The sequence below is a fragment of the Hippopotamus amphibius genome, chromosome 2, assembly GCF_030028045.1.
Source record: "Hippopotamus amphibius kiboko isolate mHipAmp2 chromosome 2, mHipAmp2.hap2, whole genome shotgun sequence".
NCBI classification, from domain to species: Eukaryota; Metazoa; Chordata; class Mammalia; order Artiodactyla; family Hippopotamidae; genus Hippopotamus; species Hippopotamus amphibius.
In genome coordinates, this window is record NC_080187.1 from 22333456 (window position 1) to 22448067 (window position 114612).

General features: G+C 35.8%; 1 protein-coding gene and 2 pseudogenes across 15 annotated transcripts; 2 read left to right on the forward strand and 1 right to left on the reverse strand.

Annotated features, from left to right (window-relative positions):
* Window positions 1-237: 237 nt before the first annotated feature.
* Window positions 238-98393, forward strand: PTBP3 (polypyrimidine tract binding protein 3). Of its 15 annotated transcripts, none has more exons than XM_057720011.1 (15): window positions 239-426; window positions 3355-3388; window positions 27660-27744; window positions 47406-47575; window positions 49975-50121; window positions 58277-58432; window positions 68090-68200; window positions 69673-69847; window positions 84034-84111; window positions 85825-85970; window positions 86188-86221; window positions 88857-88949; window positions 89707-89923; window positions 92641-92718; window positions 93050-98393. In XM_057720011.1, the coding sequence occupies exons 1-15, from the start codon at window positions 419-421 to the stop codon at window positions 93180-93182; spliced, it is 1665 nt and encodes a 554-aa protein (XP_057575994.1). In that variant the 5' UTR covers window positions 239-418; the 3' UTR covers window positions 93183-98393. The 15 variants fall into 15 exon arrangements, with proteins under 15 accessions (XP_057576007.1, XP_057576008.1, XP_057575994.1 ...); XM_057720013.1 differs by having other exon boundaries at window positions 27660-27735; XM_057720018.1 differs by lacking the exon at window positions 239-426 and adding an exon at window positions 1038-1117 and having other exon boundaries at window positions 27660-27735.
* Window positions 52088-52458, reverse strand: LOC130844045 (60S ribosomal protein L30-like; annotated as a pseudogene).
* Window positions 98394-113730: 15337 nt separating the features above from the next.
* Window positions 113731-114270, forward strand: LOC130844286 (60S ribosomal protein L13a-like; annotated as a pseudogene).
* The last annotated feature ends 342 nt before the right edge of the window (window positions 114271-114612 follow it).

The following is a 114612-nucleotide window of genomic DNA, read 5'->3' on the forward strand; positions in this document are numbered from 1 at the left end:
AAAGCGCGAAGCACAAGGCGCGCGCTCCCGCGAGCGCAGAAGGGAGGAGGGGGCGGGGCGCGCGCGCGCCGGGGCGGGACGCCTGGAGGCGGGGTCTCAGGGCGGCCGCAGGAAGAGGGCGCCCTGGAGCCGAGCCGGAGGGCGGCTGAGGGCGGGGCCTAGGGAGGGCGTCGACGCTGAGGGACGGGGTGAAGCGAGGCGGGGACGCGCTCGGGGGTGGGGAAGGCGGGGGCGCGGCGGTGGCGGGATCGGCCCTGGTCTCCGCCCCTGTTTCCCACTCTCCTTCCACCTCCGACCGGCCGGGGCTCCGGAGAGGCGCCGCTTGTCGGTCCCCGGAGCCGCCCCGCTGCCGTCGCCTCCTCCCTCCGCTCGCGGTGAGCCGGTCAGTCCCCACGCTGTGCGCTTCTCCGTCTGGGCCATGGATGGGTAAGTGCTCGGCGGCGCGGCGCCCACCGGGTTGCGCCTGCCCGCTTCCTCACGACTCTCGGCCGGACGCACCGGAGCGGGGGAGCCGGGCGCGGCGCCGGCGGCCCGAGGAGCGGCCCCGGCCGAGCCCGACGGCGGGGCTTCCGGGCGCCTCATCGGGGAGTCCCGAATCGCGGAGGGGCGGTCCGCCGCGGGCTCTGCTTCCCCCCCCCCGGTGCGCCCCCATAATGTCCGCCCCTTCGCACCCTCGCCCGGGGCAGCGGAGGAAAGCCCCGTGTGGCCCCCGGGTGCCGAGGTCCGCCCTCCGCCTGAGAGTCCGGGGCGCCCGGCCCGGCCTCCCGACACTTCCTCTCAGAAAATGGTGCGCGGCGCTGGGGGAGGCGGAGGCGGCGCTCGGGGCGGGCGTCCTCCCGCTCGGGGAGTTGCTGTTTACCGGTGAGGTGGGGCGAGCGCTGGAGCTTCCCCTGGCGGGGAGGCGAGTGGCCGCGGAGGGGCAGACGGCGAGGGCACGCGCCGGTCCCCGTCTGGGCGGCGACCCGGTCCCGGAGCCGGGGCCCCACGCGGTCCCCGGGCTGGCGCTGGGAGCTCTGTGAACGATTACCGTGCACCGGCCGTCTGGACTCGGTGACCAGGGACGCGTCCCCCTCCCAGACCGCCCGCCCCCGAAGAAACTTCGTGAATTCTCTGCGATGTATGCAAAATATTGTATGAAGTGCGATTTTCGGGGAGCTTTGAAACGCTCTAAAAGTGAATGAGGTCTGTGGCCAAAATAAAGATTTAGGATCGCAGATATGAGTATTTCTCTGGGGACCCCGGGTTATGGGGTGGGACCAAATAGAGTAGGCTCTTGGTGAATTAGTTGAAGATCGTAGTGTATGTGCATCAAGATTTTAAAAAAATCTCCTGCTCTATTAGAGCCTGCAAATCCAATTATTTATTATCATTATGCATTTGAGATTTTGTTTGGGCTTTTACTTGATTTTGATGGCAAGGTTTCTATAAACCTCTTGTTTGTAGAATGTAATATGGAACTTGCTTGAACAGTGAAGCCGCGTACATGTTGCCATGTAGTTGATTGTTGTTATGCTGTGTAAAGACGTTGGAATCTTCTAACAATTTTTGCCTTCGTTAGATTTCATTTATCCTAGTTTTATAATAAGCCTGTATGTATTGGATTAACTCATTTGAATGCAGATTGCACACTGTTACAGACGTTAGACAAAGTGCAATTTTAGATTTCACTTATGGTTGTGATGGTCTCTAAAGTATTTTTTAAATTTAATTGAAGCTATTTTTATTGTTTAATTGAAGCTTCTCTGAGAGCATTGTTGGAAACTCATTTCACACCAGTTTTTTCGATTACACTTTATTATGTGTGCAAAATTTTGCTGTCTTAATTATTTGTTTAATTATGCCAATATTTCAGTTGAGGAAGGCTGTGGAAGTAGTATTTCATTATGTGTAGTGAATCTTGGCTAGTGGTTTGACTTGAGATATGCAAGCAAGTTAGCTTTTTTTGTATTGGAAAATTTATAGTGACAATGAAAAGAATTCTTGGATTATGCATCTTGGCTATTAAACCCTTGGGCAACTGTGAAGTGCAAACTTTCTCTTTTGGGTAGTGTTTAGGAAGTTAACTTTCTCTTCACCCTCAGTGTGGTTCGAAAGCTAGGAATAAGTTTATTGGTTTAAATATGTGGGGCAATAAAACATACTGGAAGGTAAGTTGTTTTGCGAGTTCAAGTAGGAGCATGATTTACTCTCTGCATTGGGACCAATACTGTAGTACATATTACACAATCTAATTTATGCACAAATGTCAGCGTTACCACATTTAAATTTCAAACAGAATTTGTTTCAAAAGTCCATAAGGAAAAATTTTAAATCTACATGTTATTGTTTAAAACAAATTTGCATCATTAAACAAACAAATTTGTTTACTGTTATTAAATAATAATGACATAGGTTATTAACAATATGTAGAGTTTTATTATGGCTTTCTTTTAGGAGATATAGAGACAAACTTAATTGAAGATAGTTTCTTTGGGGTTGGAAGAGATGGATTTTTGTTTGGCAGAACTATATAGGATTTTTTACATCATGGTGTTAAGGGATATGGTTTTGAACACAGTAACTTTATGCTTTCAGGAGGTTAATTAAATTTCTACATTTTTCCATAGCCTGAAAAAGGTCCTTTTTCATTATTTTGGATAGTCAAAAAAACAACAGACTACCAGTCAATATATCTTCCTAGTTCTACCTCAGATCCCAACTGTCGTGTGTGTGTGTGTGTGTGTGTGTGTGTGTGTGTGTTCATTTCCTCCTGAGATAATTTATACTTAAACACAGTTTTGATGTGGTAGAATTTTTTTGAAAGCAAATCTTTGAAAATTTTGATGTCTGACGTTTGATGTTTGTATTTATTTTAATTCTGAGAGACTGTCTTAGCTATATTTTGGTGAGCCCTTTGGGTAGTAGATGCAAATTTGCAAGATACCTTCTATTTTTGTAAAACCCACTCACTGGTTTTGTTTCATTTAAAACTTTAAATATGATAATTCATACCAGTGATTTAAAAGAATGAACTTTGGTGATTTTAAGTTTTGGTTTGGATTTGTTAAATAGAGGTAAATGGATAAACACATACTCATTTTATTGAAGTACAACTCTATTTTTCTAAATACTAAAAGAGAACTTGATTTATTATTTGTTTCTTACATTGCTATGAAAGCTCTGCTTTTACACTCCACTGTTGCTAAACTGTCCCATCACTTTTCTTTGTATTAACATTTCACAACTCATCACATTTTAATTTTTATTATGTTATTATAATGCTTTTTCTTTTTTCTTTATCTTATTATCCCTGTCTTTTAAAAACTTGTTCTCTAACTTTGTTTTCCATTTTCTCTTTTTACTTTTTCCATACAGTGTTGTTACAGATCTTATAGCAGTCGGTTTAAAGGTAGGAGTCTTTTAATATCCTTTCATAAGCATTTTTAAATCTTAGTTTTGGCATTTTTTTTTTCCAATGGTGAAATCATCTCACCTGTTCATAAAATTATTTGTTTTACTGTATGATAATAATCTTTCGTTTTTATTTAGCTCTAACATAAGTAAGACCTGTAGCTAATTTTGGATTTTATGTATATATAAAGAGTGGTTACAATATTATCTTGTTTATATAAAATGTGAACAAAAAGTTTAGCCCAAAGTTTCACTTGAACTATCAGGGTATTTGTTTTTATCTTGTTTTGTTTTAGCAGTTACATGTAACCTAGGCTCTGATTTATTTTCGTGTCATGTCCTTTCTTTTATCTTCTCTTGGATGCGTTTATGAGTAATAATAATAGCAGCTAAAGTTTCTTCAATTCCTATTATATACAAGCTGCTTTACATATATTTCACTAATAATTGAAACAGTCCTTCAAGGTGGGTATTAATTTTCCCATTTTAGAGATGAAAAAATAGGTTTAGAAAGTTTGTCTTCAAGATGTGGTGCACCAGAGTTCAAACCCCTGTCTTTCTGGTTCCAACCTGACTTTTTTTTTTTTTCATTGTACCTTGCTGCCAGTAATGAGGGTACTGTCTAAAAGGTGAACAGCAGGAGAGTCGGATAATTAATATTTTAAAGTAATGATTCTTCTAAGTTATGTCATTTCAGTTTTATCAAAGTCTTCTTACTTATTGCATTCTAAAATATAAATCAAGTTCATCAATATGAGGCTTTGAAAATATAAATGCAAGTTTTAAGATTTCTTTAGCAGTTTGGTATTTGATATAGCTGAGTTGAGAATCTAGTTCTAGAGGCCACTTACAGTTCAGTTTACTGTAGAAAATAGAAATTCGTGTGTACATTACATTTATTTTATGTAAAGTTGCTTTGCTGCTTTCTGTCCATCATCCCTAGCTGACAATTTCAACACTTCTGCGTTTCGGCTTCTTGGATCTGATGGTGGTGCTCATATTCTTAAAACATCTTAAAATATAAGCATAAATGTAGCAAACAGCGTTTTAGACTAACAATAGGATGTTCAAGATTAGCATAATTGGGGACTACTGCATATACTGTCTTTTGAAATTGGATGGAATTAGCTTGCTTTGGCAAACTTTGAACTTTTCAACTCATATTTTATGAGTTGAAAATAAATGGAGAAGCCTCTTTTTGTGGGATATACCCTCTCCCCCTCCCCCCCCCCTTTTTCTGGTAGTTACTTAAGTCAATTTTTCATTTGGGAATGATACGTATAGATTAGAAACTGCAGGCTTCTATCTTCCATCCCTTTTGGTGTCTCTATAGGGAGGGGCCTGTGAGGGAAGGGATGTTTAAAGTGAGTATTGTTTTGGTCTTACCAGAAATGTAATTTGTGATTCTGGAGTTTATCTGGGAAAAATGAATACATGAGACATTTTAAAAATTTTTTTTAAAAATCTGGGAGTTGAGGAGTTATGCTTGAAGGACTGTCATGTCTTTTATTGTGGGGGAAAATGTATCTTGATAAATAAAAGAAAAATTTTAATGTAAGGCTCAGGAACTAGATCTGAATACACAGTTTGGATTTCTGACTACCTCTGTTGCAGCAGGTACTTCGTAAACAAAAATCAGATCCTACTCTGAAGAAAAGATAAGCTGATTAGTTGATTCACTAGGCAGTATTGGAAATGTCTAAAATTATTCATTATATGGAGAAAATTCTCGTAAGATTGCTCTGCTTCTTTCTTGGGTCCCAGCCAAGAAAGTTTAGTTGCCAAGTAATAGGCGAATAAGGCTCATATTTCCTCTAGATTGTATATATCAAAATTAGTGAATTTAAATAAGTCCTTCAAGAATGTCAGTTACTTATTTTCTTTTATTTGCTTTCTGAATTTGATAACACAAAACATAGTTTTAGCTAGTGAAAGAGTGGATTTCAGGTTATGGTGCAGTTGCTTTCCTGGATGCAGAAAAGTAATACGGATTTTATTTTAGAGAATTGAAAATACCCTTAAATATGAAATCCATTCTCTTAGTGAAAGAAAACTAAATTGTTTTTAGAGATTAAGTGACTCACTAGAATGTGTCATGAGGGCAGCAATTTTTTATATTTCCTTCACTACTGTGTTTCCAGTGTCTGGCACATAGTAAGCTCTCAGAAATGCTTCATAAATGAATGGATGCCAAATTTTCAACCAATTAGGTGGCAAACTTATACTGGAACCCAAGTCTTCTAATTTTGCTAGAGTTTCTTCTAATAGGTATATACCATGATGAGAGAGAATTAAATTCATTTTTTAGATTGGAATTTTCTTGAAGATGGATAAACATTTTCAGGCAGCTTAGGGCTGTGCTGTAATTGAGATTTATTTATACCTGCTTGTATACCCTGGATGTTTTTTGCATGGTATCAGTTTTTGAGCCTTGCCTAAATTAGGCAAAACAATTAGCTTTTGGCACTTCTCATAAAATATTTGTTTTCTTTCCCTGTGTTATTTTGTATTCTGAAATGCTTTTAAAAACAGAAGTAATTGCTATTCTTAATTTTCAATTCTTTTTTTTTTTTTTGGGGGGGGGGGGGCACACGGGCTTAGTTGCTCCGAGGCATGTGGGATCTTCCTGGAGCAGGGATCAAACCTGTGTCCCCTGCATTGGCAGGCGGATTCTTAACCACTGAGCCACCTAGGAAGCCCCAATTTTCAATTCTTTTAAATAAATAAGGAAACAGGTGATTATGATTGATACTGGGCATGTTTCAAGAACTTTATTATACCAGATAAATCAAATTATCAACATTGTGGGTAACATAGCTTTGTGTGTGTGTACCTAAGTGAATTTTAAATTTCTAGCTCATACATTAATTATTATTAGCTAGTTTATCTTAAATATTTCTCACATTCCTGGATAATTTTTCAGAATACTATAGTTGCTATTGATTTTTTTAAAATGATGATCTTCCATATTAAATATACTTTAGGCATTTTCTGGTTTATCTTTCTATTTTAAATGATTAGATGAGTATAAAAAAACTTAGAAATTTAGGAAGGACTGTAATTGGCTTCTAATAATTATCATGCCTGTCACTATGTAGGAAAGAACAATACAGCATATTTAAATTAATTTTGAAGATCGATTTTCTGTTTGCTCCACCAGAAGTTAGCTGACTACTACAGCCTGTGGTCCAAATCCAGCTTGCCACCTGTTTTTGTAAATAGTTTTATTGGAACACAGCCATGCTCATCTGTTGCCATATTGTCTGGATACTTTAATGATACAATGACAGAGGAGTTATAGCAGGGACCATATGGCCACAAATTCTAAAATATTTACTTTCTGACCTTTTGCAGAAAAAATGCATCTACTGCTTGCTGTGCTTGAACTACAGAAAATACAGAAGGGCTTTTCCAGAGATCTTTATTATTATTTTTTAACTGATCAGTAATTTACATAGAGTGAAATGCACAGGTCTTAAGGGTACAGTGCAGTAAATTTTGACAGACTATTCCCCTGTTTCCTGTTGCCCTCTTCCAGACCCAGTCTAGGCAACTCTTGATTTCTGTCACCACAGATTAATTTTGCATTTTTGAACTTCGTATAAATGGAGTAAAATATTCATACTTTTTATATACAGCATAAACTCTTTGGTGCCTGGCTTTTACTCAGCAAAATGGACCTTTAGATTTATCTGTGTTCTAGGTATCAGTGGTTCTTTCTTATTTATAAATGAGAGTATTCCATTGTGTGAATGTATCATAATATTTAAAAATTCCATTCTCATGTCAGTGGACATTTGGGTTCTTTTTAGGTTTGAGCTGTTATGAATAAGGTACTATAAACAGTGTATGTATGTCTTTGGGTAGTTATGTGTTTCATTGTACACCATGCTTAGGAGTAAAATTGGATATGTGTATATTTAACTTGGTTATTTTGCAAAATGTTGTACCAGTTTTACTCTGACCAGCTTTGTATTAGCGTTCAGATTGCCCTACATCCTTGCCAACACTTTACTGTTTGCCATTTTAGTGAGTATAACTAGAATGGCTAGTAGTATCCATTATAGTTTTTTTTTGTAAATTTATTTATTTATTTTATTTATTTATTGGCTGTGCTGGATCTTCAACAGTTGCAGAACATGGGCTCAATAGTTGTGGCTCACAGACTTAGTTGCTCTGTGGCATGTGGAATCCTCCCAGAGCAGGGTTCGAACCCTTTTCCCCTGCACTGGCAGGCACATTCCCAACCACTGCACCACCTAGGAAGTCCTAATTGAGCATTTTATATGATTCCATTTATCTCCTCTGTTAGCATGTTATATACTTATTTAAAAATTTTTTTAGTGGTTGCAGTATACATTTACAATTCATTTAAGTCCACCTTCAAATAACACTGTGCTTCTTCATTTATAGTGTAGGTACCTTAAACAGAGCATAAGCAGTAAACACGCAATATATTGTTATTATTATTACTTTAAATAAACAGATCTTTTAGATCAATTAAGAATGAGAACTATAAAATACCTTCATTTATTCTTTCTCCAACCGTCTTCCTTTCCTTGTATTGATCTGAGTTCTGATCTATTTAATTTTTCCTCCCCCCAAACATCATCTTTTAACATTTTTGCAGGGCAGGTATACTGACAATACATTTCCTTGGTTTTTGTCTGAGGAAGTCTTTATTTCTTCTTTACTTTTGAGGGGTGCTTTTCATATAGAATTCTAGGTTGGTGGGTTTTTTTTTCTCCATTAACACTGTAAATATACCACTCTACTTTCTTCCTGCTTGCAAAGCAGGAAGAGGTTGCAGAGGTTTCTGATGAGAAAGAAACCTCTGTAATTCTTATCCTTAGTCCTCTGTAGGTAAGGTATTTTACCCTCCGTCCTCTCCCTCCTCCTCAAGATTTTCTCTCTGTTTTCTGCAGTGCATATTTTTTGGTATTATCCTACTTGGGGTTTTCTGGGATCCTGGATTTGTGGTTTGGTGTCTGTCATGGATTGTGGAAAGCGCTTGGTTATTCATTACTTTCACATGTTCTTTCTGCTTCACTCTCTCTCTCTTTTTCTTTTTCTTCTAATTCTTTTTTTCTCTTTGCATTTCAGTTTGGGAAGTTTCTATTGAAATATCTTCAAGCTCATAATTCTTTCCTCAGCCATGTCCAATCTGTTGATGAGAATTTGTGTAAAACTGGTATTTTTTTTCCTTAAATGTTTGATAGAATTTATCAGTGTAGCTATTTTTGGGTGCATTTTCTTTTGTGAGGGTTTTTAGTTATGAATTCAGTATTAAAAATAGATACTGTGCTGTTCAGAATTTTTTCTTTAGTTGCATCCCACAAAATTTGGTGCGCTGGGTTTTAATTTTCACTCAGTTCAAAGTATTTACTCTTCCTGTGATTTCTAAGTGTGTGATTTAATTCCTAAATATTTGGGGGTTTTCAGACCCAAGTCTTGGGATTTCTTTTCTTTTCTTTTTTTTTAAATGCTACTTTGATCAGAGAACATACTCTGTACCATTTCAGCCCTTTACGTTTCCTGAGATTTGCTTTAATGTCAAGCTATGGTCTGTTTTTATGAATGTTTTATGTACACTCGAAAGAAATGTATAGTTTACTTTTGTTGAGTGTAGTGCCTTATAAATGTCAGTGCGATAAACTGGTTGAAGTTTCAAGTCTTCTCTAACCTTCCTGATTTTCTTTCTATTCTGTTAATTACTGAAAGAGCAGAGGAATATTGAAATTTCCATCCATAGTTGTGGTTTTTTAATTTTTTTGTAGTTGTCAGTTTTTGCTTTATATATTTTAAAGCTCAGTTATTAGATGAATCCACTTTTAGGAATGTTATATTTTGTTGATGAATTAACCTTTTTAAAAAGTCATTTGTAATATATATCTTTATCTAGTAATAATTCCTGTCCTGAGATCTGTTTTGTCTGATAGCAATGTAGTCATTCTAGTCATTCCAGTTTTCTTATGATTAGTATTTTTGTGGTATATCTTTTTCCTGTTCCTTTTCCTTTTCTTTTAATCTGTCTGTGTTTAAGATAGGTTAAAGGATGGGTGAGCCAAAAAAATAACAAATAGCAAGATGGTAGGCTTAAATCTACTGGAAGGATTAAGTTCCAAAGGACTGGCTTCTCTTGCTTTCTCTTTGTTTACTCTGATAAAAGTGAGCTACCTTATGGAGAGGCCCATTTACAAAATGAATCCTGCCAGCAACCACTTGAGTGAGCTTGAAAATGGGACCTCCATTTCCTCTATTGAGCCTTGAGATGATTCCAGCCTGTGAGAGACTCTGAGCCAGAGGACCTAACTAAGCCATGCCCAGATTTCTGACTCTCAGAAACTGAGTTTAAAAATACTTGTTTACTTAAGTGGTTAGATTTTGGGGTGATTTGTTATGTATCCATACATAACTAATACAACTAACTCAAAGTAGTGAATAAATATTGAAAAATGAATAATAAAATAGCTTATTAATGTCCAAGTAAGATTATGTAAGTGCAAATACTTTTTTGGTGTAAATCACCATGCATATGATTTTTTTATATTACCCGCCCCAAAGCTTACCACAGTTTGTACATACTTTGATTTCTCCTTTTTAAAGGTTTTATTTTTTCTTAGTGTACTAATGTGGTAAGTTTCATTGATACCTTATTTTTCAAAAACTTAAATACAGACATACAGAAAGGTTGCAGAATAGTACAAAAACATATAACCATTACCAGGTAATTCACATTTGCCCCATCTGTTTTATCATTCATTTTAATCTCTCTTTCTCTTTATACATATATGTATGTTACTTTCTGTAGATACATGTATCTCTCTCTGTATCCTTTTTTCTTCTGCTTCTGAATCGTCATTTGGTTAGCATGATTGTCAGCCCAGCTTCTCCACTATATTGCTATTAATTTTCGCTTCGTAATTAATAGTTTGTCAAGGAAATTCATTGAAATTTCATTGATATACTATTTTACTTTATTCTTTAAGCCCTAAATACTTCAGAGTGTATTACCTAAAAATAAAGACATTTTACATTACTGTAGCATAATTATCAAAATCTGGAAGTTAATCTAAAATGTTTCCTCAGTCTTTTTGATTCATGATATTGACATTTTTAAATAATATAGGCATGTTATTCCATAAGATATCCTTTACTTTGAGTTTATCTGTTCCTTATAACTAGATTTAGGTTATGTATCTTTGTAGGGATACCACAGAAGTTATGTTATATCCTCAGTGTATTTTATCAGAAGGTGAAGGATGTTGATTTGTCCTGTAACTTGTAATGTTAACTTTGATCACTTTGTTGAAGTTGTATTTGCCAGGTTTTCCACTGTAAATTTACTGTTTTTCTCTTTGCAACTAGTATTTTGTGGAGTGATACTTAGAGGCCATACTAATATTGTTTTAATTCCCAAACTTTAACCTGTTAGTTTTAGCATCTATTTGATGGTTCTTGCCTGCATTCGTTATTATAATGATAGTTGCAAAGTGGTGATTTTCTAATTTTATTTTTGGAATCAAGATTTCATTCACAATCTGCTTAAGATGAACTGAGTAACTCCTTCTTTTGCTGTTTCGTGGAACAACTTTTTTCTTAAAAGTTTGGTTAATGTCATCTGCAGGGTCATCTGTACCTGGGTTGGTAGTGGAGGATAGGAATGTCGTTGTCTATTATTTCACTGTCTTTAATTCTTATGGTCAATTCAGGTTTTTTATTCCTCTCACATAATTTTGGGATTTGGAGTTGCTCTGTTGCTCTATTTTTTTTGTTTGTTTTTGAGTTAGGTAATTAACTCACATATTTTAAAATCTGTTTTCTCATAAATGTATTTACAATTATAAATTTATCTTAAAGTACTAAAGCTGGACCCCACAAGTTTTGGATTTGTGTTTTCATTTTCATTATATCTAAGTATTTTTACATTTTCTTTATGATTCTTTAAAAACTTCCTTTATTTATTTATTTATTTTTGAAATATAGTTGCGTTACAGTGTTGTGTTAGTTTCTGGTATACAGCAAAGTGATTCAGTTATATATATATGTATATTTATATATATGTATATATATCTTCTTTTTCAGGTTCGTTTCCATTATAGTTTATTATGAGATATTGAATATAGTTCCCTGTACTCTACAATAGGACCTTGTTTATTTATTTTATATATAGTAACTTGTATCTGCCAATCCCTAATTTCTCTCTCCTTTCTCGTTCCCCTTTGGTAACCGTAAGTTTGTTTTCTGTTTGTGAGTCTGTTTCTGTTTTATAAGTAAATTTATTTGTATCATTTTTTTAGGTTCCACTTATATAAGTGATATCATGTGATATTTATCTTTCTCTTTCTGACTTAATTCATTTAGTATGATAATCTCTAGGCCCATCCATGTTGCTGCAAGTGCCATTATTTCATTCTTTTTTATGGCTGAGTAATATTCCTCTGTGTGTGTATGTGTGTTTGTGTGTGTGTGTGGGAACTTCTTTATCCATTCATCTGTTGATGGATATTTAGGTTGCTTTTATATCTTGGCTGTTGTAAATAATGGTGCTAGGAACATTGGAGTGCATGTATCTTTTCAAAAATAATTTCCTTTTAAACTCCGGGATTATTTACTGGCTTTTAAAGTTTAGTTCCCAAACGTTAGCTACTCTTTTTTATTGTTTCTGATTTTATTGTAGAGAATAAAATACATAAAATAGTATGTTCAGTATGTTCCTTTAGATCATATTGAGACTTCTTTTATGAACTAATATGGGAATTGGCCAACTATGACCCAAGGGCTAAACAGGGCTCGCTGCCATCTGTTCTTATACATCCTGCAACCTAAAATGGTCTTTATACTTCTAAATGTTTGAAAGAAACCCAATGATTAATATTTTGTAACAGGTGAAAAATAGATGAGATTCAAATTTCAGCGTCTATAAGTAAAGTTTTTTGGAACACAGCCATGCTAATTCATTTTCACATTGTCTGTGATTGCTTTTGTGAGTTGTGACAGAGACTGAATGGCTCAGAAAGTCTAAAATACCTTACAGTTTGGTCCTGTACAGATAAAGTTTGCCAACCTGATACAACATCTGTTTTTGTAAATGTTTATTCTTAACTGGATGTCTGATTCTGCATTCAGTTTATCTATTAGTTCAAGTTATTGCTTGTATTGTCTGTTTTTTCTGGTCAAATTTTGTATGTTTGGTCTATTGCTTTCTAAGAGAAATGTATTAAAATTTCAATTCAAATGTTGATTTATCTCTTTTCCTTATATTTCATCAAGGTTTTTCTGTAATTATTTTGGTTCCTGAAATCCACCTATCTCTTTAGCTTCTACAGCTTCTCCATGGTTGATTTTGGAGTTGAAAATTAACAATTCATGCTAGTTTCAGGCTTCAGACCAACTCATTCTAGTTTCAGGCTTCAGACCCACCTATTTATTACCTAGTACAGTGAGTACTAAGGATCATCACCTAGATATGTTATTGTGAAATTTTAGAATTCCACAGATGAAGAGATGATTCAGAAAGCTTCCAGGGAGGGGGAAAAAACAAGTCAACTTCAAAGAAATGAATGTCAGACTGGCATCTTACCAGCCGTACTATATGCTAGATGAAAGTGGGACCATGTTTATAATTTTCTTAGGAAAAAATAATTTTTAACCCATAATTCTTTACTGTCAAATGATTAATTATGAGGATAGAATTTTCAGACATGGACGGACCCAGAAAGTTTACCTTGGTATTTACCATTGTTTAGGTAATTATTTAAGATTATACTCCAGCAAAATAATAATGTGAACTAAGGACAAGGAAGACAGAAGTTCAGAAAAAAGCTGAGCCTACCCAGATGAAAAGTGAAAGGAAGACTTAATGGCTGCTCAGAAGTCCTAGAAAGCAGTCTTTCTAGATTGAAGCAGGAGGAAAGAGGGTTTTAGGAAGGAGATTTTAGGAAGAAAAATGAGGACTAGATAGAATGAGTGGTATCATGAAGAGTCTGGGGAAAAGTTGATGATATAATAATAGTGTAAGGAAAATAAAGACAGTTTAAAAATGTCACGGAAAGCAAAATGGATGAATGAACGAATGAATGAATGAATGAGTAAATAAATAAAAATGTCTAACTGTGTACCAAATTAGAATGTAGCATGCTCTTAAGAAATTCATAGAGTATAATAAAGAATCCATTTGATCTTGATTCTAGGGATAGTTGTTTTCAAGTGGTTCTAAGGTTGTGACATTAGACACATAGAGTAAAAAGTGAAGTGTGCCAGGATTGTGTTTCCTTGAACAATATTTACACAGTAATAAAAATGTAAATGCTGTTTATTGATTTTCAACTTTGAGTCAACCTTTGGACAGGACAGGAATGGACAAAGCTCAGAATGCTATTGTTGGAGGGCAGAATGTAACATTGGTATAGTTATACCAATAAAAGTAAAAATGAACCTGGCAGAGGGAGGGAGGGAAGGAGGGAACAGATTACTAGCCCCAAAAGCTTTCTTTCAAAATGGAGAGTTAAGAGAGAATGTCAAATTGACAAAGCAGGCAGTAAAGATATGTTTAGTATTTAAAGTTCAAAGATACTTATGTAAGAATTAAAATTAATAGCATATATTTCAAACACTGAAAGGACAGAAAAAGGAGGAATCTTTATAAGAGATAAATTCTTAAGTTTTCATAATAGAGGTCATCCAGTTTATTTTTAAAGTTGATAACTTAAAAGTGGTATAAGCATATTATCTAGTGTTGTGGTGGCAACCATTAGAATAAGAACGTTTAAAGATTGGGTTTGGGTGAAGAGATTTGCTTTTATCATATAAACTCTTTTGTAATATTTGTACAGTACATTTGCAAACAAATGTTGGCAAAATTTTTAAAGTTTATTTTTTTTTCAAAATTAAAATAGCCCTCTTCCCTTTGATTAATTTTTAAACACAAGTGTAAATGAGAAAGTAAAGCTAGAAATAATTCCTGCTAAAATTTAGGTGAGTTTGCTTTTAGACCTTTTCACATGTGCTCATAGTATATGTGCATCTTTATTATTAATTTGCTTTACAAAAGTGGAAATATAATACATGTTACAACTAATCTGTACGGCTTTTAAAATGGAAAATATCTTATGAATTTGTATCAGGTTGATAAGTCTGGTCCTTTATCATTTTAGTAACCACCTCGTATTTCATTGCATGGATATATTGTAATGCACATAACTAATGTCTTATTAGGAACATAGCTGTGGTTTAATATTTTGGTAGATTAGTATAGCAATTAAAAGCATGGACTCTGGGACTTCCCAGATGGTCCAGTGGGTAAGACTCTGCCTGGGTTTGATTCCTGGTTGGGCAACTAGATCCCACATGTATGCTGCAACTAAGGAGTCCACATGCTGCAACGAAGATCCTGCATGCCGCAACGAAGACCTGGTGCAGTCTAAGTTAATGAATTAATGAATTAATTATTTTAAAAAAGCATGGGCTCAGAAATTGGCCTGTTTTTAATTTTTTTAAAGACTTTTTTTGATGTGGACCGTTTTAAAAGTTTTTATTGAATTTATTACAATATTGCTTCTGTTTTGTGTTTTTTGCCACAAGACATATGGGATCTTAGCTTCCCAACCAGGGATTGAACCTATACCCCTTGCATTAATGAAGGCAAAGTCTAAACCACTGTACCACCAGGGAAGTGCTGGCCTACCTGGGTTTGAATCCTAACCCTAGTTCTTTATTTGTAATGTAATTTATATAAGCTATTTAACTCATTTGTGCCTTAGTTTTCTCATTCACAAAATAATAGGCTTTACAACTCTTTGTTGTGAGAGATCTAAAAAATTGTTAGAATTTGTTTATGAATGTGTGAGAAGAGGGAAGTTTTGATGATTGGCTTAATAAAAAATTTGTAAGTTTATATATATTTCAGAAAATAGGTGTCAATATAATATTACTCTAGAACAATAAGTTATTAAGTATGACAACTAACCAAAACCCAGAACTTCGTAATTTTTATGGGACGTAGCTAAACTTCCCAGAATTCAAGTGATCACAAGACACCTTTGTTAGAAATATCATTTATTTATAAGCAGTTTTATTACCAGAATTGTGTCTTTTTCTGCAGCTATAGTGAAAGAGGATGTTTTCTCCTTGTCTTAGAGGTTTCTTTCACAAGTAGATTAATAGTGCCTGTAGTTTCAAAGTTAAGCACTAATATTCCATTAGTTATAACCTTGAGGGGGAAAAAAGAGTTGAAAGAGGTTTAGGACTTAAAATGTGGAAAGGAAAAGAATAGAACTAGCATTTTTAATGAATGAGATATGAGATGTAATATTTTGAACCAACATTGATCAGCATAATATTGCTCAGTGCTTAGAATTTTGTGAGAATTTGATTACTTCATTGATTCTAAGGCACATTTTTATTTCCTCCACATTAACGTTTCTGACTTTAGGGTGCATCTTACTGTTGATAATGTACTGCAGTTTAATTGACAGCACTTTGAAGCCTTCTTAGATTACACGAAATATGTATGATAAAGCACATAGAACAGTACTAGCACATACTGAGCAGTCAGTATTAGCTATCTTTGTATTTTGTTTATTTTGTTCTTGTAAAGGATGATTACATGTACATATCTTCACATATACTTCTAATATAAAGTAATGTCTAGATGAATGTCTAAATGTCTAGATAATGTCTAAATGAATCAAAAGATTGGCATAACATATTGAGAGGAAATTTGTTTATTAGACTGGAGAGTAGCAGGTATGTCAGGTGAAAAGTAAACCAGGCCTAGATTTTAATTGTACCACCTACCCTCTCTGACCTATGTCGAACAATATAGTCCCTGATTCTATGAGGGATAATAATACCTACTTTGCAGAGTTGTGAGAATTGGAGAATATATATGGTAGAATCTTTAAAATGTCTGTTAACTGACTATAGGACAGAATATTTTACATTTAGGCCTGTTTGGGATAGCCAGGACATCTTTGACTTGTTCTCTCACTCCATGTCTAATTATTAGCAAATCTTTCTAAGTGTGTTCATAATTCAGCCACTCTCCCCGGTAACACTCCCTTTGCCCCTCATCTGGACTATCACCGTAGCTTCCTAGTTGAGTCTCTGTTTCCTTCTCTGCTTTATTACAGACTGTTCTGAACACTGCAGCCAGAGTGACCCTTTAAAAAGTAAATGAGATCATGTCACTCCTCAGTTCACAACTCTTTGTCCTTTGTTTCACTCAGTAACATTTTTTAGAATGGCTTTCAAGGCACCACATGCTATGACATACCCTCCTAGTCTCTGTAGTTTTCTTCTCTCCTTGCTTACACTCTTTCAGTCACAGTTGGCCTCCTCACTGTTTTCCAGAACGTGCAAGGCATTCTATCTCAGTTTCCTCGGCCTACAACATTCTTCCCTCAGATGTCTATACAGCTTACTCCCTACCTCCTTAAGACTACGGTTAAATGTCACTTTCTCGTAAATCTTTCCTTGACCACTCTATTTAAAAACCACAATTCTCCTCTTTACCCCTGGTTGCTCCTTATCCAGCTTTTTAAAAAGCACTATGACTTTAAAACATACTACACAGTTTTCTTAATTTGATTATTATGTGTTTCTTTCTGCAAGATTGTAAACTCCCAGAAGATAAGGGCAAGAATTGTAGTCTGTTCACTGGGATTTTCCCAAGTGCTTAAAGATCCTGGCACATAGTTTGGTGCTCAGTAAATATTTGTTGTGTCTGTTGAATGAATGAATATTGTTGCTTAAACACTTTTACATCTTGAAGTCAATATGTAAAATCTATATAGTGGGAACTAAATAAATATTCAAGTGAATGGCATTTTGATTGCATGTCATGAATTAGAAGGCTTTTAGAGGAATAATTTGCTAGTCATTAGACATATTGGGACTTCCCTGGTGGTGCAGTAGTTGAGACTCTGTGCTCTAAATACAGGGGCCCCAGGTTTCATCCCTGGTCAGGGAACTAGATCCCACATGCGTGCTGCAACTAAGAATTTGCATGCCACAACTAAGGAGGCCTAGATCTGCGACTAAGGAGCCCACGGGCTGCAACTAAGACCCGGCACAACCAAATAAATTAAAAAAAAAAAAAGTATATTGCTCCCTTTAAAAACAAAAGTGTTTAAAAAAAAGTGTTACTGTTTATTGCTAAGGTGTCCATATAAAATGAAGACAATAAAAATCATTTTATTGAAACTGTGTCATAAACAGAGGATTTTAAACATTGTCACGGCTGTATATTTGAAGAATTTGCCCCATGGTTCCCACCTTGTTTATTCTCATTGTCTTAAAATCTCAACAGTAGCAGCTTTGGAAAGGAAAATGTCACAAATGAACAATTTGGTAACTCTTCTTTTTCTAGGGTAACTATTCTTTAAGAAATATGTTTAGAGATAATCACACTCATTTAGTAGGTGAGAGTGCTGATGAGGCCACAGTGTTTGTGGGGATATGATCTCTGAGTCATTTGTGAGGCTTTAGGATTTGGATGTGTTTAGAATAATAGAGGCTGTGAAAAGGTGAATGTTAACAAAAAGCTAAATGTTAAAAAAAAAAGACAACTTGGAGTTATCATGTCCTGCCTCACAATTACTCTGAAACCCTTGCTGAATATTCAGTTTATTCCCTTGTCTTTATAATTATTACACTTTTTAAAGCAAAAAAGTTTCGAACACAGATTCCATTTCATTATGTTAGGTTCTCTGGAGGGGGATATAAAGGTGAGTAATCAGCAAGTGTGTATAGTATGATGAGACTGCATAATATCACTTTTATTTCTGTTTATGAAAAACATAGTAGCAGAGCAGGATCAACAGTTTTCTGTTCTGTGAAGTGTTTACAAAGGGTCACTAGACCTTTGGCTAGAAATTTTATAGAGGGGACTACCTTAGCTTTAAGGTAGGACTTGAAAATTAATTTCAGTATTTAAGATTCTTTTATTTTTTTTAAAAAGGATAGTTCTAGTATTGTGGAAAATTGTGAAGTTTTTTTGATAGTTCCTTTTTTATGGTCATAGTATCTTGATAGAGTAAAACAAGTGATATCTTATTCTTGAATTTCATGTGTGTTTTAGGTATGATCTGAAGTTTAACCATGAGTTAATGGTTTATTTTCAGAATCTTCCTTCCATGTTACTTTATTGGGTGTTTCTCAATTGTGTGGATTACCTTTTATCATATTAATTATCTCACTTTAATGCTAAATAAAACCACTTCCCATCAAGTTTGATAATAAAACACTTTATTTGTGCTGCTTAATTACAGTATTCCTTTGCTGTGTTGGCCTGTGTATTTAATTATTCTTCAGCAGGAGAGAGCTTCAATAATTGATACTTGAGGCAATGAAGCTGATTGGTGTATTGACTTAGCCAGAGAGCCAACAAGTCCACAGAACAACTGTTGCACTTATGTAAATTTACTGTGTGTTTCTAAGGAGACCGTGGATTGAGTATTGTTCATGCCCCACCTCCACCCTGTGATGTCTTCATTATTTGGTTTCTTAAAGCCTTTTTGTTTAATGGTAATTTGTTTACCTGTGGTACAGAGTCTTTTTTTCTTTCACTTTTTAACTATTTCCTTCTATCGATCATCTGTAGTCACTCATCCAAATAAGCTTTCCATCATTTTTTTTTTAAGAGTCTTCATTCTGCTTATCTTCCATCTATCTCTTAAACCTTATGAGAGTGAGGTAAAGTAAAATATGCCACCCTAAAATATGCCATTTTTGGTGTGTTGATTATTTTGAATTACAGTTACTTAAGAAACAGCTGGTACAAGAAGGACACTGACCCTCCTTTGTCCCCCTGAAAGCAGGAAATAAATCTCCCACATGAAAGTATCCTCCTTATACTAGGAGGGTGGAAGGCATCCTTATCGCCAGAGATAGGAAATTCAAGACAGAGAAGGCTGACTAAACAAACTTTGTTACTTCTTTATTAATTTGCTACACCAACTCCCAGCCCCAGCCCCTTTGTTTTGTCAGATCTTCACAAATAATTGTTTCTTTGTCTAAAAGGTATAAAAACTGCATGCTTTGGTCACTTCTTGGAGTCTCATATCCTTATGATCTCCAGTATGTATAAAATTAAATTTTGTTTTTCTCCTGTTAACCTATCTCATGTCAGTTTAATCAATAGACCAGCCAAAGAACCTAGAAAGGGAGAAAGCAAAAGTTTTCCTCCCCTACTATACAGATACTCAGTTATACATAGGTCTTCCTTGACTATAATGGAAAATTACTTTTCAGACACTTAGGATATAAATATTAAGCATAAACTGAGACAAAGCGAGAGAGTAGCACAGACATATATATACTACCAACTGTAAAATAGCCAGTGGGAAGTTGTTGTATAACAAAGGGAGTCCAACTCGAGGATGGAAGATGCCTTAGAGGACTGGGGTGGGGAGGGTGGGGGGGACTCGAGGGGGGGGAGTCAAGGAAGGGAGGGAATATGGGGATATGTGTATAAAAACAGATGATTGAACCTGGTGTACCCCCCAAAAAAAATATTAAGCATGATTTTCAGAAATACTTTTTGTTTTTTATTGAAGTAGGCTGTAATTATAAGCAGTGATGTGTTTTCAGGAGAAAGAATTTATGTCTAGGAAAGAAAAGGGTTTTTTTGTTTGTTTTTAAAGAAGGGAATCTTTAAAGTAATAGAGAACTGATTGTGTTTTTCTCACTTTTTACAAAGCTTACAAAGTAACATGACTCTTGGGATTTGAGCTTTATAATATTTAAAAACCTTTATTTTCTGTAATTTGAAAGTGAATCCTGGGTGAGGGGGAGGGGGAAAGCTTAGCCAGTAAATTTTCATTATCATAATTTTTTTTTTATGACTGCATTTTCAAATGTAGGCTCTTTTTGCTCTTTGTCTTTTATCATATCCTGAAATTATTAGGGGCAAAAAGTTACCAGTTTTTTAAAGTATCATAATTATTTGAGATGTTTTGTTTATTCTGGATGATGAATGGTAAACCCCATCTCTGAATTTCCAGATATGAAACTTTTGGATCCAGTATTTAAATTTTTCTTATTGTGTAATAAGCAGTAAAAATAGGCATTCCCGCACTTCACTGGATGCTATAGGGTTTGTTTTATTTATGCATTTTTTTAGGCATACTCTTTTTGAAAGCTCTTCCTGTTACTATTGAAAGATCTAGTAGAATTATCATATTATATGGTTTTATTTAGAAGACTGTAATGTTAACCATTTCCTTATTAAAATAGTTTATATTTTGTGTAGAAGCATTGAATGTGACAGTTAAGATGTTGCATTAATTTACTTAATATGCCATATAAATTTAATTTTTCCAGTTTTTCTGTATTCGACTATTTGATTACATTTTTAGACTGAATTTTTCTTTTACAGTTAGAAATCCAAATGGAGATTTAGAGGTGAAGAATAAAGTTTTTAATAATCTGTTATGTGAATAGTTTTATTCTATTTGCTCTATTGATTCATCATTTATCCATGAGAGAAATTAGGCCAACTGTGAAGTTAGGGAACACAGTCCACAAAAGACTCCCCTCACTTCTGACACAAATTATAAGTTCTGGGGGTTTCCAAAACCATCCTCAGGTCCCATAATTTGCTAGAAGAACTTAAAGAACTCACTGAAAGCTTTTGTACTCTTGATTAAAGTTATTACAGGGAAAGGATATAGATTTGAATCAGCCAAGGGAAGGAACATATAGAGCAGAAGTCTGGGGAAATAACAAACACAGAGCTTTCTTTGCCCTCTCCCCACAGTGTCAGGACACATTACTTTCACAGCATCAGTGTGTGACAGTACTCGTGGAGTCAAACAGGGACTCTCACCTGTGCTTTGGTGATTACAGTTTTATTGAGGTGCTCTTTTATGTAAGCATACTTGATTCCTCTTGAGGCTGATCTTAGAATTCAGTCTCCAGCCACTCCAGGCGTGTGGTCAACCTGGACTCTAAGCCCCTCGAGTTAAAAAAAAAAAAAAAAAAAAAAAAAGACACTTTCTCAGGCACAACCTTACAGGGGTTTGAAGATTACCTCCAGAAGGAGATGGCAAAAGCCAGACCTCTCTTTGAACAAGGTTAAATTCTTTACTACACAGACGGTGAGCCAAACTCTAAGTAATATTAAAATGGGGAGGTCATGTGCCAATTCTAACAATATTTGAAAGACCCCTAATAGAAGTAAAAATGCTTCTTAGTAGTCACTTGTAATGTAGTAGTAACTTGAAGTTACTCTGTATTGTGAAGCAGAAATTTGAGATTTCTTACAGTTTTACCTTCCCTCAAAAAGAAAAAATTGTCTCTTTTACTTCTGAATATTTTATGGATAGAATATAAAGTACAGAAAATGCTATATTCTAAATTAATACAGCATAACTTATGGTATCAATAAATTACAAGTGATGCTAATATTTAATAGTAGGGGAATAGTATGCAATTATAGAATTTTAAGAATCCATCGAAAATAATTATGATAGAGACTGTAACAAGGTGACGAAAGCTTATCAGTTAAAAGGATTACAGAGAGGAACGTAGATGTGTATTATAAGTTTACATAGTGCATATTAAGATAAAATATAACACTGAACTATCAAAATGAAAAGTGATCTAGCTAATTAACATCTGCAAATCTTTTCCTGAGATAATTGAATAAGTATGCAAAGATGCTTAAATGAGGATGGTTATAGTGAAAAATTTGACCTTTTTCTCTAAACAAATATCATCATTGTTCTGCAGGAAAAGTTCTAATGCCCACATGCTTTATTTTCTCATTCTCAAAGGTTAATCATAAATGAGACTTTATTAAATCTCCTATGCAGTCCTGTACATTTTGATTTTATCAAAATCCAGTCTTTTATCAGTTCATCTGACAGAAGGAAATTTGCTTTTTGTTAGTACCAAAAAGTTGCGTTTCTTTTTAAAATTTTAGAAAGTTTCCTTTATTGAAAGAATATCTTTCACCTTTAGGAGATTGCTGTTCAGTACTAATACATTGCATACATGTAACTATTGGCATATATAGCTTTTGAAGAGGATTGAGTAATGAATCATTAGTATTTATTTGCCACTGTTTAATGAGAGTTGTGTACTAGAATATTAATCCTTGGAGCAACCTATGAGGATGGGTGCCATTATGACCCTCATTTTGCAGATGAACAAACTGAACCTTAGAGAGGTTAAGTAACATATAGTATCTTACAAAGGTAAGTTTGTGGAGACTTTTCAAACCTATATCTGGTCTACTCCAGAAGACTACCTTTTAAACCATATACTGTTACACTTCTGTGTTCATTACAGCATCTGTTTATAGTAGTTCTCAATTGGCTACTCATTAGAGCTTTGGAAATATAGATGCCCTAGACCTACTGATTAACAATCTCTGAGGTAAGACCTAGTATGTAGTATTTATTTTAAACTTGGATATATGATTTTAATACATAGCCAAGACAGAGATCCATTATATTGTACCTGACACTGTGCTGTAGGGCATGGGGGAATATAATGAAGTATAAGGCACAATAACAGCCCTCAAAGTAGCCGAGAAGAAACTTTGTGTACATATTAAACAAAATGTGTGATATTGATGGTTATATACATAGGAAGAATATATTTCGTGAAGTGTACTAAAACCTAGAATCTTGCACATTTTAATGATGAAAGACAATCAAAATTCAGTTCAATCCCTTCACTTTGGGGTTGAAAAATTTTCCAGATGGGGTATTAATTATCTGTGACCAGAAGGTAGGACTGGATATGTTGTGAAGAGATGGTGTTTGAGGCAGGAGAATAGCATAAAAAGAGGCCGAAATAAAGATGATGTATTTGGGGAAAATTACAGGACAGGAGTGTTATTGTGAGGAGGAGGTCCAGATTAGAAAGAAATTCTAATCACCATCACAATACATTTAGACTTGATTCAGTTAAGCAACAAGGAATAATTTCACTCTAATTGTTGGCTGGAGATTTATTTGTTAGGAAATTAGGTAACAGTTTATTCAATGCAATAGAAATAGAAAGAACCACTAGTAACTCATTTCTCTCCTCAAACTGAAGCTGAAATGGCATGTGTGTATTAAGAAAACCAGTCAACTTTTTGGATTCTTAGCCGGGAAGCCTTGTCTGGGGCAGACTTGTGTTAGCAGTTTAACACCTCCTCTAGATGCCTTTTACGTAATCTCATATACCTCCAAGAAAGTGCTTCCCTGAAAATTTGGTTTTTTTGATTTTTTGTTTGCATTTTTGCATATGATGTGAGAAAGGGGTTCAATTTTCATCTTTTGCAAGTAGATATATAGTTTAGATGTATAATTTGTTTTTTTTGTTTATTTTTGTGTATGGGGTTTTGTTTTTTGTTTTTTGTTTTTGTTTTGTTTTTTCTGCTTTGGGTCTTTGTTGCTGCATTCAGGCTTTCACTAATTGAGGCGAGTGGGGGCTATCTTCATTGTGGTACACCGGCTTCTCATTGTGGTGTCTTCTCTTGTTGTGGAGCACAGGCTCTAGGCGCACGGGTTTCAGTGGTTGCAGCACACAGGCTCAGTAGTTGTGGCTCATGGGCTCCAGGGTGCAGGCTCAGTGGTTGTGGTGCATGGGCTTAGCTGCTCCGTGGCATGTGGGATCTTCCCAGACCAGGGATCGAACCTGTGTCACCTGCATTAGCAGGTGGATTCTTAACCACTGCGCCACCTAGGAAGTCCCTATAATTTGGCTTTGCCTAGTATTTGAACTCTATATACATGCAGTAATGTGGTATGTATTAGTTTGTGATTTTTTTTTTTTAATATTTATATGGCTGTGCTGAGTCTTAATTGTGGCACACGGGATCTTTTAGTTGCGGCACACAGGATCTTTTGGTTGCGGCGTGAGGGATCTTTAGTTGAGGCATATGAACTCTTAGTTGCGGCATGTAGGATCTAGTTCCCTGACCAGGGATCAAACCTGGGCCCCCTGCATTGGGAGAGCAGGGTCTTTGCCACTGGACCACCAGGGAAGTCCCTGTGTTTGGTTTCTTATGTTTGTGAGATTTTTGAATGTTATTGTGTGGAGCAGTAGTTCATTCTCATTGCTATAAATCGCTGAATGCATTTACAAAGATTTGTTCATTCTATAGTTGATGACATTTGATTGTTTCCAGTTTGGTTACTAGAAATAATGCTGCTGAGAATATTCTCATATGTATAGGTGCATATAACTGGCAATCTCTTGAGTGTATGAATAGGAATAGAATAAAAGGGATCCTAAGATATTTATATATTCGACTTTAGTATATTGGATCAGTTGTACCAATTTATGTTCCCACTAGCAACACATAACAGTTCTGTCACTTCACATTCTTATCAACACTTGATATGGTCAGCCTTTTTATAATGTTTATTTTTCATTGTGGTTTTAACTTGCATTCCCCTGATGACAGTTGAGGTTAAGCATCTTTTCATATGTTTATTGAGTGTGATATTAATCATTTAGATATGGTTTAGAAAAACGTCTTGTGCACTTATAAAGTTGGTGGCTATTATGGAACTATACAGTTACGTTTTTATTTTGGAAATCAGGCTGAAAGAGCAGCTCCTGTTTGGGATATGCTCCTCTTGTTTCAGAAGAGAAAAGGAAAAAACCAGCAGAAACTAATTCTTTCAAAGTTTCTGCTTAGATTTAGTGTAGGTCATGTCCGTACATACTTCACAGGCCAAAGCATATCACAAAACTGGGCTCAAGTACAGTGGGTCAGGGAAGTATCCGCCACTCAAAGGCATTGCAAGTCACATGGCCATAGATGGGAATGAATAATCGTTTCACAGGAAAAGGAGAAGGGCACAGTTACTCTGGAACAGTGATAAAGTATACCACTTTACTTGTGAGGTGCCTGTTCAACTCTTATCGTTTTCTCTTATCTTGATTTTTTTCTTATCAGTTCCTAGTGGGGTACCCCCCCCCCCCACCCCCAGCCGCCTTCTTTTTCTTAGTAAGTTCTAGACATAAAACCTCTCTTGGTCGTATGTACCACAGATATTTTTCTCCCACTCTATGACTCGCCTTTTTAATCTCCTAATGATGTCTTTTCTTAATAAAATTTCTTTTTTTAAGTTGAGATATAATTGATATATAACATTTTGTTAGTTTCAGATATACAGTATAATGATTCAACATTTGTATATATTATAAATAAAAATTTTAACTTCATTGTTGTGTAGTTTATCAATTTTTTTAATAATTGTGTTTCATGTTTAAGAAATCTTTCCCTACTCTAAGATTATGAAGATGCTTTTTTCTGTTATCTTCTAGAATCTTTATTGATTTTTACATTTCAATCTACAGTCCACCTAGAATTGATATTTAATTGACATTTTAACATACTCCTGCAAGTCTGGAAAAGACCTCAAGTGATCTCTAAGTGGTTTCTAAAATCAAATTAATTCAATTTACAATTTACATTACAGAAAATTGGTATTTGGTATTGGTACTATACTCACATGTGTAGAGGATATATCTATTAGTAACACGTAGTCTATCAAATTCCTCATATATAAAAACATGTTGGGCATGTTTAAATTTTTACTACGTTTAAAACTGCAAAAGTTTACCTTTCCATATCCGCGGGCAGTTAGCTACAGAGTCTGTCTTTAGCTGCCAGTATGTGTATTGCATATATTAACAGTATTTCAAATGTTATCAGGAAAGACCTTTGCTTTTAGTGGGGTCATAATCCTAGTCTTCCTGGAATTTGAGATTTTCAGTTTTATTTCATTTTACACGCTCACTTAATTGCTTCCTCTTGTTCCAAACTGTCTCTATAAGCTTACGGTGAAAGACCAAAGGGAATAATTTCTGGATGTCTGATACGGGAATTGTTTAAATATTTGTATTTATATTATGCAGACACATTGGTGATTTGCTTTTCTTCAGCAAAAGCTAAGGTTGTTGCCTACAGAAGTTGTCCTTACACCTAACCTAAACATTAAATATCTGTTGGAGCACTGTTTCTGTTATAACATTTGTAGGATAGTTTGGGGATTAGGTTTTATCATCTAGTAGACTGAAATATTTGTTCTTAAAAACTGACCACGCTTGGGAACTCACTGGCAGTCCAGTGGTTAGGACTCTGCACTTCTGCTGCCAGGGAAGAACCGCTGCGGGTTCTGTCCCTGGTCAGGGAACTAAGATCCCACAAGGCATGCAGCCTGGTGCCACCCCCCCCCAAAAAAAATTGACTGAGAGCTAAATAAACTACCATTTGAAATAGGTTGGTTTTAAATTTATACACGGTGTTTATTGTCCTCCCTAGATGTAAGCATTTGTTTTTTTTGTTTGTTTTTTTAATACATTTATTTTTAATATTTATTTATTTATTTAATTGGTTAACTTGGGTCTTTGTTGCTGCTCACAGGCTTTTTCTAGTTGTGGCGGGCGGGGGCTACTCTTCATTGTGGTGCACAGGCTCCTCATTGTGGTGGCCTCTCTTGTTGCGGAGCACAGGCTCTAGGTGCATAGGCTTCAGTAGTTTTGGCACATAGGCTCAATAGTTGTGGCGTACGGGCTTAGTTGCCCTGCGGCATGTGGTATCCTCCTGGCGCAGGGATTGAACCCGTGTCCCCTGCATTGGCAGGTGGATTCTTAACCACTGTACCACCTAGGAAGTCCGATATAAACGTTTTAATCTTGGAAATAAACCTTATGGTTGCAATGAAAAGACTAGTCTGATTTATCTTTTAGTGTTGACATTTCAACTTTGGAATTGGTCAAAACTCTTGGCCAGTATAGAAGTAAATTGCATCTTTACATTCAACTTTAAAAAACACATATATATGAAAAAATCAGGGAGTGTTGCACAAATTATTTGCATGCAGATACTTAAAAACGTACTATAAAAACAGCATACTTAATATACCAAATGTACTTAAAATATACTAAATATACTTAAAAATATACTATAAAAACAATGTCAGGATTCAACTCCTAAATATGGTTTTTGGTACTTCACATGTAACAGCTCAGAGGATTGGGTTTGATCAAAAAGGGTTATGGGATTATGCCTCCAATTATGTGATGACAGTTCTGTTTTTTATAACTAACAATCATGTGAATGTGCGACAATTTTTCTTTTCTATTAATAAGTTCACTTTCAACCTTTGGATTTTATGATTCTTGAGGACTTGCCCTTAAATGCCTTGATTTTCAGATTAAGTAATATTATTAGCTTTTAATATTTTTAGTAGTAAATATGGACCACTATCCAAGACTTGTTTCATTAACAGAGTATTGCTCTTGCTTTTCAGCGGGGATCTGATGAGCTTCTTTCTTCTGGCATCATTAACGGACCTTTTACCATGAACAGTTCCACTCCTTTGGCAGGTGTGTATGGTGAGTTTTCATTTTTTCAAAATCTGAGATGTTTTCTTTCCCTGGGTTTCAAAAAATTTTGTTTCACAATGTTCTTATATTGCTCATCTTATAAACATGAAGTGCTACTATTTATAACAAAAACTAAAATTTGTGGCAGTGAAGTTCACATAGATGAAATCACTAGTTACAGCACTCTCAAATTTTAAGGATTGATTTGGATCTAATTCGATGTCTCTTTTTTTGACTAGCATTATTTGTTACATAGTTGTGATAAAATTATCAATAAGTTGGTGATCTAGAACTGAGTAAAAGAGCTAGATTTAAAATTGTGTTGAATGATGCTGGATTTAGAATAGAACTATCAAAACAGTAAGCTCACATGACTTTAAAAATAAATGTTCTTGAAATTTGAGGACTGTAGAATGAATTGGAGGAATGCAGTACTGGAGAGAGAGCGAGCAGTTAGGAGGCTATTGCTGTATAGGAAATCCTAGTAAGGGAGGAAAATTTGTACAATAGCGGTTAACAGTTGTGATGGAGAGAATTAGAGAACTTACAGAAGGTGCAGTTGATAGTAATTGGTGATTAACTGAATGTCTGAATAAGGAATTCCGTTGATGATTTACAGGTTTTAGACTTGGATAATTGGATAGCTGAATTGTGGTGTCTTCATTTATATTAGATAATATAGGAAGAACAGGTTTGGACAACCTGTTAAGATTTTGTTTTTTGTTTGTTTTGTGTGTGTGTGTTTTGTTTTTTGTTTCTTGTTTTTGGCCGTGTGGCATATGGGATCTTAGTTCCCTGACCAGGGATTGAACCCACGCTCCCTGTATTAGAAGTGCAGCATCTTAACCACTTGACCACGAGGAAAGTTCCCAGATTTTTATATATTGATTTGAGGTTCCTCTGGGGACATACAGATGGAAGTGTCAGATAGGTAGTGGGTTCTTCTGGTCTCAACATCATAAGAGACATTTGGAAGTCATTATCATATACACTTAATCACTGAAGCCATGAGAGTGGAGGGTCTCAGAAAAGGTGAGATTTTTATCCAAATGTTTTTGGAGTTATAGGGAGTTAGAGAATGAATGGACCTCACTTTCCAGACCCTGAGCTACATGATGTTTGAGAGAGTGAACGGCCTTCATATGAAGAACTTATAACAGAAGTGAACCAGGTTCAGTTCAGACAAAAGATGTAAAGAAAATTTGGTGAAGAGATTAAGAATGTATGGGATTTAGTCAGTCATGTTTGCTCTAGAAGACTAAATGAAAGAATTTTGTAGGTAGGGCAGCAGCAGGGGGTTTGTTCACGTGGAAGTGTGAACAGGGTACTACGAGCAGCAGATTAAAGCGGCTTTCTCAAACTTGACCTGGCATCAGAATCAGCCTAATGGCATGTTAAAGCATAGTTGCAGAGTCCGTCTTCAGAATTATTAATTTAGTAGATCTGGGGTGGGTCCTGAGAACTTGCATTTCCACAGATTTCCAGGTAATGGTGATGCTGCCATTTGAGGAACCACGCTTTAACAGAACTACTGAATGAAGGAAATGCTAGAATCTGAAGTTCCTAAATCTGATTATCCACTTGATCTGGTAGGCTTTTAAGAAAATTTTGGCCCTTACTCTTAGAGTTATGGTACATCTAGGGTGGGGGCCATATGTTTGTTCTTATTTTTAAAACTGAGGTCAGTTTATTTGGTCATGTTTACAAACTACTGGGATGGATGACCAGAAAGACTGACATCCTGGTTGATCGATTACTTAAGAAAAGAAAGAAGTATGAGCTGTGAGTTTAGCTGGCAGCAGTAGTCTGCTGTGTTTTGTTTTTGTGTTTTGAATTTCTTCTTGTATCCCATTCCATTCTAGGTTCAGTGTTTTTCTTCCTAAAGCACATCCTCTTCAGTAGCTATTTCAGCAAAGATCTATAAATGGTAACCTCTTAGACTTTGAGTAAAAATGTCTATTTTAATATTACCATTGAATGGTACTTAGCTATTTAGAATTCCAGGTTGACAGTTATTTTCTCTCAGTACTTTGAAGGTACTGTTTTATTATTCTTTTGGCCTCTGTTGTTGTTGAGAAGTCTGTTGTCAGTCTAGGTTATTATTTTGTAGATAGTATTAGTTCTCTGTAGTTGTTTTAACGTTTTTCTCTTCAATTTAGTTCTTTGGTTTCCCTAGCTAGGTCTAGGTATGGATCACTAGTTCTAAATCCTGGATATTCACTAAACAGATACCTTGACCTACTCCACACCAATTCCTAAATTTCTGGTGGGGGGATGTGGGGCCTAAGCACTGTTTTTCATTTGTTTTTAAAGCTTCTTAGGTGATACATGTAAGGTACAGCCAGGGTTGAAGACCATTGCTGGAGACTTACTTTCATTTATCCTGTCTAGGAATGACCCTGCTCTCCATAGAATTGTCTCCATCTGGAACTCCAGTTAGACATGTATAGGACCACCTCATTTAGTCCTGCATTTGTTTTAACCTCTTACATTTATTGTCACCTCTTTCTCCTTAAGGTCCTGTATTTTGGATAATTTCCTTGAAATGGTTTTCTGATTCACTCATTATTTGTTCAGCTTTGTCTAATGTGCTGTTTAATCGTATTGAGTATTTGATTTCAAGGCAAATATTTTGCATTTTTCTGTGTTTTATTTGACTCATTTTTAAAGACAATCTAGTTTTGTTGTTTTTTAAAAAAACAGTATCGTGAGAAAAACAAGTATCATATATTAATGCATATATGTGGAATCTAGAAAAATGGTACAGATGAACCAGTTTGCGAGGCAGAAATAGAGGCACAGATGTAGAGAACAAATGTATGGATGCCAGGTGGGGAAAGGGGTGGGGAGTGGAATGAATTGGGAGATTGGGATTGATATATATATAGACACACACACACTAAAAAGTATAAAATACATAATTAATGACAACCTGCTGTATAGCACAGGGAACTCTACTTCACTTTGCTGTACAGTAGAAACTAAGACAACATTGTAAAACAACTATATCCCAATTAAAAAAAAAAACAATATCGTGTTCTTTTATGATTTCTGTTGCTTTTTTCCCCTAATTTTTTAATTATTTAAAACAAAATTTTTGTAGTCTCAGATTTTACAGTTATGGAGTTCTTGGGGCTGCTAATATTCCTGGGTTTTGTATCTGGTAATATTTGCTTATGGTATATTATTTTTCCTTGATTCATAATTTTTGGTTGTGAGATAATCTTTAGCTGAATTATTTTTTTCTTCTGTGAGAATCTTCAGGGTAGTTTTGTGTTTGCTCTGCTAGACCAGCCCCTAACATGTCCTAATGTATATGTTAATTTATTGCTTTGGGCATTCCTACGAGAAGGCAAGATAAAATTAAAAATTCACACATTTACATTTCCCCATTCAAATCCCTGAACAGAGATAAACTTCCTTGTTAAATTTCTGTGATAGATGGAAAATTTCTAATTTTAATTTGCCTTTTACTGAGGGGTGAGCCTGCTGAGGGGTTTGCCCGTTGATACCTGGAAACTTATTTTTTATTAGGTCACCTATGCATTCAAAATACTTTGGTAATATTTGATTCAATATTTGCAATTGTGTAAAATTTTCAAAAACTGAAGATTTTGGTACCCCATTCCTTGACTTCTTTGAATAAATATTTCTAATTGATTTTGAACAGATTGTGTCAGAAAGTTTTCAGGGCTCATTTATAAAAGAGTTTAATCCCTTTGTAAGATACTTAAGTAGTTCTTCAAAGACACAAATAACTTTAAAAATCACATTGATAATGTGTAGCTGAAAGAAAGCCATGTGTTGTCTGGAAGGATCTTTTTTTGTATTCAGTACAATCTTCATCACAAACTTTTTGTAGCTCACTTAATCTAAATGTGGATCTTAAAATATTTGTAAAATTTGACAACTGCAGTTTTTCTCTCTGGAGAATATTGCTTGTTTGGTAATAGGAGTTATGTGTGCACCAAGGCAATTGCAGATGCATGTCTACTCCATGGGACTGTCAGAACAGTGTTTTTGCCATGACATTTTTCTGTACCAAAATTTATATTTGTAATATTACCCCAAAGAAGTTTTATTTTTAATGCTGAATTTTTTAAACTGAATTTTCCTTAGTGTCACACATTTCAGTTTTGATAGAATGACTTCCCAAAAACTTTCCTTTGATTCCCTTGAAAGGATTTAATATTAAACCTAGGTGGCGCAGTGGGTAAGAATCTGCCTGCCAATGCAGGGGACACGGTTCGATCTCTGCCCCAGGAAGATACCACATGCCACAGAGCAACTAAGCCTGTGCGCCACAGCTATTGAGCCTGTGCTCTAGAGCCCGTGAGCCACAACTATTGAGCCCATGTGCCACAACTGCTGAAGCCCACGCACCTAGAGCCCGTGCTCTGCAACGAGAGGCCACCGCAGTGAGAAGCCCCGCGGACCACAATGAAGAGTAGCCCCCGCTCGCCGCAACTAGAGAAAGCCCGTGTGCAGCAACGAAGACCGAACACGGCCAATAAAATAAATAAATAAATAAATAAAATTTATACAAACAAAACAAAACCATTATTGGGTAATAACTGATTTTCTAATGTTAGCAGAGATGATAAAACTGGTATAGTTTAACTGAGAAGTACAGTTAGTGGTGTCAACATTTTAACACCTCACACTTTATTGTTTACATATGGAGAAGAAACTTTGCAAGTTAAATTAATTCAGAATTACAGATTTATGAATTTACTACAAGATATAGAATGGAATGGTTATAAACAAAGTTGTATTTCATGTGTATCTGGCCTGTAATTCCCACCTTTTCCACTGATTGGCAGCCTGGCAGCCAAATGAATAGCATAGGTAGCAAATTAAATACTGATGAAGGAATTAGGAACTATCCTAACTCCTCCCTCCCTCCCTCCCTCCCTCCCTTCCTTCCTTCCTTCCTTCCTTCCTTCCTTCCTTCCTTCCTTCCTTCCTTCCTTCCTCCCTCCCTCCCTCCCTCCCTGCCTCCCTGCCTCCCTGCCTCCCTGCCTCCCTCCTTCCCTTCCCCCTCCAAGACTCTGTATGTTGTCTGTGAAACAGTCATGAAGAGATTCAGTCTCACTGGTTAACATTTAGATTTAACTACTATACATGTGGTCTGTAAGCTACTAGATGAGACCATGGCAAAAACTGGAAGTTAAAAAAATAAATTGGAACTACTAAGCCTATTCTGGCTTATCTCAGTGCAACTGTTAATAATAATTTTTTTTTCAAAAGAGGAGATGTTAAACTGTACAGGATGTTATTAGAACAATGATGCCAAATTGTGACTGTCCCAGGCAAACTGGTCATTCTGCTTAGATATTAGTTATTAATATTCCTTAAAAATATCTCTTAGCCTATTATTAATGTATCTTCTTGCATATGAACTTTAAATTATTTTGCCTAGTTCTAAAACGATCCCTCATTCCCCTTTCTTTCCCCACAAAATCTTAGGGATTCTGATTAGAATTATATTAAATATATATGTTAATATGAAATGTTGTGTAATTGTTTTTCCATCTGGAAATATGACATGTGAGGCCATAGTTTTGGGTCTTATTTTATGTCCTTTTGTAATTATGAAAATGTTTAACACTTTTCTACATAAATCATATGCTTTTCTTCTTAAATTTAGTCTTAGGAATGATGGCAGAAACTATTCATTGTATATCCCAATAGTTTTTATTTTCTTTAGCAACAGAGCCCTAATTTTTACCTCAGCACATTGCCACCCAGATTAAATGACTGCTTTTCCAGTCTTCCTTATAGCTAGGTGTGGTCATGTAATTAAGTTCTATCTAATGAGATATAAGTGTAAGTGTTACTTTAGGGGTGTCTTTATATGGGTTTTTCCTCTTTTATCTTGCAGCCTGTAGGAGTTCTAGCCTCCATGTGTGAGAAAGGTGCTCCAGAAATCTGCCCTTGAATCTATTGCTGAATATTAAGCCACACATGCCTTACCAGTAGGGGTGGTATATCAGCTCTAGCATAAAGGCTATTCTAAACCCACCCTGACAAGACTTAAAAGCAAGCTCCAAAACAATTACCTGATCTGAAAGTAACTTTTTTCCAGAAAGGAGTCTGGCACTTTAAAAGAATAAAACAAATTCTAGTGTGCACACTGTTGAGCATTCAGTCAAAAATTGCCAGACTTGGAATGAACCACAAAATTGTGACCCATAGCTGGGAGAAAAATCAGTCAACAGAAACAGACCTAGAAAATGACAGATGATGAAATTAGCAGATTTGAACTTTGGAACAGTTATTAAAGTATATGCAAGGATTTAAAGGAAAATATCAACATAACAAGGAGAAAATGAAAGAAGTCAAATGGAACTTCTAGAGATAAAAATATATCTAAAAAAAAACATGGCATGGCTTTAACAGCACTAATATTTTATAAAAGAAATGATCAGTGAATTTAAAGACAGCAATAGAAACTAAAGCACAGGGACAAAAAAAGACTGAAAAAGAAATGAACAAAGCCTTAGTAACCTGTAGAACAAAATAGTCTAAATATATGTATAATTGAAGTCCCAGATAAAAAGATGAGGGGTGGGGAAACAAATATATCTGAAGAAGTAATGACTGAAAATATTTCATATATGGCAGAAACTGTAAACCCACATATCCAGGAAGTTTAATGAACCACAGGCAGGATAAACACAGTGAAAACCACACCAAGGCTCATCATAATCAAATTGCTGAAAACCAGGAATGCAGAACAAATTTTAAAAGTAGCCAGAGCAAAAAAGTCACATTTATTCAGAGAAGCAAAGATAAGAGTAATGAGAGAGTTCCTGCTTGGAACTGTGCAAACCAGAAGACAATGGAGCAACATCTTTAAAGTACTGAAGATAAATACAGTCAAACCGAAATTCTATATCCAGTTAAAATATTTTTCAAAAATAAAGTTAAAATGAAGCCTTCTTCAGGGCACACAAGAGCTGAGAGCATTTGTTAGTAACAGACTTACAGTTTATGAAATGGAAAAGGAGATGCCTCAGACTTGAGGAAAATGATGCCAGGTGGAAACTTGGTTCTGCACAAAGTGGTAAATATGTGGATATGTGACTTTTCTTTCTCTCTCTCTCTCTTTTTTTTTTTTTTTTTTGGTTAATTTAAAAAATAATTGTGGGATTCTGGGAAGATGGTAGAGTAAGAAGCACCAGGAGTCTGTCTTTCTACCTCGACAACAGTTGTTCTAGCAGAATCTGTCTGCAACTAATTTGGAACTCTAGAGTCTTTTAAAGGCTTGCAAGTTCCAGGGTAAGACTTGGAAGGTAAATTGTGGTTAATTTTGGTTAATTTTAGCTCTTAGCACAGTAGCAGTTACCCATCCCTCACCCTCAGTCACATGGCAGGCAGCTGTGTGAGTTCCAGAGCAGCTTACAAATGGGAGCCAGGGTGGGCAAAAAGGACCTTATCCTTCAACTTGAAGGGGTCTGTGCTCTGATTGCTAATTGCTTTTTCTGATCACACAGGTGCAGACAGAGAGGCAGGCAGCCATTGTTCTTGCATCTCCTCTGTTGTTGCAACCCAGCACCCCTACTCCCAATACATGTGACTTCCAGAGGATATAAAGGGGTGGTGCTTTCCACACCCTCCTTCCTCTCCCCTTCATCCTCCTCACCCTTTCCCCCCTTTGGGAGCCAAATATTGAAGACTAAGACATTAAAAAACAACTGCATCTACAGGAAAAATTAGAAAGTGATAGTGCATGCCCAGAAAAAGGCTCAGAAGACACCTGAGAAGAACTTAAATTTATTTATTTATTTATTTATTTATTTATTGGCTGTGTTGGGTCTTCATTGCTGCACATGGGCTTTGTCTAATTGTGGCGAGCAGGGGCTACTCTTCATTTTGGTGTATGGGCTCCTTATTGTGGTGGCTTCTCTTGTTGTGGAGCACGGGCTCTAGGCGCGTGGGCTTCAGTAGTTGTGGCACATGGTCTCTAGAGCACAGGCTCAGTAGTTGTGGTGCACGGGCTTAGTTGCTTCACAGCATGTGGTGTCTTCCTGGGGCAGGGATCAAACCCATGTCCCCTGCATTGGCAGGCTGATTCTTAACCACTGTGCCACCAAGGAAGTCCCCAGGACTTAAATTTACACCTCAAGCTGATCCTTGACATAGAGATAGTCTAAAACAACAACACAAATGAGAAAACCCTGAGAAAGGGGAAGAATCTGATTTTCAGAATTACCACATTACCAAATTTGATGAAAAACATGAACATAACATCCAAGAAGCTTAATGAACTCCAAGTAAGATGAATTCAATGAGACCCACACTGAGACATCTTTGTAATCAAACTTTCAAAAGTTAGAGACAAAGAGAGAATCCTGAAAGCATCAAGAGAGAATCAACTCATCACATACAAGGGATCCTCAATAAGAATATGAGCAGATTTCTCTTCAGGAGCTTTGGATAGAAGTCAATGGGCCAGTGTATTCAAAGTGCTAAAAGAATAAAACTGTCAACCAAGTATGCTATGTTTGGTAAATTCGTCCTTCAAAAGTGAGAGAGAAATTCCCAGATGAGCAAAAACAAGGATTTTATTACCACTAGATCTACCTTGCAAGAAATATTCAAAGGAGTCCTTTAGGGTGAAATGAAAGGACACTAGACAGTAGCTCAAAGCCATATGAAGATATAAAGATCTTAGTGAAGGCCATTATAAAAGCCAGTATTATTCGAACAATAGTGTGTAATCCACTTTTTGTTTTCTGCAGATTTAAGGGGCTAATACATTTTTAAAAATTATTAATCTAGGGCTTCCTAGGTGGCACAGTGGTTGAGAATCCGCCTGCCAATGCAGGGGACACAGGTTTGATCTCTGCTCTAGGAAGATCCTACATACCGCGGAGCAGCTAAGCCTGTGTGCCACAACTGTTGAGCCTGAGCTCTAGAGCCCGTGAGCCACAACTATTGAGCCCATGTGCTGCAACTACTGAAGCCCATGTGCCTAGAGCCCATACTCCACAACAAGAGAAGCCACGGCAATGAGGAGCCCGCACACCACAATGAAGAGTAGCCCCCACTCACTGCAACTAAAAAGAAAGCCCGCACACAGCAAAAAAGACCCAACACAACCAATTAAATAAATAAATAAATTTATTTAAAAAAATTATTAATCTGAAAGCTACCAAGTGAGTTGGTTTGTAACTCCACATTTTGTTTTCTACATAATTTAGGAGACGAATGCATTTTAGAGAATTGTTAGTTTGTGTTGCTGGGCACACATTGTATAAAGATGTCATTTTGTGATAATAATGGAAAGAGGTGGGGACAGAGCTGTTAAGGAGCAGAGTTTTTGTATGTTATTGAAGTTAAGCTGGTCTAAATTCAAATTAAAGTGTTAGAACTTTAGGAAGTTAAGTATAATCCCCATGGTAACCACAAAGAAAATAGCTATAATAATATGCACAAAAGGAAATGAGAAAGAATGCTTGGAGTAGTCAAAATCTAAGAGACAGAGAGTAGAATGGTGGTTGCTAGGGGCTGGAAGAAGGGGGGAATAGGGAGCTACTGTTTAATGGGTATAGAGTTTCAGTTTTACAAGGTGAGAAGTGTTATGGAGATGGATGGTGGTGATAGTTACACATTATGAATGTATTTAACACCACTGAATTCTATATATAAAAATAGATAAGATAGTGAATTTTATGTTACATGTATTATACCACAGTAAAAAAATATTTGGAAAAAAAAAGTATAGAATGCTCTCTATGGAAAGCTCCATAAGACACAATAAGTAAATAAAACAAGGTGCAAAAAGAAAAAAAAATGACTGTTTAAAGCAAGATAATATTAATATATTTAGAGGGCTATAGCATATGTGAAAAGTATAATATATGACAGTAACACAAAGGGCATGATAAGGGAAACAGACATATACTTTGAAAAGTTCTAACATAACACCTAGGTTTCTAATATTACTTTAAGGTAGACTGGGGTAAGTTAAAGATACGTATTGTTGATTTAACCCCAGAGCAGTTGCTTTAAAACAAGTAAACAAAAAAGCAAAGATTATAATTAAAAAGCAGAGATTATCTGTCATTTATGTGCATGTTTTATGTGTGACATATTATGTTTTCTTGATAAATTGATCCCTTTATAATTATGAAATGTCTCTGTCCCTGGTGATATTCCTTTCCCTGAAGTCTACTTTGTCTGATATTGGTACAGCCACTCCAGCTTTCTTATGATTAGTGTTTACATATTTATCTTTTTTCATCCTTTTACTTTTAACACGAGATTTTTATGTTTAAAATGGATTTCTTATTCACACCATATAATTGTTTTGCTTTTATCCAGACTATAATCTCTGCCTTTCAGTTGGAATCTTTATGCCATTTTCACTTAATATAATTATTGATATGATTGGGTTTGTCTGTGTTTTTGTTTTTTATTTTTTTGGGGGGCCGTGTGGCACATGGAATCTTAGTTCCCCAATCAGGGATCAGAACCGCGCTAAGTCTATCATCTTGCTATTTATTTTCTATTTGTCCTGTATATTTTGTTCTGTTTTTTCTTTGTTTCCTGGCTTTCTTTAGATTAATTTTTTATATTCCATTTTACTTATTTATTATTTATTACTTTATATTCCATTTATTTATTTATACTTCTTGATAAATATATGTATCCTAAATATATATATATTCACCTAATTACAGAACTTCAGAATACAGAAAGTAAAACTAATAGCACTGAACAGAGAATTATACAAATCCACAATTACAGCTGGAGATTTCAACACTCCTCTCTCAGTAACTGATAGCATAGTAGATAAAAATCAGTAAGGATACAGAACAGGCATTAGCAAACTCTGCCCTGTGGCCCACATCTAATCCATTGCTCATTTTTGTATTGCCCATGAGCTAAGATTGGTTTTTACATCTTAAATGGTAAAAAACACAAAGAATGTTTCCTGATATGTGAAATTTTTCTGGTATGTGAAACTTAATATGAAAATTTCACTGTCTATACATAGAATTTTATTTGAACACAGTTATGCTCACATATTTACATATTACCTATGGCTGTTTTCATGTTACAACTGCAGAGATGAATAGTTGGCTCAGATCCTGTACGGCCCAAAAGTCTCAAATATTTATGTGACCCTTAAGAAGTTTGTAGATCCCCTAATATACAAGTTTTCAGCACTATCAACCAGCTTGACCTAATTGACAATATGGAACAGTCTCCAAACACCATCAGAATACATATTCTTTTCAAATTCATATGAAATGGTCAGCAAGGTAGACTATATGCTGGGTTCTTAAACAAGTCTCAGTAAATATGAGTGTATTAAAATTATGCATTAGAATTGTATTAGAAGTTTTAAAAAATGATCCTCAGATATTTGAGAAAAAATTTCCAATTGCTTAGAAAAAGAAGGTAACACTTAATCCATGGATCAAATAAGAAGTCACAAGGGAAATTAGAAGATATTTTGCAGTGAATTAAGATGAAAACACAACTTACTAAAATTTGTAGCGTTCAACTAGAGCTGTTCTTAGAAGGAAATTTACAGTTTTAAATATTTTATTAGAAAAGAAAGTCTAAAATGAATGATGTAAACTTCTAAGTGTAGCATAAGAAGAGCAAATTAAACCCCGAGTAAATAGAAGAAAGAAAATATTAAATATGAAAACAAAAGTTAATGACATAGAAAATGAGGATTAATGAAACCAACAGCCGTGTTTTTCATAGATCAATAAAATTAATAAACCTCTAAGTAGACAAAAAAGACAGAAATTACCAATATCAAAAACGACCCTGTAAATATTAAAAAGATATTGTTATGGACTGAATATTTGTGTACCCCCAAAATTCATGTTTAAATCTTAACCCCCAATGCAGTGGTATTTGGAGATGGGACCTTTGGAGTGCGGCCCTCACAATGGGATTAATGTCTTTATAAGAAGAGATACCAAAGAGCTTGCTTTTTTCCTCCACCCCTGCCATGTGAGGACCATGTGAAAAGGTGGCTGTCTATAAGCCAGGAAGAGTCCTCACTAGAAAGTGACGGTGCTGAGCCTTGATTTTGGATTTCTGGTCTCCAGAACTGTGAGAAAGTAAATTTGTATTGTTTAAGCTGCTCTGTCTGTAATATTTTGTTATGGTATCCTGAGCAGGCTAAGATAGATATCAAGTGAATATTATGCACAGTTTTAAGCCAATAAATGTGACAATTTAGATAAAGTGGACAAATTTCTTGAAAAACAAGGGTACAAAAGAAATAGAAAACCTAAAGCCCTATACCTGTTTTAAAAATCAAATTGATAATTAAAAAGTCCAGGGTCAGTGGTTTTTTTTGTGGTCATATGGGTCATTTGTCTAAAGTTGTCAAACTCTGCATTTAAAATGTAGGTGGATTTTACTATATCTAAAGAATACCCTAATAAAGTTGAATTTTTTAAAATTTCCATATTTCTAGGATAGTTTTCTTGGTAGATCCCTTCAGTTTTGAGATGGGAATATATGAATTTTTAAAAACGCTTTTCTACTTATCTCTTTGGAACATAATTAATATGTAGTAGGCATTCAGGAGTTTTCATTATATTGTTCAAAAAATACAAGATTTATGCAAGCTAAGTATTTTGAATGCTTATTTTCATTATACAATTTTGGGAAAGTCTGTAGTGTATCCTTTTGTACAGAGAATAATTTGTCAAAGTTATGTATTTAGTGCATTAGAATTTCTTGTTTCCTCTTTTATTAAATTATAATTCCATATGATTGCTTATATACATTTTCCATTTTCAGATTGTTACATTTACCAAGTCTTTAGATATAACCTTTTTTGGGCCATCTAGATGAGTAGTTCTGAGGTTTTTAGATTACATAGAATAATAAAATTTTCAGTTAATTTTGAGCAATGTCTTCATTTTGCAAAGTAAGGACATCAAGAAGAAAAATCTACTGTTGTCTACTATCATAATTTTAACACTAAACAAGTAGAAAGAACATACTTTCCAGGTAAAATAATCTCTCCTAAGAAAATTGAGACATATATTATTGATCACTTTGTACTAGGCATTATACCTAGCATTTAATATGTAATCTAATTTAATTTCTAAATACCCATACTATATTTTCCAAATACTGGTGTTATACAGTACTCATTTTATAGGAGAAGAACCTGAGGCTCAGTTATGTCAGAACAAGATGTCGGATTTCATAGCTCATGTTCTTAACATAGATAGCACAGTCACTTTTATAATGTAGAACAATTAACAACCTAAAATAGTGATATATTTGCAGATTTCTTGGTAAAAATTTGTCAGCATAGGTCTTTATTTGATAATGCAATGCAAGCTCAAATAGCTTGTGTAGGTATTCATTTTTTCCTCACACATAGTTTTATGGAGATTATGAACACATCAGTTAAAGAAACAACCTTCTTAATGTTCATTCATTCATTTTGGAATATTCTGGGTAAGCTTATTAAAACCTTTGGTCCTTAGAATGTTTTTCTAGTCTTTAACACTTTGTGCTGGTTAAGAACGCACTAGCCATCTAGGCTCACAGGGAGGGAGTGTGCAAAAAGGCACTTCATGCTTGGCTTTCACTCCTGTCCAGTAGGTGATAATATTTGGCATTTAATCTAGTGACGGTATTATCATTATAATCTTTATAAACCTGCACATACTCTGAATGTTTATTGGCACTGTCAAGTTATTTACTTTTTTCTAGGAATGGCAAGATACTTTGAGATTTTTATGGTTAAAAAAATTACCTTTAAACTTAAGTTTGAATAATGCTTTTTTCAGCTGCTAGATGTATACAAAAATTATTTAATCTCTGAACCTCTGTCTCTTCATCTGTTAAAATTAATAAGATTTAACTTAGTATATTTTTGTCAGCTCCAACGAAATGAAGCAATGTAAGTGAAAACTAGAAACTAGTGGACTTTTGAGGTAGTCGGAAGCTTGTCAGCATTTTTAGAGCAGGATAATGACATGATACGTATATTCAGGTTGATATGATGTTGGATCTCAGTGGAAGTGGGGGAGGGGTGATATTAGAGGAAGGGAGAGTAGAAGGGGCCAAGATTATAGGTGAAGTGACATTGAGATTGGAGATCAAAAAGGAATCAATCATTTTGGAGGGAAAAATCAATATTTCATGATGATTAATGAAAAAGGAGAAGGAACCTCTTGCCTCCCAGATTAATTTCCAATAAATATTTGCCGATTATTTTCCACACTCTGTCCTAGGCATTTGCTATGTACAGATACAGACCTGTAAGGTAAGGACCTCTAGGAATTGATAGTATTTGGGTCTGGATAAGATGTTGCCTGCATTCATGAACACAGAGAATTTGGGAGCAAGTGCTGGTTTGGGTATTAAGTCAACTTATTTACCAGTAAGCAAGTTGATTATTTAGTAGCGTATTGTTTAGCTTCCATGTGTTTGTGTTTTTTACAGTTTTTTCCAGTAATTGATTTCTAATCTCATAGCGTTGTGGTCAGAAAAGATGCTTGATACGATTTCAATTTCCTTGAATTTACCAAGGCTTGATTTATGACCCAAAATGTGATATATCCTGGAGAATGTTCCATGTGCACTTGAGAAGAAAGTGTAGTCTGCTGTTTTTGGATGTAATGTCCTATAGATATCTATTAAATCAAGCTGATTTATTGCATCATTTAAAGCTTGTTTTTCCTTATTAATTTTCTGTGTGGATGATCTGTCCATTGGTGTAAGTGGGGTGTTAAAATCCCCCACTATGATTGTGTTCCTGTCGATTTCCTCTTTCATAGTTGTTAGCATTTGCCTTATGTATCGAGGTGCTCCTATATTGGGTGCATATATATTTATAATTGTTATCTCTTCTTCTTGGATTGATCCCTCGATCTTTATGTAGTGTCCTTTCTTGTCTCTTGTAATATTTTTTATTTTAAAGTCTATTTTATCTCATATGAGGATCGCTACTCCAGCTTTCTTTTGATTTCCATTTGCATGGAATATCTTTTTCCATCCCCTCACTTTCCGTCTGTATGTGTCCCTAGGTCTGAAGTGGGTCTCTTGTAGACAGCATATATATGGGTCTTGTTTTTGTATCCATTCAGCCAGTCTGTGTCTTTTGGTTGGTGCATTTAGTCCATTTACATTCAAGGTGATTATCGATATGTATGTTCCTATTACCATTTTCTTAATTGTTTTGGGTTTGTTTTTGTAGATCCTTTTCTTCTCTTATGTTTCCCGCTTAGGGAAGTTCCTTTAGCATTTGCTGTAGGGCTGGTTTGGTGGTGCTGAATTCTCTTAGCTGTTGCTTGTCTGTAAAGCTTTTGATTTCTCCATCGAATCTGAATGAGATCCTTGCTGGGTAGAGTATTCTTGGTTGTAGGTTATTCCCTGTCATCACTTTAAATATATTGTGCCACTCCCTTCTGGCTTGCAGAGTTTCTGCTGAGAAAACAGCTGTTAACCTTATGGGAGTTCCCTTGTATGTTATTTGTTGTTTCCCTTGTTGCTTTTAGTAACTTTTCTCAGTCTTTAATTTTTGTCAGTTTGACTGCTATATGTCTTGGCATGTTTCTCCTTGGGTTTCTCCTGCCTGGGACTCTGCACTTCCTAGACTTGGGTAGTTATTTCCTTTCCCATGTTAGGGAAGTTTTCAACTATAATCTCTTCCAGTATTTTCTGGGGTCCTTTCTCTCTCTCTACTCCTTCTGGGACCCCTATAATGCGAATGATGGTGCGTTTAATGTTGTCCCAGAGGTCTCTTAGGCTGTCTTCAGTTCTTTTCATTCTTTTTTCTTTATTCTTTTCCGCATCAGTGATTATCACCATTCTGTCTTCCAGCTCACTTATTCGCCCTTCTGCCTCAGTTAATCTGCTGTTGGTTCCTTCTGGTGTAATTTTCATTTCAGTTATTGTGTTGCATATCTCTGTTTGTTCTTTAATTCTTCTAGGTCTTTGGTAAACTTTTCTTGCAACTTTTCAGTCTTTGCATCCAGTCTTTTTTCAAAGTCCTGGATCATCTTCACCATCATTATTCTGAATTCTTTTTCCGGAAGAGTGCCTGTCTCCTCTTCATTTAGTTGTTTTTCTGGGGTTTTATCTTGTCCCTTCATCTGGTACAAAGTCTTTTGCCTTTTCATTTTCTGTGTCTTTCTGTGGCTGTGATTTTCAGTTCCACAAGATGAAATAGTGCTGATACTGCTTGATTCTGCTGTCTGCCCTCTTGTGGAGGAAGCTGCCTAGGAGGCTCGTGGGTGATTCGTGATGGGAGGGACTGATGGTGGGTTGGGCTGGGTGGGTGGAGCTCAGTAAAACTTTATTCTGATTTGGTGGGTGGAGCTCAGTGACACTTTAATCTGCTTGTCTGCCAATGGGTGGGGCTTATTCCCACCCTGGTGGTCGTTTGGCCTGAGGCAACCCAGCCCTGGAGCTTACAGGCTCTTTAGTGGAGCTAATGGTGGACTCTGGAAGGGCTCACGCCAATGAGCACTTCTCAGAACCCCTGCTGCCAGTACCCCTGTCTCCTTGGTGAGCCACAGCTGCCCCCCCACCTCTGCAGGCAACCCTCCAACACCAGCAGGTAGGTCTGGTTCAGTCTCCTATGGGGTCACTGCTCCTTCCCCCTGGGTCCTGGTGAGCACACTTTTTTGTGTGCCCTCCAAGCGTGGAGTCTCTGTTTCCCCCAGTCCTGTGGAGGTCCTGCAGTCAAATCCTGCTGGCTTTCAAAGTCTGAATCTCTAGGGATTCCTCCTCCCGTTGCTGGACCGCCAGGTTGGGAAGCCTGATGTGGGGCTCAGAACCCTCAGGACTTCTGCGGTATAACTGTTCTCCAGCTTGTGAGTCACCCACCCAGCATTCATGGGATTTGATTTTAACGCGATTGCACCCCTCCTACCATCTCTTTGCAGCTTCTCCTTTGTCTCTGGATGTGGGGTGGTTTTTTTGGTGAGTTCCAGTGTCTTTCTGTTGATGGTTGTCCAGCAGTTAGTTGTAATTCCGGTGCTCTTGCAAGAGGGAGTGAGCGCACGTCCTCCTACTCTGCCATCTTGATTCTTCCCCAGTAAGCAAGCTGAGTGCTTTGCCATAGAATGGGTACAATATATTGCTATGTAATTTTTATGTGGTCGTGAAATTTATTTATTTAGGATCACAGACATCTGATTGTAAAGTTTCGTTAGTGTTTAGAAAAATGATAATCTTAGGTTTTTGGAAATGTTATATTTTCCTCCTAATAGTGCTAAGTATGGTATTTAGTATTTAAAAAACAATACTGTAATGAAACTTTTGGCTTTCAGATAATTTGCATTTAGTCTTACTTGGTGCTATTTCTGGGGAAAAAAATTTCTGACTCTTATGTACATAAATTTGAGTACTCATTACAGGCTTGTCAGTTCTAGTTATTGTCAGTGTTAAAACATAGGCTTTAAATAAAATTTGTCTGTAAACTGGCATAATGGATTTCTTTATTTTACAGCAGTGGTTCTCAGACTTTAGGTTGCTTCACAATCATCTGGAGAGCTTGTTAAAACACAGTTGCTGGAATGTTTCTGATTCAGTAGGTCTTGAGGTGGGGCTAAAAATGTGCATTTCCTTAAAAACAAAAATAAATTAGTGGCACCTAATGAAACTTCAAAGCTTCTGCACAGCAAAGGAAACTATAAGCAAGACGAAAAGACAACCCTCAGAATGGGAGAAAATATTTGCAAACAAATCCACAGACAAAGGATTAATCTCCAAAATATATAAACAGTTCATCCAGCTCAATATCAAAAAAACAAACAACCCAAGCAAAAAATGTGCAGAAGACCTACATAGGCATTTCTCCAGAGAAGACATACGGATGGCCAAGAGGCACACGAAAAGCTGCTCAACATCACTAATTATTAGAGAAATGCAAATCAAAACTACAATGAGGTATCACCTTACACCGGTTATAATGGGCATATCAGAAAATCTACAAACAGTAAATGCTGGAGAGGGTGTGGAGAAAAGGGAACGCTCTTGTACTGTTAGTGGGAATGTGAATTGATACAGCCACTATGAGAAAAGTATGGAGGTTCCTTGCAAAACTAAAAATGGAGTTACCATATGACCCAGCAATCCCACTACTGGGCATATACCCAGAGGACACCATAATTGAAAAAGACACATGCACTCCAATGTTCATTGCAGCACTGTTTACAATAGCCAGGACGTGGAAGCAACCTAAATGTCCATCACCAGATGAATGGATAAAGAAGATGTGGTACATATATACAATGGAATATTACTCAGCTGTAAAAAGCAATGAAACTGGGACATTTGTAGAGACATGGATGAACCTAGAGAGTGTCATACAGAGTGAAGTGAATCAGAAAGAGAAAAACAAATATCATATATTAACACATATATGCAGAATATAGAAAAATGGTACAAATCAACCGATTTGCAAGGCAGAAATAGAGACAGATGTAGAGAACAAACATATGGACACGAAGTGGGGAAAGTGGGGAAAGCAGGGAGGGTTGGGGGGGAATGAATTGGGAGATTGGGATACCAAATTGTACACTTTAAATATATGCAGTTTATTGTCTGTTAACTGTATCTCAATAAAAGTTCTTAAAAAAATAAAAAGTAAATAAAATAAAAGCGCAGCCACCACCATCCTGGTGACTTTAAAAAAAAAAAGGTGCATTTCCAAAAAGGTGATGATGCTTGTATTAAGAACTGCCTGTTAAAAGGAATAAGATTATCCTAGGAAACCACAATTTAGCTTCTAAAAGTACTTTAAAAAATAGATGGACAGGTACTGATGAACTCAGTGACAAGAACAAGGAAGCAGATACAGAGAATGGACTGGAGAACTTGAGGTTTGGGAGGGGGCGGGGGGTGAAGGGGAAACTGAGACGAAGCGAGAGAGTAGCACAGACATATATATACTACCAACTGTAAAATAGATAGCCAGTGGGAAGTTGTTGTATAACAAAGGGAGTCCAACTCGAGGATGGAAGATGCCTTAGAGGACTGGGGCAGGGAGGGTGGGGGGGACTCGAGGGGGGGAGTCAAGGAAGGGAGGGAATACGGGGATATGTGTATAAAAACAGTTGATTGAACTTGGTGTACCCCCCAAAAAAAATAAATAAATAAATAAAATTAAAAAAAAAATAGATGGACAAAAATTATATGATGCCTAAGAAATAAATTTATTTTCATAAACATGCATCTCAAATCCAAATCCTCGTAGGTTGTGATAAATATAAAATTTTTATTACAGTCTTTCCTAAAAGTTATTATTCTTATTTGTTTAGTAATAGGACAAATTAGGAAAATATCTTTAAAAATACATTAAAGATATTATAAATGTTGTTTATTCACAACAAATAGTTGGCTATTTAAAGGTTTTTGATACCTCTAAATGTATAATTCATTTACCAAACACTTTTCCTTGAAGTTCAAAATCAGAGTTCAATTTTTAAAAAATATATTACCTACAGTGAAAAAACAAAAAACCCATTCATTGAAAGGTGGATGGTTTTGTTTTCCACTGTCTTCTGCTCTTCTCCCATCAGCCCCATAGTTCCAGAATTTCAAAACCTGAAACTCTTGGAAGATCAAATGTCAGATGTGATGATATGGTTAATGTAGTATGTCAACCCAAATTAGTTTCAGTAATTAAAAAAAAAAAATCTTATATTTTTTAGCTAATGGGAATGACAACAAGAAATTTAAAGGAGATAGACCTCCCTGTTCGCCTTCCCGTGTTCTCCATCTTCGCAAAATTCCAAGTGATGTCACCGAAGCAGAGGTCATATCATTAGGTCTACCATTTGGCAAAGTAACTAATCTTTTGATGTTGAAAGGAAAAAGCCAGGTATGTAAGTTTTAAAGATTGACCCACAGTTATTATCTCTGGGTGTTAGTGATAAAAATATGTAGGAGAATTCCCTGGCAGTCCAGTGGTTAGGACTCCATGTTTTCACTGCCAAGAGCACAGGTTCAACCCCTGGTCTTGAACCCTGGTCAGGGAACTAAGATCCTGCAAAGTACAGCCAGGAAAAAAAAAAAAGAGAGACAGAGAGATTTTTATTTTCTTGAAAAAAAATGTTTTCTCCCTAAATTTCATTCTACTTACATAGTTTTTAAAATAGAACTTTTTTAATGATAGGAAGCAATGAACAAAAATATTAATATAGGAAACAGGATTATCTCTTATTCATTGACTTGTTAACAAACATATTTTATATTCTTAATTACAAAATGGTTTATGAAAATATCCTGTGATTATCAGAAGAGATTGGATTGATTACCATCAGAGATTGGATAATGATGTCTGATTCAGACCTTTATCTTTATGAAACTACTTACTTAACATCCCTGTTTAATGCAGATGAGGTTATTAAGAAGGGGAGAAGTTAAATAATGTGTCTTAGTAGTCAGCCTTTGTTGTGTTTACACATTTTTCTTACATCTTTTGGAGATAGTGTATGCACTTAGATATTTATTTTATTCACAGATGCCACAATTGAGAATAGTAGTTTGCACGTACTATTTGAAAAGAGCCAACGTGACCGTGTCTAATGGCTGTGAAATGTCTAACAGCTATGTGTTATGTACATTATCATATTCCGTGTAGTATATCCAATGTTTTATGTCAAATAGCTCTAAGAGGCAGCAGGCAATGTCACAGTTTCCTTTGTTTTTACTGTTGGTTCTAGGTTTATATTCATCTGTAGTGCTAATTGACTGTTATGTTAATTGCTTGTCTTTTGATCATAAATCCTGTTAAGAAAATATCTTGTTAGTAATATACTTCAGCAAGAGATTCTCTGTGAGTCACTGGTAGTACTTATAGGCATAATCTTTCTCATGGCTCTTGTAGGTAGAGTGTTGAAGACAGAGTAGGGAATATTTTCAACAGCCTTTCTGTAGGAAGTGACATTTGGTTTTCTCTCCACCCGCATTATGAAAATTGATCCCTTTGACTGGATGCTTTGGGAAAATATAAATAATTCTTTTACTGGACTCCATGTGGAAAAATTTATTTTTACATATGAATGTTTAGGTTGTATATACATTTAGGAAAAATTTCCTGTGACAATAATCACATATTCCAAAGACATTGTTTAGCTTTTCCTTTCTGTGACTGATGTTAGACATTGCAGGAGTCTTAACATTTAGTAAAGAGTTTGCAGAAAGAGACTCTCCCCATATAATGAATATAATTAGAATACAGCTTACAAATTCTTTGTTGAAAAGATGATTAAAACCAGAAATATTGCCAGAGCTATTTTTGTTACCTTGATCGTTTTTATCCGCTTCTCTTAGAAATATTAGAAAAAGTGTATTACTGATACAATTAGTTAGCAGCTTTAAAGTGTGTCGTGGATATTTATACCTTTTAGATAGTATAAATGATTCAAAGTCTGTTTTACTCCTCAAAGATAGTGATTTGGATCTGGGGTTCTTCCTGCATTTTAAATGTGAGATATTCTTATAGGTAGTTCTGCGGGCTCAGAGTGGTTAGTATATGTCTGTATTTTATCTTCCTAACCATTAAGATAGGGTGATAAAACCTGCCACCTTAAAGGCCTGTGAGTATTCTATTCCTGCCACAAAAGTTACTGGGAGTCCTTCAGCTAGGTGAAGCTGTATACAGAATAAGACATAAATATCAAGGAGCTTCTTCCATCTCAGTTCTTCTTGTACTGGTCTTTAAGTAGCTAATCTTAGTACAGTGATTCCAATATCCAAAAAAGGTCACTTGAATGACCCAAATCAATATTTACTTAACATAGGAAGTTCTCTCATTTCCCACATTTGTACAGTTGAGCCTTTGCACCTGAATGCTCTAATTGTATTCCTAAACGGCTATTTTATAAAAAGGTAAAGGAGAGCAAATCGTTATGCCTCATCTCTCAGAATTTTTTAGGAAGAAGCCGAAAGCATGTATTTATAGTAGTGATGCACACATTTGTTTTTTAATTATTTCTAGATTTTAGAAGAAACAAATAAGAAAACCGGAAATCACATAAAATCATTTAATCAGCTGGCAGTTTCCCAACCCCAAATCCTTTATTGAGCCCAACTTTTTTCAAATATGTGTTCAGTTACTATCAGTGATATGCTTTGAAATGAAAGTCTTCATCCCTTGGGGGCAGTGTGATTTCTGTTGAGAATGCATGAGTTTAGAGCAAGCTCAAATGACAAGATCGTTCTTAGCTGCCTTTCAAAAACATGAGCTTTCACTTTACTTTCTTGTATTTATTGCAGGCTTTCTTAGAAATGGCTTCTGAGGAAGCTGCTGTTACTATGGTGAATTATTACACTCCTGTTACTCCTCACCTTCGAAGCCAGCCTGTTTTTATTCAGTATTCCAATCACAGAGAACTTAAGACTGACAATCTACCTAATCAAGCTGTAAGTACTAAAGGCATGTCTAAAAATAGTTATAAGAACACATGATATAATAACTTAATTTTCTATTTTTCAGAGGAAAAAAATCGTGTATTTTTCTTCATCTTAGGATGCTCTGTTGGTAAACATTGTGTATGTAAATTCTTACCCAAAAACTTAAGAATAAGAAAGCACTGCCATTTGAAGATACGGTGTTAGAAATGGCAGATATTTAGTTTTCCCTTGAAAGTGTTTTCATGAGGGGGAAAAAAACGTACATTGTTATGTCTCTCTTAAAAAATCTCAGATCTAAAAGGAACTATAGAAGTCAGTCCTTTCTTTTTACAAAATATATATAACATTTGTCTGTTTAGAAGTCAGTTCCTTCTTTTTACAGAATATGTAACAAAGGCATTGAGAAGTTGAGTGATGTTTCTATTGTGATGTTAAGTAACTGAACTTAAGATGTTAATAAGAATTTGTATAGATATGTTCATTAAGTGATTTTTTTCCAAGATGAATGTGGAATATAGAATATGAACATTTCTTGCCTCATTTTCCGGTTTTTATTTTTGATTTAATTCATGTTGAAACTTTTGTGTCTCCAGGTAGTTAAATTAGTAATTTGAAGTAACTTCAGGGTAGAAAAAATTTATCCACAACTGAAGTGTATTTTAGGAAAGAGGTTTTTTATTATGTTGAGAGCATTGTTCGGCCCTGATAATCTTGCTCTAGGCAAAAGAACTCCTTCAGATCCTTGATTCTGTGTTGAAAGTCATTATAATGCAAGCTGCTGAATTTAAATTATAGTTTTCAGCATTTTTAAAAACAGTGACATTTCCTGCACACAATCCTTAACTTATCTAAGAGATATTAATGGCATATAATAAACTATCTAAACTTAAGAGTAAACAAAATGTTAGATATTTTTAAATAGTATAAAATTTTTTAAATGAAAAATTGCCATGTAAATAGGATACATGCTCATGATAAAACATTCAAACAATCCAGGGAAGTAAAAAATTAACAGAAAATAATCCAGTTACCCAGATATAACTGATTAACTAACGTTTTGCTAACATTTTACTGTGTACCCCTTCTCTATTCAGGTTATTGTCTCTATATGTAATTTTACATCGATGGAATCCTAATGTTTTGAAATGTTTTTCTCAAAAAAAAAAAAAATGTTTTTCTCTACAATATGTCAGGGATGTTGTTTCATAACAGCAAATATAGAATTACTTCATACTTCATAAACAGCAAATATAGAATTACTTCATACTTCATAAAATACTTCATATTTTATTTTTACTTCATAATTTAAAAATTATTCTTAATACTCTCTTTTAAAAAACAGCCATAATTTATCCAGTTTCTTGTTACTAGACATTGAGATTGTTTGCAGAGTTATGCTCTAACAAATAGTACTATGGCAGCATTCTTATATATCTTCTCACACTTGCAGCATTATCTTATTAGTTTGGTTCTGGCAACAAAATTGCTGGGACTAAGCCTATGTATGTTTTATGTTTTGATATATGTTGCATGACTGTTTTCTGTAAAGATTATTTGCTGATTTAGGATGCCACTGATAATATATGAGCAAGCAGTTTTCCTGTCCATCTTTGTTAATATGATAGTTAATGAATTATCTTATTGTTTGTTTACTTTTATTTAATAACTTGTGAAGTGATTTCTGTTAATGCAGTTTTTCCCCCATTTTTTCAATTCTGGTAAAATATATATAACATAAAATTTACCATTTTAACCATTTTTAGGTGTGCGGTTCAGTGGCATTAAGTACATTCACATTGTGCAACCTATCACCACCATCTCCAGAATTTTTTCATCTTCCCAAATTGAAACTCCATAACCATTAAACACTAACTCCTCATTTCCCCCTACTGCCACCCTGGCAGCCACCATTCAGTATGGTTTCTGTCTCTGAATTTTGTCTGCTAATGCAATTTAAAGCAAGCTCTGACCAGTTTTATTAAAGAAAAATTGTGCATGATTTACTTTTCACCAGTCTCTTCTGTCATGCTTCTAATGATATCAGAATCACCTGGATCAATGATAGCCAGTGTGCATACTCTAGTATTTTCCACATGCTGTGCCCAATTCAGTATTATTGCCACTGTAGTGATGAACACCAGTTTTGACCAACATGGCATAATACTCTATTTCAGATTTCCTCAAGGCTGGGCAGATGTTGGCTAGGATGACCAGTTTCACTTTGCCATGTCTGATCATTTTCAGAATCTGCTTGTACCCCAGCACGTGCTTTCTGCTTTTCATAACCACTTGGAGCCTAGAGTTGATTGACTCCACTGACTTTTTTGTCTTCTTTGTTGCCACCATCTTCCTGCCTTAGGTGCTAGGTGCAGGACGCCCCCAACCAAGAGCAGCCACCAAGGTGGCGATGGAGCGAGAAAGGCTAAATATTTTTATATAATAGTTAAATTTCTTGTTGTATTATGGTCTGTGACATGAGTACCATACTCATAAAAACCCAGAATAGCAAGATTAAAACAATTTTTTTTACCTATATTTTCTTATTCTTTCATGTTTTGGTTGTTTTTATTTTAGTGTTTAAATCTTTGTTTTGTTAAGAATATTTTGTGGGTGGAGAGTGAGGCTTTGGTCTTTCTCTTACTCTGAGTGAGCAGTTTCTCTTTTTCTGTAGTTGAATAACCCATTTATCAATATTATCTACACCTGGGGCTTCCCTGGCAGTTCAGGTGGTTAAGACTTTGCCTTGCAGTACAGGGGGTGGATGCAATACAGCTTCCTGGTTGGGGAGCTAAGATGCCTCCTGGCCAAAAAACCAAACAACATAAAACAGAAACAGTATTGTAACAAATTCAATAAAGACTTTTAAAAAAATGGTCCACATCAAAAAAGTCTTTTAAAAAAAAATATCGTCTGCTCGTGAAACTTGTCTTTATCATGTTCTAGTTTTCCATAAACAGTCTATGCCTGCTTACAACATGCATATATAACACTTGTTAGACATAACTACACATTCTGCATGGGTGACCCCTACCTCACCCTCATGTGTGCTGCTCACATGGTATTGCTGTCCATGTCTAATCTGGATGACCTTTTGGATTCCATTCTGTTCCATTCCTATTTCAAAGTCCCTATGGCTTAATATATTGTAGGGCAAGGTCCTATTCTTTACCCTCTCTTTTTAGAAATTAAATGGGTAATATATTTTGTTTACTTCTCAGGATATACTAGAATTATTTTGATAAACTCCTAATGCCAAAAAACACAATTGGAATTGGGTTGATTTTATAGATTAATTTGTAGATAATTAACATGTCTATATTGTTAACTGATCCTTTTTAGGAGGAAGTTATATTTTATTTCATATCTTTCAGTAGAATTTTTAATTCTCATTCATGTAAGTCATGCAGTTTTCTCATTAGTGTGATTCCTAAATATGTTAGTTTAAGTCTTGAAGAAGAAATAAACAATTTAATAAAACTCTTAAAGACTGGATTATTCTAAAGGGAAACAGTGAGAAATCCCAGTTGCTTGGCAACCAAAGCCAGCCCAAATGACCTAGTTTATTCTTAGATAGCCTTGATTTCTTCCCAGTACCCTTTCCATTTTGTTACTTTTGTCCATTTTTTGCACTGATGTTTGATAAAATAATATTTTTCTTTTATTCAGAGACCTACACCAAAGCTGAAGTCAAAATTATCTATTTGTGTATATAAAATGTACCAGATTTTTTTTATTCAGACAGCCCTTGGAAGCTGATATATTACTGTTTCATTCTCTTTTCTTCTCTGAATAGCAAGATATCCCAAAACATGCACATAACTTCTTTTCCAGCTTATGGACTTACTTAGCAGAGGGTGAGGTGATTATCAAGTATTTTTATCCCTTGATTTAAGCTAAAATTATAGCTAAAAAGTTTAAATCATATTTTGAGGTACAGCATTTGAGAAGTGGATGCAGTCATTTTTGTGTAGACAGTTTTTCTTGACTTTGTGGGTGGAAGTGTATAAATTTGCAAAGAGGTGACCATGGGAGGATTTTTCCTTAAAAAATTTCCCCCCAAATCATTTCCCCCCAAATCATTTCCCCCCAGTTCACTTAAGATCTGTGAATTTCATTGTATATTCCTTTCCATCTCAATTTTAGAAATATCTTCTTCACATTATCCAGGCACGTTTAAATTTTACATGAAGTATATATACCTTCCCCACCTCAATAAAATATTTGTTGGTTTTTCCATCATACTACTGCTATTTCTTTTACTACTAGTTAATGTAACCATTCCAGAGAGTTTGTTGCTGAAACATTTGAAAATTATCTCCCATCATAAGAATTCTGCTGCCTCATAATGTTTAGCATCAGATACACAGAAAATGTCTTCTGTGTATCTGAAATATCTCTTCATGTTAAGAAGACATTTCTTTTTTTCCCCTCAATTTTCTGTTGTCCTCAGAAGAGAGTATGCCTCCACTTTCATTTTTTTACTTAAATATTTTTGCCTAATTAAAAATGGAAACTATAGAGTTATTTATTAAATAAATATTTTTCGCAGATTTTTATTGTCAAAAGAATTTTTTTTTGCATGCCTGCTATGCAGCGACTTTTGTACTCCGTGCTCTTGAAGTACTAATAGAGAGTATATTGACAACTCTAGAATGATTAGGACAGTATATACCATGGCTTTTCATATTTCTCCACTGTGGTATCTTTTATGCCAAAGAGAAAGGAGTGAAGAAAGAGAAACAGCAACAGTAGCAACATTAACAGTAATATAGCAGCAGTAAGCATATTTATAGAATTGTTTAATAAAAAGGATTGATAGAATGATTGGTGGGTAATGAAGTAAAGTCAGTGAGGTTGGGAATTCCCTGGTGATCCAGTGGTTAGGACTCTGCACTTTCACTGCCAAGGGCCCAGGTTCAGACCCTGATTGGCTAACTGAGGTCCCACAAGCCCCACAGCACAGCCAAAAAAAAAAAGAGAAGTCAATGAGGTTAAATTTACTTTCAGTTATGCAGGCTTAGTTTTGATAAGATTTAATCAACCTGATATAAGAGGAAAAGGAACTGTTATTTCACTGAGGGCCTCACTATGATGATTTTTTTTCCCTAGACATTGTAGAGTTATGATGTCCAGTATGGTAGCTGCTAGCTAAATGTGGCTAAATTTAAATAAATTAAAAAATAAAAAATTCAGTTCCTCCTTTGCACTAGGTACATAGGTACATTTCGAGTGCTCACTAGCCACTTGTGGCTACTGCTGTCATATTAGGTACTGTAGATGTCAAATATTTGCATTATCACAGGAAATTCTGTTGGACAGCACTCTTTATCTTCCATGTCTCTACTTAACCTTTCTTTTGTGTGTGTGTGCGCGATACAATTATAATAACTACTTTAATGTTCTTGTCTGCTAATTCTAATCCCTGTGTTAATTCTTTTTTGAATGACCTCCCAACCTCATCATTGCCTATTTAAAGGCTCAAAGTGGAAATGTGAGCCAGTTTTCAAATTTGAAAGCAGTGCAACCCTTTTTTTCCCAAATAAAATCTTGCTGGGGAGCCCAGTACAAAATAGATAAACTGCCATGTTTGAAGCAGAATTGGGACGCTCAGTACTCCACACATGTGGCTTTACAAGAACGTAGTTTTGAAAACTAATGATATGAAATAGTCAAATCATATATTACTCTCAAAGATGATTTGGAAACTGAGCATTTGGCAGTTTGTGTATTACTTGATGCATAAAAGTCTGTATATGACATAAAAATTCTGTCAAAAGGTAAAGAAAGTTGTATGTAAGTGTTAAAGTGGAAGTTGTTCAACTATTAAGCATACAAAAAGTAAAAAACTGCCACTTTTCAGAAAGATACTTACTTTAATGTTATTTTTCATAGCAAAATGTTGGAATGCTACTCATCTCACATTAGAAAGGTGGTTTAATAAATAGTAAACTGAAAATTAAAGTCATGAAAACAAAATAAATGTTAATACAAAAAACAAAAAGTACTATAACAAAGTACTATGATCTTTAAAATTGCAAGTGAATATAATATGTAGAAATGAAAGAATCTGCATTAAAATTGGTGGGATTTTTTTCATTTTGTGGCACAAACATTTTACTAATTACCACCATCTTAGGAAATTGTAAGTACAGAACAAAAGATTGATGAAAACTTGTATTTAATTTCAGTAATCAATAACCATGCTTTTTTTTCTCTTGAATTTTCCCTTCTTTCACCTACTTTATTTTTTAAATAATTGTTTTAAATTTTGAGACAGTCACAAAATGTAAAAAGAGTTATAGATATAATACAGAAACTTTAGATTCCTTTGAGGCATTTAGGAATAAATTGTTAATCTGGTCTGTCTTCGTTGGCCAAATTTTTGGTGTGCATTTCCTTCAAAGAAGAATATTCTTCTACACAACCAGAATACAGTGGTCAAAATCAGGAAATTAACATTGATGCATTGCTTCCCTCCAGTCCTTAGTCCCCGTTCAAGTTTTGCCAGTTGTCCCAATAATGTTTGTTCCAGCAAAATAAGCATTATTCCGAATCACATGTTCCATTTAGAAATCACATCTTCTAGTCTCCTTTTATCTGAAACAGTTACTCAGGTTTTGTTTTTTTTTTCACTTTTGTAACCTTGGCGCTTTTGAAAATTATGGGCTACTTATCTTCTAGGCTGTCCCTCAATTCGAATTTGCCTGATGTTTCCTTGTGATTAGATTCAGTGTATGTAGCTTTGACAGGAACATCACAGAAGTATTCCCCTTTTTTTCTCATTGCATCATATCAGGTGGCACATAATTTTAATTTGTTGCATTACTGATGATGTGCTCTTTGATCACTTGATTTGGCTGGCGTTTGCCTAGCTTCTCCACTGTAAAGTTATGATTTACGAAGCGGGAAAGAAGAGTATTTGGGGGAAGGTACTTTAAAGTAGTGTAAATATACTGTTCCTTATCAACTGTCAATTTATATTAACCTGTAGGCTTAAGGTTTTCCATTGTAGTTGTTGGGTTTTTATTTATTACAGTCATTATTTTGGTTCTCAAATTGTCCTATATTTAGCCAGTGGTAGCCCCTTCGAGCTGTCTTCTTTGTCTTTTTGGCTTGTTCCCATTGTTCTTTGAAAACTTCTTTGCGTTCTGGTACAAAACAACAACAGCAAAACTCCCACGAAACCAGAAAAGTTATACATTCATCTTGTGCTTTCCTTGCTCCAGCTTTAGAACTAGACATTTTTTAGAACACGCTGGTTCCTTTTAGCGGAACATGATATTTAGAAACTTTTCTGCCTGCCGCTATTTGGATTCTAACATCTCGTGCCAGGCTGCCCCTCCATTGAATTGCTCCATTCAGGCCCCCATGGACTGACCTGCTCGTCACCCTGCTCAAATTATTTTTACCACATTGGCTACCTACACCATGTGGGCCCCTTCTTAACTCTCCCTGGGCTGTGACAATCCTGGCTAGGCCGCTCTTCTCTGGGTATCTTTTTTACACATCTCATCCTCCCCAGGTTCTGACAGCCAGCAGTGAGCCACCCACTCACAGATACCTTCCTTACCTTGTTTGGACTGAGCTTCCCCTTGCCAGGCAGACCTACCACGCGGATGCTCTCCTGTTGTTGCTTAGGCTCTGATACTTCATGCCAGGATCCCTTCGTATAGGAATGCCTCCTTGCCCCACTGTGAACCACCACAGCTCCTTTCTTCCTCCATATTTACGCCTATCACATGCCCCCAAAGGCTTTAGAGCTCAATTGTTCAGGGAGGAAAAAGGAAGAGGAACTTCAGTGATTTTTTAAAGTTGTCTTTAATGTTACTTTCACGTTGTCTTTTTTCCTATTGTCATTTAAAAATTAGGAAATAAAAGTTATGTCCAGATTTTTTTCTTATTTGGCCGTGGGTTTTTTGGGTTTTTTTTTCTCATTTCTTCAAGTAAATTTAAGCAACTTTCTTAAATATTGTGTCATTGTGATAAGAAAACGAGACTTTTGATTCTTGACAGATTACAATTTTTGGATATGTGCATCCAGAAACAGTAGATATGTATATTTTTATTTAACTGTATGACTTCATATTACTTTACATCAACTAAGTTTAAGGATTATATAATGCTTCTGTGTAACCACAAGTTCTCATTTTGGTTTGTTATATAGAGAGCCCAAGCTGCACTGCAGACTGTCCAGTCAGGAAGTCTTGCCCTTCCTGGAGCTCCTACCAATGAAGGCACAATCCTACCTGGGCAGAGCCCTGTGCTCCGAATAATTATTGAAAACCTCTTTTATCCTGTTACCCTGGAAGTTCTTCATCAGGTAAGGAGGAACACTCGTATGAGAGCAGAGTCAAATATGATCTCTGTAACTTTCAATGTTTTGTATTTTTAGTTTTTCAGGTTGTTGGTTTTGGTTAATATATTTGTTTAATTAATAAAAAAAATCTTCAGCATTCTGTTTCACGCAAGAAATATTATCAGTTAGAGAGAGTTTTTTGAAAGCCTCCATTTTCTAACTTAAATACTTGATTTTAAAAGGTGTGTAAGTATTCTGTTTTTTTTTTATACCTAAGCATGAAAATGAACAAAGCATAGACTCCTGTAAAAAGCACTGGTAGTAGTTATTCCTGAGTAAGTAACATCAGTATAGAAGACAACTAGTCTATTTCTGTTGAGTCCTTCCTATATTTGAGTATTTTTATTTTAAAAACTCTGAAAATATGAGTAGTTTCATATGTAATATGGAAGTGCCATGATAATACTGACTGATTCTCAACATAGGTTTCATAGACTACCCGTTGCTATGTCTAAACTGTCTTGATAAGAGGCAATGTACCACATCATGGCCTACTGTGAAGATACAGAATTTAAGAACTGGAAGATCGATCACCTAGTTACATAATTTTGTATTGAATAAAACTGAAGCTCAGAAAATTGATGAGTTGAATATTGTAAAGAGTAACTGAAGAACCAGTTAGAACTCAAGCCTCCTAGTGTCAACTCAGTATTCCATTTCATTATACTTGACAGCCTATATAAAAATTACTTTAAAACACTGACATATTATATGCTTATTTTCATAATTGTATCTCAATATATATTAAACATCATGATCCCAGGCCAATCCAGAATCATTTAACTGTTTTCCAAACCTTTGGATTTGTGCTACTGAATGAAGAGTCGTAGGGTTGTGTGTATGCATGTGTATTTAAGAATTGAAATGTATCCTGTCCTATTCTCATATTTTACAAATAAGGGAACTGGGGACCTTAGAAGTTACTTTCTCCACAGTCATTGTGCCAATTAGTGATAGAGCTTGGATATATTTCCTCATGTGCTATGCATGTAAATATCAAAATATATCATTTATTATGCCTACTGTATTCCCTATGATAGTTTCCTGAGTACCATTTTCTACTACGTGTGTTTGTGAAGTATGTCCTATGGAGGGCTTTAGTAATGGTATCCATAGCCACCATTGTTTCCTAAAAGGGTTCAGCAGTTACTTAAGTGATTGGCTTCTTTGTTCTGGTGGATTTTCTTCTCTTCTGTCTACCCCACAAAGTGACATTGAACCCTTTGTTATCCATCAGCATTTTTTGTTTGCTTTTGCAACTGTAGCACTGTAGCCACTGATAACTTCTGCTGCTTTACAGAAGATGTTGTTGTACCTGTGGCTCAACGTTGCCATCAGTCAGCAGTGAATTTAGCCAGGGTTGTATGATCCTGTCTTGTCATTCCATTTATCATTTCCCTGAGACGAGTAACAAACCTTGTTTCTCTCCCAAAAGATCATGGGTCCTTCAGGTGAAGAGAAGTAATTCTGAGAGTCTTCAGTAGTAACCACTGGGATAGGACTCTCAGCCCTTTAGTTATAGTACTCTCTCTTGTTTAATCCTCCTTCACATTGCTATTGGAAAAAACTAAACTCCTTACCAAGGCCCATAAGGCCCCCATATGCAGACCTCTCCCCATTTCTTTAACCTCACTTCCTAACTCTTCTGCTTATTTAGCACCCTGGCTTTTCTGGCCCTTTGACCCTCTTCCCCTTCCCCATCTCGTTTCTGTCTTAGGCCATTTCTATCTTCTATTTCTTAGGCCTGGAACACTCTTTACTAAGATAGCCACTTAGCTGAATCTACACCATTCCTTTTTCAGCTCAAATTCACCTCCTCAGAGAGTCTTTCTCTAATTACATTAAGACCTTTCCCCCTGGCACTCTATTCCATTAGCCAGCTAGAGTGTGTAGCCTAATGATTACAGATGCAGTATCTGGAGCTGGTTTGAATCCTAGCTCTGTCACTTCCTACCTCTGTAACCTTGGGCAAGTAACTTACTCCTTCTTTGTCTTTTTCTTATTTATATAATGAGGATGAAGATGGTATCTATTTTATAACTTCATTGTGAGGATTACATGGGTTAATGCACTTAAAGCACTTAGAATAGTGCCTGTTACACAGTAAGTGCCCAAGAAATGTTAGCTGTACTTATCAGATGCCAGTACATGGCAGTGTAAGAAACTGATTCTTGCTTTTGTGGTCTTGTGGGTAAGATGTAATTTCATAAGTAATAGCATAAAATGTGATAAATATTGTGATTGGGAAATACATGGAAGTGTGGAGTTTGTTGCACATGTTGTAATTAATTAGCAAGTTATTTTATATTCTTTGCTGAAGAGTTGACATTAGCGAAACTGCTCTCTAACATCTGTGGAGGCTAGTGTTTTCCCTTTAGCTCAGGGTGAGGGGATTAAGAGTGACTGAGATGGGAGTGGTGCTATTTCAGATGAGGGAAGTTAGGGGAAGTGTTTATAATATGAAGACATTTGAGCAGAAGCTTGAAGGATGTGAGAGTGTAAGTTATGTGTATATGTGGCAGAATAATGATCCAGTCAGAAAGAATAGCAAGTACAAAGTCCCTAAAATGGAAGTGTGCTTAATGTGTTCAAATATCAGAAAAAAGACTGTCAGTGGAGTGTAAAAAATAGGAAAGCCATAAATGATAGGCTCAGAGAAGGGGTTAAGACTAGATGATGCAAAGCCTTTATAATCTTTACACTGAATAAAATAGGAAGGCATGGAGGATTTTGAGTAGAGGAGGAAGTTGATAGGTTTCATGTTTTAACAGAATCACTCTTGCTGCTATGTTAAGAATAAACAGTAGGCATAAGTGGACGCTCTTTTCATAGTCCAGATGAGAGATGGTGGTGACCCAGGTGGGGACGTGGGCACTGGAAGTGGTGATTACATATATATTTGGAATGATTTGCTGATGAGTTGAATAGATGTGGGTTATGAAGAGAAAGAGAGTAATCACGAATGCCTTCCTGATTGTGGGTGTAAGCCTCTGGTAAAATAGAGCTATCTTATATTACGATAGTAAAGACTGAGGGGGGGAAAGGTTTGGGGTAGGGGTGGGAGGAAGGGGAGGAATCAAGGATGTGTTTTGGACATATTAACTTTGAGATACCTGTTAGACATCCAAGTGGGAGATGTTGAAGAGACAATTGGGAAATAGATGTGGATTGGGCATTAGAATTCAGGGCTGGAGAATTGGTAATCATTTGCATATCAGTGGTAATTAAGGCCATTAGATTGGATGGCATCACTTAGAGAGTATTTGTAGATAAAGCAGGCATTCATCAACTGATCCATTATGTAAACTCAACCCTGCATTCTAAAAAATTTGTTTGTGCACCGAAGGAGTAGGTCAAAACAGTTTTTTTGTGGAATCCATCACTTACAAGTATTGTTATATATGGAGTTATGAATGTCCAATAGATGAATCTCTTCAGGACAAAGGACTTATCTTTTTGAATTGCAGAATAAAGGTAAATAGCTTGCAAAAACCAATTATTATAGTATCAAATAAAAGAAGAACACTAATAATATAAAATTCTAGTTCTTAAGACATTGTTTTGTTGGCTACAAACACTGTTGTAAACAAATTGTGACCAATGTGCTTGCTGTTTTAAAAAGTTGTAATATAAATCATGCTTTTTACAGGTGAATACTAGTGAACATTTTCAGTTTCTGGCAAGTTCTCTTTATAAACATCACCCTGGAGATTAATTTTATCAGAATTTGATCTTTAGTATTTTATTAGTCCCATTTTAAAGTCTGAAAAGATTAAAATGCACAAGAGATGTCGAGTTGAGTCTATGTTTTGTTTATGTTTATGACAGCAGAGTAAATATATTAGGGAAATAGTCAAAGACCTTGTAATCAATAAAAATATATATTAAACTTTCCTAGACATTGATCTTTTGAGGCCAAATCTATTTAAAAATGAGTATTTTGATAATTATAAAAAGTTGTTAGAAGCCACGCTTCATGCATTCCTGAATTCCCTGATGTTGGTGCTCACTTACTTTATTCAAAAGTATCAGATTGATCTTTGTAGCTACTCTCTCAGTAAATACAATCCAGGGGGCTCTAGAGAGCTATCCACGATTAGCCAGTTGAGTATGTTTATATTCTCTTAGCACATTCAGATGAAAATTACACAGCCAAACATATCTGTCAGGGAGGATATGGTTCAGGTTGTTGTTCAAGTTAAATGAGAGAAAGGAATCTAAGCATTAACAAAATCTGAAGGTTAAGTGAAAAATGACTAGGTTCTATAGCATAATACAGTATAAAATCCCAATTTTAGAGCAAATTATATGTTTTTGTTCATTAATGAAATATTTTACATCAAAAATGTTTATCATTTTAAAAATTGCATATTGCCATAATTCTTCAGTCAGGTCTCAGAGTACTTGTTATCAGCTAATAATAAGCAATTACTCTGTGCCTCTTATATGACAGGAATCATACTCAGTGATAGAGAAATGATTAAGACAAGGTATATACCTTCAAGGAGTTTTCAGTCTAATTAAAGTAGTCATATATAAGTAAATGTATAGTACAATTTGAGTAAAACAGCAAGATAAATATTTGTATGATGCCAAGAACGGGATACTAATATTTAGTAAAGAGAATAAACTCTGTTGAGATTTGGGTGAGGCTAAGAATTTTCTGGTGATGTTATTCTCTGAGCTGAGTTTTGAAGAAGGTAAATGAAAATTTACTAGGTATTAGGTAAAAAGTTACAGCCAAAGGGAAAAGCCATATGTATAGGCATAGAAATCTGAAACTACTTGGTATATCTGGAGAACTGCTACAGACAGTTCCCTATTGTTGATGTAAATAGTGTGGTATAAGAAGTGTCAGGAAATGAGGTTGGGGAGGTACACCAGGGAGAGATTGTGTGTGTTATACCAAAGAGGTTGGGTTTTACTGTGTAGATAATGGGCAGATAGGAATTTTAAGCAGGGAAAAATATAATCTGACTTGAACTTTAGAACACTACCTGTGTCTGCAGTATGAAGGAGGGAGGTTAGGCAGTTATTATATCTCCTTTATATATATATATAGATAGATATGTTTTTTTTTACACACACATTTTTAATGTCTCTTACTACTCCTTTATCAGGTGAAAAAAAAAAACCTCAGTTGGTACACTTACAGTATATAGGTTGATGTGTGTTATGCATGCAACACCACAGTATCACCAAAGATGGAAATTAAGAAAACATAAAAACTTTTCCCAAGAATGCTTATACCAATATCTTGAAGAAAGATACAACAAAAAATCCATATTCTTTGACAGCTGAGAAGAAAGTAAATTTGTTATCCTTTTATAAACTTTAAGAATATTATCTAGGACATGAGGGTGTAATGAGGAAATACCTGTTACAAGACCAATTTTTCATTAAAAGAATGAAACAAAAAATTTCCTAGTGCTTTTCAAAATACAGTTTTATGAGGGGTTAAGGTCTCAAAGTTCTAAACCCTGAAATATGACCATAATGGAATTAACTACATCTTTCTTAAAGTTTTAAATTTCACTGAAGAGCCTTCAGACTATCTGACTTTAAGGAATGGTGTTGTCTGGTGATCCCTTCCAAGACAAATTGGTTCCACAAATCTTGTTGATCTTTTCTCTTATAAGAAGTGTTTGACTCTAAGCTAATAATATGTTAAAGAATATCTTGCCAAAAATGAATATTTGGACTTTAGGATAGTAAAACTTTATTTTATTTTGGAGGGTGGTAAAATATACATAAATTTTATCATTTTAACTTTTTAAAATTGTACAGTTCACTGGCATTAGGTACATTCATATTTTTTTTTTGCAACCATCACCAAACAGCATATATCACCAGAAGTGTTTTCATCTTCCCATTGAAACTCCTGTACCCATTCAACAGTAACTCCCCATTCCTCCCTCCTCTCAGCCCCTGGCAACCATCATTCTGCTTCCTGTCTGTGAATTTGCCTACTCTAGGTTCCTCATGTGAGCGGGATCACATATCATTTGTTGTTTTGAGATTGGTTTATTTCCCTTAACATAATGTCTTCAGGGTTCATCCATGTTGTAGCATGTGTCAGAATTCCCTTCTTTTTTAAGGCTGAATAATATTCCATTGTATGTATACACCACATTTTGTTTACTCATTCATCTGTGGATGGACACTTGAGTTACTTCCACCTTTTGGATGTTGCAAATAATGCTGCCATGAACATAGGTATTAGATATCTCTTTGAGTCTCTGCTTTCAATTCTTTGGGATATATACCAAGAAATGGAATTGTTGGATCATTTGGTAATTTTATTTTTAATTATTTTTTAAGAATCTCTGTACTACTATTTACCATAGGCACTGTACCATTTTACATTTCCACCAACAGTACACAAGAGTTCCACTTCCTCCACATCTTCCCCAACACTTAATCTTTTCTGCTTTTTTGTTTGTTTTGGACTTTTTTTTTTAATAGTAGCTGGCCTAATGGGCGTGAAGTGATATTTCATTGTAATTTTTTATTTGCATTTCCCTAAAGATTAGTGATGTTGAGCATCTTTTCTTTCTTTCTTTTTTCCCCGCACTGCGTGGCTTACAGGATCTTAATTATCTGACCAGGGACTGAACTGGGCCCTCAGCAGTCCTAACCACTGGACTGCCAGGAAATTCCCATTGAGCATCTTTTCATGTGTTTATTGCTGTTGATTATCTTCTTTGGAGAAAGGTCTATTCAGATCCTTTGCCTGTTTTTAAAATTGCTTTTTGTTGTTGTTGAGTTGTGGGAGTTCTCTTTATATTTCTGTATATTAACCTCTTATCAGATAAATGATTTGCAAATATTGTCTCCCATTTTGTGGTTTGCCTTTTCAACTCTTGATAGTCTTTTGATGAACATAAGTTTTAATTTTGTTGTAGTTGAATTTATTTTTTCTTTTGTTGCCTGTACTCTAGGATAGTTATTTATTTTTTTTAAGATGATCTTTTTTTAAAATAAATTTATTTTATTTTTGGCTGTGTTCGGTCTTTGTTGATGCATGTGGGCTTTCTCTAGTTGTGGCAAGTGGGGGCTACTCTTCCTTGCTTTGTGTGGGCTTTAATGTGGCATGTGGGCTCAGTAGTTGTGACTTGCTGGCTCTAGTGCGCAGGCTCAATAGTTGTGGCACACGGTCTTAGTTGCTCAGGAATATTCCTGAACCAGGGATCGAACCTGTGTCCCCTGAATTGGCAGGCAGATTCTTAACTATTGTACCACCAGGGAAGCCCTAGGATAGTTACTCTTGATCGTTCTTTCTGGTAATTAAAAAGCTAGACCATTTGCTTATTAAGGACACATGTATATAGTATTTGATAACAGCAAATTCTTACCAGCGTAGGGATTACTTATGTTTTTATTCTTAGAAGGAGAAGGACAAGTTTCTGGCTCATTAAAATCCAGATTTAAAATGGGATGTAAGAGGAAGGCAAAATGCATTGTAGTAACCCTGGCCATGAACTTTTGTGGTGGGAAAGTAGAACAAGTGTTGTAAGAGAATTGGTAACGAGGGGTCTGTCAAGAAACCTTCCCCCCCCACTCTGTTTATTCTGCTTCTCCAAAGACTCTTTAAGAAAGGCCTTCCTTGAGCACTCTTGCACCTTCCCACGTTGCATTCCAGCTCACTCTCATCCTTTTCCCTTTTATTTTTAAAACAAAACACTTTTTTTATGACCATTGTTATTTGATTATTTGTGTATTGTCCATCTTTCCTTATAAGATCAGAGACTCGTTACTTTCTTTTCTTTTCTTTTTTTTTTTTTTTTAGCATTTTCCAGGTATTTTTTTCTGTTATTGATTCCTAGTTTAAATCTATAAATGTTTGAGAATATACATTGTATGATTTTTATTATTTTAAATTTATTAAAGTATGTTTTATGGCTCAGAATGTGTCAGTCTTGGTCAGTGTTTCATGCAAAATTAAGAATGTGTATTCTGTTATCTGATGCACTATTCTATAAATGTCAGTTAGATCTAGTTGACTGATGATGCTACTGATTTCCTGATTTTTGTCAATTAGTGATAGAGGGTTATGAAAGTCTCCAACTATAGTAGTTTTTTTGTAGTCTAGCACCTTTTTTTCTTAAGTATTTTGAATCTTTTTTATTAAGCACATACATATTAAGGGTTGTTATTTCTTCTTGGATAAATGACCCCCATTATTATTATATAGCATCCCTCTTTATCCCTGATAATTTTTCTTCATAATTTAGCTTTGTCTAAAATTAATATAGCTGTGTCAGCTTTTTTTGTGTGTGTGCCAGCTTTTTTTAAAAATTAGTGTTAGCATGGTGTATCTTCTGTCTCTTTAGCTTGAGTCTTTACATTTTAAGTGGGTTTCTCATGAATAACCTACTTGGGTCTTGTGTGTGCTTTTTAAAAAGCCCACTCTGACAAGTACGTATTTTAGTTAGCATATTTAGAACATTCACATTTAAAGTGATTTTTTATATAGTTGGACTTATATCTACTAAGTTGTAACTGTTTCCTGCTTGTTGTGGTTTGCCTTTTCAACTCTTGATAGTCTTTTGATGAACATAAGTTTTAATTTTGTTGTAGTTGAATTTATCTATTTTTTCTTTTGTTGCCTATGCTCTAGGATAGTTATTTATTTTTTTAAGATGATCTTTCTTTTTTAGTTTCCCCTATTACATCTTGCATGAGTGTGGTACTGTTGTTTAAAATTGATGAGTCAACATTGAGACTCTTATTTCTGTTTTGTTCACTGCTGACTTTCCAGAGCTTAGAACAGTGCTCTATGAATATTTGATGAATTAACAGAGCATTGAACATTTTGTTGTTCATTTTGTTGAATATTTTGTAGTTTTCCTGTCTATAAAAATTTCAAGAAGTAGATGCTGGCTGAAACAGTTGATCTGTATTACTCTTCCACTTCCAGGTATATGTTTTGTAACACCATTATCTCGCAGCATTAATTGATTCCTTTTGTAACCTCCTGTTTCAGTACTGTGCCATTTATTTATTTATTTTATTTATTTATATTTATTTATATTTTTTATTTATTGTCTACATTGGGTCTTTGTTGCTGCGTGCGGGCTTTCTGTAGTTGCAGAGAGGGGGCGACTCTTCATTTCAGTGCACAGGCTTCTTATTGCGGTGGCTTCTTTTGTTGTGGAGCACTGGCTCTAGGTGCACAGGCTTCAGTAGTTGCAGCACGTGGGCTCAGTAGTTATGGCTTGTGGGCTCTAGAGCACAGGCTCAGTAGTTGTGGCACACGGGCTTGGTTGCTCTGCGGCATGCGGGATCTTCCCAGACCAGGGCTCGAACCTGTGTCCCCTGCATTGGCAGGCAGATTCTTAACCACTGTGCCACCAGGGAAGCCCAGTGTGCCATTTATAACATACTATAAAATAGGTTAAATATTTAGTGCCTATTGTGTGTCAGGCACTGTTTTAAGCCACCCATGAGTATTGGAACATGAACAATCTTAGGCTTGATTTAAGTAATTTTGGTACCAATAGTTTTAATAGAGGAAATTATTTTCATTTGAAACTGGGATTCATGAATCAAGCTGTATTTATAAAGATATGTTAGCTAAATTTTTCCCTTAAATTTAACCTAATGTGAACTTTTTTCCAGATATTTTCTAAATTTGGCACAGTCTTAAAGATTATCACCTTTACAAAGAATAATCAGTTTCAAGCCTTGCTTCAGTATGCTGACCCATTGAATGCACATTATGCCAAAATGGTAATTATGATCTTTTTTTCATTTTTTCAGTTGTTAATGAGTCACTTCAGTGATACCAAAGAAAGCCATCATGTCTTCTCCTTTGCCGTAGTTTACCATGTGTTCTTTTTGAAAATTGTAATAAAATGTACATACTAAAATTTACCATTCTTAAGTGTTCCATATGCTCTTTTTATAGTCTAAAAATTACTTCTTTCTTCATATGAAGTGGTTTCAAATCACCTATCATTTCTCAGATTTCTGGGACTCATTTTGATTTGCCATGTTTGAAGTCTAGAATTGAGCACAGTACTCCTGATATAATCTGACTAATAAAGTGGGATTATCTTTGCCTAGTGCCTTCATTTACTTCTATTAAGTAAGCTAAAGATTGATTGATTTCAACATTTTTGCAACCATATTCATTGAGGTCTAAAATGATAAAGACATTAAATCTTAGTAAATATTGCTGCTTTCAATTCATATTATCTTCTTTTTAGGACATGAATGCTTGACTTTTGACAAAATATAAAACTTCACATTCAGTTAGGTTGTTTTTGACCCATCTCCTATTGAGATCTGTCCCTAACTCTAATTCTGTCTTGTATCAGTATCTGAATTATTTCTAATTTTTTTCCCAAAGATAGGGACTAAGGTTTATAGTACTTTTTTTTTGTATCACACAGTGTCTAGCTCTTGATTAGGAATAACATTTATATTTGCTTACCCTCTACCTGCATATATTATTTTATGCCTGTATGGTGGCATACTCATCAGTAACTATTATGATAAGTCAGGGTTTTTTGTATATTTGTATATTTTTTGTCTTACTGATATTTTTATGTTTAGGTTTCTGGTATCTATTTTTATAAATTCAAATGTTTGTGGAAATTGTTAAGTGGCTATAAATATCCCTTTGGTAAATCTTTATTATTGTGAAAGGAGGGGTTGCTGATTTTTGATCTTGTATCTGATCTGACTCAAAACTTCCCTCAAATTTATTACTCAAAGAAAATACATTTACAAGAAAAAGAAGTGGTAGGTAATATTTCACATATTGTGGTTCTGACAGTTACCATTTACAAAGGCTTTATTTCATCTTAACCTATGTAAACTACACTAAAATGAATTAAGATGAAATGCAAAATTTAAATATCTTTAAACATTTTAAAAATAATCATAATAATTAGTACAATGCACAATAACGTATAATAGTTTTCCAAGCTTATGCATTTTTCCTCTTCCAGTTGATCTTATCATAGCCAAGATGGGATTATTATCCTTACTTTACAGATGAAAAAACACAGAAATAGAGATTTTCATTTTCTCTCTTAGGCTCACATAGTGACAGAGGTAAAAGTAAACACAGGTCTTTGGCTTTTAGTTTAGTCCTCTCTGCTTTATGCCTGATTGCCACACCATGTCAAAGTAGAGGCTGCTTGATATATTGTTGTTGTCTTGCAAAACATCAGTCCCTTTCTTACATGCTTTAGGCTCTGGATGGCCAGAATATCTATAATGCATGCTGCACTCTGCGTATTGACTTCTCCAAGCTCACCAGCCTTAATGTGAAATATAATAATGACAAAAGCAGAGACTTCACTCGCTTAGACCTTCCTACTGGTGATGGCCAGCCATCCCTTGAACCCCCTATGGCTGCCGCTTTTGGTGAGTAGTTCTACTTTGGGTCACAGAACAAGTTTTCTGAAGTTAAAAGTTTCATTTATTAATCCATGTATGTGAGCTGATTTCTCCTTGGATTCTCTCAGGATTTCTAAAGGAAAGCGAGAATCATGGAATAAAAATGTGTTCATTAATTGAATCTTACTATTACTAGATTCTGTTAGTTGGCAAAAACAAGTGGATACCTGAAATTGAATTTATTTTCTAATGTAAATATTACTCATTCTTTAGAAACCATACAACCATTTGCTTGAAATTAATAGTCATATATTACCACTGGTTTAAATAAATTGATTCATAGCCAGCAAAATATTGATGTAATTGCTCTTGAGAGAAATACTTTTCCTTTTTTAAATAGCCTAAATTAGTGGTATGTTCTTCCTTTATTCAAAGAAGAGGATTTACATTTTTTTTTGTTTTTGTTTTTTAAATATCAGAACTTTTCCTCTTTACCCTAAGTTTGTGTGAAGTTGCATTTTGCACTAATAAAAATACAGTCTTCTGCATTACTCATGCAAATGTGCTTTGAAGAGCTTTCCTTCTTTTACTTAAAATTAGTTCTCAATAATTTAAACTTTTAAAATAAACCTTTATGTAGAAGGGAAAAGTAGTGGAGAGCCTAGTTGGATATATCATTAGTTTAATGTACTTTTTGGTTTTGCAACTCTCAGTGTGGTTTATTATTTAGGTAAAGTATTAAGTTTCATTACCCTTTGCGATTGATTTTTCTTTCCTAAATGACACCATAAAATATTAATTGAGACTTTAAGTGGTATTTAGTTTATCTTCATTTTACAGGTGAGAAAAAATCCTTAGCCAAATGGTTGTCCAAAATTTTCTAGAAAATAGTTCATAAATTTAAAGTAAAAGCTTTTTGCTATTTATAATAGAAAAAGTCAAGTGGGTTGTTCAGTTTATGTTCTTAAATTGTTAAAGTTTCTGTTTTAATCTGACCAAATTTTTGTGTTTTATACAGTTGGCCTTCCATATCTACAGATTTGGCATCTGTGGATTCAACCAACCTCATATAAAAAATATTTGGGGGAAAAAATTGCGTTCCAAAAGTTCCAAAAAGCAAAACTTGAATTTGCCTTGTACCAGCAACTATTTGCATAGCATTACATTGTATTTACAACTATTTACATAGTATTTACAACATATTAGGTATTGTAAGCAACCTAGAGATGATTTAAAGTATACAGGAGGTTGTGTAGAGATTATATGCAAATACTATGCCCTTTTATATAAGGGACTTGTGCATCCTTGGATTTTGGTGTCTACAGGGTGGGGGCTGGAGATTGTCCTGGAACCAATCCCGTGTGGATAGGGAGGGACAACTGTATGTGTTATCAGTCCCTACTCACGTGTACAGTTTGGCAGAGCCCAAAGGTCTTTGTAATTACCATTTTAATAACAAATGATAGAAATTGGGGCTATCATTCAAGTTTGGCAAAACTTGGCTCTCAAATGCAGAACTGCACGTATTCCAGTAACTGAATACACACTGTTGGTGTAATTGATGCTCTGCATTGTGGGAGGAGAACACTTTAAAAATACAGTTAAGAATTTTGGTTTCTAAGTATAAAATATCAGAATGTTAACATCCTTTTTTATTGTATTAATAAATCCTTTGTCATTGCAAAGTAGTGTCTACATTCTAAGATAAGTAATTCATCAGACAGAGAATACTTTTGTATGTGTTGTGTGAAAGTTTACTCTGCCTTTCATAAATATTTGACACAGTTCACTGTTTCCCCCTTTTTTTCCTCTTGGCTTCAAAAACAGCACACTTCCATGACTTTTTTCCTTACCTCACTGGCTGTTCCTTCCTTCTTTCTTTCTTTTAAAAATTACCCTTTACATTAAAGTTCTTAGGGCTAAGTTGTGAGCATTCTGTCCCTCTTTCTAGAGCTATGTGTTATACCTATAGAAAAGCTTGTAAAACATGTGAATACAGTTTTAAACACCCACGTAATTACTACCCAGATTAAGAAATAAAATGTTTACACATACTGAAGAAGCACTATTTGTACCCCTCTCATTTACTGTGTTCCCATTCTCCCTGCTCCAAGATAACTGTAGTCTCAAATTTTTGATGATAGTCACATTTTTGCTTTTCTGCTTTCCCCCTGTGGTTTGGTTTTGTTTTTTTTTTACTACTCATTATGCAGTCCTAAGTGCTAATTTTAAATTTTTTTTTCTCCTATATTTAGTACTTTATCTAAATGGAATCATGCTGTTAGTTTTCTTTTGTGATTCATCCATGTTCACATGTGTGGCTCTTGCTTATTCATTCTCAGTACTGTCAAGTGTATAGATTCCCATTGTATGACTATATCAGAGTTTATCTGTTCTGCTGTCGATTTGGGTTAGTTTAGTTTGAGGCTATTATGACATTTGGGTTAGTTTAGTTTGAGGCTATTATGAACAGTGCTGTGGTGAAGTTTTCTTGATTACCAATGAGGTTGAACTTATTTTTGTTTATTGGCCATTTTCCTTTGTGGATTTTCTGTTGGTTCATTTGCCTATTGTTGTGTTTGGTTCTTATGTTTTCTTGTTTATTTGTAGGAATTCTTTATATATCCTACAGACTAGTCCTTTGTTGATTTTATGTGCTGCAAATAGTTTCTCTCAGTTTTGGCTTATTGTTCATTCTCTTCATGGTATTTTTATGTAGTCTAGTTTATCTTCCATTTCCTTTATGTTTGTGTTTTTGTGTCATGTTTAGGAAATCTTTTATTACACTGACATTATAAAGATAAATACTTACATTCTAAAGTTTATAATATTTTAGTAACTTTTTATTGAAATACTTTAAGTTGTAAGAATAGTTCAAAGAATTCCCTTATATTCTTCAGATTCCCCAATTATTAACATCATGCCACATTTACTTTATCATCTCTCTGTTTATTATGTGTGTGTGAGTATGAGAATGTGTATGCGTGTGTGTGTGTGTGTGTGTTGTTTTTTTTTCTTCCTCTGAGCCATTGGAGAATAAGTTGCAGGCATGATTTCCCTTCTAAATAAATACTGTGTATTTTCTACAAGGACATCCTTACCTAAATACTGTTATCAAAATCAGGAAATTAAGATTCACACAATACTATTATCTAATCCATAGACCTTTTAAAATTTTTGCCAGTTGTGAAAATAATGTTCTTTATAAGAAAATTTTTTTCTAATAAGGATCCAAGCCAGTATCAGATTACCTTATTTGTCATGTCTCTTGGAGTCCTTTAATTTGGAACATTTCCTCATTCTTTGCCTTTTATGACCTTTAAATTTTTGAAGACTTCAGGGTTGGTTATTTAATAGAATGCCTTTTTTTGGCTGAAATAACGTTGTGTCTTTCTCATTTCATTATATCAGGAGACACATGATGCCAGTTTATCCTATTCCTCGTGATATTAATTTTGATCACTTAAGGTGGTTTCTGCCAAGTTTCTTCTATTTTTCTCTTTATAATTAACAACATAACTTTGTAGGAGGATATGTTGAGACTATATAAATAGCCTGTTTCTTATGACTTTTCACCCTTTAGTTTTAACATCCATTGCTTAAGTAGGTTGTTACCATGCTGGCTATTGCTATATTGATGATTTGCCAATTCCATCATTCTTTCTAATATATTAGCTGGGATTTTCTTCTAAAGAGCTATTTTCTTGCCACCACACCATTCACTCATTCGTTCATTCATTTTTACTATATAAATTCATGTGAATTTAAGGTTTATAATGTGCTACTTTGATGTATTTATATATTGTAATATGATTGCTGATACAGTGATATCACATTACACACTTTTAGTATAATATTATTGTCTGTATTCATTATACTGTGCATTAGCTCTCTGGCTTATTTACTGGTCATTGTATTTATTTTTTCATGTTAATATGGACTTGTAGATTCTTATTTTATTCTGTGGGTAATAATTTCATTCTATCATTTTTCATTTTATGTTTAAACTATCACAGATTTGGCCAGTGGAAGCCCTTTCACAAAAGCTTCTGTGGCCTTTTGACATGTCCTCATCATTTTTTCAAAATTAATTTGTTTATATTTTTGGCTGTGTTGGGTCTTCGTTGCTGTGCAAGGGCTTTCTCTAGTTGAGGCGAGCGGGGGCTAGTCTTCGTTGCGGTGCTCGCAGCCTTCTTATTGCAGTGGCTTCTCTTGTTGCGGAACATGGGCTCTAGGTGTACAGGCTTTAGTAGTTGCAGCATGTGGGCTCGGTAGTTGTGGTGCACAGGCTTAGTTGCCCCGAGGCATGTGGGATCTTCCCCGACCAGGGCTGGAACCCATATCCCCTGCATTGGCAGGCGGATTCTTAACCACTGCACCATTGGGGGAGTCTCATGACCTCATTGTTTAAGTACTTCCTTACTTTCTGGCAGAAGACATTTCAGATCTTAACTTTCCCTGCTTTAGCACTGCGGTCAGCCATTTCTCCAATGAGCCCTGGTTCCTTTTAGTGGGAAATAGTATTTGGAAATCAGTTTCAAGGCATTATATGTACTCATTGCTAATAGGGTGTTACTGCTTCTGGAAACTTTAAATGGACGTGACTAGAATATGTGTATATGTGTACTTCATAAATATATGTCTCTGTGTGTGCATATGTGTGTTTTAAAAAACCACAAGTTTTAACTGATACCTCCAGTTCCAATTCAGCACCCTTTTCTTCATATTGGTGATTCCCTTCTTCAGGAATGAGAAATCTAGTTTCCATTAGCCTCAACATATTTGCTTGTTTGTTCAGTCCTATAATACACAAAAAGTCGTTTCAGAATTGCTAACACATGCCATTAACTTGAGGTTAACATGTGCATAGTAGTTTTCTGAGCATTGTTCCATGGGTCTATTTATTTGTCTTTCTTTTTGTCATTGCCACAAGTCTCCATATCTGATAGAGTTAAATAAATCTCTACTTATTCTTCAAGAGTATCTTGACAATTCTTGACCATTTACACTTAGGAATTTTAGGATAAGCTTTTCAGGTCCTCAAAGGGGAAAAAAAAGAGCACTATTAGGGTTTTGATTGAATTATATTGACCTTATAAATCACTTAGAAGATAATTGACATCTTCTCAATAGAGTCTTCCAGTCTTTGAACTTTGTACGTTTCTCCATTCATTTGTATATTCTTTAATGTCTTTGAGTAAAGTTTGATGACTTTTCCCCATAAAGGTTTGCATATGTTTTGTTGGAATTATTCCTAGGAGCCATACTTTTAGATTTTAATTCTAGACCAGTCTTTATGATCTGTTTCACTTTGGGCAAATTGCTTAACTGCTCTGTTCTTTTGTCTCTTTATATGTGAAATGAACATAATAGTACTTAACTGGTAAGAGTTGAGATGAATATTAAATGTGCTAATGTATGTAAAGAGCTTAGAATAGTGCCCTTTAAGTTTTAGCCATCATTGTTATTTGGCTTTTAAACGGTTGCTAATATACAAACGCAGTGTGGTTGTTTCTTGATTTCATATTCAGCAACCTTGATAAACTCTTGTTTCTTTCTCTCAATACTCTAATTTCTTTCTCTTTAGTAAAATGCACTAAACTTCTAAAGTTTACATAGAAATAGAAAAGTATCTAGAATAGTGAAAGGAAATAAATGCAAGACTTAATGTAAAGCTGCAGTAATCAAACCAGTTTGATAGTGTTGAAAGGATAGATATATAAATTAATGGAGCAGCGTTTAGAGTCTAGAAATCAACCTACACGTAGGTAGTAAGTTGATTTTTGAGTAAAATTGCCAATGTAAAAATTCAGTAGGGAAAGGAAAATCTTTCAACAAGTAGTTTTTGGACAGGTGGATATCCATATTGGAAAAAAGAAAACATTACTCAGTATCTCACACGATACTGACAAGTTGACTTGAAACGGATCTTAGACTTATATGTAAAACTTAAGCCTATAAAACTCCTAGAATAAAACGTAGGAAAGGGGACTTCCCTGGCTGTCCAGTGATTAAGACTCCATGCTTCGGACTTCCAGGGTGGCACAGTGGTTAAGAATTCGCCTGCCAATGTAGGGGACACGGGTTCAAGCCCTGGTCTGGGAAGATCCCACATGCCATGGAGCAACTAAGCCCGTGCACCACAACTACTGAGCCTGTGCTCTAGAGCCCGCATGCCACAACTATTGAAGCCCGTGCACCTAGAGCCTTTGCTCTGCAACAGGAGAAGCCACCACGATGAGAAGCCCACGCACTGCAAGAAGAGTAGCCCCCCTCGCTGCTACTAGAGAAAGCCCACACACAGCAACAAAGACCCTGCGCAGCCAAAAAAATAATAAATAAAATAAAGGTCTTTAAAAAAAAAAAGAAAGATGGGGCGGGGAGGGTGGGGGGGACTCGGCGGGGGGGAGTCAAGGAAGGGAGGGAATATGGGGATATGTGTATACAAACAGTTGATTGAACTTGGTGTACCCCCAAAAAAAATAATAAATAAATAAAATTAAAAAAAAAAAGAAAGAAAGAAAAGAAAGATATTCCATATGAAAAAAATAAATAAGACTCCACACTTCCAGTACAGGGGGATGCAGATTTGATCCCTGGTCAGGGAACTAAGATCCCATATGCCATGCTGCACAGCACAGCCAAAACAAACAAACAAATAAGTAAATAAATCTTACATTTGAAAAAAAAAAAACCTAGGAGAAAATCTTTGTAACCTTGGGATATGCAAAGGTTTCTTAGATAAAACACAAAAAGCACAAACTATAAAAGGAAATCATTTATGCATTGTATGTACAGAACATTTAAAAGTTTCACTGCTTGAAAAGTACCATCAAGAAAACTAAAAGGCACGTTATAGACTTGAAGAAAATATTTGCAACACATATATATGACAAATTAGTTATATCAAGTTATATAAAGAACTCATAGCTCAATAATAAGAAAACAAACCATTAAAAATGGGCAAAAGATTTGAGAAGATATTTTACAAAAGATGGTATATGAATGGCAGTAAACACATGAAAAGATGCTCAACATCTCTAGTCATCAGGGAAATGGAAATTATACTATAAGAAATTATTACATACCCATTAGAATAGCTAAAGTTAAAAGAGCTTCTTGTACCAAGGATATGGAGCATCTTTTACTAGCATACTGTGTTGCTGGCAATGTAAAATTTAGGAAACTCTTTTGATAAAGAGTTTGGCAGTTACTTAAGTTAAATGTGCACCTATGATATGACCTTGTCAGTTACCCAAGAGAAGTAAAAAAGGTAGTGTCCACACAGATACTTGTATGCAAATGTTCATAGCAATTTTATTTGTAATGGCCAAAATCTGGAAATACTCTATTACATGTGAATGGATAAACAAAATGTAGTTTATCCATGAGATAAGATAGTATTCAGCAATTAAAAGGAATAAATTGTTAAGGACAACCAGATTATGCTGAATGAAAGAAGCCAGACAAAACATTATTATGAATGAAAGAAACCAGATAAAAAAGAACACCTGCTATATGATTCTGTTTATATATAATTCTATAAAATGCAAACTAATCTTTAGTGACAGCAGATCAGTGGTTGCCTTTTATATTTGTACAGTTTATTGTATGTAAATTAGAGGAGAGAAATAAATCATATCATTTCAGCCTAATGCTGACAACCCTCCAAAGGTTCCCATTTCTTTCAGAGTGAATGCCCCACATCCTTACATTGGATTACAAGCTCTATACCATCCACTCCAATTTTACTCTTTTGACCTTATCTCCTTTGATGTTCTTCACTTGCTCTTTCTGCCCACCAAACTGGCACCCCTCTAAAACATGTTAGGTATGTTCCCACCTCCAGGTTCTTCCACTAGTTATTCCCTCTTCCTGGAGTGCTTTTCTCTCCGATACCCTCAGATTTTGCTCATGCTGCCCTCTTTGACCTATCCTGACCAGCCTTCCCTCAGTAGTCCTGATTCTTCCTGTTCTACTTTTTAAATAGCATTTATCACCTTCTTACCTATGCAGTTAACTTACTTACTGTGTTTATTATTAAATTCTGTTTTCATCACCAGAAATAAGCTTCACCAAGGTAGTTATTTTTTTTCTTCTCTACTTAGTTTGGTCATGTTTGTGCCTGACACAAAATAGACACTCAAAAAATCTTTGTTGAATTAATGTTTATTTATTATTTGGTTTTTCCCACTACTGTTTTCAAAGTTTGACACTGTTTTGTATTTTCATAGGAATTTTAACTTTCATACTTATTTTACTAAAATATAGAGTTAATTGAAACCTATAATCTTTTCTTATATAATACAAGAACTTTAGGACACTTTAACTCTTTTTACCTTTTGTTATCTCCTCCTAACTCAAGATATTATTATGTTTAAAACTTTTAAGATTTTAACATTTCAGTTTGTTAGTATTATTTTACACAGTCAATATTCATTTAGATTAAACAAAATAGAACTCTTCAAGCTTTTCATTTCTTCTTGCAACTCAGATATGCCCTCTGGGGTTGGTTACTTTCTGCCTGAAGGATATCCTTTAGTATTCACTTAGGGGAAAGGTCAGTGGTAAAGTATTTGAAGTTTTCAATTACCCAGAAATGTCTTTGTTTTGGTGTCAATTTTCAAGGTTATTTTTTGCTTTGTATAGAGTTCTAGGTTGATAGGTATATTTCTTTCAGTATATTAAATCAGTACACTATAGTCTGGTTTTCATTTTTGCTCTTGGAAAGTCAGCTGTCAATCTAACCACTGCTCTTTTGTCTCTGGCTATTCTTTAGATATTTTTTTCATTGATGTCTGTAGTTTCAGTATGATGTGTCTGTTTAAGGATTTATTTTGTCTAACTGGAGGTCAGAAAGCTTGATTTGGTGGATTGTTGTCTTTTACTGGTTCTAGAAATGATCTTTTCATGTATTTCTCCTTTACGCTGCTTCTTTTCTTACTTTCTGGAATTTTTATTAGACCTGTTATACCCTCTTACTCTATTCAGAGTATATCAAACTTTCTTTCATATTTTCTATTTCTTTATCTCTCTGAGCTGCATCCTGAATAATTCTGTAGGGCATTTCATTTTACTAATGGGCTCTTCACCTTTGTCTAATCTGTTTTTAAATTTGTCTGATAATTTTAGATTTCAATAATTGTGCTTTTTCTTTTAGAAATTTTATTGATATTTGATTTTTTTCTTTTTTTTTTAAGTGTCCTACGGATGTTTCTCAGCATGGCTTTTATTTCTTCAAATATACTATTTAAAATCTTCAAAAAATAAATAAAATAAAATCTTCATCTGATAATTCCAATGTGTGAAATCTTTGCAGTTATTTTTCTGCAATTAAATATTTTTTCTACTTTCTTTTTTTCTTTTTGAGTTATTCATTTTATTTGGGGAAGTAATCGTGAGAGTTCTTTGAGGCTTAGTGTCAAGATCCTATGTTCCTCCATAAAGAATTTGCTTATCTGTAACATTAAAGGATCTTTGTTTGGGACCATTTCAATCTAAATCCATAATTTTATTAATTTTCCCTTGAACTCCTAACAAACATAGAATTTGGCTGCAAATTTGCATGAGAGCTTGCTTTTGGTTAGAACTTTTCAGGAACTTTTTTGTCTCTTCTCTGTTAGACACCAAGGCAACTTTCCTTGCATTCTTCTGAAGGTAGGTGGAGTAGGTAATAGGAGGGGTTATTTTAGGCTTATACTTCTAGATTAATGCCATGGAGGTCTCCTGTTGACTTCCTTCCTTGGACTAACCCTAGAATTTGCATCTTGTCTATTACACATGAGGCTGATAAAACCAAGCTGTTTCACAGAGTTAGGTTTTTGGCCTGGTTATTCCTAATCATCTTGTTAGCTGTTAGATTTTTACAGTGTTTTTACTCTTCCATTGGGCATATCTGCCGTAATGTTGGTCTATATAATGTAGTCTGCTACTGTACCAACATTTTTCTTTTTTTTTTTTAAGAACTTTTATTGAGGTATAAATGACATACAATAAACTGCATATATTTAAAGTGTACAATTTGATTTTTTTTCTTATTAGTAATGTATATATGGAAATCCTAATCTCCCAATTCATCCCACCCCAAATGCCCCCCTGCCGCTTTCCCCACCTGGTGTCCATATGTTTGTTCTCTACATCTGTGTCTTTATTTCTGCCTTGCAAACCCATGGATCTGTACCATTTTTCTGTATTCTGCATATATGTGTTAATATACGATATTTGTTTTTCTCTTTCTGACTTGCTTCACTCTGTAGGACACTCTCTAGGTCCATCCATGTCTCTACAAATATTCCAATTTTGTTTCTTTTTATGGCTGAGTAATATTCCATTGTATATATGTACCACATCTTTTTTATCCATTCATCTGTTGATGGATATTTAGGTTGCTTCCATGGCCTAGCTATTGTAAATAGTGCTGCAGTGAACATTGGGGTACATGTGTCTTTTTGAATTATGGTGTTCTCTGGATATGTGCCCAGTAGTAGTGGGATTGCTGGGTCATATGGTAATTCTATTTTTATTTTTTCAAGGAACCTCCATACTGTTCTCATAGTGGCTGTATCAATTTACATTCTCCACACCCTCTCCAGCATTTACTGTTTGTAGATTTTCTGATGTTGCCCATTCTAACTGGTGCAAGATGATACCTCATTGTAGTTTTGATTTGCATTTCTCTAATAATTAGTGATGTTGATTTCTCTAATAATTAATGACATTGAGCAGCTTTTCATGTGCCTCTTGGCCACCTGTATGTTTTCTTTGGAGAAATGCCTATTTAGGTTTTCTGCCCATTTTTTGATTGGGTTGTTTGGGGTTTTTTGATATTGAGCTGCATGAACTGTTTATATACTTTGGAGATTAATCCTTTGTTGATTCGTTGGCAAGTATTTTCTCCCATTCTAAGGGTTTTTTCGTCTTGTTTATAGTTTCCTTTGCTGTGCAAAAGCTTTTAAGTTTCATTAGGTCCCACTTACTTATTTTTGTTTTTGTTTCCATTACTCTAGGAGGTGGGTCAAAAAAGATCTTGCTGTGATTTATGTCAACGAGTATTCTCCCTATGTTTTCCTCTAGGAGTTTTATAGTGTCTGGCCTTCCATTTAGGTCTTTGATCCATTTTGAGTTTATTTTTGCGTATGGTGTTAGGGCGTGTTCTAATTTCATCCTTTTACATGTAGCTGTCCAGTTTTCTCAGCACCACTTGTTGAAGAGGCTGTCTTTTCTCCATTGTTTATCCTGGCCTCCTTTGTCATAGATTAGTTGACCATAGTTTATCTCTGAGTGTACCAAAATTTTTGAAAAACATAATAATTGTGTTTTTTTTTTATATAGTACATAGTCTTTTTGGTATTTTAAATAGCTCTGTATTTTGTCTTGTGACTCATCATAATTTATATAATAATTCTCCAGCTTAGACATTAAGCTTAGTTCTTTAGGGTTTTGCTATTCTAAATAACACTGATAAACTGATTTCATAGGTAAAAATGTCATCTGTTCATTTGTACTACCTTAATTGCTTTTGTGGTGGTACTTTTTCCAAATGTAAAATATCTACTCTTAGTTATTCAAGTCTTAAACCTTTTTCTTAAAAGTTGTGTAAACCATTTTCTAACAGGTTATTTTCCTAAAATGTTTCTGTTTCTGCTTATTTGAGGAATGTAGATTTATGGAAGCTTTACCAATGATTCTTTGTTCAAATATTAATAGATGTTCTCGTTAATCATATTTTACTTGAAAACAATTATTTAATATTTGGCTCTGTTAATTTTTTGCCAATTCTTTCATTTATTGATATTTAATGTTCAGTGAGCGTTATCTCAAAAATTTTTCTCAAAACCTGCTGCAAGTCTTCTGCCTCATACCACCCCCCTATAGTCATCTGTATTAGTCTCTTTATTTTGTTTTAAAAGTACCTGCCTTGCCCTTCCCACAAATCTCGGTGGTTTACAGCAATTAACATTTATTCCTCTCACATAACTGACACTTAAACAGCTGCAAATCGGCTTTTGCAGACTTCTTCACATGTCTTTTTGATCGAGAGTCCAGGCTGAAGGTGTCACTACATTTGGGACATGGCATTCTTGTAGCAGAGAGTTAAAAAATAAGAGAGCTTGTATAAACCCATAAAGCCTCTTAAAGCTTCTGTGTAGAGGCAGTTTATGTCCTTTCTGTCTGTGTATTCCTATCACATGACTGAGGGCAGTGCGTGTTGCATAGAAATGTATGCTCTTCCCATGGGAGACACTGCAAAGTCACATGACTGGCCAGAGTTATATGGAGGGGTCAAGTGAATACTTGGCAACAGTAATACAATCTACCATATCTCTTCCTATGTTTAACTTTCTAGTATAAATTTTCAAACTAACTCATATCCATATTGAAGCCTCTCTGATGAGTCTTCCTTTATGCCTTAAATATAGTTCTTTCTGTTATGAAAGTGAATCATTTTACCTATTATCTTTTTTTTTAACTTTTATTTTTTTTTAACTATACTCCAGTTATATTGGAGTAGAGTTGGTTAACAATGTTGTGTTAGTTTCAGGTGTTCAGCAAAGTGATTCGGTTATACATATACATGTATCTATTCTTTTTCAAATTCTTTTCCCATTTAGATTGTTACACAATATTCAGCAGAGTTTCTTGTGCTATACAGTAGGTCCTTGTTGGTTATCCATTTTAAATATAACAGTGTGTACATGTCAATCCCAAACTCCCTAACTATCCCTCCCCCCTTCTTCCCCCGATAATAGTAAATTCTTTCTCTAAGTCTGTGAGTCTGTTTCTGTTTTCATTTTACCTATGATCTTGAGCCTACTTGAATGTAAGTTTAGCAAGGGCAGAGATTCTTGTCTGCTTTATTCAGTGCTTCCTTGGCACTAGATGAATGCTTGCCTCCTAATGTGCTTTCAACATATATGTGTTCCCCTTCTCATTTCATCACTCTGTCAGTTATTCTCATTTTTTGTGTCTTCATTTATTGTCTGTTCTCTCTGCTAGCTCTGTCTCTGAAGTCTCTTAATGACTATATTTTCTTGAATTATTTTAATAAATCACAGCCACATATTTAACAAATTCTGTTAAATAATTTTCTTTAATGAAGAGAATAAACTTACCTTTTAACTGCTCTGGAAAACATAGTCTACATATACATATAGTCTCCCCTAAAACTCTCTGTCTCTAGATCCTGAGGGACTGTAATTCACTATAATTCACTGTTTGGTTTGCTTTCTAAGGCTGTTCTCTTTTTCTCAATTCCTTAGAATGTTCCTCTTCCTTCCTCTACCACTTAAGTGTACTAATACTTCCAGGTTCTGTTTTCAGCTTTCTTCATTTCTTGCCTTGTGCCCTTTTTAATGGAGCTCTCATTTGTATCGCTTTCACATTTATTTCTATATAGATGATTTACAAATCTGTGTCAGAAATTCTGAGTTTGTCCCCTCATTTCCACTTGTGGCATTCCCATTTGGATGTCTTACTATCACCTCAACCTTAACTTGTCCAAAACCAAATTGTTTTCCTGCTAGTATTGACTCCTCCATTGGAACTAACTATTGTTTTTGTTGATGGTTCATAGTCACCAGGCTTCTAAAAGGAGAGAGAATGCCAGCCTTTGTTTAGCATTTGGTGCACAGTAAGCACTGCTTTAAGGTTCAGCTCAGTTTTACCTCCTCAGAAACCTTCAAACAATCACAGTGATCCTTTGTGATCCCTTCTTCTTAGACCACTTGCAGTATATTTGTATTTAAACCACTAGATCCTCAGCATGTGCATCTCCTATAATTCATACATTTAGTTTGTAAAACCTCTCAAAGGCAAAGATTTTTATTTCATATTTCCTTTTATCAGCACAGTACCCCACAGGTACAGTACAATTTAATAAATATTTGATGATTTTTGCATAGAAACAGTGCTCTAAATAAGGCAAGAATATCAACCTAAATAACAGAACTAAGTAAGCTAAAACTAAGTAGCAAACTAATAACTCAAAATTAAATAACATTTTAGCTGTACGCTTGAACCCAGTTGAAAGGGATTAGCCTCTGGAAGTGGCAGACACTCTTTACTTATACATTAAGGATCACCTGTTGAACAGATCTTTACTCCATAACAGAATCTCTTTATCAGTAATCCACCCTCATATAGCCATTTTATATTGCTTTGATAACCTATTTATAGAAGGTAGTATATTTATTTTAGCTTCTCTTCCCCATTAGGTGCACCAGGTATAATTTCCTCACCATATGCAGGGGCTGCTGGATTTGCCCCAGCCATTGGATTTCCTCAAGCTGCAGGTGACTAGCTCTTTTAAAGTTGAATTTGAAATGATTTCTTAATGATGGTCTGTATTTTCTAGGAACTTAACCAAAGTGAAAAATATTATCATATTTTTAAGGATTTACAATAAAAGCGTTATGTGTATCAATCATGGAAATGCCTCATGTACAATATATGATGCACAGCTTCCTTATGTTCATAAATAATTCTATCTGATTCTATTCTTAGCTCCATAATTCTATGTTCTGCGTCATTTATACTTGCCATTGGCACAGATAACTATAGGTTGACTATATTAACCTTAGATTTGCCTTTTTGATTATTATGTAAAATATATGAGCTGCTTGCTGATAAGCTTACCAGTTACACGTTAAACAGACTGTGTCTTATTTATCTTTGTGTGCTTAATGCCTTTGATGGCATTCAATACATATTCTGCAATCAGTAAAGATTTGAATTAATAAACATTTACTATTAAACTTATTTGTAAATCTTTTTTTTTTTTAATTAATGGGTTTAGAAGATTACCATAGAGGGTATGCATACTGTTTTATTTCAGGAAATATATATGTTTTTTTTCTTTAGCTAATGGAAATAATTAAGAGATAGCAGTCAGTTAATACTTTGATAATGACTCTGTCTTCCAAATAGTAAACAAAATGAATTTGATTATAACTTAAGGAGAAGAAAAAAAATGCTTAATGGTTTTATCACTGGTGCTTAAAGAAAACACTTGAGGTTGGTGATTAGAAGAGTGGTGTAGTGTTAAGCTGAAGTCTACATAATACCTTTACAGTTTCCAGCTGATTTATGAATATCACCATTTTAAATTGCAGCATACCTACTTTCTGACAATAATCTTTGTATCCTACCTTTCTAATTCTGGGAATTTTAACTACTCTCTTCAGTGGAGAGGATGAAGTTAACTAAAAAGAAAAGAGTGAATTTATCTTAGATAATTTTTAAGCTGAGAATACAAATGGTGGGACCATCTGAGGAAGTATAGTGTTGTAAGTATAGTGTATTGTGTCACTATTACAGTATTGTAGAACTTTCAGTAGTTCTGCAATATCTAGGGGAGTGGAGAGCTCTGAAAATTCTTGCTACAAAACAATATTGAATTCTATAAATTTGTTGTTGATGATAATAATGTTTTATAAGGTTACAAAATGTTTTTTTCCCTATACGGAAAGTATGTATACAATTCACCTGTTTTAGGTATGCAACTCAGTGATTTTTAATAAATTTACAGAGTTGTGCAGCCATTAGCACAGTCCAATTTTAGAACATGCATTACTACCTGGCATGCATATGTGTGACTTCTGCTGAAGGACTTTTTACAAAAATGTGCATCTGATTTTATGGTAGAAGTCAATATGAAAATTACATCTACTTTAGAGATGTCTATTTCTAGAAATAGAAGGAGTACCTGTAGTTATAGACCCTTTGAAAAGCCTAATGGCTTTTAAGACCAGTGAATTTGGTTGCCCTGCAAAGTGCTGCATAAATAATAGAGTAGTAAGTATGATAATGTCAGCGAATAAGGAACTCTACTTTCAGAAAGACTCCAGAGGGCGGAAAACTGACCTTTGTTATCCTTAAGGTATAATAGCTTTGAAACATTTTCTTCTCCATTTTTGCTTTTGTCTGCATTTATTTACTTAAGTTGTATCAAGTGTTATAATTCTCCAGATAACTAGAATATGAAATGTTTTTGATGTTTTGAAAAGGTCTGTCAGTCCCAGCTGGACTGGGTCCTGGAGCTCTCGGTCCTCTCGCAATCACCTCCTCTGCTGTCACTGGAAGGATGGCCATTCCTGGGGCTGGTGGTATGCCGGGAAATTCTGTTCTCCTTGTCACCAATCTTAATCCTGATGTGAGTTGAAAAGTGTTATATGTAAAAAGTCTTTCAGGAGGAGGTATTATAGCTTCTGACCTAGAGTTGACTTCAAATGAAAATGTTTTAAGAATTTTTATTAAAATTCACCACTAGTATTTATAGAAGAAGCATGTAAAAATCAGTGCTTTGAACAAGTAAACTTATTTAAATTTTTACTTAGACACTTACATTTTGTGTTATCCTTTTCAAACAGCTTATCACACCACATGGACTTTTTATCCTATTTGGTAAGTAATTTTTTTTTTTTTTTTTTTGCTGTTTTTTATGTTACCTATGATGTGAATTGAGCATATTGCATCATTCAGTCATCTTTATTACTGCTATGTGCCAACTAGTGTGTTTGACACAGGATATAATAGCGAGGAAGACTTAGTAAGTGATTACAGTTACAACAAAGTTTTATAGGAAGGGAAATAGAGATTGTAACAGGAATGTACACCTGGGAGACCTAACGTAGCTAAAGGAATCAAAGGTGATTTACCAATAGAAATGATAGTTAAGCTGGCTTGTGAAAAATGAGAAAGCATTAGCCAGTCAGAAAGGGAGGGTGAATGTCCTTTCACAGATAGTAGCAATGAGGGACAGAACTCCTGGAACATGGAAGTGAGGGAAGCTCAGTGGAGAGTGTAGGGGAGAAACATGTTGAAGCTGGACAGATGGATAGGAGCAAGGTCATTAATAGCTTTGTAAGCTATAGTAAGGAGCTTAGTTTTTTTAACCTCAGAACAATGGGAATCCACTGAGTAGTTTTAAAAAAGAGAGAGGCATAATGAGACTCAGATTTTAAAAATAGTCCCCAAACTTTCTAATAGTATGCCTCTCAGATAAAAAAAATTTAGCATGTACTCCTAATCTATATATGATTAATTATACATAAACATCATCCATCTTTTACTATATTCTTTATAGTGTAATATGTACAAACAGAAATATAAGAGCAATGAAGTTAAGTGATATTTAATAAAGATTTTTATTAATGACACTTTTTAAAATAAAAATCTATTAACATTTAGTGAGAAATATGATTTAATATGTTTCATTATTTTCAAAAACCTTTTTCATTTTGATTCAGTATCCCAAGATCTGATTCTAAATTCACTTTTTTTTTAGTACCTGATCTTAATGGTTGTTATAACTAAAAAAGATACCTCATAAAGATATGAGAGGGAATTCCCTGATGGTCCGGTGGTTAGGACTCAGTGCTTTCACTGCCGGGTCCTGGGTTCAGTCCCTGGTCAGGGAACTGAGATCCCGAAACCCATGTGGCGTAGCCAAAAAAAAATTTTTTTTAATTAAAAAAAAATAAAGGTATGTGATATGAATGGAAGTGTTTCATTGTTGCTGTACTAGTTAATTATTATACTAATATTTCAGTCTAATCCACTAAATTTTGCATTAGAATAATGGTGTTACAACTCACTAGTGTTCTTCATTTGGAAGAATTTTTAATAGGATGGAAAGTTGTTTCAAATTTTTTGACTGGGTAATATGTTTTTTAACAGCATTTTTGAGATATAATTTACAGCCATACAATTCACTGACTTTTAAGTATACAACTCAATGATTTTTAGTAAATTTACAGAGTTGTGCAACCATTACCACAGTGCAATTTTAGAACCTCTCTATCACCCTACGGAGATACTTTATACTCATTTGCAGTTACTATAAAAGTTTTTATTCATGACACATTTATGTAATTTTCAGTAACAAAATCATGTATTAATGCTAAATTTTCATATATCTATTTTAATAGCAGATTTCTTTCCAAAAGTAGTTAATTTCTCACTCATTTAGAAAAATATCACCCTCAGCTTGAAGAACAAATTGTATGTTATTTTTTAAAGTGTCTATTTCAGCCACTTGTCATTTTTGAAAAGGACAGCAAATATGGAATACTTGTCTTTTTTTCTTTTTTAATGTTAAAACTACCATTCATCTCTAAGTTTAATTGCTCTTGGGGGCTTGCCCACAAGATAACCAGTACTCCTTTGTGTGCCTTGAAGATTGTCATAGTCACTCTCTCATCCTATTACAAAGTGTGTTAGTGATGCTACTGTTTAAGGATTTTATTTTTACAATGCTGGCGATACCCTGTTCCACATAGACTGCAATACATTTTAATACACTAAATGAAATAAAAATGAGAGCATGCCCTTCATATTGTAGAAACTTCTGCATATAATTTCTTCTGTATGTTGAAAATTAATAAAATGCAGTTTTTCATATTGTTTATATTAACAGATCAGTATAAATAGCAGTTTATTTTCCTCCCACACCCCAGTAAATCATTTTGCCTGCTTTTTTGGGGTGTGGGACCCACTTTGGGGAACAGTAGAATAGAAGAATTGGATATAATGAGATCAGTTAGGTGGCTGTTATGATAGTCCAGATGTGAAATGGTAATAACAACTTTGATGGTAGTGAGGATGGGAAGAAGTGGACAAACATGGGAGAGCTTTAGGCCGTAGAATCTATGAGTGCTGGTAGTTGATTGGATGTAAGAGTTTAAGGAAAGGGGTAAGTCAAAAGACGACTCCCGGGTGTCTGACTGGAGCGAATATGTGCATGATGGTACTGTTTATCAGCAGAGTTAGTGAATGCAGCAGGGGACAGGAAAGGGGCGGTGCATCAGTTTGGGATGTATTAGATTTGAAGTGTTTATGGGACATCCAGGTGACATGGGGTAATAGATTAATAAATCTGGGACATAGAAGAGGTACACATTTGAGAGCATATGTATGAAATTGCCCAGGGAAGGCATATAGTATGAGAAAAGAAGATTTCTTTAAATACATTAGTAAAATTAATTGAACATTACACAATTAGCATTAAAAAACTGTTTTGTTTTGTCTTTTTAATTAGGAGTATATGGTGATGTACATCGAGTGAAGATAATGTTTAATAAGAAAGAAAATGCATTGGTTCAGATGGCAGATGCAAATCAAGCTCAGCTAGGTACTAATGATTAATAGTAATAATGATAACCTGCTCCTTTTGTATGTGAATTTTCTTATAAAATAAACTTAGGACTACTAGGAAGAGTACCTCTTTATGTTAATGTCTGCATTATTGTTTGGATCTGCTTATAGTTTAAGATTTAAAATATTTATTGCTCTTTGAAGTTAATTTGTCTGTTTCAACATATTGTTGATGTTTAGAGCTTTGATCTAGGGTTTTTACATTAGCTTTAAACTAATAAATATGACTTGTTTTCTTTCATTTTATTTGTTTTGCTTGTTTGTTTTCCTTTCAAATTAAGTTTTCTAGAACTGTTGCATGGCTTAAAAGTTTGGGAATACTTCATAATGATGATGGAGAAGGTATCATTCTACCATCTCAATGTTCATTATTATAGTGGCTGTTGAAATATTACTACTCAGATTTTTTATTAAAAAAAGCTTTACTTGAGATTTAACTAATGTGTTCAGTAACCATTTCCTGAGCATGTGTTATGTTGCAGGCATTCTGGAACTTCCTAGCAGTCTGCTAGGAAAATAGTTATTTTTTTGTTGTATTGCTTTTCTTTCATTGTAGTAAAACAAAGTCATTTAATACATTTCCGTATGTAAGGATTTTTTAAATTTAAAACCATTTAAGCCCTCAAACTGACAATATAATTTTAAGTGACTAAATAAAAAGAATTATGATAGACAGTTTTACAGAGACTCTATCTTAATACCCAGACTTTCCTTATTTTCTTCTTATGCACCAGCAATGAACCATCTAAGTGGTCAGAGACTTTATGGGAAAGTGCTTCGTGCTACACTGTCCAAACATCAAGCAGTTCAGCTTCCTCGAGAGGGACAAGAAGACCAAGGTCTTACTAAGGACTTTAGCAATAGTCCTTTGCATCGCTTTAAAAAGCCTGGCTCTAAAAACTTCCAGAATATTTTTCCACCATCAGCTACTCTGCATCTTTCCAACATCCCGTATGTATCTAATTAGTTACTGTTCATTTAGAGCATTAATAACCTACAGTATTTGGTTTGGGGAGGTAAAAACTGAAATTATTCTAACGTAGCAATTGTCCTATTCACTAATTTCCTGTAAGATGATTTATTTGCCATCATGTCTTAAGAAGTTTATATCTCTAACCATACACTCCAGAAATGAAAGATAGCAATGTTTCAGATTTTTCTTTCCAAACTGAGAATTAGCAGCTAGTTATCTTTCAGTTATAGAAGGGCAAAAATACCTTTATGCAGAAATATTCCATTGGTACATACTTGTTCATCCTTTTGTAGAAGTAAGGACCCTTCAGTAACCAGCATAGCAAAATCAAAAAATTTATATATCTAAGAATTTGGTAAAACTGAATTCTCTATTTTTTACCACAAGCTTGTAACCACTCTGTATTAACCAGTGTTGTAGGAGATTTGTTCTTTAGTTATAATCTTAGAGATGAACAAACTACAGCCCGTGGGCCAAATCCGTCTGTTTTTGTAAGGCCCGTGAGCTAACATTGGTTTTTACGTTTTCAAATAATTGGGGAAAAACAAAAGAAAAATATTTTGTGATTTGAGAAAATTACATAAAATTAAAATTTTCCATAAATAAAGTTTCATGGAACACAACTGCATTTATATTTATTTTTTTTAAAGAACTTTTATTGAGATGTAATTGACATACAATAAACTGCATGTATTTAAAGTGTACAATTTGATATTTTTTTTCATATTAGTAATGTATATATGGCAATCCCAATATCCCAATCCATTCCCCCCGCCCCTGCTTTCCCCACTTGGTGTCCATATGTTTGTTCTCTACATCTGTGTCTCTGTGTCAGCCTTGCAAACCCAACCCCAGGTTTTAATTCTTGAAATCCTTGACCTACAAAGATGACAGTTTTATATAACTTAATCTAATACGTGAAGGGGGATAAGCTTTGGGAAGGAAGGGTAAAAGCTGTGGGGTATAGTTCTGTGCAAGCATGGGTGCAAAAAGTTAAGGACTGAGGGAGTGGAGAAGAGGAGTCACTTAAGAAAAAAATCTAGATTATGTGCATCTAGAAATTTAGCACCTCATTACTATAGAGTTAGGGACAGAGGCAACATATTTAAATACTAAAACAGGCTCCCTCTTAAATACATTTATCCAAGAGCTGGTCTCAAGTTGCAGCCTACATTGGACATGCAGAAGAGAAAAAGCATGTTAATATTTTTTTAACCATCTACCAAGTTCTGAGCACTGTGCTGGTGTTTTACATGTTACCTCATTTAATCTCCATAATAACCTTCTTTTTAAAATTGTGGTTAAATACATAACCTAAATTTTACCATTTTAACCATTTTTGAGTGTGCATTTCAGTGTACATTCACATTAAGTACATTAATGGTGTGCAGCTGTCACTTATATCCATCTGCAGATCTTTGTCATCATCTCAAATGGAAACTCTGTACCCATTAAACAATACCTCCTCGTTTCTCTCTACCCCCAGTCCCTGGTAACCGCTATTCTACGTTCTGTGTCTAACAATTGGTCCATAATAACCTTTGGAGTGAAGGTCGTTAGTTTCATTTTAACAATGAAAGTGAGGGGCTCAGTTAAGTAACTTACTCAAAAGTGACATATTAGGTGAATGAAAAATAGTGAACTCAGATTTGTCTCCTTGCAGAGGCATTTGTTCTATAACACCATCCTTGCTGGCAGTTGTGAGATGAGGAAGAGTCTAAGTTTTAGTCAGTTGGCTCTCATGTGATAGACCACTGTATTAGTTATCTACTGCTTCATAACAGATCATCCCAAAACTTAACAGCTTAACACAATAGTGGATATTCATTATCTCAAACTGTTACTGTAAGTCAGGAATCCAGAAGTGGCTTAGCTGGGTAGTTTTGGCTGAGTCTTTCACAGGGTTGCATCTGAAGGCTTAACTGGGCTGGAGAATCCACTTCCAAAGTGTCTCACTCATACGCTTAGTTGTTGACAGGAGGCCTCAGTTCCTTGCCACAAGGAGTTCTCCATAGGTCTGCTCGATTGTCCTCATGAAATTGCAGCTGGTTACTTCCAAAGCTAATGATTCAAGAGAGGTCAAAGTAGAAATTGCAGTGTCTCTCAGCCTCAGAAGTCACGTGTGTCATTTCTACAATACCCCGATGGTTACAGAGGACGTCTTTATTAGATATGTAGGGGAGTACCCGAAAGTGTGAATACTAGGAGGCAAGAGTAGTTGGGGGCTATCTTAGAACCTGGTTACCACATACACATGTTCATAATTACCCTGAAAGTAATCGAAAGTGTACTGGACTAGTACTGAATATCTACTGTCCTAATAGTGGAAAACACTCTACTATAGAAGACAGGTCAGAGCAGGGGCAGTAGCTTTGGAAGTACTAGAGTTAATTACTAAAGCCAGTAGCATGGGTAATAATCCCATTGAAAGAATAAATATAGAAAGATTTTCTTGTTCTTTATATACTGCCCACGTCTCATGCCAAAGACTTGAGACAAAATTCCGTTGTCTGAGGACACGTATGCATCAGCCTTGAACATCTTTGAGAGCACTTGCAAATCATGTCTTCATTGATCGGCTTTATGCTCTTTGAAATGTGAAATATTCTGGAGACTTGATATTTCAGGAGTTAATCTTTGCTTCATTTCAAAATTAGGGATAAAATAGTTGACTCTCTCTGTGATGTTTTCACAGCCCCTCTGTTACAGTAGATGATCTGAAGAATCTTTTCACAGAAGCTGGATGTTCAGTGAAGGCTTTTAAATTCTTTCAGTAAGTACCTGCTTTTTTTTTTTTTAAGAATATTTATTTATGCTGTGCCAGGTCTTAGTTGAGGCATGCGGGCTCTTAGTTGCGGCATGCATGAGGGATCTAGTTCCTCGACCAGCGATTGAACCCGGCCCCCTGCACTGGGAGCATGGAGTCTTACCCACTGGACCACCAGGGAACTCCCTAAGTCCCTGCTTTTAAGAAATACATTAACATTATTTAATATGATCTGCAGATGTTTAAGGTAGTTTAATGAATTCTTCTAGGGTGGGGGAAGAGGTTTGTAGGCAAAATTAATTCTATATACTTTTTCTCTTTCTTTTACCATTTTCAGGAAAGATCGAAAAATGGCACTCATTCAGTTGGGATCTGTGGAAGAAGCAATCCAGGCCCTCATTGAGCTTCATAACCATGACCTTGGAGAAAATCACCACCTCAGAGTTTCCTTCTCAAAATCTACAATCTGACTTTTCTGTGAATTTTTCTCCTAAGACTGGACCATAATTTCAGTAAAACCTTCAGACATAGACTGAAGCAGCTCAAGACCAATTCTGCCTCTTTCACAAAAATAACTCTTTCTGAGTTTGATATTCAAGTATATTCAAAAAATCATAGGATGTTCTCTTTTCCCTTTTCTCCCCACCAGTACGTCGTCAGAGGCATGTTTTTCCTTTGTACGATAGTTTCTAAAATGAAAATAATCTTCAGGAAAAAAAAAATCAGGAAAAATTTTTTTTCAATAATTTAGTTCCCTCTATTAGATTGGATTTCAAGAGGACAGATTTTCTTTTAGTTTGGGTCCAGATCAGCCTTATACAATATTTCTAAACTCCTTTGTACTTTGAAAAATTTGAACATACAGACTTTTAAAGTTACTTGAACGTAAGTAATTTAAATTACCTACAACCAAGTTTTTAACTTTATGATTCAGAAATTTGACTCCTGTAGGAAACTATGTTCCCGGATAAGTTACATCAGTTATTTGGCATCTGTTGATACTTACTATACATAAGTAAATTGGGTTGTATTGGAAGCAAATTTATAAACTTGCATGTTTTCTTTCAAGTTTTTTTCCACTGTAAGACACTCCTTTGACTATCTTTAACTTTTTAAGACTATTTAGAGAATGAAGTGTCTCAACTGTCTCCAGGGAGATTAAGTGGAATCCAACCAGGATCTATTAAGATGTCAGAATAATTAATAATTTTATTAGGAAAAATCATGTTTTAAATTTCAAAATGACACTTGCCTAGTAATATAATATGATCTTGGAAAATTTAAAACGAAAAATAATCCTACTTATAAACTACTTTTTTATAGTTGTTTTCAGAAAAAAGTTTACAGTCTTAAGGAAAATATTCAGGTCTATCATATGGTTTGACAGATTTTTTAAAAGTTATTTTTGGTAAAGTCTTCTTTTAGAAAAAAAATTAATCTCAAGGGTTTTTTGTACCACTATAATCTCTAATACTTATTCAGAATTACTGTGTATTTACTTAATTTCCTATTATGTGCCTTATTATGTGCTTATGATATAATAGGTTAGAGTTTTATCTAAGTATCTTGAAAGCTATATTGTGGGCTTGGTGAGTATTTGTTTTTTCTTTCCCTGTTTTGGTAAGGATTTTGAAGTTTTTTTTCATTGCAATTTTAAGTGATTTTCAATAAGTAATAGTTTCTATTCAAATTTTTGGTGCTTTGGTGTAGAGGTGGGGTGGGGAAGGGTTTAATGGTTTTGGGAATAACTCAGTGCACACCTGTAGGCCTCTTCATATTGTGACCTGTAGTGGTCATTGCTAGTTATAGCATACCAATTTGGGGCTATAAAATGCAGTCTCAATTTTTGGATCTTGTCTAATCTTTATCACCCATTAGAATTTGTCTCAGGATTACTTGGTTTTTTTCATATACTCAAGTGAAAACTTGCTTTTCTTTGTTAATGTAACTTCATTACTGAGTGCCCACATATGTGGAGTATGAGAAGGTGGATTCTTTCTCATACTCTGTCCCTCTCTCTTTTTAGTTGAATATATACTCAAGTGAAAACTTGCTTTTCTTTGTTAATGTAACTTCATTACTGAGTGCCCACATATGTGGAGTATGAGAAGGTGGATTCTTTCTCATACTCTGTCCCTCTCTCTTTTTAGTTGAATATATACTCAAGTGAAAACTTGCTTTTCTTTGTTAATGTAACTTCATTACTGAGTGCCCATATATGTGGAGTATGAGAAGGTGGATTCTTTCTCATACTCTGTCCCTCTCTCTTTTTAGTTGAATGTAAGAGTACATTTTAATGTTGCTTCAGTGATTGTATAATGTACTATTGTTTCTTTCTAATTAGACACTTTGCTTTTGTTAATTATTCTTTCAGTGCTTGAGCAGATTTCTTTAAAGCAGAATTTGTTAAAAGGGTCATTTTTGTCTACCCCTTTTACACTTTTCTCAGATTCTCAGAGTGGCCCATCTCACCTTTTGAAAGAATATCTCAATCTCTTTGCTATATTCCAGCCATTAATTTGAACACAGGAAGGTTTTTACAAAAGAAATTTTACAAAAAAATTGGAGACTACAAAAGATGTTATAGATTGTTCAAAAGCAGAATTCGCTCAACGCTGAGCAACAATTAGTTGGTAGAATACGAAGGAGGACACTAAATTGACACCTTTCAAATGGAATCAGTTTTAGTATTGCCTGATAGGTATAATCATTTATCTTGTTTTTATTTTTTCAGTTATGAAATATATTTTTACCAAAACACTGAGTAAGAGGGAAGGGGGGGGAATTTCTTTAAGAAATCTCCCAAAATTTGCTTCATTTTTTCCTTCCATACAGGCACTATCATGATTTTCAGTTGCATTTTAAATTGGATTTTTTTTTTTTTTTTTTGAGTTAGGAATTACTGTGTAGTTTGGATTCATGAGTCTCATTCAGTGTAAGTGTAGCAGAAGTGTAGCAGAAGGGAGATCATAATGGTGTTGAATGTAATTTTGAAGTAGGGAATGGCCTTTATATTTGAGAGAGAACGTTTGAATCCTTTTCAGGGATTTGTGTGTGTGTGTGTGTATAGATAAGTGTATATACATACATACACTCTTCTAATGTTGTACATACATATGCACATTACATACATCTTAATTTATTGACAAAGAACGTTAATCAAATTGAGATTTGGAAAAGTGAGGTATTCTTGTTTAAAATAGTGTGTTTGAAACCATCAATTTGTGTCTAAAATTAGCTGTAGCACATAGATGTTGTCTTTATTGGGCTGTTTGCTCTTTGAATTGTAGAGGTCTACAGTATATGTGTTGGTATAGTTTCTATAAAAAGATTTTGAAAAAATCAGGGCAGTGGAAAAACTAGATATTTGTATTTTTTGTTTTGGCATGCATTTAGTTGATATCTTCTAAGCAATGTTTATTTTTTCTGTTGAGCTGTCTTAGTATCTTATTTTTAAATTTATTTACTTATTTTAAGGAGTCTTGTCTTATTTTTAGACGTGTCTGACTTTGACAAAGTATATATATTCAGGACTTTAAAAAATAGCAGTACACGTTTAACAGTAGCAACTTATGCCAAAATGTTTTGAGATTTAAATAACTTCCATAGCAGTAAGTTGTGTTTTGTGTGAGATACAAATGGAAAAATAACCTTAATAATTTGATAATTTACTGGAGAGGTATCAGAATAACCCAATACCTCCTACAGGATACCATAAATTCTTTGTTTAAGGCTAAATATTGTAATGTTATTTGTAGTAATGTTTCTGATTTTGTTGTTGAAAGTTACAGATCTCACAGTTTGAGAGACACAGTTTTTGCCTGCCTCATCCCTGTGGAAGCAGTGCCTTTTTTGGCTTCACCTAGGATGATGATCATAGATTCTGCCTCAGTTGATTAAAAGTGACTCTCATGAATGCCTCTGTTCAGTTTTATGTAAACTTTCAAAAGCTTCCATGTCATTAGGCAGCAACGTTTATACATTGAGTATATTATCATGTAATTCCCTGTTCCCACTAAATATTTTTGGACTAAAGATGACAAGCTCAAAAGACGTGTCTCCCACCCCATCCCCCATGAGTCACTTAAAAACCCTGTTTGCCGAACTACCAGCCTATCTCATAGAAAACCTAGCGTGTACTGCTATTTTCAAAACCAAAAAGACAGCATGACTATGCGTAAAAGCATTTTTCTCAACCTTTCCTTTGTCTTGATCTGTTGTTAACAAGAATAAAACTGCCAGACTTAAAATATTCTACTGTTGTGCTGAAAGAAATACAATTTAGATTGCACAGAACTTTTCCTTTAAAGAAAATGTAACTCAGCTGTCTTTTAAGAGCTGTGTTATTATGTACAAGACTATTTGCAGTCTTTTTTCAGAGCAAATTTTAACAGCTAGTTGTGAATGGTTTAAAAAATAGAAAATTACTAAAATATTAGTTTGGGGGTTTTATAGAGGGAGAAAAAACAGGACCAAAGTTTATGTGCCTTCTTCAGTAGTCTTAATTGATCTTTTCTTCCTATTTGAGACTAAGGTAGTATCAGTATTCTGGTTTTCAGGAAATACGCATTATATAGTTTTAAAAGAATGTTATCCCACAGACCATCCAAGTTCAAGCAAACAGTTGTAACTGTTAAATGAAGTTTCAGTTACACTTTTTACCTTCGTCACATAATATTCACTATATAGCATGTGCAGGTCCAGGATCAGAGCTATTCTAAATCTTTGTGGTAGTCATCTTAGTTTCTGCAACCTGAGGCATATGTTCCAGAGAACAGGGATATCTTTCTGGTCTAGTGACCTTAGTGATAATAGGCATGCTTGAAAGCTGCTTATGGCAAGCTTACATCAGCACTGTAAACAGATTTTTGTTGTTGTTGTTGTTACATTATTTTTAGTTCTTGAATCTATGTAGTAGTTGTAATAACAAATATTTAAATAGCTATTTTTGATGTCATTTAAAAAAAATCGTACTCTGGCCTTTTTTCCCTTTACCGTTAGTTACTCAGATCTTTAAAAAATTCATCCCACATCCAAAAAGTACTAATTATGAAGATCGCTGACCAAACAAAGTTTTGCATCAAAATGTCACCTCATTGCTCTGACCAAAGACTGACTGTTCTGGTTCCTTTCTGTTAAGCATTTTTTTTCCCAAGCTCCTTTCTGAAAGAAGACCCAGTGCAAAGCGGCCTTTACTTTCTATTTCCTATCGGTGAATAGACTGCTTAGAGAAAATGGGAGTTTAAATGTGAACAGAATGGCTTAGGATGACAAGGGTTTGATGGGCATTTTTAGTACTGTATTTAAGAGAAAAAAATATAGCACAGCTAGGAGCCTCTGACATTGTCTCGTGTTTTGTGTGGTCTGTCCATAAAATTTCCTTTTTCAGTTTATAAGAATGTTCATCGAACAGAAGAAAATGCTGTAAATATTTGTAACAACATTTTTTTTAAGCAGGCCAAAAAAGGAAAAAACAAAAAAACGGTTTTGGGGAACAAGTGAACATATTAAGTGGTTTTATATAAAACATCAATTGTCTTGTATATTTTGATAAGCAGCAGTACCAGCTTTTATTTGTAATACAGTTTGTGGCATTGGAAGAAAAGGATTCTGTGATTGTTGAAGTGAATTATGTTATAAATGCAAAGAAGATAAAATATTAAAAACATATTTTCTAAGTGCGTAGTGCATGGTTAATTCAAGCTTCTGTACACTACAGTATATTCCATTTTCGTTCAGTTTGTATATTTGCTGACAATTACTTGATATCTCTAATCTCTTTTCCTAACAAGTATAGCATTGTAGCATGCCTTTTAATAAATGTCATGACATCTGTACTCTCTTAAAATATTTCTGTGTTCTTGTCTGTACTTTGGGTTTCCCCTTGTCTTACCTGTGATTCTAATGATGTCATATTTTCTTTCTTTCTCATAGCCATCCATGTAAACTTGTTATAATTAGAGCATAGCAAGCACATATTCACACAACTTTTAAAACTGAAAAACCCTAAGTCTTCTAATCACCTCTCTTTTAGTTAAGGAACAGTTCTCATTTTGAAAAGTGCTTTTCTAATTGTCCTACAAATAGCTTCTTCAGTGGCCTGTCCCCTTTGGACAAGTACACACTGGCACATTGGCATGAGTGCTATCACTCTTTCTGTGTACACCTCTCTCTCTCTCTCTCTCTCTCTCTCACACACACACACACACACACACACACTCATGATATATGTGCAGTGCCAAATAAGAGTTGGAACATTTTTTCCAGTTTTTGGCTTCCCTAGGGGATGAGTATACATAAATTTTGAGACATGAGATATGATCTCAAACCAAGTTTGTGTTATTTTTAATTAACGGGTAACACAGTTGCCAGCTGCCTATATGTTGCTTTTCCATAGACAAATGTTTTATTTCTAGGTTCTTTAAAGTGTTATTGGATTGTAGGAGTCTAAGCACTCATTTATTTTAATCTTTTATTCTAGGATCTTTTGGAATTAGGAATTTGGTGGGGGGGGAGGGTTATTTTTAATAGGATAAAAAACTAGGTAACTACTACTGATCTTTGCTGGCTCATCTAAAATCTGTCTCCACAGATGTAACTAGATCTTTTTTATTTTTTAAGATCTAGAGGCATTTTTATTAGGAAAGATAAAATAACCCAATGACCAAATAGTTTTTATAAACTTGCTTGACTATGAAATGCTTATTTACACAGCAGAAGCTTGTAACCATCATTAAGAGTCACACAGTCTTGAGTATAAATGGGTCTAAGAGCCCACCTAATTCAGTTTCCACTTTTTAAAGATGAGCAGCTCAGAGAAGGAAGTGACTTGCCCCTGTCAGAGTCTGGACTAGAACCCAGATCTCCTTGACATTACCCTGTACTCTCCATTGCACCCTGGCGTTGCAGTTCTGTCCTGCCAAGTGCTGTGAGGGTTATGATCTTGAAGGTCTGTACATGGGATTGGGGGGCTTATATACTCTTCTGGGAACTGCCAAAACCAATTTAAAGGCATTGCATAAGTGATAGGGGTGTTTCTGTTGAAGGGGGAAAATGTCTACCTACTTCTGAAAACTTTGAAAGTGTAATTTCAAGTTGCAAATTTGAAAAAGCTAACTCTTAAAAAATGTAGTTACTCTATGTATTAGTTTGCTAGGGCTGGCATAAAGTACTACAGACTGTGCAGCTGAAACAACAGAAATATGTTTTCTTACAGTTCTAGAGATTAGAAGTCCAAGATCAAGGTGTCACCAGCATTGATTTCTTCTGAGACCTCTTTTCTTGACTTGTAGATGGCCATCTTCTCCCAGTACCTTCCCGTGATCTTTCCTCTGTGTGTCTGTGTCCTAATCTCTTTTTATAAGGACGCCATTCATATTGGATTAGAGCCCACCCATCTGACCTCATTTTACCTTAATTACCTCTTTAAAGGCTCTATCTCCAAATACAGTTACATTCTGAGATACTGGGGTTTAGGACTTCTACAGAAGTACTTTGAGGGGACACAGTTCAGCCCTTAACACTGTTAAGTAAACATTATTCCTTCAGCTCACCAAGTACTGGTTGTACTAGAATTGAGCTAGGTGCTGGGAAAGATAATGAAAAATTAGGGATATGGTGATTTACCTTTTAGAACTGTGTAATCTAGTAGAGATGTCAGCCTAAATCCATAAGTCATATAATCTTGAACTCTTTCCTTCAGTGGGAAGCCCCCCAAAAGGATCATGGGGACTCTCTCTAGGCCATTCTAATCAGAATACATATGGCTAAAGCTATCCTATAGCTAATTATGAATATGTAGGAACACATACCCTGCAATAATTATCTCTAAGAAATAAGCCATTTCAGAACAATGATCATTTCTAAGATAATATGCCATTACTTGAAGAACAGTTGCAGAAATAAGATACTGTCAAACAAGCTGTACCCAATTTTCAATGCCCGACATTTGTAGGTAATTAAACTGGGATGTGGTGTTTAGAATAGTTAGAAGTATTAAACCCACTTTGTTTCCTATTCGTGTGATCCTACATCAATGAATTTTTTCTATGTCAACTTCTAATGGAAATTCTTCACTATAGGTTTCTATCAAGACAGTTTATATTGGACTGATAAAATTCCAATAACAATTTTTCTTGGGATTACTGCACTTGTAGTCATTGGGTTCGAATGTAGAACTCCTACCTCTGCAAGTATAAAAAGTATAATTAAGTAGGAAAAGTTAATGAATCTAATGTTTCATGAATATCCATGTATCTATTTTCTTTCATTCCTATGTTTGCTCTAAGGATGTAGACAGAGTAACAGGAAAAACTTCATGATTCTGTTGAAATACATTGCGCACGGTTTAAGTAAGCACCTATATCCTTGTTGTATGTCAAAAGTTATGGAATTATCTAAGTCCTTGATACTGCATAAAACAAGTGTCAAATTCTAACCTGTTAAGAGATTTTCTTTAGCCAAGTGAAAGCTGGTATTAAATAAATTTGACAAGTACTTGTTAGGGCAATAGGCACTATGAGATATAAAGAAATTTCATAATGATGTATTTTTGTAGTGGAATACTTTATAGAAGTGAACACAGTAAAGCTACATAAAAGCAACAGGGAAGAATCTGATAGATGTGATGTTGAACAGAGGAAGCCATACACAGAAGAATATATAATGAAAAATTCTATTTACATCAAGTTCAGAAACAGTACCATTGGGAAGGAGGTAATTGAGGGCATGAAGAGAGGTTTCTGGTGTGTGGCTAATGTTTTATTTCTTAACCTTTGTACCTGTTACTCAGGAGTATTTATTTCCTGATAATTCATTGAGCTTGTACACTTAGGATTTGTGCATTTATCTGTATATTATACTTCAACTAAAAGAATTTTGAAAAATGATTGTAATTGAGCAGGGAACTATAAACCATTCTCCTCCTTGCTGCTGCCTTTTTTTTTTTTTTTAATTTTATTTATTATTATTTTTGGGGGGGTACAGCAAGTTCAATCATCTGTTTTTATACACATATCCCCGTATTCCCTCCCTCCCTTGACTCCCCCCCCCCCCCCACCTTGTTTATTTGGCTGCCCCGACTCTCTCAGTTGCAGCATGTGGGCTCTTAGTAGCAGCATGTGGGATCTAGTTCCCTGATCAGGGATCAAATCCAGACCCCCTGCATTGGGAATGCGGAGTCTTAACCACTGGACCACAAGGAAAGTCTCTCTCCTTGCTTCTTAAATCAGCTGTTTACCCAGTAAGTAAGACCATGTTACAAAGTACTCAGGATACCACGCACTGAGGTTCATCTCGTGACACTCTCCTGCATATTTATATACTGCATTTCTTTGACCATGGCATACCTGTGGGAAAAATGTTTCTCTGACAAAACAAAAAACACAAACCATGTTTTCAAGTAAATTTACCTTTTTGAATGGTTTTACACCCCACTAGATTCAGAAAAGATTTCATTAATACATTTTAGTTTTGTTTTTGCAAATGCAAGACTGATTGGGTAGGCTATTTGATATCTAATCCCTTATACATTTCTATCAAGAAAAGCCAGAAAAACCTACCTAGCTCTCTGGCATCCTAAGAGACTTTATGCGAAAGGCTTAGCAGAACTCCTTGTCATTAAGATTCTTAAATAGGTACTAATTAGTATAGTAGGACGGAGCCCTGTGTACCCCATACCCAACCGCAATTAGTGGCCAATCATGTTTCATCTGCTCTTCATCCCACTCCCCCACTCCCTGGATTGTTTTGAAGCAAATCCCAGTCTTCATATAATTTCATCTCTAAATATTTCAGTATTTATAAATCCATATATTGCAATTGTTGATACAGTCTTTTACTATACAGCTTCCCCTTCCACCTTTCTTGTCCCCTTGCAACTTATTTGTTGAAGAAATTGAACTATTCATTTTGTGAAAATTCTAACAATCTGGATTTTGCTGATGATGTCCCCATGGTATTTTAACATGTCTCCCCATCTCAAATTTTCTGCTTCTTTTCTTACCTCCTGCCTCCCTCCCTCTTTTTTTTTTTTTTCTTATTTTGAGAGAGGGGAGAATATTTCATAGAAGTTACTATGCACTTATATAATGTGTCTTTTCTTGCTGATCATTGCATAGGTCAGTTAATATTTAGGGATTGCAAAATGGCAAAGTTCTATCCTTTTGTGTGTTTTCTTCGGATTACTTTTATGTAATAAGAGAAACTTCTCAGTATCAACTATTTGGTTACTCTGAGGTACAGTCTCTATAGGAAAGACAAGATAAATGCTTGATTCTTTAACTTGCCTGTTTTTGAAATAATTATTTCCTATCATGCTCCAAAAATTTGTTTACCTTGTTTTTCTTTCAACTTACATTTTTATGGAAAATTTCAAACATTTGTAACAGTAGAAAGACTAGCACAATGAAACTTATGTTCCTGTCACCTAAATTATAGATTCATATTCAGTGTTTTATCTTCTATAACCATACTCATTCTTCCCTTCTACTTGGAAAATTAACTTAATTCATTTTACATAGTAGTTTTCAAACTGGTGAAAAGTTGTATATAATATTTAAAAATTTCTGCCACTTCCCTGGTGGCACAGTGATTAAGAGTCCACCTGCCAAAGCAGGGGACACGGGTTTGAGCCCTGGTCCTGGAAGATCCCACATGCCGCGGAGCAACTAAGCCCGTGTGCCACAACTACTAAGCCTGCGCTCTAGGGCCCTTGAGCCACAACTGTTGAGCCCATGTGCTGCAACTACTGAAGCCTGCACATCTAGAGCCTGTGCTCCACAACAAGAGAAGCCACCGCAATGAAAAGCCTGCGCACCACAGTGAAGAGTAGCCCCTGCTCTCCGCAACTAGAGAAAACCCACGCACAGCAACAAAGACCCAACTCAGTCAATAAGTAAATTAATTTTAAAAAATTCTGCCTAATTGGTAATTGCAGCCATTTTTTAATTGCTGTTTTTTTTCTGCTGTACCTTTTCTCTTTTTTTCTTCAGCCATCTTACCAGAAGTATTTTCAGAGAACCTGCTTTTCACTTCTTTTGATCCCCCAAATAAGTTAATTTTTTAGTTCATTAATTTTTTTAAAATGCTGTCTTCAGCTTTATTTATATTTTGTGGTTCTTCTGCAGAAGACTTGTGGTGTGTTAATCATAGCTGTCTGCTTCAATTGCCTTGCTTATCCTAAGGATTTCCACCACATATCTGTCTCTTAGGACAAAAACAATAAGTATGGGCTTGAGAGTGACATAAAACTAAGCAGAAATAAAAACGTACTTGGAAAAAAAAGTTTTAGGATTCTCCCAATGATTCTCTCACTCCCATACCTCATTCCTGTACTACCTTAGTGTAGGCTGATTTGATAGACAAATATGTTCACTGGAGGGTCCAAAGTAGTAAAAGTTACTCTAACCATGCCATCAAGGAAGTGTGTAAAGCACTGGTATGTCCTTTCTTGCAGTATGATACTAGCTTACAAACTAATTCTAAATAATTTACCTAATTCATCGACATCTAGTGTTTTTAAATGTCTCTTGATATGGTCCAGGAACAGTGGCTCTCAGCCCCAGATTTTCCAGAGCAGACATAGAATCACTTTATTTTCAGATCATGCTTCCAGGTGTTTGTTTCAAAAATATAGTTCTTAGAGCTACAGAATCAACTGTTAACTAGTGTGTTTGGCATGTGACAAGTCAGCTTACTTCTAAACTAATCGATAAAATCTCACAAAGGCATAAAGATCAAAGAGATTACAGGGTTCTAATGATAACCCCTATTCACTAAGCAAGCAGAGTCTTTCCTTAAATAAAGCACTCGTGCAGAGACCAGCATACAGATTATCTGTTGAATAAATAAAGATTTGCATTTCCTTACAACTGGTAGGAGCTTCTGGTGGAAGCAGCCCCCCATTTTTTTCCTTGTCAGTCCCCATCCTTCACCCCTAAAGTAAAACTACTGAGACCATTATAGATGGAACCTTGGTGCTTCTGGTGACTTTGTAGACAGAAAACTGGTTATTGACCAATACCTCATCTAACCCAAGCTGCCAGCTGGTCATTGAAATACACAGGGAGTTGAGGGAATACTCACGGAAGGAGATGGAGTCCCTGCCTCAACCTACGAAAACACCTCTCCACCTTCACTTCAGGGCTTTGGGAATTTAGTGACAAACTCCAACAGAGTGTGTGTGTTCACAGATCCCTACCCTTACTGGAACTATTGCCTCTGAACTCTACGTTTTCAGGGTAGCCATAATTTGTTCCATCATGACTCCTTAAAGCATAGATTTCCCAAATATGGTCAATCCGAAGGAAGCCAGAATATTCCCTTGCACAATGTATTAGTTTGCTAGAGCCGCCATAACAAAGTACCACCGACTGGGTGGCTTAAACAGCAGAAATTTATTTCCTCAAAGTTCTGGAAGTTAGATGTCAGATCAAGGTCGTTGGCAGGTTTGTCTTCCCTGTATGTGTCCTAATCTCTTATACGGACACCAGTCACACTGGGTTAGGGCCCGCCCATCTGACTTCATTTTACATCAGTTACCTCTTTTTTTTTGGTTCGTTTGATTGGGCTTTATTTATTTACTTAATTAATTGGCTGCATTGGGTCTTCGTTGCTGCACAAGGACTTTCTCTAGTTGAGGTGAGTGGGGGCTAATCTTCGTTGCAGTGTGTGGGCTTCTTAGCTCAGTGGCTTCTCTTGTTGTGGAGCACGGACTCTAGGTGGGCAGGCTTCAGTAGTTGTGGCACGTGCTGAACAGTAGTGGCTCACGCCCTCTAGAGCACAGGCTCAAAAGTTGTGGCGCACGGGCTTAGCTGCTCTGCGACATGTGGGATCTTCCAGGAGCTGAGATTGAACCCGTGTCCCCTGCATTGGCAGGTGGATTCTTAACCACTGTGCCACCTAGGAAGTCCCTCAATTACCTCTTTATAGGCTCTATATCCAAATACAGTCATATTCTGAGGAACTGGGAGCTAGGACTTCAACAGAAGAATTTTGAGGGGACACACTTCAGCCCATAACACACATTTTTCCCATAGGAGCTCATGACCCTGCTAAGAATCTTCAGGACTTTAGGAGCCAGACTCTGACAAAAGCTGTCTATTCTTTAATCTCATTGATTGGGGCCCGTGCTGTTTGTGCAGGAAAAAGAGAATTGAGACTGCAGAGGTTTGAAAAGCAAAATTCTTAAATTGTTAAAAACATAAGTCTTATAGCAAAGATAGTTTGTTTTATTTAACTCATTAAAGAAGGAGCTGGCAGAACGACAGAGCCGCATAGAAAAGAATTAGAAGAACTAGGTTTCATATAATCAGTGGTGAAAGGAATTCTGAAATGAGATTTCTAATTTAAGTATAAAACCAGTTAATCTTCAGCAGGCAATTAAACTGTATAACATTTGAGGTTCTCTTCTGGATACTTAAAAACAAACAAAAAAAAACACGCCCTTACCAGTTTTCTCCAAGTTACCCTCTAACATAGGATTGTTAGTCACCTAATCATTTTGTATTATTTCAAAGTTATTTTTCCCACATGAATAAAATCATCACTTAGAATCTAATACATAATGTCGTTTATCTGGAGTCTCCTTGAACAACTGTGCCAACCATGGACCTTAAAAGGAAAAGCTCTAAAGATTGGCTTCTGGCATGACAGCATGAGGGGCTCCACTGACCTGCTCCCAAGTAAGACTGGTGAAAATTAAAAAAAAAAAAAAAAAAAAAAAAAAGATTGAAGGACTCTGGAAATGCTCCTAAAGACAAACAGTCACAAAGAAACATGTATTCAAGAACATCTACAAAAACTTGGTAAGAAAGGTCAGAGTCTATGTGATATTTGAACAAAGATGGCTCCATCTCTTCCCGGTCCCAACTCCCAGACAGACAGCTGCAGCCAAGAACATCTCCCAGCACGCAGAGGATTTTCTTCCTGGGAGCAGCAGAACAACAGCTTTTCTCATTCTGCCCCGCAGCCATCTGTTGCTGAGGCTCAGTCCCGAGTGTGGTCAAGAGGTGGGGGCTTCGCTCCTCCACCCAGCCCCTAATCGAAGAGTAGAGGCTCCTTCTCAGATGGCGCATGTTGAGAATACTCAGGCCCTGTCACTTTTACCCTGGCCACATTAGGACCCACGTAAGGAGTCTTGACTTTATCTTGTACCTGATGGAGAGCCCTGAAAGTGCTTTCACCTGTGTTGTCAATATGGTAGCCACCAGTCACATGTGGCTTACTGAGCACTTGAAATGTGGCTAGTCCAAACTGAGATGTGCTGTAAGTAGAAAACAGACCCTGGATTTTGGAGACTTGGTACAAAAGAATGTTAAATATGTTACTAATAACTTTTCATATTTATTGCATCCTGAAATAATACTTTGGTATATTGTGTTAAATAAAATATACTGTTAAAATTAATTTCAGCTGTCTTTTAAAATGTGGCTGCTAGAATGTTGTAAATTACATATGAGGTTCAAATTTGTGGCTTATAGTTATATTTCTATTGGACAGTGCTGCTTTAACCCACTGGATGAAGACAGAAGAAGGTCAAGAGCGTGATTTCTGAATCCAGACTGTCTGGGTTCAGAAGAGCTATGCAAAGATCCTGGGCAAATTTCGTAGTTTCTTAGTGTATTAATTTGCTAAGGCTGCCATAACAGAATATGACAGACTGGGTGGTTTCAACAACAGAAATTTATTTCCTTACAGTTCTGGAAGTTGCAAGTCCCAGATCAAGTCGTCAGCAGATTTGATTTCTTCTGAGGCCTCTCCCCTTGCTTGCAGATGGCCATTTTCTTGCAGTGTCCTCACGTGACCTTTGCACTGTGCTCATGCATCCCTGATGCCTCTCCCTCTTCCAAGGACACCACTCATATTGGATTAGGGCCCCATTCTTATGACCTCATTTAACCTTCATTACCTCCTAAAGGCTTATCTCCAAATATAGTCACATTGGGAGTTAAGGCTTCAACCTATGAATGTGGGGGGACAAAATTCAGTCCATTACAACTCGGCACTTTGACTGCCTCTCTATAAAGTGGGGATGATAATAATACCTTTCGTATAGAACTGTTGTGAGGAATAAATGAGTTACTATGCATAAAGTACTTAGAACAGTGCCTGCACAGATTAAATGTTATCCAAAAGCTATCTATTATTATCTGTTCATCCAGATCCTCCAATCATAGGCTTGTCCTTCATGTCCCCACAAGGAAATGATCCACATCCTCCAACTAAGCCAGAAATTTGAATTAAACAGGGTGCTGTTAGCATGGTGGAGCCTCTGCAGACAGCTATTCCTCATCCCTCTACTAGTGTCTTTTTTTCAGCACTATTTTTTCCATTTATGGCAGTTTTTCTCAACTCTTCTTTTATTTATTTATTTATTTATTTATTTATTTATTTATTTATTTATTTATTTATTTATTTTAGTGGCTGCATTGGGTCTTCATTTCTGCACTCGGACTTTCTCTAGTTGCGGCGAGCGGGGGCTGCTCTTCGCTGCAGTGCTCGGGCTTCTTATTGAGGTGGCTTCTCTTGTTGTGCAGCACGGGCTCTAGGCACACAGGCTTCAGTAGTTGCAGCACACGGGCTCAATAGTTGTGGCTTGTGGGCTCTATAGCACAGGCTTAGTAGCTGTGGCACATGGGCTTGGTTGCTCGGCAGCATGTGGGATCTTCCCAGACAAGGGCTCAAACCTGTGTCCCTTGCATTGGCAGGCGGTTTCTTAACCACTGTGCCACCAGGGAAGCCCTCAACTCTTCTTTATTTTCCTTTGATAAACATGTAAGTCTCATGCTCCCCTTTAGGGTTATTAGAAAGTTTATAATAGTGTAACCATCATAGCTTAAAAACAAACAAGGCAATAGCCATGGTTGAGAGCAAATGTATTTTGGTCTTTAAAAAAATTCATGTTTTTTAACCTTATTAAGGTGGTTACCAATGTGAGCACTGAGTGTACAGCTTGCCATAAAAGCCTTGTATCTTATGCAGTGCAGAAGGCACAGCATCTTCAAAGTCAAGTTTGCCCCTGCTTGGTTTGCCTAGCCAGAGGTGCAAATCAGCTTAGCAAATGTACAGTGATGGAAATGGCACACAAATCGCTTCTCTTCTCTGTGATAAACTGGGAACTACTTTATTCCTAAATTTTCCAATGTGCTTTTTTCAAACATTCTCTTATGTAACTGATTCAAACTTGTGTTCATTTCAACCCTTCTTGAGATTTTTCCTGGCAAAGACTGAGTATCAGGAAGAGTTTTCCCCCAGAGTTTCCCAAAGGAAATTTGGGTCTACCCCTGACACAAGGAAAAGTTAGCCTGAATTTATCCTGCAGCTGGACTGGAGGGGGTTGGAATTTGTTTTTCTTGGAAGCCAATCTCAAAATCTTTGTTCTTTAGAACATCATCAAGATGAAAAAATGAAAAGACATTTCAATACCAACTTGAATCTAGAAATGGATTTTTGTTATAAATGCTTACAAGAACAAACAAACTTGGTATTTGAGCTTTTATAATTCAGATTCAACGTCTTCAGGGCTTCAATTCTATATTCCAAGCAAAACAAGCTTAATTGCAAAGTTAGGCTTTTTTGAAAAGTTTGCAAAAGTTAGCCTTACCCCAAAGTAGGGTAACAGTTTCTAAATTTAGCCAAGTGAATATTTCTTTGGCCACCCACAAACTTTAGTATGGAACTGAAGAAATCTGTACAAATTTGGCATTGACATTCAGATATTCAAGAAATAGGCCAATAATCCAGTCATTTTCTACCCACCCACTGATTGCCTTGATGGCTATCTGCCAGGGACTCTAAAACTTACTGCAGCCACACCCATTGTTTGTCCTTTTTTTTTCTTTTTCCCTCCTGTGACCAGGTTCTCATCCCCTCCTACCTCCCCAGAGATCTCATTATCTGCATCCATTGGCCCGTCTCTCCTGCTTCTTCCATCTCATCTGCTTCACTGGATTTTCCTATCAGCCTTTTAACCATGCTCAAGTCCCTCCAATTCTTAAAATTAGGAAATAAACCCCCCCGTGCTCCTTTGCCTACCATTCTATATCACATCTTCCTCTTCATAGCCAGACCTCCATTCAGAATGGTCTCTGTTTCCTCATCTCCCTACACTCATCAAAGCCCCCTCTTTTGTGCATCCGAAGGACTCCAAATGAAAACTTGCTTTAAAATAAAAACCTACACTCCCCTTCAAACAGAGAACACTGACTTTGTGTTGGCACAGATTGTACCAACCATGCAGTACAAATGTGTGCTGAGTGCCACCTTGGTCCTGCAACTTGTTCTGAATGCTTTCTCATTGCGTATTCTCCTCGTGCCTGTCACCCTAGAGTGTCACACTTAAATCTCTGTATTTTGTATAAGGACGTGAGTTTTTAAAAAATTAAATAAAAATATTTTCTATGATTCCCCCCATTTTGAGAGTCTGACATGCACTCTGCCCACCCCCTGGTTGAGAATCACTGATACAGAGAGAGTAAACATGTAGGGAAATAATAATTCCTTCTTTCTTCTAAGTAGACTATGGACCCAGACTTTCTGCACCAGTGGCAATGACATCCCCAGGAAGTATAGACGATTAGAATGCAAGCACAGCCTTGCAATTAGGGCTTCTGAATGCTAGGTGACCTTTTCTCTCGCAGTGGAAATGTCATTGTCATGTTTCTCTTTTAATTTGTGACTAAGAATGAATGTCATCACCCACCATCTCTTGCTCAGAAGAGATTACCAGCCACTATATAAATAACACAGCTCCACGTAATTCGATTTCCCAAGATTGCAGACCTTTAAAGGGAGGGGATCCTTTATTTAAGGAATAATGGAGATAAAACTTTGAGAGGTAACGACCTTAGTGAGACCAAGGCAAATATGAAGATACTTCTGGCTTCCAAACTCGGGAAATTATTGGCCATTCATTCAGCACATGCTAAAGTACTTACTATGTGAGGTCCTGGGGTCACAAGGTGAAACAAGACAAGGTTCTTTGCTCTGGTTAGAGGGAGAGAAATAATTGTAAGCCATTGTAAGAGAGGGGCTTATAAAACACCAGAGGAGCACAATGGAAGGAGAAAGAGCCAGAGGGAAGTCTGGGCAGGATCTTGAAGGATGTAATAGTGCAGAGAGTCTAGGTGCTGCTGTGATAACAGATAAACCTTAAAAATTCACAGCTCTCAATAATAAATAAAAGTTCATTTCTGTGAACCAGGTAACCATCCTCCATCTTGTAGCTATACCATCTAAAACACTTGGCCTCCAAAGTTTCCTCAGCAGGGAAAAAGCGATGATCCTTAAAGGCCTGGTTCCTTTCTTTTTTTTTTTTTTTTTAATTTTTTGTGTGGCACACACAGCATGTGGGAGCTTAGTTTCCCCACGAGGGATCCAACCCACGCTTCCTGCATTGCAAGTGCAGAGTCTCAACCACTGGATCACCAGGGAAGTCCCAAGGCCCTGGTTCTTACATGCCCCACTGCTTGTCTGAGAAGTGACACATGGGATGTACTCATATAATATTATGCATATTATTACATGAGATATTTATATCATATATTATGTATGGATCACACATACGGAAACAGTATTTGTTGTTAATCTGAAATTCAAGTTTAACTGGGTACCCTGTATTTCTATTTGCTAAATCTGGCGCCAGTGAAGGAATGGTTTGTGACATTTTGTGAATGGTTGCCACACCCAGGACGTTTGGGCCTTTGGCACCAGCCTGACATCTTGAGCTGCACAGTCGCCACAGGCCCCAGTGGCTCTTGCTGGCACAGAGGCTCTGCTGGGCAGGCAGAGCAGAGCCCGGATGGTGGCCAGAAGACCACAGCTGTTGGAGGAAACGCAGGGCTGTGAGTGTGGGCGGGAGAGCTCTCTCTGTGCTGACAGTCCCTCAGGAGTTCTTCCTGGGGCCAAGCCTCCCACACACCTGGCCTGGAAGCTCACTTGGGCTTCTAGGGTCAAAGCTGGTCCCACCTGGTCCGTTACAGAAGGGGAGAGGAGACACAGAAGGCGCTGTATCTGTCCAAATGTCCTAGTGGCCACCCAACCCTGCACCCTTCACACAAACTACCACCAAAGGCACAGGGTCCATCTCCCAGGCTCCAGCATCCAGGCCCAGCCCGCAGTGCCCCAGAACATGGGCAGGTTTCAGAACAGCTGCTGACAGGCCCACCCCTGTGTTTGCAGGTCCTGGGGCAAGAGTAAACATACTTCAAATTGAATAATACATCTTCCTACAAAATTGAAAAATATGGGAAAAGCTCTGACTTTTATACGGCTGAACGTTGGCAGACTGTTCAGATGACAGAATTTAATTACTACTGCACATGTCTGGGTGTTCTGTTGAATAGCCGGTGAGTGATGTTTGGAAGAGTAATCAAAGACAGACATGATCTGTAAGATTTGTATAAGTACCCCATAAAAATATTTTTCTATTCATTTCAGCAAAATTATGTTGACATACTAAAGATTTTCACATAACTTGTACTGTTATGACAGTAACATCCAAAGCAGAGATTGGCAAATTTTTCTATGGAGGACCAGATAGCAAAAATTTTAGGTTTTGTGGGCCATATGGCTACTGTGAAAATTACACAGCTCTGCCACTAAATCATGAAAACAGCCATAGATAACCTGTAGATGATGAGTGATGTAGCTGTGTTCCAATAATACTTTATTTACAAAACAAAAACAGATGGTGGGCCTGATTGAATCCTGTAGCATTAAAAATAAAATGTAACTGTGTTCACAGGGTACAAAATTTGAATTTATTTTATCAAAACCAGTAAATCCAAATTTTAAGTTATCTTAATATAATTTGGAGAGTCGTCCTCTAAAATAGTCAAACTCCTCTGTTAAAATGAAGAGTAAAAAAACAAATTATTATTGGTTAATATCAACATTTGAACTCAAAATCATTTAAATAAAGCTTTTAATTTAATTTTGTAAAGATCTGATTGTCTACGAAATCTAAAAAATAAGTCTATAAAAATAAAACTATTCACAGTTCTAGCCTTGAATACTCATTTAGTTGCCAACAGTAAAGAACTGGGATCATGCATCATATGCATTAGATGTAGACCAGTATCTTTACAAATTTAAAAGTCATATGGGGACTTCCCTGGTGGCGCAATGGTTAAGAATCTGCCTGCCAATGCAGGGGACACGGGTCTGAGCCCTGGTCCGGGAAGATCCCACATGCCGAGGAGCAACTAAGCCTGTGCGCCACAACTACTGAGCCTGTGCTCTAGAGGCCACGAGCCTCAACTAACTGAGCCCGTGTACCTACAGCCCGTGCTCTGCAACAAAAGAAGCCACCTCAATGAGGAGCCCCCACTCTCTGCAATTAGAGAAAGCCTTTGCGCAGCAACAAAGACCCAACGCAGCTAAAAATAATTTTTAAAAGAAATTAACATCCTTTTAAAAAAGTCATATGAATTATTAATATTGCAAAACGTTCCTCAACTGTCATGGGCAATTGTTGCAAAAACTGTGTAAATTTGTGAGCACACCTAGAGCCATGGATCAGATATAACGTGAAGAAAAACAGATAGTGGACACTCAGCACTACTGGAAAATGGTATTTCATCATGAAAGAATCTGTTACACCCGTACAATCACAGAGAAGGGATTTAATACATTAATTAATCTGTCTTCTCTCTCTTTGAGGTACTTTCAGTTCTCAATCCTCTCTACCCTTTGAAGCATCTACCTCTGATGTCAGCAGTGGTACAATGAGAAGCTTTCCGGGTATTTGGAAGCTGCCACCTCTTGTTTCAAGAATGTGGGGCAAGAGATGTGGAGAAACATTTCCTGAGTCTGGGTGGGGCTGATCATGAGGGTGGATGTTTAGAGTTTCACGTTGCTTATGCCACTGCCAAGGGCAGAAGACTGAGTGATTTTTAATAAATTAATTTTCAGGTTTTCTCCAAGTCTTTCTTTTCTTCTTTATAATTTTTCCGTATTAGGATATTTCACTTTCCCTGGCAGCTACCCAAGGTGGCAGAGGGTCAGGTCTTGGCTCTGATGGCCCTGGTGGTCTCCCTGGGCAGCTGGATGCCCATTGCGGTCAAGCAGGTACTGCCGAGCTGGGAGGTGGTGGTCATGTGCTGTGAGGGGACCAACATTTCCGGCAATTTCCACAAAAACAAGTTAAAATCCCTGATCTTCCTCTGCAGGCAGATGAACGCCAACCCATCGCAGCCACCATCACTTCCGGCTCCAACAGCATCTTTTGGATGGTGCACAGCAGGCTCTTCCCAAAACCAGGTGATGCCAGGCCACCCTGAGCCCTCAAAGTGTTTGATGGGACCCCACTGCCCTATGACCATGAAACGCAAAGCGTGGTTCCTGCCACCCTCAATGCCTGTGAGGCTTGTGTGAATGTTTGCCTCCCTGGGGCGCCTGGCTCACAGGGTTGGCAGTGGCAGCCCCACTGGAGGAGAAGAGGAAGGAGAAAGCCAAGATCGGTCACAGAAAGGAAGGTTACAGAGACAGGCTGAGAAGAACGTGAAGAAAATTGACAAATACACAGACGTCCTCAAGACTTTCAGATTCCTGGTCTGAGCCTAATAAAGACTGTTTATGCCTCGAAGGAAAATAGAAGTTCCATAATTCACCCCTATGATGTTCATAATCAGATGATGAACCAGAAAGTGCTGTTTTGTGCAATAATAAGTTTAATTGTTAAGAATATGTTTGTAATAGGTAGGACCCTCTGAAAAGTGGGGTTTGGGGTAGAGGGCTCTTCTTGCTACAATTAAAGAGCATCCTGGCTTGGAGACACTTCCTGGGGAAGGTCTTAGAGAACACAGAGGCTTAGGGCTGGGCATGAGCAGTGTTTTCCTTTCAATTTCTGACTCTCTTCTCCAAGTTTCTGTGGCAAATCAGATATTCCAACCCTTAGCA

Bases quoted from the DNA above. Each gene is read 5' to 3' on its own strand.
- PTBP3 (XM_057720011.1), top strand. The intron at 69,848-84,033 runs GTGAGTAGTTCT...CTTCCCCATTAG, and splicing joins CCCTATGGCTGCCGCTTTTG to GTGCACCAGGTATAATTTCC. The intron at 89,924-92,640 runs GTATGTATCTAA...ATGTTTTCACAG, and splicing joins CTGCATCTTTCCAACATCCC to CCCCTCTGTTACAGTAGATG.